Source organism: Falco biarmicus, chromosome Z, assembly GCF_023638135.1.
Source record: "Falco biarmicus isolate bFalBia1 chromosome Z, bFalBia1.pri, whole genome shotgun sequence".
Classification (NCBI taxonomy): Eukaryota; Metazoa; Chordata; class Aves; order Falconiformes; family Falconidae; genus Falco; species Falco biarmicus.
The window spans coordinates 20,816,488-20,960,666 of record NC_079311.1 but is presented as its reverse complement, the minus strand read 5'-3'; the positions used below and the strand labels follow the sequence as shown (position 1 = coordinate 20,960,666).

The following is a 144,179-nucleotide window of genomic DNA, read 5'->3' as shown; positions in this document are numbered from 1 at the left end:
GGACTGCCAAGTCCACCACTAAATCATGTCCCTAAGCACCACATCTACGACTTTTTTAAACACCATCAGGGATGGTGATTCCACCATGTCCCTGAGCAGCCTGTTCCAGTGCTTGACCACCCTTTCTGTGAAGGAATTTTTCGTAATAACCAAACTAAACCTCCCCTGGTGTAACTTGAGGCCATTCCCTCTTGTCCTGTCACTTGTTACCTGGGAGAAGAGATGGACCCCCACTTGTTTACAGCCTCCTTGACTGAGACTAGAAATGATAACAGCCAAACCCTTTGAAGTGACCACAGGTTTATGTTGATGAATCTCTACTCTCCAAATGGGCAAACTGTATTAACAGGTACCAAAAGGAAAAAAAAAAAAAAAAAAAAGAAGAAAGAAAGAATTACGTACTCTTTGAGTGATTTATTAAGATAATTCTACACTGACATTGTTTAGCTTATTTTAGTATCTGCTTTCGATTGTCTACCACTTAATTTGCAAATATTTCCAACTGTTTTTTAGAGATACCTGCCCTTGCAGGAGTGACAACTGTTTCATGCATTGCATATGCACGCTGATCAGGGACACCAGGGCATCAAAGGAGAAAGTCTGTGAAGCTTGAAGTCAGAGGCAAAGAGTGGATTCTCTCTGTTGCACTTTTACTGGGGTATTGTGGAAATAATTGCGCAGTCAGAAAATACAAAAAGAGACAGTTTCCAGACTCTCATATGTTCAGTAAAACTCTTCCTTATTTTTGCTGCTGCACAATCAGACAAGCCCTGGCACCAAACTGTTCATTGCTTAGACAGGAGGATGACATCCCACAGCTACCACCAGCAAATGTCAGGCTCCATGCTGGCCAGATCCACCTTTACTAAAACAGCTTCTACAAGAGCCAGCTAGGACAAATTCCACCTTGTGTCCTACAGACTTGGTGTCATGATGTTTCCCCAAATCCAGCTACAGAAGAGTACTCCACATCAGAGAAGGAGGGGCAGCAAACCCATGACCAGGCAGCATTTCTTGTGAATCAATGTACCCTGAAGCATGTTGTGTGAGAAGTGGGTTAGAAATCTAGAGAACGGAGGTTGTACCTGGCTACAGTTCTGGCTAAAGAGGTGCCCCGCCTTCCCTGACTCACAGAGAAGAGCAGAGCTGAGACTCTTCCTTCTGGTTAACCTGGACTCCTCCTAGCCAGTTTACTTTTTTGTGGGTAACCTGTTCTTACGTAGCTTTCTGCACTGTGGTGGGAAAATATTGCTCTACTTTGCGCTGAGGATTTCAAGAAGAAGCAAGATACAAGCTCTTTTTGTGTCTCTTACCTTAAACTGCTATCATCATACACACTGTCAGTGCTACAGGAACAAGTTAATTCAGATCACTTGAACTGTGGGCACAAGTCTTTTATTTCTAGTTGCTAAAGCAAATATTTATGGGATAGACCCACCTATGGCAATAATTACTTATGAAAAAAATCAACAAACCCAACTTGGGTTTTGTGAATTTGCCTGAATTTTCTTCAGGAAGCATTGTATCTGGATGAGATCTTTGGGGACAACCTTCTCTGGGCAATGCCCCTTTCTTATGTGTAGGTCTTAAACGAGTAATAGGTAATAGGATCCAGAAGAAGATGGTGGGACATTTCAAATCAAGTTTCTAATTAGGATTTAAACCCATGGAACCTGTTTATCACCCCAGCCTAGTAACCACAACTGCAGACAATGAGCAAATGAAGAGTATGAGTGGTTCAATGTTCACTCCACCTGTGTGTTTGTGGATGATACATATGCTCCCCCTAATGTTGATTCACAGGTGTGCTTACATTTTTGTGTCAAGGCCTCAGAATCTCTCCTTTAGAAGTCTGGACTGTTACAAACACCCTTTTTAGCCACCTCCTTTGAATGAAGTTCAGAAGCAAGTAACTGACATTAGTATTGGTGTCTTTTCAGAAGAACTAAGATTATGATTATGCAATTAACATACTAAGCCAACTCCAGAGATTATGTCCTTTAGGACACTGACTGATTGATGTCTGTGTTAGCCCAGATCAAGCATCTGTATTCAAAGGCAAAGCCACGCTTGTGTTCCCACAGTCCTGCTTCTCTGCACTCAGTCATGTGCATGTGGGGACATCTCCTTTGTGCTGGGACTACAGAGTCCTCTGTGAAAAGGTGTGAAGCAGAATAATAAATGTTTGTGTGATTTTGTCAGTGTTCTTACAGAAAGGAACAGGGTGGTTTGTACACCCTACCTCAAATCCAGGGATCACCCACAATTTTACTCTACAGAGCTGGAAGCCAGACACCTATTTATGGTAACTAACCATGGGAATCAAAATCCACCGACCTCCTCTATCACCTCATTCTGGAAATTAAGCTTCCAATGTGAATCTGGAGATACTTTAAATTTAGGGAACAACCAGATTAGCATTAATTAAATATGCCCTTTGAGTTGATGTGAGGCACCGGTACATCTGGAGGGCTTCAACACGAGGGGAAAAAATGGAACAGAAAAGTCAAGGTGGGGACATGGGTGTCCTGAGTAAAAGTCTGTCCCAAGGCAACACCCCTTGTTTATCCTGTAATAATCTCCAGCCATGACTCCTGGGTCCCATGCACTTGGTTTGCAGGTATTTAAACCTTCATTTTACTTTCTTACTGGCTGCATTCCTACCGCTTACACAGAAGCAGAGTTTGTGCTAATACCCAGATACCTAAAAAAAAAAAAAAAAAAAAAAAAAGAAAGAAGGAAAAAAAAAGTGTAGTGATCAGTATCCATCATCTTTCCTACTGCCTTGTCACTACATCAATTAATACAATTGAGCAAAAAATGTCACAAGCCCAGTGGAAAAACCTTTACACAGCCTTTCAGGGGGAAGTTTACTTCCAGCTTTTTTCCCTTGCATTAGCTCCTGTCATCCACAAAACAACAGAACCCAGTGGTGTCAATTATATTTGATTGACTGAGTAAAGCACACACACAAATAAGCGAAAACAATGGACACAAAAATCTATATATGACTCCCCTTGTCAGTGAGAATGCCTGTCTTCTCCATTTTCATGCTGCACGGTGTCCTGCTGCTACAGGCTTAAATGTTTCCTTCAGCCCCCAAACTATCACCAATTAAGTTAGCAGGGTCTTCAAAGGTGTCAAATGACTCCCTGGGCAATTGGCTGTAACTGCTGTTCAATAAATGAGGTCTAATTTATCAGTTTAACTTCACTTTTAAAAACCTAATGTCTCCTGGTACCGTGTGCCATTTGCCCAGCATGTGAAGAGATGCCTGCCACGTCGCATTTCAAAAGTTGTATGAGCTCTTGTTAACAATCACGTTTTGTCTGTCATAGCTTTACTCTCCTTTTGAAAGATGTAGTTGAATAAAATATACTTGAGCAGTATGGAATTGCATACTGTGGTACCTCAATAAACCATTCCTAGAAAAACAGTAACAAGAATTAAACACATCTCAGTGCTGGTTTTGTTATGGGAGGGTTTGATTTCACCTTAAAATATAGCCCTTTGTTACCTTTCCTGCAATCCTTTTACTTAGACCCTGTGTGGAAACAGTGGGAACTAACTTACTGGGGCTTTTTAAAGTGTTGGAGATGCAGGAAATCTGTGGCCAGCATAGGAGATGTTCTGGCAGAGGATACATGGTTCAGGGAACAAGGTGCAGGGCAGGGTTGTAGCTCACCATCAGCACTCTAACAATATCAAGCAGACGCAGAACCAAAAGGTCACAAAGGTAGGATATAAATGTAGAGGAAAATTATTAAACTATATAGGAAGCAAAACTGGGCCTCAAGAAAAACAGACTGCAAAATATTTATGACTAAAACCCATTTGTCCTGCCATGCAATTAACCTAATTTGTGTGTGTCCTGGGAAGCAAGTAGATGGAATGGAGAGATGTGGAAAACCAAGGGTGGAAAAGACAACACAGAATTAGTGGATATAAATTTATGTCACAGAAAAATAGTACCTTTTTGGCATTAAAAGATACACAATCTGCTTTCAATACAGACAAGACTTGTGCTAGGAACAAATCTTTTCACATATATCAAGATTAATACACATCAGTAATAATGGAAATTCTGGTAACACAGGCGGATTCAGGTGCATATTTGAGTAATACTGAAGTGTTACTTTAATGCTGGGGTTTTTTGTTTTTCTTTTAATATGGGTCCCAAGCTGCTCAGTGAGGCAAAGACATTCTCATATGAGCTTCTGTTTCACTGCAAAAAAAGAAAAATAATTCAATTTATCCTACCCGATACAGGATTTTAAATCTACAGAAAGGTCTTTCTTGCAGGTGAAATAATCTCACCCACCCCACCCCACCCGCCACTACGTTGTGTGCTGGTCACACCACGGGACAAAGGTTCGTATATCCCCTGTGTAACCTCCCTGATTGCCTTCCTCTCTTTTGATCCACAGTTATCTGCAACACATCTACTCCTAAGCTGGAACTGTTCTCTCACATAACTTCAGAATCTTAATTTAACATTGAGGTTCATTATGCCATTGATAGCAGAATTACACATAGGAAACATTTTAGCCTCTAAGCTTACAAACAGGGCAAGAAGGAACAGGCTAGCAAAAGCCAAGGACCCTGCATTTCCACATTCAGAAGGAAGATACTGTTGGGAAAGAGCTCTGAAAGACTCACCCTTGAAAAAAAAATGTTGAGAAGAGTCTGTGAGTGAAACTGAGAGATTTGTACACAAGTTACAAAATTAATGACAATTACAAGTCTGTACATAAAGATCCAGCTTCTGTAACATCAAGGGTGAGTTAAAAGAGTATAGGAACTCTCTCACCTTAAAGACATCTAAGGGACATGAGTAGAGCGGAATGACTTTGTAATCTACTCATCTTCCCTGAACAGTTTTCGCAACACCTTCAGACTTCATTTATCTTTGACAGACACTAAAACTTCACATGCCGCGTAATATCCCCATGAAGTCTCAGCAAGCCTTTGTACAATGTTGCTGTACAGTATTTCTGGTCTATCTTGTATCATCATTAGGTTTTCATCTGTGCATGACTGAGTACTGTATTGTGATCTCTGATCACTGCTGATTCTTTCCCTTTCTTATATCAAATACAAAGCTTCTCACCAGTAGCAGAGATTTTTACTGGTACCTATGTTATTAATCCAGTGTTTTTTATGATTAAGTTTCCTTTTGTTTCTGTTAGTGTAACCCTCACCATTATGTGGTTGTTTTTGTAGGACACTCAGATCCTCTTCTGCTGACGGTTTCTCTCAGCTCCGCACCTTGGACAACTGTCATAACTTTTGGGGCAAATATTGTTAATAATATCACACTCTATGGCAACCTCTCAGACTGTCCCTGTAGCCTCAGAGCAGGTTTTTAATCCCCTGCTCAAATGAACCTGCTACCACCTCATTTTGAGCCAATTACCACAGACTTCATGGTTCTTGTATTAATCTCTACCTTAACTGATGATTTTCTGTGTTAGATGCTTTACTGAAGTCCAGGTAGCTTTGTTTCACCTTCTCCGCAAAATTGATTACTGGAGAATAGTATTGAACTTTGGGAGAGTAAGTTGCTTGGATCACTTGTTTTCTCTTAACTATAAACAGCTAATTATGAACCTGTGAGGCTGGTTGTGGTATCACGGTTTTCTTACAAACCTCTACTGCCTGACTTGTGAATTTATATGCCAGAGGTTTCACAATTGTCAGATAGAGATTATTTGCTCCCTCTATTTTAAACTCACATTAAACTCAAAGACTGAAATGTAAATTTGAATTTTACTGCTATCTCACTCCATGTGCCTTTGTATTGTGTCAATACTTCCATCCTTAATTTTGTTCTTACTAATAAGGAGGAACAATAAGAAAAAAACCATCTTCTTTAGTTTCACTGTGTAGTAGTTTCCTGGGCACAGTGGAATGCAACTGACACAAGAGGTTATCTCTGCAGAAGGAAATATGACCCTCAGGTATCCAAAATAGGCAAAAGTAGTGCCTTCCAAACGAAGGCAGTGGTAGAACAGATTCTAGATTTAGTTACAGGCGAGCATGGCAATATTAAGCCCCATGTGGTGATTCCAGTTTTAGAAATAAGACACACACCCAGGGATAACAAGTCTGTGATTATCCTGCCCATTTCTGGGATTGACAGGATAGGTAGAAATGTTCTGGCATCACAGCTATTGCCTCTATAGGTGTGTGATCATCCAGCAGCTTTGTGAAACTGTAAAGAATCTGTGCTGTTGCTCCAGTTAATGGTTCAAAAGAAGAAACCCTAAAACTTATGTGTTTTAAAAAGGAATGCAAAAATTAAACAAACTAAGGGAATAACCCCCCAAACATAGATTTATCTAAAATTTGATTGTACTCAGCCTGAACCAGACACAGTTTTCAATTATTCAGTGAGCAGCTGAGATGGTGCTATTTACATTAAAGGTGGGTAATAAAGTTTATACCCATGCTGTCCTTGTAAAACAACAACAAAATGTAGCTGTACACTACCCACTCTGAAATCTAGTGTGGGAAGGCAAACACCAGAAAACCGAACATTAATAAATTCAAATAGGCAGTTATTTGGACAACATAAACAAACAGCAACAGGAACAGGAGTATCTAGCTGCAACATCAATTTTGGATTAAAAAAAAAAAGATGTTCAGAAGTATCTATATATAGTGAAGTAATTTTCATCCATCACCTCTCTGAATCCTAGATAGGTGGCTGACTAAGTTCCTACTGTTTCCTGACAAACTTCTCCAGCAAAGACTTGACAGGCAGGTGTAGTTCTTCCTTGATCTCTGGGAGAGAAATGATGCTACCATGTAACAGCAAACAGTGCGGTCTCTATCTGAAAAACATGACTCATACCACAAAACAATGACATGCAAAAAAACAACCTGAGTGTCTTTTTTTGTCTTCTTTTTTTTTTCTCTTTCCTATCTGCCTATGGTCTATTCAAGTTTTGTTTGGAGCCCATTTTGCTTTGCTGAGCCCGTGATTAAATCTATAATGGTGCCCAGGTGAGGCTACCTTTGCTCAGAACTGGAGCAGGGCAAGGAAACCTCCTCTGCATGAATGGAGAAGAGGCACAGTGCCAACAGTGACAAGGTAGGTAGCAGACATCTTAGTGAGGGATTAAAACTACTCGTAGACTCCAGGTAGTAGCAAAAGCCATCATAGCAATGGTCTTCTGCTAGAAGCTTGAGAGGACTTGCTTGGTATTACCAGTGACACAGCCAGAACTGGACTGGTTTACTTGAAAAACATAGGTCCTATCTAGTGCACCTTTCAAACCCCAATTAAATTATTAAAGAATTCAGTGGTATTAAGATATTTTTGATCCTGATTTCTCAAAGTCAAAAGATGTGTTGCATTAACAAAACTGTGCAAGATTTTTTGCAGCTTGGATGATGCTTCCAAGAATTCCAGTGTTCCTAACATGTGACAAGTGTGATATTTGAAGTAAAATCAGAATAAATAATCATATCTGTCATCCTGTTATATGTACATAACCTGTCACACTCAGCTTAAAAGCTGTTAGTTAGCACACGTGAGGACTTATCCAAACTACATGACCCTTCTGACCTGCTTCCAACAACGTATCTTCTCCTTGCTTATTCCTGCCCTGCTTTTCCTCCAGCATGCCCCTGAACTCCTGTGTGATGGTTTTCAGAGGTAAGAAAGCACCTTTTTTCCTGTTAGCCTCATACTCTGTTACCAGCTGTGTTTCTGGCAGCCCTGGCTGTACGTCCTGCACCCGCCACTGTCATGTATCTGTTGGAATGACCCCTGTCCCGCTGGTAGCATCAGGAACGCAATTGGAAATGACCTTTCTTTAATGAACGACTACATACCTGTCATGCTGTGGGCTATTGCCCTCTGGAGTTCAAAGCTGGGATGAGAATTTTTGCAGTATCTTTCCAGCACAGGCAGAAGACTTGGCGATATTTCTTGATTTTCTCACCATGGACTGAGTTTACAGCTAAGCAGGAATTTTTCTGGCTTTCACGCAGCCGGGCCTAACTGTATAGAGGACACTGAAATATTTGCTCCTTGCAATCACACCTTATTGCTTCAGGGCCAAGCCAGCAGTGGCCCTAATCTTGGCTCATTACACCACTAATGCTTATCTTGACTTTAGAACTATTTCAAAGAAGTTTAGAAGTCTTTGGCATTTTCGGGCATCAGTGGTTGCTTGTTCCCACACATTACTATTATGGAAATTACTGATCTAGCTCTAATAGCAAGACTCAGCCACCGTGGAGGGGTGAGGGAAGATAAGAAACGCACACAACCTTTTGCAGCATGCTTTTATAGAAAAAGTATAGGAAATCAAGCTGAAAATAAAGTAAGAGCCCCTGAGGTTCTATTGTATTCTCTAGGAATTTGACAGTTCAGAGCCACAGGGTTTTGTTTGTGTTCAGAGCTGCTCACACAACTTAATTGGTAAAAGCTCTGATCTAGAAATACAAATTCAAGGAAGAGTAGGATTTTGGTTACTCCACTTGCTGGTGAAAGAGGAGAAAAAAGCATAAAGTGAAAAGAAAGGAAAATACAGGTAGCAGAGTTTATTGCAACCCTTGTGCTCAACTGCAGGTTGCTTCTGTGGTTTGCAGGGACTACAAGGAATCACTATGGGCTGCAGGATGAGCTGCCACCCACAGTGGATGTGCCAGGGAAATCAATGGAACACCAAGTCCTGTACATATTTCTTAGTGAGATATTTATGTCTGTGGTGTGTGCATTATGTTAAGCAGGAGCAAAGTAATGAAATGACACATTTTCCTGACATATTTTCCTTGCGCTGAATTTAGTGTAAATTAAGTAGGGTACAGACACAGAAGACTGATAACTGAAACATTTACTAAGGCAAACTAGGCTTCTGAACACCTTAAAGCTTCCTGCTTAAAATACTTACAGATGGATCCTGGTTTATCATATTTTCCTATGGCTTATGGAATCGTGCTCTGTATGTGTAATGTTTATATGCGTAATCCCTTATAACAGCATTTGAACCCTTGATCACATACAGCTACAGAAGGTGCAGGAAGAGTGACCTGAAAGAGGCCTAAGCCTCTTAATGTCTGATGAAAACAGGTGCCAAGGCAGGACACACAGACCGATAACATAATCTACAGGGAAAGTGGCTGTGCCAGACACTCTCCTTCTTGGACTACTAAGTAAATCAACCAGGAGATGCAAATCCATAGGAGATCAGACTCCTGAAGTTCTGGTCATCCTCAAATTACCTATGTTTAAGTAAAGGTTTTGTCAGAAAGTGCCACCCCTAGCTCAGGTTTAGAAAAACACTTGGAATATGCACAATATGGTTAACCAGATTTAGCTGCAGGCTGCCCTCCCAGACCTGGAGACGCATCCCCTCTCCTCCTTTTCACTGGATCTAGCTACCAGAACTAACCTTCACTTATTTTGGTAGGGTTGGCTGGTGGTGAGATGAGGCAATGTGCAGCCTGTGCTGTAAGGGGTCTGTGGAAGCGTGGGTGCCAGGGACACCAAATCTCTGGTGGTGTTCCTTCAGAGGAGCAATTCAGGCAGGGATCCTGCTGCCATTGGCATGTACAAGGGGCTCCACTGAACCAGATGAGGTCATTCACAAACAGGCAAGTCAGCAAGACGAAGATGTTTAAATGGTATTGGAAAATCTGTCCCTGAGAAGTCACTGATAAGGAATACTTCACTTGACAAGAGCAACATAATATAATCCTTGCTTTACTGTGGTGTCTAAATAAAATTGCAGGTGGCCGGTGTTGTTAGTACTGTTCCTAATGAAGATATACAGAGCTCTATTTTTGGAGAGTCTATAACAGGCCTCGTGACAGCCCGTGGAGATTTATACTGCAGGATGTCCTCAGATATCTACTGGTTTCCCTCCCGCAAAGGTATTCCACAGTCCTACAGACTTCGTTCTGATGCATCTCAGGAGAGAAGGCTGCTTATTAACTGGTCTAGCGTGAAGTATTAACTGATGGCCTTGCAATACGTTTTGTTATGCATTAAGCTTTATAAAGTCGCTTAAAAAATCAAACCCATGCCCATTTATTCTGAATTCTTAATAGATATTTTAGAAATAGTAACAGGAACATTTCTTGGCTTAACACCAAAAAAATCAGATTTTAAAGAAGCTGAAATACTAATCAATGATTCTTTAGGCTGGCTTCTTTTCTTGCTGCATTAAAAAAAGTTCTGCGAATGCTTGAATCCCCCAAAGTCTGTTGAAAAAATGAAATCTTCTTCTCCCAGACCACAGTGTGGTGAAATAAATTAGTATAATGATTTATGTTTACGGTTTTAGTCAATTCTGATAGAGATTATAGAGACAAAATGACAAACTGCCTTAGAGGTAAACTTAAATCATGTCAGCCAATCTTTAGTTTTTCCTTACTCTAATTGCTCCTCTTGTTCATTTATCTTCCTAGGCAATCTTTAGAAGAAATACTAGTTCAATCAGTGCATGTGCAAACCACCAGAGATAAAAAGTTTATCCTAATTTGTCTCACTAAATTGTAATGCCTCTAGTAAACAAATCTTAGTTTGAAAGGAAACCAAGAAAATCTGAATAAACACCCTCCATGAAATAATTTTTTCTGCTACATGCGGTATTGCTGATGGTTTATAAATTTTGCCTTTTGATGCAAGCAAAACAAAAACATATGCACAACATGTTTTTGCAGTTACCTGGAGTAATTGCTTTCAACTATTCATAGTAGCTTTTAAGCACAAGTAATACGGCAATATCACAGAAAAGTAATGCAAATAATTAAATGGCAGAATAAAATACTGTATAACAACTGTTGTGCAGTTTGTAACAAAAAGGTATTAACTTTAATTTCCCTTTCTATGATTTTGAAGCCAATACCGTTTTGCTGCTCACAGCATGCAGAATTTCTTAATTTGGTATAGCTTTATTGCTGTTAATCTTATCTTCCCCTCACTCAAGTCAACAGTTTTGCCACTCACTCTGAGACAAGTAGGTTCAATCCATTAAGCTCTGCCTCTGCAAATTATATTCTTTTTCAGCGGAAGTACTCAGCATGAAGCAGCATGCGAGTGTGTGAATCTTTGCAGAGTAGAGGCATAAGGCAATGAACGGTCACTGGGATGAAAGCATCCCTGGTGTAAATTAATTCAGACCATTCATTTGATTTCTGGAAAGTTAAGTTCCTTAAATGTAGACTACATTTTCTAAAAAAAATCCACAGCTGTAATTCTCCAACAGCATGCAGTGGCTCATTTTTAGAGGACTATTTCAATGGCTATGCTTTTGTTGTCTTTCTAAAGCAAGCATCCTATCAATGGGAGAAATCTCATTAAAGGGAATTTTGCCCTTAGAAGGCTTTCAAGACCCGGACTTTCTGGGCATCTTAGATTAGAATCTGATCTCAATAGCTAGGTTTTCAAAATACATGTTGTGTCATTACTCATAACTAATCCAAGCAACTTGAATCAGACCATATATGTGAGAAAATGAGCATGTATTTTCAAAAGCTTGCTGGATTGGGCCTTAATCCTTCTTTTTTTGAAAATCACCAGGATCCTATCAGATTTTGTGTCTAGCAATTTTTGTTACACAGCACTGCATAAAGCTTGGTCCTGTGGCTTATGCTCTACAGGGAGGAGAGACATTTTTAAACAAAAAATTACAGCAGTGTCTATAATAAGGTCATTGGCTGAGATATCTTGTTGTTAGGCAGCATGCTTGCCAAATACATATGCACTGGTGGAAAATATGCTTTCTTTCTAATTAAGAAATTAGAGAGTAAAGATAAAAGTAAAGCATCTCCATTTCTGGACAACAGAGACATAACTCATGTCAGATGCTGCAATTCTTATCTCTTTCTCATTATGCACATTTATCATGGTCATTCATCTACTTATCAGGTCTGCATGATGTTACAAACATCAAAAAAACACAAACAGCCATAAGACCCCTAAAGGAGCGTGACTTTGGGCCTGACCTTTGAAAATATATCAAAAATATATCATGTTCTGTGTTGTAGACAACAAAAGATTAAAACTTTAAAGACAGGCCTGTAGTGTGTGTAGATATATATATATATATATATATATATGACAAATCTCTATTATCAACATATTTTTCATGGTTTATGTCTCTTTTTTGCTGTCCTGCATTTCTCATTGCCCTGCCTGGAGAGCCAACCTCTCAAATGTTTTAAATGGCCACAGTCCCCTGCTAAAGCTTGTTGCAGCTGGGGCAGTTTACACAAAATGAGGATCAAACCCTCACTCATTTCTGAAAAACAGTTGGTCTGGTCTGTGTCCTGCTGTTCCAGGGCTTTAAATGGACCTGACTATGGTCTCATGGCTTGTCTCTGCACCTCTGGGACAGCACAACTACACCGGTGAGAAAGCAGAAATGGGTCCTCTTCACACCACCTCAACACTGGTGGAAGCACAACAGGTTTTTTTTTGTGTGTGTCTTGCAGAGTCTTTACACAGAGGCTTGTAATGTGACTTCATGGATGACCTGATAAAAATAAAGGTTTCCCTCTGTTAACTTTGTCAAGTGATCAGCAGGTTCAATAACTCAGAACAATATCCTTTAAGAAAACCCAACTCCACTCCCAGAGCACGTTGACAGGCTAATTTTTATAGCTTTTCTTTGTAAGGATGGCTGTCAGAAGAGTGATACATAGAGTATAATTAGGAAATAGCACTTCGAGACCTGTTGGCTGCTGCTACTGCAACCTGGTGGAAAGCAGAGCAAGTGGTTGATCTCCAGCAAGCTGGTGTTCTTGCATCCATCTCATAGATCTTTTTGTCCAGCCCCTGGGAGAAATTAAAAGGGACTGAGGGCAGCCTGCCTCCTTACCCCATAAGACACAGGAAAGATGACACTGCATGGCAGAAATGACTGTAGCAGATAACTTCCCACCCTCTCTGGAGATGCTCCTTCCAGGTCCTTAGGGCTCACCTTGGGAGCTGGCAGCCAGGGGCACGAGCTAGGTATAGGTGGTTCACATGCGTACCCAGGAACTTTCTGATGCATCGCTTCTGGGTACCTTTGTACACGTTTATCTCAATGAGAAAGAAGAAACAGAATACCGCTGAAGGGTTCCTCTTCCCATGAAATTAAAGAAGTATGAGCAAGGCACTTGACATGCAGCCCAGTCACTATTTTCAGTACAAAGAAGGACACACAGTGGTTTACGAGACCTCAGACACGTCACTTAGCTTTCTAGGCGTGAATTACAGAGGGTTGAACTGGGTGTTGAAAACAACCTGGCAAATGTAGCCTTTTTGTGAGATGTTTAAGAATAGATCATAACTTTACAGAATAATGAATAATCTAAATTTCACGATGACTAATTGATTTAGTTGTTTTGAAAAAATGTGTCTGCCTTCTTACAGCTTTTGCTGTAAATGACATAGCACTTGACATGTTGTGTCACACTTCCACTGAATTGCTTCAGCATCATGCTTGTAATGAGCGTCTGAAAAGCCATATGGAGCTGGGAGATGATCATACAAGGGGAGGCAAGACACCAGACTTCAGCACTTCTGTAAGTTCCAGGCACCACAGAAATACATACACCCTTGGCTGCTTTAATGGGAAACAATTGTTGTCCCAGAAGTACCTAGCTATGTGGATAGCGATGTTTGTAGTCCTGGAAGTAACAATTCCAGATGGCAACAATGTCACTGGGAGCTCCAGCTTAGATTTATGCCACTTTGAAGGGGTCCCCTGAAGACCCAATGTAACACCAAACATACAGCTACAGCTGTTCTCAGCAGTCCCCTTAATACCCCCAGCGAGGGTCATCAAATGATATGGAATGTGTGACCCATAATGGAGAGACAAGGATGAAGCAATAAATGTGAGGAAAGAAGGATGGCAGAGTAGTGGTCCTGGAAATCATCAAGGAAGGGTAGAGAAAACCCTTTCTCATTGATCTGAGATTCACAGGATGGGACTTGTCAACATCTCCAGTCTAACAATGCTGCCCTGCAGGAGCTGCCGTTATAAGAAGGGATATATTCAACCTCTGGAGTTATTAAAATGCAGACAGTTTTTTCTGAGAGTGACAGGAAAAGTCTAAATAACAATGGTCATACTTTTACTATTGGAATGTTTGACTCTTATAACCAGGATGTAATTATAATGCCATGTAAAACAGGCTACCGAAGACCTACCCTAGAATAAGGCTATCACTGGTGAGAGAAGGTGCACCACGAAATGCCCATATGAAAGAAAATCTGTGTTTCTGTTACTGATCCCTTGATCCCAAGCAGCCCACTGTTCCTGTTTTCAGTGAATTCTTGCTGGGGCTCTGCCAGGATTTACAACTTTAGCGCAGGATAATCAATTCAAATACTGAAGCACAGCTCTGAAACTACTCAAACAACAGGTAGTCACAAAGACATAAAGTGTCTGAAACCTGTAGACTGAAGTTACCAAACCTAGATAGAGTCGTGGCATTACGTCACCAGACAGACTTAAAATGCATAGGCAGAAGACAAAGTATTAATGCACAGCAGAAGCAGATTAAAACTAAAAGATGACAGTCTAACCATCACTGTTTTACAGACTGAAGGCTGGGCAGATGGCTAAAGATGTTGATCCTTTTATGCTACCTCACATGCGCATATGGTGAGCCTGGAGTCTAGGTGGGGAAAGAAAACACCCCTACATTGCTGAAACCATAATATAGCAATAAGTTTTCCTTGTTGCCCATGTTTGTTGGGTTTTGGTTATATTGTCAGCACATATCACACTCAATCTATTGCATTTTACTGAAAACCTGCACAGGTTAACCTAAAGGCCCAATAAATTATACACAGTGTATTCCGAGGAGGTTTAATGAAGAAAAGTATGCTTTAAAGCTTAATTCACAGCAGTTTTTTAAAGCAAGACTTATGGTCCCAAATGCCTTTAAGTGGATCTTTCAAGCCCCAGAATGGAAAATGCAGTGTAATATAATTGCATAATCTGACTTCAGTGATAATATTAGAAGACCTGCTGGTATTAAATATGAAACATTTTGTGAATCTGAAATCTAATTTTTGGGGATTCATTATATTTGCACTGCTGTGAGGCATAGGCTGCATTTCTTAGTTTTCTGCTCCTAAAAGGTTTACCCCTCTGGAAGGTTAGCTCTCGGGATAATCTAATTTGTAATTATGAAGATCTTATAATCTCCTAAGTAACACATTTTAAAGGGAAAAGAGTGAAAACTGTCTTGTAACAGACTTGTTTCATAGATATGCAAAACAGAACAATTGAAATAAACTAATAGCTCCTGCAGCTTTGTACAACAATTTAACTGTAGAGGAAGATGCACATACTGAGAGAAGATTCACAACTGTTCTAGGAAGATGATTGGCAACATTTAATCAATCAGAACAAGATCTGTTTAAGTATGAAATTTTAAACACACAAAATTAACACCTAGAGATTGCTACAGGAATACATAAAACATAGAGTTTAAAAATAAATGCTATCTTATTCAGTGACAGAAGCCCTCAGTTGTTGCGGGCTGCGAAATGGTATAAGCAGTATAGACAAAGCATGATGGGGCAATAGATCACAGTAATAACATTTGCAATAAACAATAACAGAACAAAGCAGACATCCATAAAAATCCCATGAGGAATTTGCCTTATCCATAATTTTTCTTTACATTTGAGAAACTGTGTCAGGAAAAGCCATTACAGCCAATGGCACCAATTAATTTCTGCAACTTTTAATGACATCTTTCTGGGTAAAAACCTCAGATAATACCCCAGGCTCATGACTGATAGAAGCTTGTGTTTGATTTGTACCAGACTGTTGATTTTTTTAGTATTTTTAAAGAGTCCCAATGCAGCCAATCAAGCAATCAACATGAAATACTCAGATCTTCTCTTGTAAAGTACAAGAAAACAGAAAGACAACGGGACCTTCTTCATAGTGTTGACAGAGTATTGGTGATTTTATTTCAGTAGCTCTCCAGATGACGGATTACACAAATTTTTATTCCAGAAGAAAATGATAGCCAAAAAGAAAGCTTTGATTCTCATGCTATTCTGGATATTATTTTACCCTTAAAAGGACTGTTGAAATGTAAAGGGGATAAAAATAATTGATTCTGATGGGTGAAACATAAGAATAAACTGATTTCATGTTTGTTTTTCTGGTCTTCAGCTAACCAACAGGTTTCAGGCATATGATAAAATCCAGCCTGGGGTTCTCTCATAGATAAGTATTTGGAGAATTTAGAAAATGCAAACACAATTCCCTGCTTTTTCCAGAAGAGTTTAGCAATATCATTCTCTTATACTTCAAGATCAATTGTAGAATTAAACAGAGCTTGAAAACAGGTAGGCAGCTCTTCTTTGCTGTCTAGTGGGCTTCTTACACCCATCAGAATAAATCCAGATATTCCCACCTCTGTAGCAGTTAAAACATACCAAACCACTGTGATATTAAAACAAGTAAAATCTCTCAATGAAACTAGGGAAAATCACGTTTGTGGATTTGTTCTGCAGTGCAGCTGAACATGCGAGAACAGTGTTCATGCATGTGTCTCTGTGTATGAGTGCTGGGAGTCGATGCCTGGATATGACAGCTTTTAGCAAGAACAAACATACAGTGGGGAAAGTGGCAGGGGCTGGTTTGTTTAGCTACCTGCTTAGCATGCGAGCACCATAATCACTTTGCACTGTTCTCACGGATAGGCAGCCAGGCCTGCAAGCAGCAAAAAGATACAGCAGACAGTCCTGTGAACTCTAGTTTATTGCATGGGCATAACCATGTTGGCTTGGTAAAGGGACATGGGGAGAAGCAGTCACTCAGCTATGGACCTTGTATGCTTGTAAGAGCGTCTGTCGTAATTAGACTCCTGATGTCCAAGACTTCTGATGGTCTTGGATGGATGTCCTGCACAACTGCTCAGGCACTTCCCCCAGTCTCTGCGTTGACCCGTCTGTATCTGTTGGTGTCTGCCTCCACACGCCTTTTTAATTGCTGTAGATGGGATGTGTGTCCTCATGGCCACTACACCACAGGCTGGTTTCACTGAACTTAGCTCTCAGGACAGAATAACAATAACTTTTCTAGGTATGAATTCAGATTAATTTCTGAGATCTGTGGTTTTGACATTTGATGATTGTTAACTGTATGTAAATAAGTGAAGGGAGAATGGGTCTTATACACAAAACTACCCTGAAAGGTTGTGATTACATATATTTAATTGATTTATTTGGAATATTTTCTGAATGCTAGAAAGTTTTGGAATACTATAAACAAGAGGACATATATCATCTAAATTTGATCTTTGATCTTCTAATGAGCACCAAATAACAGAACACAGTAATGATCCTTGGTGCATTGTATTTCTTGAGATTAATACTGTCGACTTGTAAGGTAATAGTTGTTTTGTTCCCCCCTTACTGCTGATTAAGAATCTGAACGGCCAATGCAAATGGCAATAAGCTGTTTAGCTAAGTCCTCTCACCTGGACTAGCAGCAAGGATCATACTAGCTCACCGAAACTGGCTAATCCTAGCTGGTTTAGTACATTAGTGGGGAGTTCAGAACTGTAAATCCTATGACACTAATATATCTCATCTATATTTCCCCCAAGCTTTGTATACACAGTATTAGAATTACTCCTTTCTAAATGACCTCTCTGTTACATTAAGCTGCTTTTAATCAGTACTCCAAAGCTCTTGCAAATGAAAATACCTTTCCCCCAAAACTAGTTTTCTTTTACTGTGCTACCTCATGAAAAAAAAATCTCATCTATCAGTCCCTCCCTGCCTTAAAAAAAAATGTTACAGTCATCCCTCCACAAACAAACAAATATTTCTGTATTTTCCTTAGACAAAATAATTTTCCATGACATTTTTATAGTTAATACTTCTTTCATTACAGGAAATCCTTGTTATATTATCTGTTATAGAGGTCATATCTGCTATTATTGCTTACCATATAGCTATCAATATAACTATGATTGCACTAGAGGTTAAAATTTGACTCTCATAATACGTGTTCTGTGAGAATCTTCAAGGTCTTCTTATCCCAAGCCTTACTCCTCTCAATTCCTTAGTGCCATCTCTTTGAAGAATAATTATCTACCACAGAAAAATGGTATCTGCTTTTGTGTATATCTGATATGACAAATTCAAAGACTAGGAGTATTAACAAATACTTAACATTTACTCTTATTGGCAGAACTACTCAGAAGAATAGCTCAGTAACTGCAGTGCAGATATTAATTACTGTGTAATTTCAGAAAAAATGTCACCGGATTTTGGATACAAGCATCCTATTTTTCTTTCCTGCTGCTTTTGTGAACTACTGGGAATACTCGAACTAAAAAGTGAAATATGTCACAGATGACTCAAGTAAGCACGTGTTTGTTTTGTGAAAAGACGGGTGTTTCATCCCAGGGCCTAATTCAGTAGATTTATCTGCTACAATTACAGTGCTTTGATCACTCCAGAATAGGTGGTGTAGTGCGGGTGTAGCTGTCCTTTTCCAATTCACTTTCCTTATCAGGATACATGTCTGTTGATTTGTGGGAAGCTGGCTGTTTTTCGTTCCTGACAAACTCCAGTGATTAAAATGTAGTGGCTTGCTCTTGTTCCCCTGATAAAGGTGACAGCTGCAGAGTTTCCAGTGTTAGTGGATATGGTCCATGCAGATTGCTTTTTAATGAAAGCAATATATTATCTTACCTAGAGACCCTGCAGCCTTACCTTGTTAATGTATTCTGGCTTGGCACCACATTCATCTATAAATTAGTTATATTAAACATGCTTCTTACTATTTATTCAGTCTGTAAGGAGTTAGTGGTTTATGTTGGGGTGTTTTTTTTAGTTTATTGTGTTTGTAACTTTGCTTCATACCTCCATATGCACCATAATACAAACAATGAACAGTGGTGTGGAATTTTCAGAAAAATATCTAGCATTAAATAATATAGTCACAGACACCTCCATACTTGATGACTTGATAATCCTACTCATTTAGCCATTAAAATATGTACTACAGGATGTGGAATCAGCAGCATTTGGTTATACAAGTCATATCTGCAAAGGTTTTCCCCTTCAAAGTAATTTTAAAATCAAAATTATAGAAATAACTTACAAAATAATAATAAAACCCCATCAATATTAAGCTAAACAAAGTTGTGCTTCAATTTTCTAGCCATGTCTCTTTCAAATTGTCTGAAATAAGGCAGATTGAAAATTCCAGTTGCATTGCATCCTTTAACAAAATCTTGCAGGTCTCTGGAACACTCAAATGCCAAATTCATTATCACCACGAATGGTCTGTTCTTCAGATCTAAGTGCATTCACTGTCAATAATTTATATTATTTCCTCCAACCTTCATCTTGAGCTAAATTTCAGAAAAGGACCAGAATATCACTTAGGGACCAACTTCTGTTCTTCTACTAGAAGTATTTTTCTAGCAAAAGATAAATTTTTAAACTCAATTTCTCTCATAAGATATACATTAAAAAATACAAGTTTAATTACACACCTGTTATTTATTCCTAAATTATTATGATAATTTAGTACATTGGTATAATTCAAAGGTGATCACTGCATTATCCTTAAAAATCTTCTATATCTATCGTAACAAAATATAAAAATGTTTTAATAATCCAGAAATAACTACTGTGAAAATGCTTTTTAAATCTTAAAAATTAAATATGCATGATCAATACAAAGACTTCTTCAGTGGTGAGTATTCTGCATTTTGTACTCGAAATATTGCCATTTAACTCCTTTAGAGTGCCTGCATGTCTCTGCTCCCTTTGTATCTTTGTTAACAATGCATGTACAGTAGGAGAGATAAGTCAGGGATTAGTCAAGGATTAAAGGAAAGCCTTTGGTTTATATACACTCTGAACACTGCCTCTGCAGTTAATTTTTTGAATTTTTACGTTTTGTCAGAAAGATAACAGAATACCGTACCTGTTTATTTCCTCTATCTGAATGAGCACCCTGCTTGTCTTCTCATTTCCTTAGAAAATGCTCTTTGTCTAATTATTTTGTAAAAATAGGGATACTCTTGAATTTCTCTTAGCAGCAGCTTTGATTCTAAAGAATTTAATTAATTTCTTTTCTGTCTTACTTTTGTTCGTGTTGTAAATTTTAAAGCTACCTGGACCTGTGAAGCCTTCTTGTTTCAGGGAAATAAATTATCATCTTTTAGTTAAATACCTAGCATCCGTTGAGCTTGTGAATGCAGAGATAAAGACTGAGAAAGAAAGCATGTAAACCTGTTATTCTGAGTAGGGCCATCAAGCCTTCTGGTCACTTAACCTGGAAATACCAGTTTGCAGCTTGGGTGGGAACTGCACTTTCTCATGCTCCCTTTTCTCTGGCAAAGTTTGTTTCTAAAAACAGATTCACTTTTTCTCCCTGACAAATATCTGAGATGTATTAAAGGTATAAGCACACCTCTTGCAATATCGTCCCAAGTATTTTACATTCCCTCCAAAGCTCTTTGAAATCAACAAAAAGACTCCAGCTTCCTAAGTTATTTCAGACACAAGTATTTGCTCCTTGTTAATAGAGGTAATTTAATTTTTGTTTTCCTTCTTTTCCTTATAATCATCTGGAGTCCTGATTATACTATGCTGATGTCTGAATTATATATGTAGTAAATAACTGAGTCATAATCAGAGATTCAAGGCTTTAGCTAAATAAATTGATATCATGGGTGAATCTGAGTCCCTACAAAGCCGATTTGATTTTTTCCATTGCCAAAAACAGCACCATGAATTCATACACATACAAAACAGAACAGCACCAATTTAACACTGTGCTTATGACCTCTGTGATCTAAGAAGGCTGCTTGCATGTACTATACATCATTATTCAACTGCTTATGACTCAAATTGATTATCTGAATGGGTGCCTGTCTTGGCAGAACTGGTTCTAATAAAATGGAAAATATTTTAGATTACATTTTCTTTTAAGCATTTGGTGCACTTATAAGATTGTTCTTTCTACTCTGTATAATGGTATTGGCATCACTGTCACTGCATTGCCGTATTCTGTGGACAGTTCATAGTAAACCATGTGTTTTGTGGGTATTTTATTTCATTTGAGTAAATTCTTGCTTTTTAGTGGTTTTCATAAATAAAAAACTCCGTGAGTGACCAGTGAAAGAGCTTGTAAAACTATGTTTTGTTTATGTTCTGAAATGCAAATGAAAATTTGATACTTGTGCAGAAAGAGATAAAATTAAGTACTTGCGTTCTCATCCCACGAGAAAATATTACTGACCGTAATTAACTTATTTTTCTACATCTTGCCTTTGGCGTATGTACATAGCCCCTTGAACACACAGCCTTGAATCCTTAGGATGTATTCCATCCCTTTTTCATTCATCAGCTGCAACTCAGGGGCACAAAGCTGCAAAATTAGACAAAAACCTCTGAGCCCCCCCAGCCTGCAGCAGCAGCCTGTGTCGCAGGGAAAGGCAACAGCCAGGCCCTGCCCGGCTTCTCTGCTTGGTCCCAGATTAAGGCAAGAAAGGTAAGGAGGAAATGGGATGCAGCAAAGACAGAGGATAGGACTCCACCATCAGGAGAGAAAAGGGAAAAGTACAAAGTCTCAAAAGGAAAAAAAGAATTTTCATTTTATCATCATTAATCATTTAGACAACTGTACAGATCTGGAAAACATATGCAAGCAAACCCACAGAGTGCTGATTGCAGCATTTGTTCTCTGAGAATAACCAACCGTTGCTTTGCAAATTGGTTCCTCCAACATATTTCCCCATAAATAATCTGTTTAAAGAAAACATTAGGTGCAATCTATGGGTTGTTCTCCACTATCTTTTTTGTGCATCACTGTTGCACAAAGAGATTTTGATTGACAAAATAACATGCTGGTATAAACCAAGCAGAAATACCATCTCATATATCACAACAGAAAAAAAAGAGATTATCAAACAACTAAATAATGCAACCCACAGCAAAACATACCAGTAAATCATACAAAGCAGGGTAAATTAGATAACACTGTCCATATACAATTACACCGGTTGGCTCCCACGACAGCCTTTAAATGTGACATGTTATTTGACATGTATGCAATTAGGCCTTAAAATCAATTTTTTCCTATTCCATTTAAAATAAAAAATGTAGTTTCCAAATCAAATGCTACCTTTTTAGTCAAGATGGACAAGCAGTAGTATCAGGTTAGCAGCAGCATCTCAGCAGCATAATGCAAGCCAGTAAACGATGGTTTTCCTGGATACTGTGAAAGACCAGATCCCAGGTCATTACTGCACGCTATTTACACTCATGTATTACTCCAACATTTATTTTTTTTTCCCCAGGACCTATTGTAAACCCAGGATCCATTGAAAAACAAAAACTCTAACGCACAATTATACTGATGACAAGGTGAGTATTGAAGAGGATTTAGCTCTTTTCAGGTAGTTATGCACTGTAACAGAACTGCAGCATCTCTAGCCTGTGATCCCATGAGAAAGTGACCGAAGGGACACTGGTACAGCTCTGAGCACGTTGCTGGGAGGAGGGACATTGCTGTTGAGATGTTTCAAGATTATGAGTCACATACCCACTCTGTCACTATTCTTTCGTCAGGAAACACAAAGCAGCAGTGCTTCGTTACCCAGCTCAGAGAAGCATTAGAAGTGTTGACTGGCTTCAGAGAAAGTTTGAGCACTAAGGTCACTAGAAATCTGTTCAGTATTACAGCATCACCGGGTGATAACTGCCAGCCCAAGTTCCAGCCTCCTTGTGTTTTTTGGCTACCCACTGACACATGAATACATCAAATGGCTCCAAAGCTCTAGGCTGACAGATGGGGTGACATGAAGTGGCCAAAAGGTCACAGAGGCACACAGGTGCAAGCACACGATCTAGATTTCTGTTTTTTTCCTACTTGCACCTGCTCTCTCTCTCCGGTCCTTCTTTGCCCCAGGGGCATGCTGCATGACACTCCGAAATACACTCCTTTCCCACCCCATGAGCTGCTCCTCCTCCTCCTCCTCCTTGTGACTCCATTTCTGCCACAGTTGTCCAGACATTCTCTGCCTAGGGAGAGGAAGGGAGACAAACACTTAGCAGAAGAGAGCTGACAGTACCTTGGGCAGATGAGAAACGTGCAAAATCCAGGGACTTGCAAAGTTTCCTGAGCTGCAAGGGGCTACAAAACCAGATTAACCTCTTAATCTCTGTGGAGTTTATGTTCCTTGTTGAAGGGGTGCATGAGGGCTATGCACAGGGTGTATCCATGTTGTGCTGTGAGGTGCAGCAGGCTGATGTTCCAGCTGGTCCTAAGCAAGATCAGCTTGATGTTATCTTGTGATGCCTTCCCAGAGATGGACTTGCTGCACAACCCTGGAGAAGATTGGTAGCTTTCATCTCAAATTCTTGGTTTGTCTTCTGTTTCACACACTTTTTCCTCAGTTTTAATCCCTAGCAGTCATTAAAAATGAGTATCTTCCTGCCAGCTTCTCACTGCTTACCCAAAGCAGGTTGTCCTGACAGATGGACAGTGTTCACAGTTTGAGGACTCTACCTGAATCATTATTGCATGCTCAACATCTTTCTCCTCCATGTGTTTGGCAAAGAAACAAAACCTTTCTGATCCCCAAAAGATCAAGATGACAAAATTAATCACACCAATTTTCTTTAAAAAAATGTACAGGCATTTCCCTTATACTTAAAAAGTTGTACTTCATAAAGATCAGTTGTGCAGTAGAAGAAAAAATTGCTCAGAAATGGATGCTAACCATAGCTTTTAAATGATCAGATGACTACTTAAAAACTATGAAAAATAAGATTATGATCTCCTTTATGCATAAATCCCTAAACTTATATTAAAATAGGATTATGTAAGCTGGTGATTTTATCCTTTCTTTCTCCTCAGTCCATCTGTGACAATTAAAAAAAAAATAACAAGGAAGTGCTTTACAATTACAAGAATAAATTATTTTCCAGGTCATCATGAAAATTTTGGCCCATTTGAAGAATCAAACATAATGTATTACATTGCACCTGGAGACAGAATGCCCCAAGAAGTGAGACAGCTGTATAAGGTAAAATCCCAGGGAAAAGATAAACATCACAAGTAAATAGAAATAGTTTTTGTTGCCATTCACTTTCCCTTCTGTTTCTGTCTTGTCTCTTGAGTTGTAGGTTGATGCAACAAAGATTAATTGCCTTTTATGCTAAGATATATAGAGTTCTTGTGTAATAAACACAAATGGAGTAAGTCTGAATTAAACATGACAGCTCTTCACTCTTTTATTCCTACAGAGAACATGAAACCTCAGGAAATGGTAATTAGTAAAACAAACTCTTCTGCAGTGATAGCTGTAATAATGATTATACTTTATGACAGGATCTTACAACGTGGTTCCTCCTTGAATATTTCTGTGCACTATCCCATCGGCATTAACCCTGTGCTGTTGAATCAGGCCCAGAGATAAGATGAATTCTGATGACAATTGCTAAATCAGTTCTTCACTACCTATCCTTTAATTCTATGTGTGATCAAAAAAATGCTGCCTTGTCAGTGAAAACTTGTTCTGTGGTTTTTATCAGTTTCATCCAATACACTTGATATCCAAAGTGCAAATATTCTGGAACGTTGTCACTTTGTGTTCTTGACTTGTGATAGATGCAAACATGTGCCGTTGTAAATTACTGTCCTGGAAAACCAGACAGGATTGAGAGCATAACACCCTTTTGTGTCTGGTTTGCCTGAATACAGAGAAAGCAATTAAATCTCACTGGATTTCTCATCTTTTCTTGCTGAGATCTGCCCATTCCCAAAACATGCGAGACCAAGCTGTGCCTTGGTAGAGGGAGCAAAAACATCACATGTGCCTGTACCAGCCACCGGTGCATGATGGGGAAGAGCATTTTCTCAGTCCGCCTGTTTCGAGGAAGGAGGACGCAGGGCACGGGAAAATCCCACAGTAACGCTTCCCCTGGGTTGCTGCCCGCCGTTTTGGTTTCGCACAGGGCAGCACCGGCAGGAGTCGGGCGGGCAGCATCCCCCGCGCCACGGAAACGCGTCAGGGCATCCCCTAACCCAGGGCAGCGCGGGGCACGTTTTGTTTCCGTCGCTCGGCTCCCTCGCCGCCCGCAGACAAGCCGGGGGGCGGGGAGGGGATGCCCCCTCCGTGAGGACCGATTACCGCCGGGCGCTGCCCGCAGCCGCAGAACCCCCGCGGCGGCCGGTACCCGGGGGGGCGGGGGCAGCGGAGCTGCCTCGCTGCGGGGCAAGGCCCCCCTCTACCGCCTTCCTCCAGGAAAGGCGTTTCCAGGGAAAATACGCTCTTTCGGTCGGCGCCGGCGCCCCTGGGCACGGCGGTGTTGTTCTACCACGGGTGTCAAAGCCTGGCGTCTCCCCCGCCGTAGGGATGCCGGGGGGAAGGTTTGGCATCGCTTCTTCCCAGCAGGGATGCGTGGGGGGCGATAGGTGATTAAATCCCTTCGCAGGCGCTTTTCTCCACCTGTGCCCGTTGCTACCTGGCCATGCCGCAGTCTCATGTTCTGTCACACGAGACAGCTGCTCGTTTTCCCCCTGCGCTGTCGCTGCTGGCAGTGCCTGGATGGGAAAACTCAGCGGGGCGCACATCCCATGCAGGCAGCGAAAAAGCGGGCAGATTTTCCACCTTTATTTATGATGGTATCAGTAAGCCAATATACCATACAATCGATACACAATCAATTTTCATATCTGGAGGCAGACAGAAGGGCAAAACTCAGCAGTCATCTCTTCAGCCCTACAGTGACAAATGACTGTGTGGCAGTTCTGCTTATAAAACACTCTTGGTGGAAGAAGTAAAAGATCAGGTTATCTACTTCATGCATGAGAAAGAGCACTGATCTTACTACAGTAACGCAATTCAGGCCCAGTCTGCCTCCCTTGCTGTGACTGTGGCTGCATTTACTTACCAAGTAACGCAGCTTCTTACTGAACCTCCTTGATTTCCTACTGTCCCTTGACAAACTTAGCTATTTCCAGTCTCTGCCTGGGCATCTTGTTGCTCATTGCTACAGTCAAGAAGCCCAAAGAAAATAACGAAATAGCTCAGATAAGCTCTAACCAGGTACTGGAAATGCATCCACTTCTTATTTTTACTCTTTGATTTTACCAGCCCAAAGGGCAGCTGCAGATAGCCTCTGCTGTTGGAACAGTTGGGTTCAGAGACTGACAGGAAACAGAAGTCCATAATACCAAATAGCAAAAAAGCAGAAGCAGATAGAATCCTAACACAGATAAAGTAAAAATAATCACCTTACAGATTAGCTTAACCTTGCTGCCTCCTAGGGTCTACTCGAGCTGCTCTCCAGCTTTTCCCATGTGTTTCATTTAAGCTTGATGCATTTGCGAAACTACAGTAAATGTTACTGAAGGGATAACCCCATCTGAATAAAGGTAAGCCAAACAAACTTGTGAAGGCTTGCGGTCAGTGCGCAAGCAGCAGCATAGCTGCGAAGCTGTTGTGAAAGAAGTTGTTAGCATTCCTGTCTTTTTCAGGTAGCAATTAAGGCAAAAAGATGTTTCAGTTCTGATCAGGTGTAGTAAATGCTTGGATTATCATGTGCTGGTGTAAAAACCAGCCTTAAGAATACCATGTTCCTCTAAGATGACTCCTCTATAACAAGTGGACGTGCACTGATTATTCTGTCTAGCAGAAGAAATCAAACCAGGACACCACCTTTTCCTCTGCCTGGCTAAAAAAGCTGCAGTGCTGCCTGAGAGAGGAATGGCCTTTTTCAAGGAACTGGTTTTCTCTGTTACAGACAATAAAACCAGTCTGCTCCTACTGAGATCCCTTGTGGCTGTCATTTTGTAACAGGTTTTGTTCTGTTTTAAAGTGCTCTGGTAAAAGTGATAAATTTGGGTGGCACTTGTCCCTGAAAAAGACTGAAAGCAGAAAAGTGCATCTCCAGAAGATGCCAGTGGATGTTTCAAAATAAAGCAACTTCTCAAAATATGTGCCAAAATCTGTTACAGAGACCTGTATAGACAGACATGTTTCTAGAAGCACTCTGAGCACTCACTTGCACCAGGCACAGGTATACTCATGTGGTACCACCCCTCTGTGCCTTGTCGTTCATCATTTCATGGTCTTCTCTACCGATTTGTTTATTTTCCTGCAGTTCTGCTTCACAATTTCTTTCTTACACTGAGTTTTGTATTTGTCAGTGCATAAATAGAACTGGGATTGTAAAAATATTCTGCTTGGCAGCCGGGCTTGGCAGTTCCAATCAATTAGGACCATTAGTCATGTTGGGATGGAGAAGGCAGCCCAGGCCCAGGGCATATAAATGTTCTCAGGGCCCAAAAATTCTCTTGGCAGCCCAAGCCTCAAGCAATTCCATCTGCTTAAATTGCTGTGTTCAAGTGTGCCTGTGCTAGTCTAGTGTGGTTTGCTTCATACTTCTGGGTTGAATGGAACCTCAGAAATTATTCCTGCGATGTTGGCAGGGCATCTACTTACCTTGAACCCAGAGGATGAGCTGCAGGGATAGAGGAGGTGATTGAGAGGTCTCTGTGAACAGTCCCTGTGAATGCGGACAGGCAGCCTGAGGTTTGTGATGGGATAGGAGCTGCAGAAGTGGTCAGCTACCTGCACACAGGCTGTGGTTACGGTCAGTCTTCACAAAAGTAATGAAGGTGGCACTTCCAGCTCAACTGTAATCCTGCTGAATTTCTGCAATGAAGTATGGTCCAGGCCAGCCAAGCCATAGAGAAAAGCCCTATAGGGCATACAATAAAATAAAGAAACTCTAATGGCTGTCCAGCCAACAGCTCACCCCTTCCCTCTGACTAATCACTGCACATTTCCTAGCACTGATTTTAGGGACATGTAGTGTGCCAGTGCAATGCTTGGTAAATTAATATTAGCTGTTCCTCAGACTTGTGCTGACATCTACCACACAACTGAATTACAATCAAGATAATTTACCCACATGCCTTTTACAGTTTCATTTACAAGGAAAAAAGGTGTTTCCAACAGCTATGCCTGCCACAGCTGGAGCAGCATGTACATGCTTTGCAACACCATGTTATGTTAGTGCATCTCAGCTGTTGAGCAGGGTGCAGGGAGAGAGCCGGGCCAAAATTAGCTACATTGCTACCATAGCTACGGAATTTTTGGTTTCACTGGGCAGTAGCTGCACTTTATGAAACGTAAGTTCAATTTCTCCCTTTTGGGCTGCCTGACTTGATACCAGCTCTAGCACCCAGCTTTCAGAAATAGTTCTGGGTACGGCAGACTGTGGTCGTGATTAAGGCAAGGACAGCAGAGCTCGAATTCATCAGCTGGCTCAACACAGAATATAGTTTTGAATTAACATTGACTATGCTCAATGATAAAAAGAAAGCATCCTTTGTCCCAGCTCTGCATAAACTGCAGTCTGCATACTGTACACACAGAGCTGTGAGTGTTATATATGTGTAGAAATAGCTGATCCTTTCCATCAGATCTTAAAATGTTACCTTTGGAAAACCATTCTGCTGGAAATGGTGCTCTGGTTTCAGCAGCATTCTTATTTTGCTGAGCTGATGGTTCAGATGCTGCACTTGTTAGTCTCAAACTATGAGGACAGGCAGACATGTCTGTATCCTAATCTTCGCTCCAGTTCTCAATCTGGTCATTTCTGGCAGACCTTCTCCAGTTCTCAATACTGTTCCTAATTCCCATGTCCTAACAAGCCCAAGACCAAAATGATAGTCACAGGATCTGGATCCAGGCAGATTCAGATCATCTCTCAGATTAACCTAAAAGGGGACCCATCCTTTTGATTGCTAACTGACGGCTACCTTATAAGCATCTTCTGTTAAAATTCATAACAAACTTATTCACTGGAGTGAGGTATTTTCCAAGTTTTGCTTCTTGCCCAAAAAATATCATGCTTTAAATGAACATTTTTTTTCCTTTGGCACTGTAAGACCTATTTGACCTACTCTTACTTCTTTCCTACTGTCAAGGAATTCTACTTTGTGTCCCTGTACTATAAGTATTCACGTTCTTTGTTAGGTCCCTGCTTAAGCTTTGCTTAACCCTGGATTGCTTACTTGCCCAACAAATACATGGGTCTCATTTACCTTTTACAGTAACCAAAACTGAAATTATTGATTACCTGTTTTCTTCAGGACACGTTGTTAAACTGCTTCACTTCCAAACCAGAGAAACTGCACACAGCAGAAAATCCCCCTGAAAATGTAAAAAGGTCAATGGTGCATTTGATGACATGAGTGCTTATGAAGCCACATAATTCATCATTTGTTACTACAGAATTTGTTCCTAGGGGGATTAACGTTTGCCAATAAATATACCATATGCTGGATTCTGTATGGAGGTTTTTTAAGCTACCTTACTAAGTCATTAAGGATCTCCCATGACAACTATGACTAAAATGGGCCAAACCCACCAGGGTTCCCCAGACCAGTGAAGCATGTGGGTTAAAGGATGAAGTCATGTCTCATTCGTGTACCAATTCTTCAGTGAGACGTTTACAATTAAATAGTTTGCTTGTGACTTGTCTTTTGGGAAGAACTATTACTCCTCTGTGAGGACATGGAGTTAACCCTTTCTTCCCTCCAGAAGGAAATGAGAGCAGAAAGAACACAGGCAAAGATAAAGGAGAATTTGAGTGGCAATTAGTGGCTGATGCAGTTTAGATTCCAACAAGAACCATGGAAACTGAAGAAGGGTTATTAGTAGTTTCCTGTTACTATCAAATTGTAACTTATTTTTTCAAACAAAAAGACCAAATGAAAGGAATAAAACTAATTTTTGGAAGTTGGCCTCTCACAGGAAGGGTTTGTGTGTTCCACTTTCATGCTGTCATAGCCTTTCCTTAGCAAAGTTGCCTGAAACTTTGCAGAGAGAGAGAAAATGGTCTTTCCAGCCACTGCAGCAGAAAGCTCTGTCAGGCAGACACAGGCGTGAGCTCACTCATGGTCCATAGCGGTCTATACCAACCAGCTGAGAAAATCTTTTTGCAGATGGTGAGACAGCATCAAATTGCTTCTTTGGATCTCAGCTATCTTCCTGACTCCCAGGCCAAAATAATTAATATCTCTGTTGCCTCCTGTCAGCCTCTCCTGTGTTATGCTCTGCCAGGAAATAAAACAATGGCTCTTTAAAACACACAACCTGTCTTTGTGCATGTACAGGCTCAAGTGCTCACACAGAACTGTGTTTGCTTTTGATATAGAAACATTATAAATACACACCCAACACTGTGTGTGCTGAATTAAAACCTAAATCCCATCACTGGGGACAAATTTTTTTAAGAACTAAGAATGACTGGGGCAGGTCCACAGCATGTGAGAAACTCTAAGGATCTCTGGAGATGAAAGCTATTACTTAATTGTAAATACTGGGAAAAATTCCCAGTATAATGGAAAATTAATGACAAAATTCCCAAGGAACTCCATTAGAAGGAATATTTGGCTCATATGACACAGTACAGACGGCTAAATTTTGTCATGATGGATACAGTGTAAACGACTAAATAAAAATAGAAAAGAAATTATGAAATAAAACCAATAGCAGTGTATAGTTTCTAAAGTGATCTTAGAATGGATGCTCAAAATAGATATAATGGTAGGCTTTTGGCTCCTTGAAAAACTTTTTGTCCTGTTCAACTTTCTGTTTGCCCTAACAGTGAGATTTCCTGAAGCATACCATGCTACATTAGCACGGAAATTTCCAGTTCAGGTAATATTCCAATGAATGCGTGCACTACCTGTAAAAATAGTTATGGCTTCTTTTCTTTACCCACTATGTAGAATTCATGTGAGAACTAGTTGGCAAATCTGAGAGGAAACTGAATAAGAGAAGAACAGTATGTGTCTGCTTACCTGTTTAAGCTTATTCTTAAATTTGAAAAACTTTCAACAAAGCCAAACCCAAGCAATTAACAACCAGGTAATCCTGTTGGCCTGACCAATAAGAAAATGGCATTATTTCAGTGCTACAAAAGAAAAGTTCATAGAACTGGCATATGGGACACTTTTTCCAAACCACATTTGAAACAATTGTGATAGCCAAAATGAAACAGGGACAAAGCCATACATGAAGGCACTATTCTGAACAGAACAAAATGAACTATTTGTTTAACAGACTTTTTTTTGCCTTTCCATGCTGTAGAAGCTGCTGAGCCTTTCTTTTTTGTCTCTTATACTTTAAATAACCCTTCACATCACTGTGTTTGAATAGACGAAAGTTTTAGTGTACCTGGTAATTTTGAATGAGTGCTGTGTAAGCACTCCATTCCTCCTGCAATCATGGGTGGTACACAGAAGAAATGATAGATTTTCTGCGTGTGTTCTGGAATACAGAGTACTTGAGAGTCCATATTATCTTGACCATTACAGGGTGCTGCTGCTCTGAGACGCGTCAGGAAAATGACACTGAATGGTCTTTCAGTGAAAAACTGTGTCTGACAGCCTGACTACTTGCATATAATTAAGTTGCCAATTTTTTCTTTCCTATCAATAAGGTAAGATAGAAAGCAGAACGAAGATGTTTACCCAGATAGGCAGTTAGCAAATCCAACTTCTTGAGAGCAGCGGATGTCGATTAGCTGTGATAGCTGTAAGAAGCCATCTCATCCGGGTAATTATGATCCCTCTGAGATCTGCAGGACTATTGCCTGGAGTGTTACGATGATTTTTGGTTGCCAGATTTCTTTTTCCAGCAGTCATTGTTGCAGCCACTATAGACTTATATATCATTATTTTGGCTAATGAAACTGAGGCGGCTTGAGTTCATCACCCACAGGCTGATCTCACTGCCCTGCAAGTGTTAGGCCCTGGCACCCAGGCAGAGACTGTCTCTGCTGGCTTTTCAGCCACATTGTAACACAGGTTAATTACAAGCAATATGGTTATAAAAGAGAATGCGCTTTTCTCCCCACTATTCTGGCCACAGAAATTTACATTATTCTTAATAAATTTTGAAACAACTAAATATCAGTGTCGACATTCCCTTTTTAATAACACCAGATTTCTCCTAGTTTGAAAAGGAGCTCTCAAACAGCCCTTTTTGCTCTCTCTCAACAAAGCTGCACCCCAGCAAAGCACATACGCACGTGCTTTTGTGTTGATTTGGTCAAACCATTCATGCTTGCATAAGTATTGCATTTAACTTAGAGTAAACCAAAATGATTGCTAGTCAGGCTACCGTTATTCAGGAATATTTTGTGCTCAGCTGATAAAAAGTTACTCTCCTCTCTCGTCATTCATGTGCAAACCCTAAGGAAAACAGACCAAACCAGAGAAGTCTCATTATGTGTATCTACCACTGTTTTCAAAACTCATATAATCTTGTGCTACCTTTACCCTGAGCATCGCTTGCCATTTCCAGAGCTATTCTGAAATGTTACACGCTCTGTCTCCCTCTGGTGATCATCGAGGCCACAAGGCGGTGAGCGTCTCTGTGCTGCCAGGGTTTGTCACTGCAGCTTCTCTGTCACGCATGTTCTACGTGCAGCATACTGTTCACTTTCCACTTAAACCCCAAATGATTGTATGCAAACAATGTCTGTGTTCTTCTTTGCGAACCTTATTTTTTAACAGCTTGGTCCCTAAAATAATGGTTTTGTCAACAGTTTGCTGAAATATGTTCTGTAATACTTTAATGCCAGAAGCTGGAGACCACGTTAAAGAGCTATGATCTAAAACCTGGAGCATGCTGCACTTGAAGTGGCACAAAACACCCCATCTGGAACACAGAAACTAACACTGTAAGGATATTTGCTAACTGAATGGTCATACTACTGAATTATGATTTTGCAGTTACTGGGTTTTAAATATAGTTTCAATGTATACAGTTTTGAACTGAACTTCTGAAAAGTTTGTATGTAAAATCTTTCCAAACTTATGTTGAATCAAGTTCTAAACATATAATTAGGAAACTTTTGGCTCCTAAAATGGCTCTTATGTGAAATATTTCTTAAACAGCTCCTTGGAGCCTTGCACAGCATGCTTTCACTGCTTTGAAGTTACCATTATTCTGAATGAGCAGTATTTGACTGGCATATGTTCTGCTACATAAATGCATATGAGAAGCACAAAATGCCAGAGAAAACCTGTTAGTTTATCAGATAGCTGTCAAGTTATATCTTATACCTATGTGACATCTTAAATTCTGCTGAGATATATATATATGTATATGTATTTATATACACATCTACATCTACATATAAAAGAATATCTAGCTATCCATTCATCCATTCATTTAGAGGACAGGTGTAGAAGTGAAAAACCATTCTTTGTTAGAAATGGGTTTCTTCTGTTTTTGGAATGTTGTGCTCTGCTTTCAGAATAAATTCATTCTGTTCTAGTATCTGACTTAACAGTCTGAAAGATCGTGACTTCCACACTTTCAAAAGGTACAGTCACCGAAGAAAAATGAAGTGGCCTCTTGACTGCCAGGCATCTCCCTAAGAGGCAGCAATGGAGATGTCCAAGTGGCTTAGCTTCTTTGGTTTTAATCAACACCAAACTCTCTTCCCCTTAGTCTCTGCTGGATATGGCCTGGTCCTTTTTTTAAAGGCTGTTCAGAACATACAACAGACCTGTTAAACACGCTTAGATCCTGGCCTAAAGATTTTATGTTGAAGTACAAATATCTCCTCTCTTTCTACTGGAAAAAGCTGGAAAGGGATGAATAACAGCTCTGTAAAAATGCCTACTATTTTTCATGTGGCAAATTTCTTTATCCAAGGAAACCAGAAATTCAAAAACAGTGAGTGGCACTACTTTTCCAGTAGTGGACTTTTATAAATGGAACCTCAAAATAAACTGGAACATACTTAAACTTTTTATCCCCAGGTGGATGTTTTGTCTATTTAACACTGCCTAATGAAATATTTGCATATTTTATGTTTGTTGTAAAAGTATAATAAAAAGCAAAGGGGGAGAATGCCTGTTTTTTTATTGCTATAGCATAAAAAGGATTTCCTCCCTCCTTCTTTTACTGTGGCCTCTGCTGCAGCATTTGCTTAGCTTGCTCACATGAACACACCATTCAGTATGGTTACCTACACTGAAATTTCTTTGTAATTTTTGTAGACAGTGTCTTTTAATGCTTTGAAGTACACTTTAAAGCAGTTACCTTCAGCACTGTCAGATTTCTGAAGGCACAGCACAATTCCACTGAAAACTGGTAAAAGTTATCTCCAGTGCTGACACTGGATGTCACTGGATGGCAATTTTCCATCATGGAATTAGAAATGTTCATGAATATGGCTGACTGTTTTCAAACTGCTTCATGCTATAGAGGGAAAATTGTTTCAGGAAAGAAGCTTAGGAAAGGATGCCTGTGAACATATCAGGCAGACACGTTCAAGCCCATGAGACATGCAAGTGTCTTAGGTAAGAATAGTTAGCAGTTTGCACACAGCACTGCTTGTACTTTGTTTAAAAGCAATGCATTTTAGATTTTTTGTTTCAAACGCATTCACAGGGGATTCAGAAATTATAGGCTATAGATTTTAAGGATACTTCTTTCTCCTGTTAAGGTTTTCTGAAGTCAAAGTACAGTTGTGATTTGTAACATCATCTGTAAGGGGTGTTCTAAAGGGTATTGTCATTATCAAGTGTCTCAGTAAGGAATTCATACAAATACAGCTACTTCACCCACCACTTTGGGATGTAAATCTTCATTCTAGTAAAGTTTATTGTCTCCTCTAGGACAGCTGTCAGGCATCAAGCTCCAGAAAACATAAGAACTTGGCTCATTTATTTACCTGGTCCTGCCCAGGTCAACAAAGGGCCTGGAGTGGCACAGATGTAACCAGCATCCCATTGCGTATTGCCAGATGAGACCTTCTTGAGCCACATCAGTGAACCAGCCCCTGAAAGCAGCAGTAAACAGTGAGTAGGGCAGCAGGTGAGCACTCTGCAGAACAAGGTACCCAAGAGAGCTAGCAGTACCTGTAATAGATTTATTTACTCAATGGCATCTTACAAACATTTCCCTTTGAAAACCAGGAAAAAGCTGAACAACAGCCTGTTTTATGCACGTGCTCTCTCAGTGCAGTTCTTAATTTCTGCTCTGCTAAAGCAGGCAGTTGTGTAGGGCACCAGCACTGGTGTCTCTTTGCCGGTGTCAGGGCAGTAGAAACAATAGTGGCTATTGCAAGTGAGAGGCAAGAGCACTTCGAGCAGCAGCTATTGCTGAAGACTCAACTTTCCTGTCCTGTTCCCCTCCCAGAACCTGGCAGCAGCAGCAGCAAGTCTGGATTTCAAGATCCCTTCGCCCGTGCATCCTTTTCATGCCAAGAACTCTACTCTTTATCACCGGAACACCGGAACTGCAAAAGTAACTTTTTCCTGTGCTTCTGGGAGAAGCCACATTTATTTTGTTATCTCTAGGATGCTTTTTTATGCATATCTCCAGCAAGGGAAAGACAGAATCTATGTTTGAGCAACAGGGAAGGGAACTGAGGGCTAAGTACAGGACCAGGATCACTCCTAGGATTGCCACTTGTTCATCTCACGCTTGCTCTACTGGTTTGCTTGGGCAGTGGCAGCTTCTCTTCACCAAAATGGGCACTTCTAGCTGCTGCTGGAGGCTCTTCCTTTTCACTAAACCAGGACTGATTACTTACCCTCAGTGAGTGATCTCTTTTCTCCTGTGACACTACTGCTGAGTATCCTGTAAAAGAAACTTCTTACAGCTCAGAAACCTGGTGCCTAGAGAAAACTGGCATTACACTGAGCAAAAGGATTTTATCTGGTTTCTTAATGGACAAGAAACATACTTCAGAAGCTGCCACAATTCTGGAGACATTTTCAAGGAAACCTAAAGCCATGTGACATATTTGATTCTTTAGCAAAGCTGTACATGGATATTATTTGATCAGGGTTCTCAGATAATAATCACAGACCTCTGGCAGAATTGTTGGTTGTCTTGACAGTGCTATAAAACTGTAAGTTATAAAGACCTCAATGGTTTTCTCTTTTAAGCCGCTCCTGCCTCAATTGAATTGCAGACCCATTACAAGAGAGCATCCTGAAAGGGAGCTCAGCAGGCCATCCTAGTTCAACTACCTGCCGTATGGCATTTCTGATGCTTGTTGCTGGCATGCCATTTCTGACAGTTGTTTCTCCCACCTGTTCTTAAAACCCTCCAATTGCGACATCTTCCTGCAGGCTATTGTTTCCAGTGTTGTTATTACTTGCGGAAAATTTTGCTAAGATGTAACATCCATTCCCTTTTCTACAGTTCTATATTCACTGCTTCTTGTTCTACCCATAGTAGGCAATGTGCACAGAAACAGGGATGGGGCATTTATTCCCATCCTCCTTTTCAGTTGTGTAGTAGAAGACAGTTGTCTTGACTTTGTCACTTAACTTTTTTTTTTTTTCTTTTTTTATTTTTCCCCCCTTTTTTTCCTTTTCTGGTAACTAACTCCTTTTCACTGTTTCCTTATGGCTTTGTACTTGTGCACTTTCGAGTTTCATTGTTTGATATGTTTCTAGGTGTTCTGTCCATTTTCACAGCTAAGAAAATGTAAAGATTATCTCCTTCTACTGCATGCCCATACAGAAATCTATCTGCATGCATATGCAGACACATACATAGATGGCCAGGCCACAGCTTTTGGCATTACAAAACCCCTCAGCTGGTCTCTATTCTGCAGTTTTTCAACGTTCTACATATATCTGCACACTATCTACATGTAAGTTTATGTTCATGTCTATACAGGAAGGTCAGTAAACTCCTTTCAGGCCTTTTCCCTTCCCTTCCCTTCCAGACCCACATGATTTTATTTTGTCTTTTCTTGGAGCAGTATCGCTAACTGACAAAAGAGATATGTAAAAGCTAGTTCCATATTCTAACAGCCTCAGGATTTCTTATCAGTTTCCCAAATATGCCAAGAATAATTATTTTCCTTCCTCCCGTACACTGCTTGCCAGTAAGCACACTAGCAAAACACCTAGCTGTTGGAGTGGGAAAGGAAGTGGCTGTGCAGACGTCAGAGTAGCATTTTCTCCAGGAAACAGATGGCTTGAGCTAGTATTTATAGCTGTCCATATATGTTAGACAAAGGCAGTCAATGTTACAAAATATGGAGTATCTGGAAACCTGGTGATGCATCATTAAATGTGTGCAAGGAGGACAGAGGGTGGATGCTGTGTGTATCACCCATTCTTTATTTGGAAGAGGTTATGCAGCACGTTAAGAACCTACCTGATTTCTCCTGGCTGCAGTCTCTGATACTTGGATCAAAGTTACTTACTGACGTGTCATGTAATGAAGAAAAGGTGGGTACAAATAGTGGCCAGTGTGCAAGAAGGTGATACACCAGTGATATTGTGCAGAGGCAGAGGACGAACTGCAGGTTATCCAGTGCTTGGGCTTTTTCACTTGAGTAATTTATTCAACATAGTTTGGTGTCCAACAGCCATTTTGGTTACAGGGCATGGGCTACACTTTGTGCTCACGCACAATGGCGCACTTCCTTGCAACCTCACAATGCACTTATAAAGAGAAACAAGGTTATGCAAAAGCTAATAATGTTAAAGGTTATACTTGGGTACAGCTGATGTACAGTCAGAAAGACATTTCTGAACCTACAATAGGAAATGCAATATAATTTGGGAAATTATTCCTATTATGTCATTGAGAAAACATTTCATGACAGATGATTAAGCCTTGCAGCCTGATGCTACAAATGCAGAGACTACATTTTTCACAGACCTTTCTGTCAAATTTTCATCAAGTAGGTTTTTAAATGGCTAAGAAATATTTCAAGGGTGCTAGGAGCTGAATCTTAGTCTACATACAGACAGAAGTTGTCTCATGATGAGATCTGTTCACTAATCTTTTAATTCATACCTAGCATATGATGTGCTGACATTTTTACTTTATTTTTGACTGTGTTGCATGGCCATATTCTGACATTCCTGTAATGGTAGGTGATGAAACATGCAACAGACCAGCTCTCAGAGAACACGTTTTTGAGACAGTTACCATTTTATTATAAATAAATGGATGTTGGAGTACTTCCGCCCCCCGCCCCTGTTATGCTGTCAATTGTATTTTGTTATGCCATTGATCTTATGTCAGCTTGATGTTACGAAAAGGTTTCTGAATGACAGGTACAATGAAATGAGTATTAAATCTAAACTGTTTGTCTAACTTGTCTCCTTCATCTCCTTCATACACCATACTGACTACAGTTATTTTATTCATGAGTAATCTAGTAAACCAATGTTTTTGCCCTCTAATACAAAGACTAAAAGTCAAATAAATGAAATATTACTAGAATTCTGCTCCGCTACTGCAGAAAAAAGCTCACCATCCTGCTGAAGAAATAAAGTACTGTACTTGCAGTTTTGATACTGCATGCATCCACACACTGTCCATCTCAAATACCTGAAACAATCAAATGAGTCAGTCAACCATGAAAAACCAACACTCCTAGCAAATGATTTTCATTCTTCAAAAGAGGAGACCCAGAGATTACATGAAAATGGGAATGCACTACTGCTCTCCAGCACCTTATTTATCACCTTTGGTACAGAACTACAGGACAAACACAGAAAGGTCTTACTCTGACATCTTCGGGGGTGACTTAACATGAAAAGCCATTCTTTGTGTCTGTGGTGTCCACAGATGTAGTTTTACTACAACACACATTGGTTCACCAGCAAATGACTTCACTACCTTCTTCTGATCAGAAATTCCCAACTGGACAGGGGAGGATCTTTTCTGCCAAGGGTTGTAATCAAAAGGGGTTCGTGCTTCTGTTAGAAGCTTTGGCTAACTGATACTTTCTGAAGATGTTTGCTGGAAAATCCCTGATCAGCTCTTCTGCCTCTGGGAAATGCTTATGCTTTGCTGACAGAAGCCTGACTTACTCATGCCAGGAGGGATCTGCCTGGAGGATTATAAACCAAACAGAATGAGTTATGGCACCTGGATTCTATAGCTACTAAGGATACAAATATGCAGAGTGCACTCTTCAGCCAGATGAAGATCACAAATTCAGCATTTCTCTAATAGGCATGACATCAGAGTGTACCACATGTGGGCTTTGGGGCCCTAGGTAGGAAAACCCTTACCAATTAGGAACAATAAAATCAGCATTTATACAACAGGGGTTCAACTTTTCCAGAGATAAAACCCTCCAGACACTACTTTTCATGCTTACGTCAAGTGGTCCTCTCTTTTGCACTAGCTAGCCCTGAAACTGCCTTCTGCCCCAGTGTGCTCAGGAACCACGGACAGCCATATGCACAGTACGTGTAGCTCTCACTGTGGACACCCAGCTGTGCCCACCTGTAGTCAGTTATGCCCTTACCTCGGATGGGAGTCTTCAGCACAGCATCATCTACCTGGCAGATATCTTTAACCAGGGCCACCGAACATCTTCTGGCACCCAAATCTTATCTCACTTAGTAACCTCTATTGCCCTACAATACTTGCATAATTTGATTCACCATGTGCTGTAAGAGAATATACTCTTTAGAAATTGCAACCCTACAGAGAGCAGGTGGGTTTTAAATCTTCAGTCTTTAGAACAGGCAATTTCTTTCTTCCAGGATTTGACAATACTTACACCTCAGTTGGTTTCAAATCCTTTCACAGAAATTCAGTTTTATACCGTGCTTCAGCTAGGTACTAGAAATAACTATGGCAGACGTTACACATCTCCATCCAGTCCAGATCAATCAGCAGGATTGCTGCTTCTGCCATTCACATGACTGTAGTCAACACTTCACACTCTCAAAAATGCAAATTGCCAATTTGTTGTAAACCCATCTACCAGACACAGGATCTCTCCTTCTTATGCTCTCTTTCAGCAATCTGGCAATTGTGGCACATGTGTCTCTTCTCACTTTGCATTCAGATTTTTCATATGTACACAGATGAGAAGAGGCCAAGTCAGAAGTATTGCTGTTCCTGGATGACATATATATTCTTGGAGGTTTGATTGTTTCTTTAAACAACAGAGCTCGGGTCAGCTAGAGTGTTAGGTTTATTACTGTAGCTCAAAACTCAAAGTGTTGCCAAGTGACAGATAAGAACCGTGGAAAGAAACCCAGAATTTCATTTCTGTAGGTGCATGCTTTTATTATTTCTATTTGTGGGTCTTTCTGCTAATGTCTCAATTGGCTCCATTTCATTCAGTAGTACTCTGTCCTTATCCAAAGCCCATAAGCAGCATGCTTGGGGCATTCAGTCATCTTGGCCTATGGCAACTGTATGGCCAAATGTGACACCACTCTGAAGAGTGACCCAAAGAAAGACATTTATCTCACTTAATTAAAGGCATTCAAATACTTAGTAACTTTTCAAAGAGCTTCACTGCTTCAACTTCCCCCGTAGTAGGTAGAAAGGGACTGGTACTCCTGTAAATGAAATACCTACAATAGGTAGGATGAACCACACTCAAGTCCCATTCTCTTCCCACTGACCAGAAAGGAAGCCCAATGGTCAAGAAGAATACAGCAAAAGACAGGCGAGAGGAAATGCATGGAAAGCAACTCCATTGCACTTCATCAAAATCCTCCTGAGTATCCACATTATTTACTTGTTGGTTCTGCAATTGCAGGAATTTAATTTGCATAACCTCATAATTTTTTATGTCCCTGCCCACTGCAGGGAGGTTGAAACTAGATGATCTTTAAAGGTCCCAAACCACTTTATGATTCCATGATTATGTTTGTGACAAAAGAGTTCTTTGGCACACTTCCTATGACTTCCCTATGTTCTATTAGAACAGTCAGTAAAAGAAATCCTCACGTATTTGTATCTTTCTCATCAAACTGTGGCTGTCTTCAAATGGAAACAGATCAGTATAATCGAAATAAAGCAAATATACACATACATATTTGATACAATTAGATGTGTCAAGTAAAGGTTGCATAGTAGTCTGGTTTTGTATGTTGTGCTGTATGAAACACTTGCAGAATGTGCTCACAGTTTACTAGAAATGAATTCAGTGAGGGGTTGCATTTTCTCTGAAAGGTTCAAAGAACATTCAATAAAAGGATCAGGACAGCTTTAAAAGAATACGGACTGGGTCTTAGCAGATTTCTTGGTAATTTGAACAGAGCTGAGCACATTGTCAGTGTTTGGCAAGTAACAATAAATGGTAATTTAAAATCACATTTATGTTTTCTTTTTATTTCTACACATTTTAAAGCTGAAAAAGGACCATTAAACATTAAAGCAGTTCCTGACTCAACTGACTGACTGAACTGAAATCCTGGACATTGTTTCATTACCAAACAAACACCAAAGAGACCAATAAAACACTTAGAGATCAAAAGATGAAAGAGTGAAGCACGAGAAGTATCTGCACTCAGTGTGTCCTATTAACACTGTCTTTATTTCCTTTTTACAAAAAATAGAAACAACAACAGATAAAAAATACTCAAAAAAAAAAAAATCACTGCTTTTGCCTTGGTCTCACTGAGGAGCTGAGCAGGCAGAGTCCTGGCTGAAACTTCAACAGTATAAGCCATTGACAAAAGGAAATCAAGATATATGACAATATATCCATGCAAGACACAAAGTACAAAATGTGGTCTGTGGCCCAACAAACACTTTGGAGGTTGCCTGTGTCCTAACAATTTTCAAATTGTTACTTTTGCTCACCCATGCCTTTACACAGCACAGCTTACAAACAAGTTACATATACACATATATCATAAAAAAGTTTTGTATATGGTCTAACTGCTACAAATTAAGGCATCCTAACAGCTGCTGTTTTGCTGGTGAGGGGTATGTCTCATACTAGTGTTTCAGAAGGATATGTTTCAGGTATTTCAGACAAAGTGAGACATCATGAGGTGTGGTTTAGAGGAAGAATTCCTGCAGCTCTGGTTCTTCAGTACTTTTTTGACTGTCAGATTTCTGGCTTTTCCTACTGATGTCATCATTCCTGGAGAGAAAAAGAAGAAAATTAAGCATGATAACACTAATAATATAAAGGGATTTGCCTTGTGTTTGTTTACCCTGGTTCATTCCATTTGCAAGTATTGAACTCTGAATTAATCTTTCTCTCTGGGCTTACTTCCCCAGACATGTACTGCACAAAATACTTCTCAATACTGTGATTCTTATTGACTTTCTTGTAGCTCTTATTCTGAAATCAAAACTGAAAACCAATGGCATGATGAAGAGCTTTTTAAGTCACAGCATTAATTAGTATACTGTCATAATGCTCTAGTAATAATGGACAGAATGTAAAAAAATTCCTTGTCCTTTAGGGAAAAGTACCATAGTGGTACATCAAGCATTAGACATATCCTATTTGGTTTTGACTCTACCTGTAAGGGAATAATCTAGTCCCCATTAATGATCAACACAGACAAATAAAACAACTTTAGAAGGTAATTCATTTGACTTAATTTATGTGTCTGCTTAAGCAGAAGATGGTGGCAAAAAGGCCATAGGAAAAATGGCAAGCAGTAATTCTCTTCCTGACATGGGACCTATATCTCTTTTAACACTGTAATTTAGGTAAAATCTCAATTCAAACATTTAAGATTTTATTACAAACAGATACAAGTATAATTTCTTTGTAGTGTGTCTTCATTTCCACACTGTAACTTAAAAAAGAAAGAAAAAAACCCTCACTCCTATTGATTGTGTATGAGGCTCAAATGATAGCTTGCCAATTAAAGTAGAAAAATTAAATACTATTTGTAACCCTCAGTTTCTTCACTTCCTTTCATATGCCCTTGTTCTGAATCCCCAGTCTGTTCTCCTCTCTTCAACTAATGTTCCAGCTGAAGTATTCTTGATTAAGCATCCAGCCAACAGCAAATTTCAAACAGGTTAAAAGGCTCATTTTTAGTTAGTACTGCTGTATAGTGAAACTCCGACAACACAATCCTTACTAGCTGGTGTGTTGCTGCAAAAGACAGATACTAGCAGGAGGTTAACCACAGCAAAGGGCAAGAGTATGTGTGTAAAAAGTCTGCCTGACACTCACATATTTGTGAGCCTGTTGCTTGTAAAACAGAATAGCTGTATTCCAGTCTACAATCACCATAAAGAACCAAATATCCCAAAGAGACTGATACTCAGGATGCTCACAAAACCTTGTGGTTACTTCAGAATTTAACAGAAGCTGATCTTCTTAGGGACCACGGCTGTGGGTCCTAATGAGAGAGCATAAGGGATAATTTTATTTTAAAATCCCCTTCACTCTTCTAAATTGCTGTTGCCACATACCCAAAACATGAACAAAAGACACAGAACTGAGCTAGGCAAGGCAGAATTTGTAGGACGGAGTCTGAGGAGGTAAAAGATGAGCAGTTAACTTCTTTGCCATAACTACTTTTTGGCACTTAATACACATTGCTGTTACTAACAGCATGTTTAGTGTTAGCCATGGAACTTTATTGAAGGATGCTTTCTAAGGCTAAGATTATTTACATCAATTAACTACTGCATTAGCTTAGACTTGCAGCACTGAAAGACCCTGTGGGCAGGTCCTCCAAGTAGAGACCAGGCACTCCGAAGACCCCCTTTTGCAGCCTAACAGTTGCACTGACACCTTGAAGAGGATCATTTTTAGCTAATGCAGATGCCTCTAAGTGACAATGTTGAACAGACATGCCTTTTATAATTGTGCCTGCTGATATGAAGGAAACTTATTACCAATATTACTAATTACTAGCCACATTTCTAATATCTTCTGGTGCCTGTGTCATCACAGAAATACTGAACGTCCCCTCATGCAACAGGCACTGATGCATACTCATAACAGTTCACAACAGAATGACTATAAATTCTCTGGGACAAAGCCTTAATTACTTTCATATTGATTTTATACTGTACTAGTTTGAATCATAACTATTTTATTAGAAATACATATAAGCATTCTTTTTTTAGAGTATATCTGAATTGTAATTTATTCAGCAGTAGATCTGTCAGTGGGATACCTGTTAGGTTAGACCCACCTACTGTTTTAGAAGCTTCTCCCGTCTGGTATCTGACAGAAACCTGATGGTAGGTTCTGCTGATTGCCCCTGACATATGAAGCAATTTTTGCTGTTGATAGCTGCAGCTAATGCATGGTTTTGTATTGATACGGTGAGTTAGTGCTTACTTTAATGTACTGCAGATCTCATATGATTTAAAGTGTGGGAAAGAACTGTTCATTGGCATACATGTAAGATGGAAAAAACTACAAGCATTTGCTTGGAGTCATAATATGCAAGAAATTAGCCAATCCTTCCAAAAGCGGAAAAAATATCCCAAGCCATCCTGAACATCCCAAATTTACTCTAGGGCCCTAACAAAAATAGGGTGTATAAAATTTTAATCAGACACTAGAAAATTTAATAAAATCCTCTACTATTAAGCTGTGACCAGTTTGAAAAAGTAAACTACAAAACCTTGATGTACTTGGGTATTTTGAATGAAAAAATGAAACAAACTAAATAAAGAGAAGCTAAAGAAAAGAAGCTGAAAACTGGCGGGCTGGAATGCCATCTGACTGAAGATAGATTTTGTATAATGACTTCAGATTTCAGAACATTCTAATAAAATTCCCTATATAAAGCTCTAAAGTTAAAATGGTTTTGGGATTGTATCCAGAAATATAACTCCCCAATATAACAGTCTACAAAGGTTTAAAACACCAAGACTAGACACTTTTCTAGAAAGGTGGGTTTTTTTTCAAAAGAACTCTGCAGTGGTAATTACACAGCCTCCCTAGACCATCCAGTGAAAATTCAGACAGTGTCCAGGGGCTTGTAGCGTACATGACGGTGATGTTGTATTATTTAAATTTCACAGGCTACAGGGCAGCATGCAGCAGTCTAACAACAGGCACACATTTTGCTGTTCAAAAATCACAGCCATACCAAAAGGCATCACAAACACTAGCTCAGAAGCTCGGAGAGCCTTCAGGTCTGTGTTCTGCTTTCATCAAGCACAATACATCTTCCCTTCTTATGTGATTTTTGGAAATCTCCTGCCACAGACTCTGGCACACAATTTGCCCACCTCTGTCCTAACCTGTGGGTACAGCAACAGCCTCCTGAAGCTGTACCCCTAGTGCACTCTGCTCCTTGTTCCCTACTCTCTGGTTTTCCACATGCCGACCACCATGGGGGCATCCTCAGGACATGGTACCCAGATCAGCAGTCCTGGAGGGACAGCCAGGAGTCCAGGACCAACCTTCACCCTCCCAGCAAGTGACTCTGCAGTGGCAGCCAGGCCTTCCCAGTCTCTCGCTGCTTCTGGGGAAATACCATGCTGCCAGGGATTTGTCACAGAAAAGCATTTGCACAAAGCAATACTGAATTGCAACAACTGGCTACATCTGGGAGATGGCTCTAACTTTAAGGATGAAATCAATGGGTTTGTATTACTCCAGAGTCTGGACAGACAGACGGGTGCTTTGACTGGAGGCTGCCCACTGATGCTCCCTCAAACTGCTGCTGTGCGGTCAGTTTCCGTACTAGAATTTCTCTCTTTGCTTTCAGAAGTGAATGAAACTGCCTGGAAACCTTACAGTTCTGCTCCTGGTTTCACATATACTGTGGCAATGACTTCAGAACAAAATTCCCATTTCCACCATGGAAATAGGAGTTTTTAAGTATGGGAAGTGCCTGGCATTAGAAAACAAGCAAAAAAAAAAAATTATTACACATTTAGAAAAGGGTAACTTGAAAGTAATTTAGGTTCCCGAACTGCAGAATGACTAATTTACAATTTCCCAGAAGTATCTTTGTATCTATAATTTTGGTGTGAATAGCAATCATTTCCAGGCCTAATTAAAGCATCTACATCTCAGCGTAACAGAAAAAATTATCATCACAAGAATTAGTGAGTGTTAAGAGTTGATAAAAATGACAGGTACTTTTAACAAAGCATTTTCTTAAAAAAATCCCACATATTATCAAATGATGTTTTTTCCAACATGTCTTTATGGACCTTGAGGGACTGGTCTCTATCTGACTGAATACTCTTGATGAACCACATCTAAATTAAAGAGTTTGAACACAGTCAAATTTACCAGAGTTTTAAAAGACAGATTTAACTTCAAAGTCTGAGAGAGAGTAAGAAAAATGTGTGAAAAGAGGACAGCACTAGACTTACAGTACAGCATTCTGCCTCATGTTGTCTGTACTCTCCATTTAGATACGAACTCTGGTTTTTTTGCTCTCCTCAGGAGAGGAAATTTAATTTCCATTCTCATCTGGTACTTGACTTTCATTCAACAGAGGCTGAATACTCAGCCAAAGTGCACTATACTCCCTGGTGGATTTACGAGTATGAATACTTTCTATACTTGCTTGGATATGAAAGCCTGTAGCCAGTTCAGTGGTGACATCAACAGAAATCCATCACAAATTTCTGCTTTTCTAGGAATTTAGATGTTCATTTGTTCATCTATTTCCTGTCTTGTGCATCAACGAATTCCAGTATTTCAGTTATGAATAACACTAGCAGACACAGGCAATTTGAGAAAAAAAAGCAACTGAGGTGCTAAACATCAACATGCATATGCACATACCAAGCATAGTTACACAGAAGTTCTTCATTCAGCATGCTAGAAGAAAGACTGGTGTAGCTGAAGTGAGGACCCTAAGGAAGTACAACATCATATCAGTTAAAAACATGCACTGAGGTTACCACATGCGTAATGGAGGTCTACCAAAACATGCGGTCAAATAGCCACAACATTTTAACAGATTTCTTTTTCAGTTAGTAAATGAGGTTAAATCTGTTACCCCTTTAAGATGTGCGCCATGGTCCTTTGTGTTGGTATGAAAATATATTCTTCCCACTGTTTCGATGTTGGCAACTATGACATGCAAACATGGCCTTTTCACAGACAACAAGCATTTTACAGCGCAAGCATCAATACTGTTATAATTACCTCATCAAACTCTTTAGATTTCTTAGAGAACTATGAAAAATGCTTGTGACCTTGCAATCTATCAGAACATCTTTGAAGACAGACTGTCTTTTCCTCTGTCACTATAAAATCTGAATCACTCTTGAAAAAAAATTGCCGTCGTGTAATGAAAATACTTCTATGTTAAATTGGCTGTTCAACTAGACGGTGTATGTCTTTAAAAGCCCCAATCAGTAGTTCATACTGTGATTCTGAGTAGACTTTAACAAATGTAGTCCCACTTCAATTTATCCTATTAGGTCTCCTTTGAATTTTTTATTTCATTTCACATTCTGCTATAGCACTACTGCTCCAGCAGTACCCATTAACATGGCCTGCTCAGTGTTTTCCAGCTCTCTCTTTCCACTGTTTCTTTTCCATACTAATTTTGCCTCCTCTGTGCCTAAGATTTTCCTGCGTTTTTCTCCCATTACCTTGTCATACTTTTTACAGTATATAATTCACTGTTCCTCCTCCTCCTCTTGGCTGGCTTTATGTTCTTTTTTTTCATCTTGAAATTATTCTTTTGCCTCATGTCTTTCCATCCACCCCTTCCCTCCCATCCTGTCTTTCACAGTGGATTAAATCATCTACCATTCCTTCTCACTCAACTCTTTATTGTATCTCCAGATGCTCGCACGTCTCTCTGCTCCACAAACACACTGTGCTCACAGTATTTCCTAATTCTGCCTCTTTCATGCAATACCTCTTCCTTTCTCTTGGAAGATACATTTGGTCAAAGTATTTTCCCCTTTCTTTTGAACAAGACAGCCAGCCTCCTAACTGGAGACACCCTCTTTCTGTTGGGATCCCAGAAAGGGCACTGTGTTGACTGCAGTGAGGGGATTATCTAGGTCCAGTACATTTTGCTACAGACCCACCATATGATCTGGCATGAGAAGACTCTGTGCTATAAGGAGAGGGTGGGTAAAAAGAAGGCTGGGTAGTGACAGCTTCAACACCTAGGGGATGGCTGTAGCTCCCACAGAAGCAGGAAGGACCATTCCTGCTATTTTTTCTTTATATTCTATCACTTATTTTTATCCTGTTGGCCTCATCGGTCTTGGCTCTAGGACAGGACAGGGCCAGTCCTTCAGTTATTTACTCTTCAGAAATCCCATGGACTCAAGTGTGACATTCTCATTGTATGACTTGTCATGCAGAGCAACATCAAACATAATTTTCAGGTGAGTCATGTCTCTGTGGAAAGCTTTCAACACAGAACATGTGAACCACGGGCACTAAGAGTAAAGGCTCTGTACCCAAGCAATATCTGCTAGTCCTTGGAAAAGCCTTCCAAAATTAAAACACTGGATGGGCTTTCTACAGGTCAAACAGAGTGAAGTATTGGTGTGCATCCTTCTGCTATAGAAAGGCAGGAAAAAGCAGCTGTCAAACTTATTACTTAAAGAGAGAAGAGAAAAAAAAATGCCCTTCCTCCTTTCAGTGCACTCACTGGCTTGTTTCTTCCTTTTGTAAGAGCTGCTGGATTTCCCTTGCTGTCTGCTGTCTTCCTTCCTAATGAGGTAAAAGGCAGCGTTGATGAGGTTTTGATCAGGTTTGCAGTTTGACAGTTGTTGTTGTTATTTTGGTTGCCACTCAGCGTCTCCATTATGGACCGAAAGGTTCCAAAAGGCCTTTTCAGCTGGTCCCCCACTGGCTCCCCAGAGCTGGGGGGAGCCCGAATGAGTCCTTTGCTCTGGTCTTTATCCTTTTCCTCATTCAGTTCTGACTCTGCTAGCTCCACCTGCACCACAGGCTCCTCGAAAGTCACTCGGAGTTTCAGATTTTGGGAGGTTCTGCGCTTTGAAGACGGAGACTTGAGAGCACTCTTAGGGCTGGTGGCAACCTTTTGAGCAGTGGCACTGTCCATGCTGGATGGAGAGTTGTCTCCACAAAATTGGCTCTGAGGAACACTACCAGACTGATACGGGGCTTCATTATCTGGATCGCTGCTCTCTGAAGTAGGGGACGGACTGTGGCCATCCACGGACTTAGAGGCCCTGATACCAAAAGGGAAGCGGCGCCCTGCTGCAGAAGTGTGTTTCTTAATCATCAGGTGCAAACTCTCTGTGCTTTCAACACTCTCCACTATGGGCTGAGGTCTTGGTTTGTCAGTTCTTTTCACAGAGGTGTTCTTGTGGTCCTCAGAATTAGCTGAGTCTGTGTCAGACTCGCTGAGTGACCTCTGCATTAGCTGTCTCAGTCTAGCTAACTTCAGCTCCCTTTTCTCTGGCAAAATCTTCTTCACGTTCTTGGAGGATGCATGAGCATCCTGAAATTCCAAAGTCAGCTTTTCCTGCATACAGACATTTTCAGAGATTTCCTTCCCCAGCAACTGGCGCAAGATTTTATCTGAGTCCTCATCTTTTATCTTGGCTCGACTGCGACTAGAAGTTCCCAAGCTGCCAAGAATCTGAATCCCATCTTGGGTGTTCAATTTACTTTTTGGTGGAGACAGTTCATCTGCTTCAGATGGTTTCCACTGGGGTTTGCCAGAAGCAGGAGATGATGGCAAGCTTAAAAAAAAAAAAAAAAAAAAAAAAAAAAGAAGAGGAGGAAATACCATAGCCAAATTAATGCACATATAAAATGTGAAACTGCCATTTCCAGTGTATGTGTCTGTCTCAGCTTATTGTTACTTATCCTCTTCATCGCTACTCACATGGAATTCATTACCATGATGCCACAGTGAAGATTACACAGAGGAGGATGTAACCCTGCTTCCACTCCTAATTAGGATCTGAGTCTCTTCACTTTCTCTTACAAACAAAATTCCTTAAAATCAAAACTTGGAATGGTTATTTCAATGCCAAAGATGACTTTCTGAGGGAAACTTTAAAGAAACTACTGTTTCCTATTTGTAGGAGTTGACATGTCTTAAAAGGCAAAAAAAAAAACCCCTCAAGGCCAAATGCCTACTATCCAAGTCACATCATGATACAAAAGTAGCTTATTCTAAATACTGTGAAAGCACCATCTGTCTGCATAGCAATGATTTCATAAATCTAAACTTCATCTGGTATTAATAATAGTCTTATAAGACCTCATAAAAAGTCAGGGCCATTTGCACTCAAAGCCTTTTCAGATACGAAATACTGAAAAGCGTGAGAAAGGTGACATGAATTTATTTAAATACTATTACAATAATAAATCAAATTTAGAACTCCAAATGTTATATATCAAGGAAAACGCAATCTCAGGTAAGTCTGATTTGCAAAGAACATAAATTACAGAGGCCAGTTCTTTCCCCATGACATATGCCAGAGCTCATAATACTCCACATTCTTATTTTAAACCACCTTTCCTCTAAGCAAGGGTAAGGTGACAAAATTAAGGTTGGTGTGAAGCACTGAATTAATGTATTTTATTTCTTTCTTGACAAGCAACTTCTACTCTGATGAGTCTATAGTTCTCACAGTGTACAAAATTCACACACCTATACTGGCTACCTTATCTTCAACTAATTTTGCACTTTTTCTCCTGTGGCAAAGTGAAACAGACACTGAAGAATACGCACGTATCTACAATAGACATTCCTAGTAAATGGGATAGGTTCTTTTAGATCTGCTACTGGTTCCTTGGATCATGATAATATCCACAGTGAGTTTTAGCTGGAAGGAAAAGTAGTAACCAACTATGAAATAAAATAATCATCATTTTCAGACTTGCTTATTTGGCTAAAAAGATATTGAAACTTACCCTTTAACAGGAATAATGAATGATGAGAGATCTGCTCTCACCTGATCTTATCTAATAGAAAGAAAAACAGTCCTGGTGTTCAACAGGACTCAGATGCGAGACCACTTGGAAAGACCAGTCAGCAAAAATCACAGAAACCAAATGAGCTGGAAGACCGTGTTTGCTCCCATTGTCCCTGTTGAGCTGGTAGGCAGGGAAGACAAAGATCATGATTCTAAAAAAACCAACAAGACAACTCTTTCCAGTGTGGTTTTCTACTTCAGCAGGAGTCTGGAGTTTACAGTCCTTTCCTAGCTGACGTTCCTTTACACAAATGCATTTCCAGTCCCAATGCCTTTGTCATCTACTTTTGCAACTATTTGCACTTGTCTAAAACACAGACTCAGAAATTCAGAGATATGCAGCACTTGTCCAGAAAAGCACTTGAGATTCTTTGAGAATGGAAAAAAAGCAGTCACTGATCCTGAGTTCATGCTTGATGACCCAAAGCTCTGACCATCAATGACTGCAGAAGCTCTTACGCTGGCTTTATATTTTAACATATAAGTAGCTCCCTAACAACTCTGTAACAGGAAGAAGTGCTGTATATGTCTTCCAGAGAGGAACTCAGATAGAAGATATAGATATAGAAAAGAATGATAAATCAAGTCCTATTTGCATGTGAGTAACTTAATTCCCTTCAAAGTCTTCTTCAGATTGCTATCAGAGAGAAGTCGTGTGCTTGCTTCACTTCCATGCATCACGCTGGAAGTCCATGGCAGAAGTCAGAGAGATATGTTAGCAGACTCCAGATCCAGTCCTATGCCTTTACCTTCCTCCTCTTTAATGGTACTCAGTTTGTGTCTATTTCTAGGACTTCTGACAGGATATGTAAACAATACATAAAATTTCTGGAGTTTTGACATTTTATACAAGCTACTGCAGCCAAAAGATTTAATGAGTGTAAGGAGTCTCATTAATATGAAATCAGGTTTTGTTTTTGGTAACTGGCTTTTTGAATTATGGCTGGCAATAATGTACAGTGGAACACCACAAGCTCAAACTTTACAACTTTCCTAGGGGTGTCTAGGTTCCTCTGCTATTCATCTAATACAAAATATATTTTATTCCACTGTAAATCTGATTTTCACTCTGCTGGGAAACAGGGACTATTCACTTCATACTCAATATTTCTCATATGTATACAACATCACACACTGTCAAATTCTAGAAATCCAGCTCCAGGCCCATGAGGTAAAACCCCATATTTAGTTTACAGAACACATCTATTATTTACATAGGTCACAGATTCTCTTGATAACTGATATGCCACAAAACTGTGTAAATCCAGGCTGCTGCACAATTCCAGGCACCTTACCTTGGGGATGTGGGCAGTGACTTGCCCTCTGACCGCTGGGCTTCTAAAAGCTGCTGGAGTTGGTTCTGTAATGTCACACGTTCCACTGTCTGCCTGCAGGAAAATGTAAGACTGTTTACCTTGAACTGTAAAACTGTCAGCATTAGTAAGCTGTACGATAACTGACACTACCCGTTCAGCCTTGTATTCAGAAAGAAGTCCTCTTCACCTATACTTTACATAGTAAAGAAATAAAAAGAGAAATTATAAATAGTAACAGAGAGTTTGTACTTGCGGACATTGTGTGACCACTGTACAAGACCAATTGAGAGACACTTGTCTTGAGATTATACTTTACATAAGGACAAGTGTGGGACCATATGCAGCTGTTAATTGGAACCGAGTGATCCACAAGAAAATAATAGTCAGGAAACAAATATATGGCACAGCAAACTTAGGGACACTTGGTTCTTACCCATTTGTGTAAAGGAAGAGGAAAGGGCCAGGTTAAGAAGTCACTTACATTTAGTGGATGGCTTTTACTCAGCTAAATAGCTCAGACAAGTGCTCTCTCCATTTCTATCCGCAAATGAACTCAGAGAAGCCTTTGCCCACCAGGAAGGGCTGGTCCAATCTTCTTCAGCTGCAGGATGGAGCTAAGTACGACCTCTGTGTATTCAGGGGAGTAGAAAAAACTACACCTGCTTGCTGCCCAACCTTACCAAAAGTCCTACCTGTGCTCTGCACCCACCTTATACTCAGTAGTGCTGTACCTACTGCAGTCTATCACTTTGTGTGGTGCTGTGATCTACACTGCTTTGTAAATAACTTTAGAGACCAATGTTTAAAAAAATTGTAATAGTAGATATATATCATTAGTAATACGAAGTGACATCCATACCAGAAACTCCATTTACCACAGAACTGTAACCACAATCTCTGTTCTCCTGCCTCATACTTATTTCCATAGAAAGGACTCAGTTGAACCAGACAACCTGCAAACCTTCAAGCAGTTCTATGAAAACAAAGCAATGGATCAATTTGCCACAAAGAGTTCTTCTACCTCTCCCTGCTCCCATCCAATTTAGACCTTCCATTCTAACATCAAAACATCCCTTTAGCTTGTCGACCACCACAGATAGCATTCAATTTGTTTAGTGCCCTGTAAGTTCCAGTGCCTCTAAACACTGCACAGACAGAATTGTCGGGAAACTACCAGAACACAAGAGATGTACAGCTATACTGTCTTTCACCTAGATTACAAATGGTACATTTAGTTTTATTCCCTGACAAAATGACCATGTGAAAATGGCTTTTTATCTGGTTCTCTCAGGATCTGTTTCTGTTCCTGCAGAAGTAACATAGTTTTAGTACTTTTATTCTTGTTGGATCTGCAGATCTAATACAGTTCTCCACCAGTGAGCTGGACTCTTTCCTAGCTCGCATGCCATCAGAGAAGAGTTAGCTGAGTTCCAAATGCAGTCTTTATAACTGGCAATGTCAAAGCCAGAAAGAATCCAGATGACTTTTTAGACTAGGGGCTGTATTTGCAGGGCTGGCAGAAAACAAATGTTTTACTTTCAACGTATCAGAGTGGATCTAAAAAGTGCTACAGAAATAAAGGTGGGATCTCAACATATTGCCTTGCTATCACATTTTACAACACAACCATGCTTTATGTACATCCTTTCTTCCTTTAATTTTCCATCTTCTTTCCTCTTGCCTACACACCGCCTTAGACTATTTTAAAATTACTCCTACCATCTGTCAACATTGGCTTATATTGCAACTCCCCAGATACTCTCTTTTAAGAGCAAGGGAAATTTTCATTTGAGATTAGACTGTGATGCAATTTATCTGTTTTATTTGCCTTTTATGCTTCCTTCAACTTCTATTTCTAAATATCTAAATAATGTAGCTAACAGCTTCCTACGCTTTTAGGTTTAATGGAAATTTCTGACACCTCTTCTACTGAGTTAATGTTCTCATACCACTTAAACATTTTATTGTGCTAAAAGAATTAAAGTTTCCTCCATTTTCACTAGTTAGTAAATAGCTCACAGAAATCCATGCATCTTGCCAGCACTATCCCTGAAGATATATAACTAGATATATATCTATAAAAGATATATATATCTAAAATAAAATTGAAAACAAGGGATCACAACTTCGTGGAACAGCAATATTTTTAAAGTATTAAACCTAGACTGATTTAGGAAACTAGATCACTGTAGCTTCAGGGGTAAGAGGGTCCACTTATTTATGATATTTAATGCCCCAGTTCTGAGGGTCTTAGCTTAGACGACGTTCCCAGTAAGTAATATGTAAGGACTCTTCTGTGTCTACTTAGAAATTGTGGACCCCAGCTACCTCCTAATGAAATCAAGGAGCTCATTAACTGAACGGGCAACAGGCTAAGACACTGGACTCTGCTGAAGTATCTTTCATAGTATGTTGCCTTACTTTTCTGTTTTGTTTCAAATAAAACAAGAATGGCCACACTACAAAGCAGAAAATAAAACAGCTTAACTAAGTGAAAAAGAGATGAACATTGTAAAGTATATACTGGGTTTCTTACGGTATGTCTATATAACACTTACTACCACAAAAAAACCACCCAACAACCCAGCCTCAACCAACAAACAAACCAGCAACTCGTACACACCTTACCATACTACAACAATAATTTTTTATTCACCTATTCTTACAGCTATTCGTATGAAGTTTCAGGAAAATCATGGATTTTTGTAACAGAACACAGAAAAGTGGTGGATGTAACAGAGGATATTAAAGTACTTTCTCATCTTCGTCTTTTGACTCATGGTTTGCTTTGATCTTTGCCTTGCCTTGCTTTTGATAGCGTATCAAAAGGATCAATAAGTGTCTCCATTAATTGCTTTGCACATTCAGGTCCATAAACATAGGACAGTCAACCCTTTGGGAATGCAGGTAGAAAAGTCTGTCATCAAGCAGCATTGTAAAAGTCATCTAGGGAAGCATTAATTTTATGTCATTAGTTCTGACTTGGTCTCTTCAGGCCAGGAAAGCCCAAACAATACAAGTAATTACTACTAGTGTCATCAGTGTTAGAAACCATGTATTTGTGCAGGTAGGCATTTTCTACACTAGCAACTAAGGTTTTTTTAGGAAGATGAAATCAGTGAGGGAATAACTAAGATTGTAAGACCTATGGAGACCTCTGGAAATAAAATGAAAGCCAATATTTTGTATAGACTTTTGTGACTGTCCTAAGCATTTAGTTTAGTTCAGAAAGTCCTAGTGGACTGACCAAACTTCTTTAATTAGCAAGAGATGCAAGCCAAAGCTTTAGTTTTGAAGCCAGTAACAGAAGTATTTGTGGGCCAGTTTTCTTTTTACCTATTGAAAGAATTGCTTGGTTCCTTCCCTGTTTTGGGGAAAAGTCTCTGTTAATCCACTTGTGAAGATTTGATGGAACATTTGTAGTTACTACTTATTTCTTTCTTTCCAATATAAAGGCTTTTCTCTCTGAGCCTACTCAGAAGGTTTTGCTATACTCCTCTGTGTTTGTCAGCTGCTTTGGATCAAAGAGCTGAAAGATGTGAAGACTGTGGCAAAATGTGATTTTATTGCTTCAGTATTGTGCCTTCTTTCAGGGATTGCTCCCAAGAGTGTGATGGACTGGGATAACTTCTCTCTAAAACTGTTCTCTGTTGCCTTGATGACTGGAAGAGCTAAGAAGAAGAGAATGAAAGACAGTACTTCCTTCTTTGGTTTAGGACCTTCGAAGACAGGTCGTGCTAGGTGCTAGTCTCAGACAGTTTCTGCACTGCTGCTCTTGCACAATATCAGCCATTCCACTCTTTCTGTGGCTGCGGACATACAGTGTTATCAGAGAGAGGCTTTCACCCCTGGCTAATAAGGCACCCTGAGTAAAAGAAGATTGCCTGATCAGCTCATATTTACAGCAGCTGTGGGAAGGCTGGGAAGCATATAAGGGCCTTCTGTGTTGATACTGACCATTCAAGTCATGATACAATCATAACCCCTTTGTCTCTAGAACAATGTCCATTAACAGCAGCAGAAGTATGTGGAGAGAATGCAGGAAAGCCATCTCAGCTGCCCAAGTTGGAGCTATTCCAATGCAACAGCAGTTTGAAGTGACTCGGTTGGTAGACTGGACTTCCATCTGTTGCCATGTGGTGCTTTCAGGATCTTCAGAGGTGCTGTGGCAAATGAATTCTCCTGCTACTTTGTACCACGCTTGGATTTTTATGCAGGATGGGGCTGCTTAACAGGGCAAGAGTCTTCTTCCATCATCCCCTGTAGCTTCTGAGCATGGGCCTCAGAACATGGTCTACTGCTTCTACCGGAGCTACTCACAGCCTGAGGCTGGAAGCCCAAAGAGCCACGCAGAAGCTGCTCTTTCAAGCAGAAAATAGAATATTTCATTGCCTCAGTAGACAGCAACAGGGTTGCACAAGAGACTCACATCTCTTTGTGGAAGAGGAAGAAAAAGCTGCTGCTGTGCTTACTGGAGCTAAATCTGAAGCCTGAAAAAACAGGCTGCTGAAGGGAAGCAGATTTAACTCCAGCTGAGACAAGCAAAGGAACCCATCAGGGGCCAGATAAGAATCGTTTAAATGACTTCCTATGTAAGCAGTCTGTGAGATGACAAAGGGGAAACGGGGAAGTGTTAATGCTTTTGTCAGGAAAGTCAGAACTAGACTATTTCTGTGGGGGTAAACAGCCTGCAGACCGACACAAATCTTTCTTTTCTGTGAGAGGTAACACTTACATCAAGCACAGGGTATGCACTGAAGAGAACAGACATGGAGAATCTGGCTGCAATTTCTGCTTCCTGATGTGTGCAGTTTTCTTCTGCTAAGTTATGGGGAAAATTAATTTAATTATATACCGAGATGAGTCAGACACTAATGCATGCTACTCGGGAAGTACCCTGTATTCTGTTTTTTCCCTTTATATCAGCTTATTTGTGTATTTTAGGATTTCTTAGCAAATGAATCAACTATAAAATATCTGGTACTTTAAAATGTCCAGTGAACAGGATCAGACTGTAAAATTATGAAACCGGAAAAATATAATAATCCTTAGTTCACTGTTTGTTATTTATGAGAATCTAAATGTAAAAGAAGAGTGAAGACATCACAAAGAGAAAATGTCTTTATAATATAAAACTTAGAGGATCAAACAAAAATAAGCATACTTCAAATGCAGACAGGTGTTCTGTAATGACAGAAAGGACTGCTACTACACATCCTTTTGCTGTAAAAACACTACAGAATAGATACCTATAGTTAAAAGGGTGAATTAACAATGCAGATAATTTTTACCCTTATTTTCATGATATCCGGTTTGAAACTAAAAATTGCATCACTGTAATGGGTTGGTCCCAGCTGGCAGCCAAGCACCCACACAGCCAGACTCTCACTGCCCCTATGCCACAGTGGGATGAGGGCAAAAAATAGGAAGAACAGAGGCAAAAAAGCTTGTGGTCAAGACAAACCCAGGGAGATTACTTACCAACAACTGTCATGGGCAAAGAGCCTCAAATTGTGGAATTTAATGCAATTCATTGCCAATTAGCATAAATATTTAATTATTGATTCAGGTACACGGGAAAAACGAAGGGACAGACACCCACCCCCTATTTAAAATACCTATCCTCCCTTTCCAGGGCTCAGCTTCACTCCTAGGTTCATCTGCACCCCAGGCCCCTCTTCTCCCCCATTCTCAGGCTTCACTCCAGACACCTCTCTTCCCCTCTTGCCATTGCTGCAGGTTACACCCAGTCTTTACAGTGAGGCAATGTGCAGCACAGGTCAGGGTTCATGTGTAGCAGTTTCTCTCTGCTGTTCCTTCTTTCTCACTTTCCCCTGTGCTCTAGTGTGGGCCCTTTACAGGCTGCAGTCTATCTGGGGAAGCACCTGCTCTGGTGTTGGTTTATCCATGGGCTGTAGTCCTTTCAAGGGGCACACTGGTTCCAGCACAGGTGCTTACTCCATGGGCCACGGTCCCTTTGGGGAGTGCCTGCTCTGCCACAGTGTACTTCCTGGTCCTCTGACCTTGCTCTTCTCTCTGTTTGTCACTCTTCTGTTCCCTTCTCCTCTCTGGCATTTTCTGCCCCTTCTTAAATATGTTTTCACAGAGGTGCCACCAACTTGGTTGATGGGCTTAGCTGTGCGCTGCAGTGGGCCTGTTGCAGAGCCAGTGGAACTAGCTGTGGCCAGCAAAGGGCAGCCCCTCACCTGTTCTCACATAGGCCACCCTTGCAGCTCCCCTGCTAACAGTCTTGTAATTTATACCCAGTACAATTACACAGATGCTGCTTGCATAAACTGACATGGTCTCCTCTAAACATGCGATTGTCAGAAGCCGTTTTCATGGCTCATGATAGCTGACCAGCTCTTGATCATGTGTCTAAGCTGGAACAACAATAGGTTGGTGCTGATGCTTTCTAAGAGCCTTATTTTATGAGCCTATTGACACACTAAGTCACGGTAGCTGCATCTACAATAAAAGCAAACAATTGCATAAATTCATGTTTCAAAATAATGGGCTTTTTACAGAATTTTTATTATTAAAAGCTATACTAAAATATTAAAAACAGCTCCTATGAAGAAAAAACAGAACACAGGATATTTCCTGAGTAGCCACTGTGGGCTTTGGTGACCTTCCAAGTTCAAAACCCCCTCCAGCTACTATCTCCACTGTTCCTCCCAACACCAACACCCAGCACTGTAACTGGGAAGAACCAGTCACTACATATAAAAGCATGCCATGTGAACAGAAATTGTGATTATGATGTGGTCCCAAGGTATGCAAAGGGAAAAAGGACTGGATTGTTTCATAAATGCCTTTTTCTACTCCCCCTGCCTTCACCTACCCTCATAGCAAAGTGCCACAAACTGCTAAAGGGGAAGGGGCAAATTGTTGAGAGCAGGAAAGAGTGGAGAAATAAGGTAGAAATATGATGAAAGTATCATATACAAGAAGCAGAAAACAGACATGGCTAATAAACAGAAGACAAAGTAGGGTATCATTTTAAGAATGAGCACTGATAACAATGAAACACTTACTCCTTCAGCTGCTTAGTTAGCTTGACAACCTGTGAGGCCAATGACATACATGTCTCCACAACTACTAAGTAGCGGGAACACATGGTGTGCCCATGTCGCTCAGCGCTTTGTGAGGGTTTCTCTCCCACATGGTTTTGCATGGTGACATTTGCTCCATACTCAACCAATGTCTGTAAAAACAAAAAAGGAAACATTGACACCCATAAGTATAAGTCTCTGCTGTGACTTCCGGTCATCCACAAGAACAGCTGGATTCAAAGCACTCCTGAATTAAATGCTTGGAACTGTTGATCTAAGCCAATAATTTTTAAAAATCAGTCACTGCGAAGTCCGTATGCAGCCTGAACCCAAACCACATACTGCTAAAATCTATCACTCAGGTGCAAGGATAACACAGAAGACTGAGCTGTGGTTCAGAAGAGCCATAAAAAGACTATATTCTTCCTTCCTCTCCCCTTGCTGCTCTACTCCATTAATTTGTTTTCTGTCCATTTGTTTGTACAGCAAGCATGACTTGTAGTATTCATACAGTGAGTGGGACCACCAAATGAAAAGAGAACTTACATTTAGGCACCTATTGATTCCCTCCTGAGCCACAGTAATAAAATCATTCATATGCACCTCTCTATGTATTATTGAACATGCACATGGTAGTCCTAAAAAAGAAGACACAGGCAAGTGCAATTCAAAGGACATCTGTGCTAGATGACATCAGGGTCCAGGGTAGCACGAACACATTGCCTACCAGGTTATAGAGGGTTGTGATGGGCTGTAATGGCTTACCAGGTCTGCTATCTGCTGCTCTTGGGATCTCTGCAAGGCATTGCAATATACCCTTAGAATCTCACTTTACAACTGCCTTTGCTACAGTGTTTGCTGTCTCCTTTTGTGGTTGACCACAGCAGAATCTCTCAGTTTAAAACGCTCAATGCAGCAGTCTCAATGCCCAGATTCCTTAGCCAAGCGATGTCTGGATATGAAAGGTATGGCAGATAATTTCCAACAGCTTTTTTAGGTCAGACACACACAAATCTGTTTTTGCAGAAGAAAATCTGTACAATGACTTTTTCAATCTGGTTGGTTTGTGGTGTTTGGTTTTTTTAATGCTGAAAGAAGTCTCATTGATTTGCCCTTGCTTGGTTACCCTCTATTTTAGTTTAAAGAGGTACTCAAATATGTGTCAGCTTTTAAACTTCTAAGAAAAACAATGGCTTATACTCGGATGTATACCCCTGTGCTACTCACAGTACTAGCGGAGAATCCTAGCGTGTTGCTGGAGAACTGTCCAGGTTGTGAGTATGACATTTGAATTATGTCTGGGACTTGAATTCAGGGCGTTGTAAGGGCAAAATAAGTTTTGTCAGGCTGACTTCAGGACATCCAATAACTGAAGCAAGAATTGAGACCAAACCTTCACCCTTTCTGAGCTGTTTGTGAAAATCAGTGTTATGCACTATTTGCTTTACTGGAAAGCCTAGGATAGGACCTAAATATTCTCAGCAATGTTCAGACACACAAAGTTCATAGCACTTTGGAAAAAATTCTGAACAAAATCATAATGCATCCAAAACCTACAGCATCATTAACATTACACATACACATACACATTCAGAAGTGGAGTTGTGTGACTGAGCTCTTGGCTGACTTATCCAAGCAGAGCTGGTAAGCCACAGAGGACTGGAGTGGCCTTGCTGACTAAGAACTGCAGGCACAGAATCCTCTACATCAGCTGACAGCAAAGAGGAATGGTGGTCTTGTCTGGTCTGCTAAATATATATCTGGAAAGGAAACTTACTAACAGTCTTGCACTGCATCTCATATCAATAAATTTGGTTTAATTTGCTAATAAAAAAAAATAAAGGAGGAGAGTTATGACCCTGCAGAAAGCAATCTTATAGTCCGGAACATGATAGGGGTCTCACTTGCTCATAAACACAGTGGATAAGATGGCCAAGGAATCACTGACAGCCTTTGACGCTCCATCTTTTGTACTGTTGCTTATACTCTCCCTGCTTCCTTTATTGCTTCTTTCTTTTTACCACATTATTCACTGTGCATTGTTTTAAAGTAGACTACAAGCTCACTGGGTGGAGGGCTTATTTTGTTTCACAGCACAACAAAACATGAACTACACTTAAGACTGTGAGGTGTTAATGAAATGACATTACTGCCATTGTATATTTTTGTTGTTATTAGATATTTTCATAATTTATTTCGCATGGCTTCACAAAACACTTGTTGATTTGTATATTTATCTACAACAGAATAATCCTGATAATTCTAAGCCATTTAATTAAGGTTCATTCTTCACAGGGAAAGCAGAGCTATTCTCTTTTTCGTTTAGTTTTATCCATTAAATCAGCCTGCAGATGTCACCACTCTGTTCAAAATCATCTACTCATTTATCCTTCAAATGCATTGTACACCTTAGTGAGGCTCTGCTGAGCTAGAAACCCTAAGCATGCCCCCTATCACAATGGTGCTCCCCACTGGTAAATGATTAACATTTCTTCTTCTTCTTTCCAACTATCACAGCAATCTAGCATGGATGTGATGACTTGTTTATTTTATTCTCATAAGAGTTTGTACGGGGTCCATTCCTGACATTTTCAAAAGACTGACATGTCCTATCAATGAGAAAAGGCAGAGATGGTCATGTCCTCCAAATTTATTTGACGGTGTTCTTTTCAAGTCTATTCCTTCAGCTCAGTGTCACCTGTTTTACACTTTTTGTTGTGTGAGACTTTCAAACTGGCTTTGATGAGCTATGTCTTCTCTGTGTCCAGGTATATAAATAGACAACAATAACAACAACAACAACAACAACAACAACAATAATAATAATAATAAGCAGCAGCAGCAGCAGCAGCAGCTATGCATCTGTAGATTCAATGTAACAGTGTGCACAGATGTATTTAGGTCTCTGATGAGGTTAGCTAATGAGAATTGACTAGCTATATTTCTTTTAGGGTTGAATCAATAGAAATCTTCTGTATTTGCAGTGGCCTAAGAGATTCTGTGGATCAGTTCATGTGTGGTAACAGGATTAACATGTTTACTGACACATATCTGATCCTTAGACTCTGAGAATTACTGCTCCTTCTTAGACATGTTTTCCTCCTCTACTTGATCACATTGATTTCTATTTCTTACCTTTCTGCCATGTGGTTATTTATTCTTTTATCTGTTCTTCTCCAAGGACTAATCTGTCTCTCAAATTCCTTTCTGCAGTCTCCTGGAATAATTTTATTATTATATCTTCTCCAAACAGCTTTCACTCAAAGTGCTGACAACACCAAATATTGAAATGTACTCCTGTGACTAATGGTTCTCGTAATTTTGATGGACAAAGAGCACATCTGCAATTCAGTGCAAAGTTGTGACGGTTCACCTAGCTATCCAGTTCAACCCTACAGCTTTTTTGGTATGTCTGCATTGAACACTGGTACTGTAGACAGGTGTCCCAAGTGGTTTATTCAGATCTGGCTCCCAAAAGTACTGTAGTGTGGAAGCCTTCTCAGCAGGACAAATTACCCATTTCAGCAGCTCTATACAACAGAAACGTATTGCTTTCAGTGGCCAAGCTGATTCATTGAGAATTAGTTAGAAATCACCATCATGTTTCATTATTTAGCACAGACACATCCAAAGTTTACTAGTCTGGAAAGGATGGTTTACTCAAGATGGAAATCCTTCAAGACAGAAGAAACTTATCTGTTAGACTTCCTCTCAGCTGGAGAGCTACAAATTTTCATTGGAAAAAGAAACAGAAGGAAAATATCAGAACAGTAAGAAGGATATGCATATCCACACTGGCTGCCCTTTTCTAAAATAAAAACATACACATTAGCAGCTGCTTATGTATAAACAATATAATAATGCTTTCTTCTTGCTCTACAACAGTTACTTCAGTCTAACAATAGCATAATTGAGAATAAAATTAAAAACCCAGAGCTTGTCAGTATTTCAGTCTAAGCCCTACTGGTTTACATTTCTTCCTTCTAGTATATTTTAATGTATCAATAATTATTCCCACCTGTAAGATCTCCTATATTTACTTTAATGGTTGTTGTCATTCAAGTTTGATGTAAAGAGGTTTCTGATATAGCTATCATTCTACCTGTATGCATCCTAGATAGCCGTGTTGAGCAGCTATGTGAACAGCTGTATTTCCATCCTGGTCAACTTCATCCAGTGAAATCCCTTGTTCTTGCATAAACTGAAGAAGCCACAGAAGGATTTTCTCCTAGGGAAAGGGGAAAAGAGATGTCACAAAAGATAAGAAATAATGAAAAGCTAGGTGTACTAGAGGAATACTGGTACTTTCACCTGTTACTAAAACTGTCCAATAATTCCTTGTTTTCAGTCTCTTAATTTTGTAGTACTTAGTGTACCACGGGCCCTCCTCTGTTATGTTTTGTTTTGTTTTCCCCAAGGAAATAAGGTGAAATACTTTATTTGTTTTATAAAAAAAGTAACAGGAAAAAATATAAGTACTGTAACACATTCTGAGAAATTAAACATTAAAAAGTATGTATGTATGTATGTTGGAAAGGAGAGCTGAAGCAGAAAAGCCTACATGTCAATCTGAAAATCAGCTTGTCAAATTTGGTGAAACCTCACAAGCCTCTCTGGAAAATTAAAACAGGTGTATGTGCAGATCACAGAGCTGAGCAGTTAGATTCTTCAAATCTATCATCACGCCCCAGCTCTGGCCTGTTGGGCAAGAGGAGAAGCAACACAATTAAAACCTGGAAATCTCTCTGTCCTGAGCTCTCAGTGTATTGACTAATGGACCAGTGCGTTTGGAAGGATGGGGAGACCTGGACAGCAAAACTTGCAAGTGAAAGTCTGGAAGCCAAAACTGAGGTGCCAACTTAACTGTTATTAAAATTGGTTTTTGTGTGTAGATGCAGGTGTAATACACATTTATATGGGCATTCTTTTCTAACAATGGAGAGTTTATATATGTATAGTAAGATTATTTTTTTTCTTATTTTCCCCAGCAGGTTTATTTGGAAAAATCTTCTTCGGTCTAGGACCCTTCCATGCCTCTCCAGATTAATTTTCACTGTGCCCGGCTGAATGTGATACATGTTGAAAATCTAGAATAAATCTATAGATTACATTAAAAAGTGAGGTCCATTAAAGTACAGCTGTCTACAACTGTACTCTCGGTTTCTGCATCTGAATAGCTGAAAGGAATAAATTACTTTCTAGCTTAAAACCTTTTTATTTAAACATGATTTTTTTGTTATCTTCCTTTGATATCTAGCCTGTGTTGTATTGGCTAAGAGCTCTAGTTCAAAAGAGCTTTGCAGATTCTAGTGTTGGTGAGGCACAAACTTAACCTGCAGCACTTCAGTAGCTTCAGTGATACATAAATACATAATTGCCCACAGTTACATATGTGGGTCTGTATAAAGTGGGCCTAGATAAAACAGTACTGAAAGCCTGTCTAGGACTCTGAGTGAGCAGTAATCAGTAGGAAAAAGAAAGAATAAAAATGAGAAAAGGAAATTCTCCCTAGGAACCTTGGATATAAACTTCTTTTTAAAGGTACCCCTGAAATTTTAACGTCAAGGAAAAGGAGATGGGTCCTCAGACACTTTTAGGTCTCTTCCAAATGATTCTGCCCATTCAAGAACCTGGATCTCTGCCTGCTACTTCAGAAGGATAGTCTGTGTGGAACTTACCTTCTTCATACTTCCACTTTAACAGCAGTTTTGTTTTTATTACAGGGTGAAGTGATATGTATTTTTACTTCTCCTTGGCTGAATGCCTGATAAAGCTGGCAGCCAGCATGGAGATATGACTTCAGATCGCATATCCCTTTTAAAATACTTTTGAGCAATTTCTCGAGATGCCTGTGGAGTTAGACAGCAGTGAAGAAGGATTACACTACTCCTATGAATTGCCCTTATGCTTTAATAATTAAAAGAAAAATATTTTAGCAAAACTCCTCTGCAGAATTGGAAGATAATTATAGCTTTGAAATCATATATTTCTTTGGAACATAATAGGCACCAGAATGTTAAGCATGTTCTGTAATTTTAGGATCACAATCAGTGTGGAGCAAATTATGCTTTCTAGTCATTTGTCTCATCATCAGGGAAATCAAGTGCCTGGATGGCTATATGCAATCATCTGTACTTAGGACAGTCTGCGCATCAACAGATCACGGGCACAAAGTCAGAGGCCTACTCAAACAGTTTCTGTTTCTCTCAAGTGACTATGTTTTTTAGAAAATGTATCCTTGGGGGAAAAAAAAAGAAAAATAAAAAGAGGAAACCAACAAAAAAAAAAGAAACCAACTATTTTCTTCACTTGCATCTAGGGAAAATGAAAACATATTTCACAATATATCATATATTACTTTAGTAACAGATTTTTATTTGGAAGAAAAGTATTCTTAGGAATAGGTGTATGGACATCAACTCAGTTTACTCAGACAAAACAAAGGATAATGATAAAATTCAGTAGGTCAAGATGATGAAAAATAATCACATATCTCTTACATTACAGGAACGGACAAATACTGACAAATAGTTCAGGATATCAGATAATTTTAAGACCTAAAATGGTCCTACGTTGTAGCAGTGCTTAATATACCTCTGACATAATCCAGACCTACAATAATTCAAACCTCCCTATAAAAAGATTCTGGAAAATGCCACAATACGTAATTTCTGTTTTGGGACAGGCTGCAGACTTTGGCTCCATCAGCTGGCTTTTGGAGCAGAAAGAACAACTAACAAAGACGTTAGACGGGTTAGCATGGTGAAGAGTACTGACTCTACACCTAATCCTAGCCCCATCACTCAGCATTAATTAAAAAAGCTGCCCTTCCCAGTATCCCTTCATAGTAGAGGAGTAGGAGTAAGAGAAAGCAGCACATTATCCTTGCAAAATAACATTAGACAGGGAGGCAAACAATCCTGAGGTGAAAAAAAAGGTATGCTGTTAAGCACTTGTGTATCTCGAAGTCACACACTCCTCCCCACTGTGCTCTCCAGCAGTACACCACTGCCAGGTGGTACACAGAACCCCTTCCAGGTCCTCCATCATGCTGTAGCTCTCGTTTCCTGAAGTCCCCCAAGACTCTGGAGCTCAGGGGCAGCAGATCCTTGGCATTCCCCACCCTCTGTCTCTACCTGTGCAATCCATGCTACCACAGCATCTGTGTTGGAAAGAAATGACAGCCCTGTGGAGCTCGTTGTCAGGACATACTATGTGCACCTAGGACTGCACTACTGTCTCCTTCCTGTCACATGGTGGCTGTGCCAGAGATGCCTGGTACACAATCTGCTATGCATCCATGACTTATTCCTGGCATGGAGAGGCCTGCCAGCAAACATGGTTGCTCCTTGCATGATCCCATGCTTAAAGAAGCTTTTGCTAAGGAAGTATGTTGACCAGGCTACAAGTTCACTTTAAACTCTTCTCCTCTTCCATTAGATGAATTTATGTGGTCCCTCTCTCACTGGAAAAATAGAATATTGTTGAGATGTCTTTGGGATCAGGCCATGATTGTGATTTGATGACCTTTAACATAGGAGTTTTGCTACAAGCTCTCTTTTGCTGCCCATTTGAAATTATGGAAGAAAAATATGGTGCACATGTCTAATGCCTGGGGAAACAATGGATGGACTGATTCTTTTAGAAAATGATTCAATAACAGGTCTTCCCTGTAAAAATATTACTCTTGCAATTCTGCCAAGACCAGTGTTTACATGGATTATCTCTCTCGTGTAAGTAATGGCAAAATAAATTAAAGCTTCGAGCATAGCGCCAACTACGCATTTGAATTTCTCAAAGTTTTTTTCTTTTTAACACAGTTGGGTAAGATAGTCTGGCACCTCTTCAGCCTCAACATTCCCTCATGTTTGCAAGATGTTTATGGATTATAAAAAAAAAGATAATTGACATTACATGTGAGCTTTTTTTGGCATTCAGCTAAGAAAATTTGGCAGCAATTTATATATAATTTTTAAATTTCATGGGTGGCTGACTGTAGCTGGTGTTTCTTAACTGGTAGAGCTGCTGTCCTGCTCTGAAAAGAATCTAGATAAAGTGTGCCAGATCTTTTCCTGGCAGTAGACAGCATAGCTCGCTGAAAAAAAACCAAAGCTTCACTGGGTTTAGTTTGCGTAACTATCTTTAGAGACCAGGACAAAATAAGGCTAATCAATTGAAGATATGAATGCAAGTTCACATAAGACTTCCTCTTCCAACCTTTTCCCAGTAGCAAACACGCCTTTCTCAAATCCAGTTCTGGTTTGGCTCCCAACCTCCCTATATTCAGTGCTAGGTTTACAGACCAAACTTGCTACAGAAAGCAGGACACAACCAATCAGTACATCCAGCAGGGTCCTAACCTGCACCTGTAACATCTGCATAGTAGGTGAGTGGAAAAATAGCAAAGGAGGTCTTGCACAGCATGGAAACAAGGGTGTCTGTGTGCCCATGGGAGCAGCAGGAGAAAGGGTAGATTTCCACCTCCACAGCCTTCCAAACCTCCCCCCTCCAGTAAAATCATGCTTCGACAGGATCAGTTAACAGCAGAAATATGCCACAATAACCGTACGGCATTGAACGTAGGACAGCCACACTTCTACAGGAAAGAAAAAGATAGTTTTCTTAGTGGTTACATTTTGCTTGTTCTCTCTTAACAAGTAGTAGAAAAAAAGCATTAGCACAAAAAGAGTGGGTATTCTTAACTTGTCCTTAATGTCTATTGAAGAAACTGTGTGATAAAGTGGCCCATCTGCCAAAGAGATTAGAGAAGAATAACCAATCGCTATTCCTTGCGTAGTAGGTCCTGGAGAAGGTCATTTTAAGAGGGGTTATTGCAAGGTCTACTTAGGAAAAAACAGACTTTGTGGGAAGAGAATGTGGTGCGATTAAGTGGTGTATGTTTCCCCAGACATTAGCAAAGCACTTAAATGCTGTACTTCTGTGGTTTCTCATCATTAGATTTATAGATAAGTTAGGTGTGGAACAGGATGGATTTACAACATATTTTTATATGTAATTCTCAATATTACTGGCTAGAACTAGACAGATGATATTCAAGTTTCACCACACTTCACTGCCAATATACTGAATTCCTGAATTGTCATAATTTGCCAATTTTTTTCTCTCCTGGAAAAAGAATGTGAACTATCTCAAATTTTTTTGATGATTATTTGATGTGTCCTAGCAGTCCTTTAGGGTTCATAACACCTGATCTCCCTTGATGTTCTTGGGATTGATAGGCTGGCCTAATATGCCAGCTAATCTCCCAGCCATTACTTAAAGCTTAAAAAAACCCAACAACTTAAGGAAAATACTGAAAAAATATACGGATTAAGTGGGAAAATATTTTGCTATCTTTGAACTACTAAGAACACCAGTAATTAAAAGCCACAAAATTATAAACATGGTTTAAGTTGAAATTCTTGTATAAGCATGTAAGTAATCTATTTGAAAAAGTAAATGACAGTCATACCTGGCCATAGCAACCTGCATAATGAATAAGGCTTGGGTGGTCTTTTGAGCAACTTAACTCTGCAATAGCTTCTGTTTCACTCACCATCCATCGAACACACTCCAGCTGACCGTTCTAAATAAAACAAAAAAAAATTTACATTCCACCTGTTTCAGTTCTAAACACATCTACTAAATAGGGAAAAGCTTATCAGGATTACTAAGATGTTACAGAATTCGTTTGTTTGAAAATGCGTTCTTTTATCTGCTCTCTTGCTGTCCTAGATCAATTATAGTTTGGCTATTGACTGTAGCAAAAGTGGCAATATGGAAGTGGCAGGCAGTCCAATGGTATTACAACAACCTGGTCCCTACTCTCAGATTGTTCAGAGCAAAACCATAGTTCTGTTTCCATCACTTGTACAGCAAGGCTCGATGACTAAATGAGATCATTTGCTGAAGCAGGGTGAACAGTCTCCCTACTAACTCAAGTCTTTACCGATCACTTCCTAATGCAGGCTTCCTAAATAATTCTCACCTATGTAGTATCTAAACACCTAATCCCCATGGATTAGGACCTATCTGTAACAGATCCTGCACAAACACAAAAAAGGAGATGGTTCTTTTCTTCAACACCTTTTACAGCTTAGTCTCAAGACTGCCAGCCCGCTATGCACACTCCCAGCAGCTTGTAATTTACTTTGAAGTGGGATGTAGATGCTGTGGAAATAGATGAACATTTTCTTCAGAGCACGCTGGTAGTCCAGAGTAAAAGCAAGAGTTTTTGGCAGCCTCTCTTGCTGCAACCCTTTTTCAGCAATGGTACCTCGGTAAATGCAGTTTGGCATGACCTACATTCCAGCCCACTCTTCCTTTTTCAACTCTCATGATCATAAAGGCTATTACATTCTTTACAGCTGAAAAAAGTATTTCAATTGCTCAATCAAAACCTCACAGAGGTCAATTATATAAAATAAATAGCTGTATGCATAAAATGGAAAAATATATAATGAGAAGACATATCCATTTCAAGTTTCAGTTTTATTTTTATAAGAACGCAATAAATATGACCCCATTCAAAATTATATGGGAGAAAGAAAAATTGGAATAGAATTAATTTGATATTTGTCTTATTCCTTCTATATGTAATGTATGTATATAAACACGTAAATGCACATCATTTGACTTTACTTTCCTCTATTTCTCTCAATTTCAGTAAAACAATGAAACTATTTGTATTTTTCTTATTATGCTAGAAGAATCCTCCTCATCATATTCAGGTTCAAATATTAGTAAGCATGACTAAGTCACACTTCTTAATTTTGTTGTCATTTGTATTACAACTAAGTAAAATATTTTTGTATCTTTAAAATTGAGGTAAAGTATTAATAAAATTAAGTACTTGCTAAAGAAGACAATTTTGCTGATGTGGAAAGGGTTTCTCCACAGTTAATTAAAATAAACTATCAATATGAAAGTGTGACTGGCCATAACGTATCACTCGATTTTCACTTTTTAGCTCATAGCTCAAGGTCAGAAAGAGGCCTTAAATCAAAAGAATTATTTTTAATTAATACATTCCTTACTGGGAAATGTTACACAACATCAGTAAATTGTTAAAATTCCCTTCCATCAAAATTTATATTCCTGCTTACAAGCTCGCTTTCCTTCTGATAGTCATAATTCTTGTGGAACATAGGTGCATGCCCCACATGGTATACCATTATGGGAGTTACAATGGTATAAAGTAAGAGCAAGAATAATAGTCTGTTCTACCAGTGTGCAAAACCACTTTGGGAGTAATGATCAAGAGCTAAAAAGTTTAGTTATGCCAGATTACTTCAAGGCTCGCACAAAACTTTGCAATGAACCAGGACATGTCCAGCCATGCAGGTCATCATTAGAAACACTTGGGCCTGAGTCACCCTCACTTACATGAAGAGCTCCATCACATTTACATGCTTTTCTGTGAAAGCCAAAGCATGCTCAAGTATCTTAGAAACTAAAGGAACTATTAAAAAAGCCAAACTTTCTGCAGAAAAAGAAAAAAAGTTTGATTGCCTTATAAACACATTATATACCTAGGTAGAAAAAAACAAGAAAGAAAATAATTTCCAACTAAAACTCTAATACTTTAAAGTGGCAGACCATAACTATTCAGTTTGGACATGGGCCAAGGTTATAACAGCATTTCATTAGTACAACCAAATATCAGTCTAATTTTATATTCATACAGTTTGTTCCAGAAAAAGAAATAAAAAACGACTCTGAAACCTGCACAAGGGCCCGAGGTCACTGCAATGATGTCTCAAAGATGCAAACCTGCAGGTTGGAATCCATCAGGTCCTCTGTCAGTTTCTGAAGTTTCCCCCAGAAGCAAATAACAAGAAAACCCCAGGAGAAACAGAAACTATTGTATTATATTTCACCCTTTTCCTTGTTTCTTCTTAATCTGCTTAGTGGCTGAAAGGAATCTCACTTTCTAAAGAAGCAGAATCAGTATGGTTAAATTATCAGCCTTCTTGTGAACAACTATGTTTTATTTTAGTCCAGCAGCACTAACAATTTTCACATCTTCCTACACAACAGGTTGTTGTGTAACATGTACATTTTAACTTTGATGCAATTGCTCTAGACAGCCAAGAAGTTTCACTGCCAGATGTGGTTCAGAGGTTTTTTATGCTTTGTAAACATGTACCCACACTCGTCTTACAAGATTATACCTGTATTTGTAAAAAGCCAAAAAACTATTATTCTCTCTAAAGAAACAACTGAGTCTGAGTTAAATGAAAGTTCCTTAAAATAACAAATTTTTGAGTCAGTTAACTGATTTAAAAATGTATTGACAACTGTGTATAAAATGTCAGTGTTATAGAGCTGACATTGTATCCTGCATAGTAATCCATTTTTATTTGCTCATGTGGTACCAGCCGACAGTTCTTTTTTTGCTCTCACTTAACAAAATGCTTGAAAAATAGCATCCTGCTGAATGTATTACTTACTGCCATCACAGAAAGAAACTGAATAACCTTTACATCACAGGACAGTAGAGACAGAGAGTACGTTACCTTTATGGCTAATCCAGCTGGAGTTAGCTGCTCAGCGTTTCGTTCATTCAAACAGTCTTCACCCATCAAAGAAGTGAGATGCTGCAGGCATTCTGCATGTCCCTTTGATGCTGCTACATGTAACAGATTGTTGTCACACTCATCATGGATTTTATCCAGATTATCTGCTGCTAAATGTGGCTGTTAAAAAAAACATTAGGTTAGTTACAACTAAGGATAAAAAGATATACAGAACATTAAACCTCACAGTCCAAGACACAAGGCAAATACAAAGATGTTTCCCCATAGGCATGTTCTTTTATAACTCAAAACCAGCAGCCTGCCACTTCACTATACAGAACCTGGCTGCTGCTACCAAAAGGATAGATGAAGGATGCTCACTGGTTTGATTCACTGTGTAGTTTCTCTCCTCATGCAATTGTCACACAACAGTGCAAGATCTTGAGGAACTTTAAATCTTTGTACTACTTTGATCAATCTTCTCTTTTTTTTTTTTTGTTTTGTTTTTGTTTTTGTGTCATTATATTGATGAGTAATTGTACAGAAAACATCCATGACTCCTAAAAAAAGTTTCTGATTAATTTTGCTCATCACAAAAGTGGCAGCTCATGTTTAGCATGATCTAAAATAAGACTTTTATTTGATAGCTTGTTTCCATGAAAAAAAAATGTTGGGATATTTACCTAAAGTAATACACAACCATGACCTAATACATTATTTCTGCCTGAATCTTATTTTGAGACAAAACAATTGGATTGAGAAGCTCCAGAAGGAAAACAGAAGGAAGACAGTTAAGGAGGAGGAGTAGCAATGGTAAGTTCCTTGCGTTATGCAGACTTGCCAGAGTACTTTCGATGAGTCTACTTCATTCAGAGGTTTCAACCTGTTTGGAAAAAATATGCATAGTCTTTCCATCTACCTACCTACGGTAACCTCCTTCCCCCCCAACTCCCCACCCCCCCACACACCCCCACAGACCCCTTTCCTATTTCAGGGTGAATTTACTTTGCTTTTATTTCTTACTGGGCAACTTAATATTCTCTTCTGCCTCTGTCTAGTCTTTGTATATCTATCTGCCTTTGTTCTTCCTGCTCTGGTAATATGTGTCTTTATGCTTGAGCTAGACTGGTAAACAGAGAAGTTAAACAAAAATCTAACAAAACCAGTTCTTATACATACACTGTGCCTCCACCAGCTGTTCTGAGTGGAGAACATTTGCTCTGCATCATTATGTTAACTTGCATCTAGTTACTTTGGAAACCATCCTTGACAGTGTCTGATCACAGTGCTAGAATTTACCAAAGAAAACTTCATATGGGTCAGAGGCCAATGAGGCTTTAGAGAAAGCTCCTGCCTGAGAATGCTGCTGTAACAAGACAGCATAAACACTCCTGAATAATAATCAGAATACAACAGAAGCCTCTCTGTTCCCATCATCAGCCTCTAAATAACAACTGAGGTAAAAGAGCAGTAATTGAACAAAGCAACCCACAAATGTGAAAGGCAAAACTCAGTTAAGATTTAAATTTTATATTTAAGTGATCTCAACAGTTAAAACACCTGCCTTCTGAACAATTTCAGTGTACTACTTAAACTAGTAATCTTGGCCAAATTTACATAAAACTAGTATCTTGATTTTGCTATGTATTTGACTTAAAGATTAAGTAAAACATTCCATTTGGAAGCCCATATGCTCAATTTCTAAGGAGCGTACAAGATAAAAAGGGCACCAGTTCAAAACAAGCACTTCATCAGCTTTGCTGGCTTAGTAAACCACATTACAGATCGCCTTTATTCTATGTGTTTTATGAAGAAGATTATACTTACTAGTAAAGATATTTGGCCTTCCTTTACAATGTTTAAGATGCTCTTGATTTTTTTCACCTCTTCACTCCTCTCTTCGTGCCCCCCTGCACTGCCCCAGTTCATACTCAGCTCCTCTAGCTGCTTGCTTTCTGCCACCGCCGACTGCAGGTGGAAAGTCCTCAGGTGGCAGCTGGGCATAGTCTTCTCTGTTTTGTGAGCATGAGGATCAACGAATGTCCTGCTGAGGAAGCCCTTGCCTTGGGCTTCAGATTCATGGACTGAGCTACACTTAACTAAAGGCTGGGAAAGCTCTAATTCTTCTGTTAAGTGTTTGTGCTGATCAAGGACAATGGGCTGTGTTTTTCTGAGCTGAGAGCCTTTCACAGGAGACAGCACACAGAACTGTGTCCCGCCAGCAGGCGAGCTCTCTGTGTTCCCTGCTGAGCAGGTCTTGCCACTAAGACCATTCACTGCTGAACAAACACCCAAAATTTTTTTCTCAGGAGCTACCTTTGTAAACGGAACAAGCTGCTGGCTTGATTTAATATAAGGCACATCCAAAATTTCATCCATATCCAGGTCATAGTGCTCCAGCTCCCCAAGCAGAACAGCAGGCTCGATGTTTTTGCTTTTAAGGCTCTCTCCTTCTCCTGGACTCTGGTCATCATTTGGAGGTGCAGACTGAGAATCACTGCCTTTCTGGTATTCTCCCTTCTGGTTCTTCCGGTCATCACTTTCGTTGTTCTCAGAGCTTTCTGGCTGGTGCTTTAATGGGGAAACCCTCTTCACTGGTCTGAATTTATTGCACACATCTGCAATTCCTGTTGGTTTCTGTGCATTTCCGATAAGAGTTGAGACTCCACAGTTCCAGCTGCTGCTGGAAACTACAGAAACAGAGGAATGTGATTTAGAAGTGATTACTACCAGACTTGTGACATGATACAGAATGCTTTACTATAGCTAGATATAGATATACCTGGCCAAACACCAGAAACAAGAATTACATGGCCACATGCCACATTCACATCTAAGCACCTTTAATGGCACCCCTACCAAAACCGCTGAAGAATTTGACACTCCAGAAAAGAAACTTTCTTCAAACAGGACACACATTGTAATCAACTACAAATAAAGTAGTTTTAATCAAGTAATGGACATCAATAAGAGCCTAGTGGCATTTACAGTTGTTCTGTCCAACTATGCTAGTTTGCACTCTACTTTTTTTTAATTGTGTGAAGATGCTTCATATGAGTAGGATGATTTTCTGGAAGGCTAACAAAAGGGTTAGTCAAAACTTTTTAGTGGGTTTGTTTTAACAACAGTAACAACAATTTAATTTTTAAGGCCTGTTACCTCTGGGAGATGTATTTTTCACACAAGAACTGGAAATCAATATGAACAGTGACTGAGAGGTGGGACTGTTCAACCTGGAGAAGAGAAGGGTCAGGGGGAATCTCGTCCTTGCCTAAAATTATATGATGGGAAGCAACGGAGATGAGGAAGTGAAGCTCTTCTCCATGATGTCCACTGACAGGACAAGAGGCAATGCGCACAAAGTGAAACACATTGAATTCCATCTGAACACAAGAAAATACTTTTTTTTCTGTGAGGCTGATCAAACACTGACTGGCATGGGTTGCCTAGAGACATTGTGGAGTCTCCATCTGTGGAGATACTAGAAATCTGACTGGCACAGTCCTGGTTTTAACCTGCTCTCGTTGACCCTGCTTAAGCAGGGCCATTGGACTAGATGATCTCAAGTGGTCCCTGCAAACCTAAACAATTTTGTGATTCTCTGATCTGAAAATGAAGCCTGCTTATTCAGGTGTGGTGTTTCCTTTTCCACTTCTGCTCCCTAAGTTGGGCTTCTCTGTCAAACCTTCCTTCCCTTATATACATAACCTATGTATGTATGTACATACACAGACACACACATATAGCTCTGCACCTTACAGACTATTATTTCAGTGCCCTGCAGGATATGGAGTTTGACCACTGAAGCTGACTTGCAGAGAAGAAAAGGAGCTCAAGGCACCTGAATGCTTAATCCTACCGTACCTGCACTCTTTCACAGTCCCAGCTGGTGAACTCTGGCAAAGTTTTCCTTATTTTGTTATTTTCAGTTGAGGGGCCGCTAAACTGAAACCATGAGAGCGTTTATGCAGTTTCTATGCCACTTTCAGTGTTCACTAAGAGTTAATGTATTCTGAAAGTCAATAATACTGTTTAAACAAAGCAGATTTATTACACGTGCTAAATGCATATCAGTGGGATCTAATTTGTGGTCAAAACACACAATTTGCCATGAACACCTTCCTAAGGAAACATATATACACTTTCAGTGCAACATTAATGTCTGGAATGAAAGATTAGTAAGGCTGAGTTGTTATGCATGTCTAAAAATTACCTTAACGCTTTTGGAAGCGCTTAAGAATACATTTCCGAAGAAGAAATAAAAATAATAATAATCAAAAGGCATGTAACTTAGTAGGCCGATACAAAGAATGCACTGTGCTGACTTATTTATGTATTGTATAAGATCCTAGGTTCAAAGGGCTACACTTTTATGTTGGTTTTATTTACATGTGAAATTTTTTCCAAGTGATACAGGGAAATGGATACCATATGTTTCCCAGCTGTTTTGTTCTGACAGGAACTATTAAGCACTCAGTATGGAAATGAATTCTGTCTGAGTTTTATGAAAACACTGCTTTCAACACAGGGGTCTAGACAGAGGAAAAGGCATCAACATTTTGTTTGTCGTCACTTTATTTAAGCTTACATTTATTTCGTTGCTTGGCTTTCTCCACTTTCTAACCTTAATAACATGCATTTACATAAACCACCGATGACAAAATTGTAAAATCGGACTCTGTGAAGAAGCAATGACCTTTGTTACAAATCTATCTTGCATCATTGTGAAGTAATGTATTTCTCTTTTCTCTCATTACAGCTACAGCAGAGTAAGGTATGTCCATTTTTTCACTGTTTTTCTTCCCAACATCTCTTTAGAAACACCTTTCTTCCAGAAACAACGGAACACTGAGAACAGCCAGCAATATTTTTATTGACTTTCAAACATATTCTTCACTTAACTGGGATGATGAATTTATGCTGCATTTAATAAAGGAGTAGACTATAGCATTTAACCACATAGCAGTAGGGAAGAAAGCAAGTCGGGCTGGTAGACACAATCCTTCCTTGTGCTGTTTCCTGCTCAGGTGCTGTACAGCTGCACCTGTGCATAGGCAGTTACACATAGCTAGTTTCTGCCTACACAACACTGAACCCACAGGCCAGAGCGGACCAGGGCACGGCTTGAATCTCTTCCACTCTGTTTTCAGAGGCTTGTTCCCTGAAGAAGGAAAAGCAAGTGCTGACTGTGTCCTCCAAAGCACCAGCACAGCAGGAGTTATGTGAGTAGTCTTCAACAGCTGCTCCAGGGGAAAAGCCTCTCGCTCATCTCTCCGTACTATGAACTCAGGCAGGGGCCATTAAAAGTCTGGGTCAAATAAATACTGTTTGATTCTTTTATAAACAACAGTAAAGGATGGTCTGAGTTTAAGGCAGGGGACTAGAATGTGGAGCAGCTAGCTTGATTCCAGAATCTGACAAAGAATTCTAGTATAATCTTGGACAAGCCCTATCTTTTCTGTGCACCAATATCTCATGTGTAAAAAGACAATGACAAAACTTTTTTTCCCAACTACATTGTCAAGATTATTTTGCTAATATGAGTGATTTGGATGATCCTGTTGTTGTGCTGCTGAAGTGAAAAGAGAGGAACACAAAAACTGGGAAGACTTCATCCACATCAGTAAAGAAGTGTTGTGCTGCCTGACAGACCTGAGGTGTCAAAGCATTTCCTTGGCACTAAAGGAAACACTTTCTGATGAAAACCTGCAAGGGTCAAATGTGCAAATGTAGTTCTTCAACATATATTGTGCTCTATGCTCTTCTTGAGGAAAATGCAAAATGTGAATAAAGAGGCAGGCCTGTAGGCTTATTTATAGTTTCACTTTATTTGTTATTTACTTATTTATTTATAGGTGTCTTGCAACTACGGGGGGCCAATAATCAGAAAAGGGAACAATTAGGAAACAACTTCTCTTGCATTTTAATAGCTTAACCAGAATCTATTTCAGGAACCAAAATTTACCTTGAACTTTCTAAAAAAGATCCTTATAACAAGTTTCCAATTGGAAGCATCTGTTGACATCAGAGCACCTATCTAGGGCATGGGGAGATGTGAGGGGGAGTTTTGTCTGGTATATGAGCATCTGTGGAATTATAGGGTAACTATATGAGTTTTTTTCAATCATCAGGACTACCTCATGCACAGATGAAACTTCACCCTTGTGACAGACAGTTTCTGGGATACTTAAAATCTAATGCCAAACATCAGAATACCTTTAAATTGCCCTGAGTATAATGAAAATAGAACTCTGCTTTCACTTCAGCTCTATTAAGGGGCTCGTGTGTGTGCAAGAGCTTGTCTCCCTGGCATATGGGTACAGTAACATTCTTTAAATGATGATGGCTTCATGAAGTTTACAGCACTGGTGACACAAATAGGTTGCAAAAGGCTGTATATCACACATCAGTACCATTACAAAACAAACTGAACATCCTGCAGAGCGGTATTTATAGACATTACTCTGCTAGATCTTCATGAACCCAGAATGACTCGCATTCAAAGAACACTGACTGATTGAGGAAAAGGTCAAACTCCTGTGTTTCTGTCACCATCATCACAGACTCATTTAGGTTTATGCTTTGACCAATGTTCTGTAGTCACGAATGCTGCTGTTGAACAGCTGGGACATACAACAGGCAGTGGTGCAGGCAAACAGGAAACTGGATGTAAAGATTGAATCATTTGCAGATCAGTTGGCAACTGAGTCCATGTTGCTCCACTAGGTCACTTGACACCTATGCACTGGTTTAACAGGAATGAAAAAAAAAGAGTTTCAATTCACTCCTGTTCTTCAATTCACTGGCGGCAACCAGTGATCCCCATTACTAGGCTACATCCCTAAATGAAATTCTGGAGCTTTTTTAGCTTGCTGTCTCTGTTCCTTCTCAGGATGGAGAGCAGTATCTTACAGTCAACCGCACTGAACCACTGTCCAGGAGAAAAAAAAAAAAAAAAAAAGGGATGACTTTCCCTTATCCAAAGAGTTATCAGTCATCAATGCAGTTAGTGCTTCTGCCTAATGACCTGATCTGCATCCAGACTGTGCTAACTCTAAATTCTCTGTATTTCAACCTTTTTTTCCCCTGTGAACTCCGTACCTGTGCAGTCAGAAACCACCATAAAGCTGTGAATAACAGGGGAAAATACACTGCTTTGGCCCTGGAGCTGACAGTCCTGGACTATGGTAAAACCACCTGCTGATTTTATCATGCCTAATAGATCTTTCAATGGCCTATGAACCTCTGAGGTTGAATCATGGTTATTTCTTGCTGACAAAGTGGGAGCATTACGGTTGCTTCCCTAATAACTTCCCAAAGTAGCTTGGTTGCAATGTTCTTTATTGCAACATTCATTTGGAGAATTTGAGCAATATAGTGTAAGTGGAACTGCTCTGAGCACAAGGAGGTGGACAAGATGGCCTTCAGAGGTACCTTTGGACTTAAGTTATGATACGATGAAGAGGTAAGAACCCTGAAAGAATGCTGCCTGCCTGCATGTGGTAGCAAGACTGGAAACAAAGTGCAAAAAAACCCGAGAAAAAAGACAAGAGAAGACATTGTGGGCTTTTACCTTACAACCTTGTCCTCATATACTTGGAAAGTCCCAGCATACAATACTGGGAGGTACTCCCTACCCTTGCTGACAACACAAGAAGCTTCTTTACTATTTAGACTTCAATTTTTTAACCTTTAAAAAGGGTAAAGAGGATGACTTTGGGAACTACTGACCTGTCAGCCTCACCTCTGTGCATGGGATCTTCCTGGAAGATATGTGAAGGCATATGGGTGACACAGAGGTGAGCAGAGACAGCCAACAAGGCTTTACCAAAAGAAGGTCATGCCTGACTAATCTTAGTGGCCTCCTGCGATGGATTGACTGCATCAGCGGACAAAGAAAGTGCCTGTGAAGTCATTTATCTTATCTTCTGTAAGGCCTTTGACACAGCCCCCCACAACATTCTTGCCCCTTATTTGGAGAGATAGGTTTGATGGATGGACTACTTGATGCAAAAGGAATTGGCTAGACAGCCAAAGAGCTGCAGCCAACAGCTCAATGTCCAATGGAGATTAGTAATGAGTGGTGTTCCTCAGAGATTGGTTCTGGGACTGGTACTGTTCAATATCTTTATTAACAACATAGGCAGTGGGATTGAGTGCACACTCAGCAAATCTGCAGATGACACCAAGTTGAGTAGTACAGTTGGTTCGCTTGAGGGAAAGGATGCTATCCAGAGGGACCTTGACCAGGCTTGAAGACTGGGCCCATGTGAGCCTCATGAAGCTCAAGTTCAAGACCAAGTGCAAGGTCTTGCACCCTTACAATGAGGGTGGTGAGACACTGGAACAGGCTGCCCAGAGAAGCTGTGGATTTCCTATCCCTAGAAGTGTTTAAATGTCAAGCTGGATGGGGCTTTGAGCAACCTGATCTAGCAAAAGATGTCCCTGGCCCTGAAAGGGGGGTTGGACTAGATGATCTTTGAAGGTCCCTTCTAATCCAAACCATTTTAGGTTTCTATGATCCTGTAGATGTGAACAAACTCTGTTAGGTTGACTCTGTTGCTACCAAAGGATGAACACATTCAAATTACTTTCCTTTACCTGAAACTCTTCCTTCTTGCTTTAAGAATTCACTTACTGTGGAATTTACTTCACTTTCCATCATCGTCATGACGAAATCCTGGGATTAGTATTGACAACCGGCCATACCTATTAAATATATTTTTAAATGCACTATTTCACCATATTGCTCACATACTATACAATAATTTGGGGACCTGCATATAGTATATGCATATATATATATATATACCTGCATAAGTATATACAAACTTGCACATTTGGAGTTTTACTGTCCTCTGAAAGAAATGCCTAAGTTTCTTCCTTTTGATAGGTCTTCAGCAGAGACTTTTGAATCAATTAAGACTTGTATTAATTCCAGGTCCATTTAGTACACTGTGTAACTGACGTTATATACAGACACTGAGGTGTTGCCTATACTAAGGAAACTTTTAGAAAATTCCTCATGGCTGTAAACATCAATTTATTTCCAACACCGGCAGGTGTTAAGAGATGGAGGAAGGGATGCCTCTTACCTATCAATGGATAACCAAACCCAGTTCTGAATATCTGTTTACTGTTTTATAAATATCACTGAAATAATATTTAACAATGTTAACTGAAGGTGGCAGTGTTTTATAGTTTTAATATATTAATAACTTCCAGGAGTATATTTTAGGGTTCTTTAACTTAAGCTCTACAGCACGAGAACCTGAATTGAAGAACAACCTTGCACACATAAGAACAGAGAGGGTTTGCTCCCATTTAAGTGGAATTTGAAAAAGAATGGGTAAACAGGGTGAATAATAATTCATCCTTTTAAATAACAATGCATTTTTTCCAGGTAATTCAAACATTAGTAAAAGCCTCAGTAAATGAATAATTTTTCCTCTCTTGGCTTGAGGAAGAACTGCGAAAGCTGTCATTTCTGAAATACAGAATATAGAAGAGGTAAAGAAAATTTTGCAATTAATAAAGTGGGTTTACCCTTCTAACGACTGATCTAAGGATGTAAAAGAGAGGCAATGAATGAAGTTCTACTGAAAAATTGGAAAAGGCCATTCTGGCACAAAATGTCTAAAACAAGAAGAAGGATGTGAAAAAGAGGTAGGAAAAGAGCTTATGTATAGCTATCACAAGTGTCACTGCATACTGATTATTGTTTTTTCTAGGAAAAATCTTCTTTTCAGTATCCTACCAAAGAATTATCCAATCAATACTGTATTGTTTCAGACATATTTACCTGGGACATATTCAGAGCACTACAGACTGTGAAATTAATGCCATATAACACTGCCTCCAAATAAAATTTTACTTTAACTTCTCTTACAGCTAAAAAAACCACCAAGAGCCTAAGATAGAAATTGTGTGCAATTTTGAATTCACTGTTTTATTTATTTTTCTCAAAAAGGGAACTAAGCTGATCACTTTTGTGAATGACAGTTACTTTGGGAATGAATTGGATAAGGATAACTGCTGGAGATTAAAGATGAACTTGCTTTTATCAACCTCTGAATAAAGATAGAGAGTAGGATATTGACCTCATTTGAGACACACATTTAATGACAACCAAAAGTTGTAATAGCTGACAGAATATACTTCAAAACAATATGGCTCAGTGAAGTTTGTTGAACACAGATGTCTTGAACCATTTGCTCAAGTGGCCTTAGAAAATCTGCCCAGAAAGAAAGCAAGCAATTTCATGCTTAATAACAAAAGCATAAAGGACTGATCTCTGTTTCAAACCATTGTTCTACATTAGACAATGCTGGAAATCAATGGGCAGGCTGGCTAACACTTCATTTCAGAAAAATGAGTTAGCTAGATCCATTTTTAAACTACACTCTTTAATTTTCTATCTTTGAGGAAGAACAATGCCTATCTTAGTGGTTATTATGCTAGCTAGATATTCTATGCTAGAACAAAGATCATTCATTTGAAGCATGATGGTAAACAGTTGCCCTTAATCATGCTTAATGGTGGATAAACCAGGATTTGCCCTATGCCTTTTCTCCAATCTCGCATCTTTTGCCTCGTAATCTGGGGGGTACCAACACACATATTTTGGCTCCAAGGATCCCCTGGAATTTTCCTGAGTCAGAATTCCATAAATCCAGGGAAAGACACAGACGAGTCAGGACTGAGAGTGTATGTGACTGACTTTTGTGCACATCCTGCAAAAGGGTGAGGAAGAAAACACCAGACCTTCCCACCAGCACAGGTGCAGCACTGTCCAGTGCTGCCCAATAAAGGGAGGCAACTGGGAATTCAAGGAGGAAAACCCACACATAGGGAAATCCCTTTTCAGGCTTTCTAATCTCACTTTGGCCAAAAGAACAAGTACTTTGAACAAAAGTTACAGGCAGACAGAAACAGTTAAAAAAAACAACCCAATTCTTTTGAAAGGTCTATGTGAAATGCTTGAGAAAGCACACTGACCAGTAAACACTGGTGTGTTTGCCTAGGACTGTAAGTGCTTAGAGTAATTTGAAAATAATGTAACCAAACACTTTCATATGTTACTGACATATTAGTCAATGTTTACATGAAATGAGGAAAGAAAATGCAATTTACAGGGCTATTTACTAAACTCATCTGTGAACAATGAATAGTAGGACTTCCACAACATCAGCCATATAATTAAAAAATGTAATTCCACGAAGAGGAACTGTCTGATTTAAGTCCATGTTAACAATCTGGTTGGTGAAAATGGTTGTCTGCATATTTATATATTTTTTTAAGTATAAAGTCAAATCTTATTTTCTCTATAATTTTAGCTGTCTTATTGAACTAAATATTTTCCTAAGACAAAGCTGAGAATTATTTTTTAGATTGTTAGTGTCCTGACATATCTAGTCTTATGGCTAAGTTATGCTTAACTTTTAGTTCTTTAAAAAAAATAATTCTTGGGTAGTTCCACTTCTACATTCTTCTTTGTTGTAAAGAGGAAATGCAACCTCTGACTAAGCCGGAGTCATTATGAGGTAAGAAAGCTGAATCAGCTTTTTGTAAAACCTCTGGGGTTTTCTATGTATAACTACTTAAATTACCAGTGGAGTACCGATATAAAATAGCATTTATGATATAATCTATCTTCATAAAAAATAGCACATAGCAATAATAATTTGGGGAACATTTTTTTTTTATTGCTCTACAACATGAGGAAGGCAAGAGACTGCACCAAAAGCAACTATGAAAAATCAACAGATGGGGCCTTACACAATGTTGACTGATGCAGCTCTTTTGATATTTCAAGATATTGGTGTCTGTACAGAGATATAACACTGGCACTATATGTTCACCCAGTGATTAAACACAGTAAAAATAAAATAGATTTTAGGACTATTTCCAATTCACCAAAACTAATAAGTGATAAGTAGAGAGAAAAAATAGATTTCAGTACTGTTTCCAGTTTGCCAAAATTATTATCAATGCTAAAGTCCTCTTTTTTTGATTCAAGACTTGCAAACAAAGCTGTGAATTAACTTCCACTGGCAGAATCCCCAGTGCTACTACTGCCTTCCAGCAACGCCTGTACTTGCTTCTGTCAACCGCTTTTCAAGGCACTAGATGAATGCACATGTAATTAAAATCATCATTGAAAAATGTCCGACTGAAGAAGTGACCAGGAAACAACAGAGCTACACAATAACTTGTCAGTTTCTCATGGTCTTAAGGAAGAGCTCATAAGCAGTGCTCCATCCTTGCTACTGGTCTGCATTTTACTTTCAGACTACTATCTGAATTTTAAAAAGAATACACTCTTCCTGAAAACAGATGCTGATGCTGCCACTCTGGGTGAGTAGTCCTTATGAACAGACCACCCAGTATAATGCGTTTTTAGTGGCTATTCTTGCTCTCCTCTGCTTCACCTTGCTCTTGGGGCAGGCTGGTGAACGAATGGCTTTAACTCTTCTTTTGAGAAGATGAGTTAATGCTCTGCCACATGATCAGCTGCTAATACTGACAGGCAGAGTGTGGTGGTGGATATGACAATAGGGAGAAAATAGGGGGGAGGGGGAACATGGAAGAGATGAGTGGGGTGCTGGGTGGGGAATCAAGAGGGTGACAATGAGGGGCAGTAAGCGGTGGGGCGGAGAATAGTGGGAAGAATGAAAGAGGGGTCTAGAATAATGGGAAAGGGTTGTGGGGGAAGACTGGGAGGAAGGCTGTGGGGAAAACAGGGGCAAGACATGGGGAAGAATGCTGGGAAAGACTTGGAAGGGAAGAATGTCTGGGAAGAGAAGGTAAGCTCTGGGGAAATGGGGGGAAAGAATGGTGGGGTGAAGATTGGGGAGAATGGGGATGAAGAATGCGGGGGGGAATGGTAGGAAAAACGGGTGGGAAAACAGTGGGGACAATGGCAGAGAGGACAGTGAGGAGAAATAGGGATAAAAGAATGGGAGGAAGAACAGGGGGGAAAATGGTGGGAGGAGTATGGGAAAGAATGACAGGACGAATGATAAGGAGAATGGCAGGGAAGAATAAGGAGTAAAAGGGGGGAAGAAGTGTGGGGGGAAAAGAGGAGGAGGAGGGAAGGAAGGAGGAGGAATGAGGGAAGAATGGTGGGTTGGGAGATCGGGTGAGAATGGGGAGTGGGGAGAATGGGGGTAAGAACCGGGAAGGAGGGAAGGAGAGGGAAGAAGGGGGAAGGAGAGGGGGGAAAAGGAGAAGTAGGGAGGAAGAAAGGGATGAGAAGGGGGGAAGAAGGAGCAAGAGAAGAAAAGGGATGGGGGTCGGGCAAGGCAAGGACAGAAACGCCTTGATGTAAAATGGGGCAGGATGGGGGGGGGGGGGGGGGGCAGGTATGGATGGGAGGATGGCAGAGTATAGTGGAGGAGAGGGCAAAGATTGGGATAGAATGTGATAGGCCAAATTGAGAGGGGTCATTAAGGCGTCCTCTCTCTTTCCACTTCTTCCCTGCCTCAGTGTGCAGCAGGTAACCAGAATCACTGCTGTACCCTGTGCAGGCAGTAATACGGCAAGCTAGTATGATAAGGACAGCTCTGCTTCCCGTTATTGCCAAGAGTGGTGGCACACAGCTGTGATGCCCTGGCTTTTAATGACTCTGGTAGAACTAGCTTGAATAAAGTTTTGACTTAATTAAACACCTCAGAAATTTACAAAAAAACTCTCTAAAAGGAAATACAGAAATATAAGTTGCCAAAATATAGCACAGTTCTTAAAGCCTTCTATTTTCCCACAAATTGCAGGTCTCCCATTTCTGTTATAAAAGTGTTTGATGAAACAACATTAATGAAAGTTCAATTAAAACATCAGAAAGCACAGTAAACTTCTCATAGCTCAACAGAAATAATCCTCTCACCAATTCATTTCTCCTCCATCAGGAAGAAAAAAACAAAAGCGGATTAATCTGATTTACAGAATGAAAAACAACACTGAATGCACTTTTTGTCAGGGGGGCAGGGGGAAGGTCTCCAGCTGGTTCTCATCTATGTGCCATGATTCTTCATTTAGTTTACACTATTAAACTAAAAAACTCAGCTTTAATCTTAACTATTACAGTATGCCTTAGAGTAGATTCTATCATGTAGCATCCTTGATAGTTTCAGACTCTGGCAAAACATCATTGCTCAAACTGGTCGTGGCCATATGGGTAGTAAATGTATCCAACATTTTTTCATTGGCGCCTACATTATTACGTCTTGTCACCAATGGTTTCTCGGGTTTTCAAGTAAATTGTTGCATATACTGTGGTTTGGAGCTGCTGAGATGAAGCCCTACATTTATCTATATACAGCCAAATCCTTTTTTGGAACTTTTTTCCTTCTAATGAACTAACATCTGTTGAAGAAAAAAAAAAAAAAAGAAAGAAAGAAAAAAGAAGTTGTATTTCCAGAAAGCTGTACAAAAATGAGGGAAAACAAAACAACAGAACACTGCCAAGAAGCTATTGTTGCCAAGCTGTACATGATAAAAAGCAGCCTAGAAAATGATGGGTGGACAGAAGTGGGCATCATACCTGATCTGTCTTCATTTTGTGAATCACACCTTCTACATAATTCTGGGATGGTCTTGAGAGAAGTTACAGAATACTGTAAAAAAGTAAAAAAAAAAAAAAAGTATATGAAGTAATTAATTTAAAAAGATAAAAGGTAAGACTTTCAAGAGGTCCTGATGTGATGGGCACAGCCTAAACCTACCAATCCAAGAGTACTTCTGGCAGCCTGATGGTCATCTCAGGTTGCATGAGAAAAGCAAGATACATCAAAGGAGAGAATAGATCTAGGCTTCACAGCAAATGTCAAAGGTCTCGCTTTGCCCACCTGGGCATCTATTACAGTCACTATACTGCAAGATACTTCATGCTTAAAAATTAGAAGTCAAGCTTTCACAAACCAGTATGTAAAAGTAATGCAGAATATTTGCACAGCAGAGACCTGATTTTAGAGAGGGATGCATGTACTTACATGTATCGGGTGACAGGTTCATTTCTCTATTCTAGGCTTTATTAAAGCAAACTTGCATTATTACTTCGATGTGACAGGATGTGCCTGATATTAATCAGTATGCTATTCCCTGAGCTGAGCATTAAAAAGGAAAAAAACAGAGATGACATATGTATCTTACTAAACAGAAATCTTTTTCTTATAAACTTGTGGAATACCCTTGGTAAGACACACGATCCAGTGTTACAAAACTACACATTCTGACATATAGAAATTAAGTTACTTAACAGCAAGCCTTCCTTAATCAAATGCTTCAATGTTACAGGAATCTTCACTCAAACAAATGAAAGTCATTATGTCTGTGGAAGATCAATGGCTTTGCTCATATATTAAAAAAACCCAACATTAAAAACAGTATTTTGGAAACTAAAACAGAAAGAAGCATTTAGGATTAGCACAACTGAAAATTTTTAAGGAATATATAAACACCATATGTTTTCAAAGAATCAGATATTTTTAGCTAGTGTGCTATTGACCAATGAAGGAAAGCAACTACATGTAAAACCACATGAACTTTCTAGACAAAAAACAAATGGTCATACATTGTCCTGTTTTTTGCAGACAGTTCGTCATTCAAAGTTTGATGTGCTTCTAATGCACAGCTGGCAATCTACTTCAAAATAATCTAAAGTTGACCTCATATGACAGATTGAGTAAGTAATTTACTTCTCTGGTGCAAGTTTAAGACTGCTGCTCAACTGATCGTAGTTATTTCATTAAACCTCAAAAACCTCCCATGCCTTACTCTTTTTTCCCTTGCTGACCTGATTCAGTGATGTATTGAGAAACCTCAGTACGACAAGAATCTCTCGTAAGTATTCCCAAGATCAACACTGAACTCATTAATTAAAAAGTGTAGCAGCACTCCACATAACTACCCATGACTCCAATCCCTGTTAAACTAGGGGTTGCTCCGTGTGACTGCTCCAGGATGTGACAGCCTAAGGCAACAAAGAGCAGAAAAACAGAGACCAGGAGAAAGATGCTATTAAACACAAATTAATACAAGTTAAACACACACATGCACAAACACCATGTGCTATGCTTCACTCTGGTTGTTGTTTAATGAAGATTGAGCTGTTAAGCTATACATCTTGCTATTTCAGCACAAAGACTCAGAAGGCAATGTTGAACTGGTCTAGTAAGATTCTTAAGAGAATCCAAGGAACAAGTCTCCAAGGAATATGGTAGCTTCATAAGACCAGCTGGTGCAGTTTAAACTATTACACAGTTTGTAATTCAATTAGAATGAGGCCTTTTGTATTCCACTGCTATGTGCTTTGTCAGGCAACCTCAAAGACAGAAAGCCATTTTTCTTTCTCGTCTTTTGTCTTGTTCTTTCCTGGAAGAACAGATTTTCTTTCTGTTTCAACATTGCACTAAAATGTATTCAGTTACCACCTCCCACCACCAAAAATCTATTAAATGCTATAAATTTGATTTGCATTTTAATCACATTGGTTTGATTTCATTAACAGATTTCCTCCCACTTGCCTCTGCCCTCAAAAAGACTTCTGTGCATTTACGTTTATGCCATTTCTATTTTGTGGTCAAGATGTGGAGAACTGGGTTTTGGTCCAGGAAGTGACTAAAATTATGCTTTAAAGTGGACCTTTCCCAACCATAAGCACAACCCATTAACAGCTCTTCCCTCTAGAACTACTTTCTCTCATACTCTAGCTCCAGCTTTGATCATCAGTAACGTTTGTTAGTTTTCCTTCAACCAACAATTTCAGGGTTACTGGGGTATCACAGAGGGACAGCAAAAGAGGTTGGAACTGCAACCATTCCCTGGAACAGAATTTTAGACTTCATACTTACTCAAAGGCTTTTAAAATTAATTATTTCACATTTTTCATTCAATAATTTTAAACTGGTTTACATACAAAATTAAACACCATTTCTCACATTTGATCATTAGAGTAACCAAGCCAACCAGAGCTGAGGGCCATGCCCAAGGGCACGTGACCGTGTGAGAGCTAAGCACATCGGATCACTTTTGGTATTCAATGCTTACTGCAATCTCTGGTATTTAATCAAAGTGTATTGTGGCTGATGGTGAAATTCTGCAACAGAATCAAGGACTTCTTCCCAGGATAATGCATGTAATAGCATTTTTTATTCCTGTTTGAGTTCTTTTTCTGCATTTAAGGCATGCCTATGTCCAACCTGAAATAGTGAATTTCAGTAAACCCCTTAAGAACTTTGTAAGGTGGAAGAACAGTATCAACAGCAAACAAGAGACAAGAAGCAGTAACACGTATTCCACGCAATTGCAAGATATTCCCAATTTTCTTCAACTGACACTGCTAATTCAGGGGAAAACAGAATGTCCCTTATCATACAAAACATTTGTTCATTATGTAAAACTGCACTATAGAATTTGAATTAATGCAAATGTTAACCTTTTCAATTTCACAAGGTTCTCAAATTTTAAAGCAATGAATTTTAAACCCAACACATAACACATGGGGAAAAAATGCTTCAGTCTCAAGTAAGGCTGTTCTGTGCCGTGCCACTTGTCAGCCACTTGCAGACTTGTGTCTGAGAAGTATAAGAAAGAATAAATACTGCATCATGAATAGCAGTGTAGAAATGAATATACAAAATAGTAAAACTCCATAAATTAAAAAAAAAGTTATTTTTTAGCATTCTGTTGTGGAGAATACCTTTAATGTCTCCTGAAATGGAGACAAATGGCAAAGTGGGACACATAATATGACTCTCAGACCACAACATCAGAACCATGACACCCCCAAAACACTAAGCACCATGTTCTGTTCCAACTGGAGTCAACTCATCAAAACTCAACAAATTCACCTCCAGTGGATCAAGACACCAGTGACTGTGTCCTGCTTTTACATGCACAGCTCTCTGTTTTCATTTAGATAGAGAAAACAGACACCTTCATTACAGTTAATTTGTTTCCGGGTGTTATTGTTACTGTAAGCCATTTAACAGTCTCATTTCAGTTTATTTGCTAGAGCGGAAAATAAACTGTTTCATTAATATTCAAATACCATTAAATTGACACCTTTATATTATATTTGCTTAATAACTTCTAAATTGTGCAACATCACCCTTTTTCCTAGACATTCGGGAATAGCAAGGTACATTAAGAACAAGTAAAGCAACAATACTTGGTATGAGGTTGCAGGAAGATATTCTCAAAAGTAGTGTCAATTTAAGCCGCTCCAGAGCAAAAACCGTAGAGCAAAGAGATTTGGCTTGCACAGTGCATGTGAGAAATAACACCTCCCCATTAACGGCTGCGACCAGCACCTTTGGAGCACTGGTTAGGTTATTTGTCCTATGTATTGATTACAGCATCTTATAAAAACACTTCACATATTATTCTTTGCTTTAACTTTAAAGGAGACCTATATAGACACTGACACTGTTACAGGTACAAAACGTCTCTCTGAATCTAACACCTTCTATGAACATTTTAGTGCCCACCTGCGTTTTGTTTCATTCTGAAAAGGGAGAAAGGGGCAGGGGCGAATATCAATGAGTTCATTAGACGGATGGGAAATCAATCAAGCTGCCACAGACAGTGACTGTGCCTGCACAGCTATATAGATCCTACATGCTGAGCCCTGAAGTCCTGGTCACTGGGTAGGCAAAGTCTGGCTTTCTGTTGCCTGTACACCTTCCCGAGCCTGAAGGGTGACCCAGCTCCTTCCATGACCAAAGAAGGGTGGCAGCAGGCGCAGGAGGTGCCAGATGCCACATAAATGGGAGGCCAGGAGATCAGTCATACTCCTGACCATACACAGTTTACATCTGCCCTGCAAGGGGAGGTTTGACATAAAGAAGTTTTTCAAGCTGTTTATAAATACCGGACAACTCAACAGCTGCTTAAAGATATTTAAATTCACGTACTGCACTTCACATCTCACAGACCTTTGTATCAGGTCCAGTCCTGCATTGGCACCGCTGAGGCAGGCTTTCATTCACACAGAGCTATCTGAATCATTGGAGCAATAACCTATACCCTCAACCCCAAATAATTCACAAATATCTAGCACTGGGAGGTCTGGTTATGACTAAGTCATTTGGTATTATTTTTGTAAATCAAGAACTAAATTAAGTTTCAATTTGCACAATTTGCCAATGCAATAGAAATACTGCATTTTAATTAAAGGATTAGGACACCTTCAGGTAACAATAACAATAACAAACAACTTACAAGCAGGAATAAATTCATGGAAAAAATCAAGAATATTAATGGGAAAAAGGGAAAAGTTTAAAACATACTTTTAATAGTGTATCTATCATTTAATGCAACTTAAAGGTAATACTTTTTTCTTCTTCCTTTCTGTGAGTAGTTACAAAGAAATAAATGAAAATATTCAGCTTGGTTGCTTAATGCCATTACAGACAGAATATTATTTTTGTTTAATGTAAACATGAGTTCCAGAAACCTATTCTGCTGTCTAAACTGCACTCAAATATACTATACCAGATAGATCTGGAATAGTACTGCCTTAGTTTGCAAGATAAGCATTGCATTTGCATTCCAGGCTCTGAGGGAATGCGTAGATGTAGTCGCTAAGCCTCTCTCAATCATATTTGAAAAATCATGGCAGTCAAGTCAAGTCTCCAGTGACTGGTGAAAAGTGAGTATCACATTCATTTTCAACAAGGCTAAAGGAGGACCCTGGGAACTACCAATGAGTCAGCCTCACCTCATTACCCAGTAAAACCACAGAACCCATCCCGCTGGAAGTTATGTTGAAACATATGGATGACAGGGAGGTGATCAGAGATAGCCAACATGGCTTCATAAAGGGCAAACTGTGCCTCATTCATCTAGCGGCCTTCTATAATGGAGTGACAAGAGCTATAGATGTCATCTACCTCAGCTTCTGTACGGCTTTTGGCACAGTCCTACACACCATCCTTGTCTCTCATTTGGAGAGATACGGGTTTGATAGATGGATGTTTATATGGATAAAGAACCGGCCATGTCCAATGAATTACAGTCAACGGTTCAATCTCCCAAGTGGAAACCAGTAATGAGTGGTGTCCTCCAAGGGTGCATACTGGAGCCAATACTATTTAATATCTTCATCAATGACATAGGCAGCGGGATTGACCTCAGAAAGTTTTCACATGAACCAACCTGACTGGCACAGTTGATTCACTTCAGGGAAGGGATGCCACTCAGAGGGACCTTGACAGGCTGGAGGAGCAGGCCCATGCAGACCTCATGAAGTTCAACAAAGCCAAGGTCTTGCACCTCGGTCAGGGCAATCACCAGTATTACAGGCTGGGGAATTGAGAGCAGTTCTGCAGAGAAGGACTTGAAGATACTGGTGGATGAAAAATTGGACATAAGTTGGCAATGTGCACTTGCAGACCAGAAAGCCAGTTGTATCCTGGGCTGCACAAAAAGAAGTATTGTCAGCAGGGTGAGGGAGGTGATTCTCCTCCTCCACTCCACTTTCAGGAGACCCCACCTGGAGTACTGCATCCAGCTCTGGGGCCTCCAGTACATGAAAGACCTGTTGAGTGGGTTCAGAGGAGGGCCATGAAAATGGTCAGAGGGCTGGAACACCTCTCCAGTGAAGAAAGGCTGAGGGAGTTGGGGTTGTTCATCCTGGAGAAGAGAAAGCTGCAAGGAGGCCTTCTTATGGCCTTTCAATATATAAAGGGGCTTACAAGAAAAACAGCGAAAGACTTTCCCTGGGCCTGTAGTGACAGGACAAGGGGCAACTGAAATAGGGTCAGTTCAGACTGAATACAAGGAAGAATTTTTTTACAATGAGAGTGGTGAGACACTGGAACAGGTTGTTCAGAGATGTGGTAGGTGCCCATCACTGATGATTGTATCAGGTTTATAAGGCAAACTAGCAGGGGGGCTTGCAGAGCTGGCTTCTGTGAGAAGACACCAGGGGCTACCCCCATGTCAGACAGAGCCAGTTCCAGCTGGCTCCAAGATGGACCCACCACGGGTCAAATCTGAGCCCATCAGTGCTGTTGGTAGTGCCTCTGAGACAACATACTTAAGAAAGGATAAAAAACACTGCACTACAACAGCTGAGAGACATCAGTGAGAATATGTGAAAGAAAGAACCCTGCAGACACCAAGGTCAGTGAAGAAGGAGAGAGAGGAGATCCTCCAGGCATTAGAGATTCTTCTACAGCCCATGGAGAAGACCGTGGTAGACCAGATACCCACTCTGCAGCCCATGGAGGACCTCATGCTGGAGCAGGTAGATGTGTGCTGAGGAAACCTGCAGCATGTGGGCAGCCTGTGCTGGAGCAAGCTCCTGGCAGGAACTGTGGAGAGGAGTCCATGCAGGAGCAGGTTTGCTGGCAGGAACTGTGACCCCGGGGGGGACCCACACTGGAGCAGTCTGTTCCTGAAGGACTGCACCCTGTGGAAAGGATCGACACTGGAGTAGTTCATAAAGAACTGCAGCCCATGGGAAGGACACATCGGAGAAGTTCGTGGAGGACAGTCTGTCACGGGTGGGACTTCATGCTGGAGCAGGAGAAAAGTGTGAGGAAGGAGTGGCAGAGACAACATATGAAGAACTGAATGCAACCCCCATTCCCCTCATCCATTGGCACTTATTGTGGTGGGGAGGTAGGGAACTCGGGAGTGAAATTAAGCCTGTGAAGGGAGGGGTGAGGGGAAGGTGTTTTGGGGTTTGTTCTTGTTTCTTATTGTCCTACACTGTTGGATTGGCAATAAATCCAACCAATAACCGCAAGCTGAGGGTTTTTTTGCCCATGACAGTAATTGGTGAGTGATCTCCCTGTCCTTGACCCATGAACTTTTTGTCATATTTTAATCCCCACCTTGTTGAAGGAGGGAGAGTGATAGAGTGGCTTGGTCCACACCTGGTGGCCAGCCAAGGTCAATCCACCACAATGGGCTTTGAGCAACCTGATCTAGTGAAGGATGTCCCTGCCCATGGCAGGGGAATTGGAACTAGATGACCTTTGATGGTCCCTTCCGACTAAAACCATTGTATGAGTCTATGATATTGGAGAAATGTACAGTTTCTTTTGCTTATGTACAAATGAAACATGAACAAAGAAACAAAAGAAACCAAGCCCACCCATATGTCTATTTGTCTTTTAGAACAAAGTCCTTTTTATTTTTTAGGTCTATTACATTGTGGTCATTTTGTCTGAAATGGTCTACAAGGGTCTGGACTATACGTAGTGACTTTCTAACACAAGTACATTTGTAAGTGCATCATTTTAACAGGCTTCTTGCTGCCATTATTTTTAGTCAGTACTTTTCTGCACTGGATTAGAATCAGAGGGCTAACAGGAACAATATAAATTGCTAACACTGATGCTGTGCAGCTGCTCTTTCCACAGCAGGCTAATGATAAAATGTGAAGGTCAGGTATCTCTAAATTGTATATGGTGAGATAGGAGTAGAGCACTAGAATAACCATGAATTCTCTTTTTAATCTGGATCCCGGCAACAAATCCTTTGTTCTCTTACCTGCTAAAGCAGGGAGTAAAACTGCTGCCTCCGTAATTTGTGCTGTTTTTTTATTCAAGGCTCAGCATCCAGTGAAAGAACAGCCTATTAAAATAGGCAGCCTGAGCTGTTCAGCAGAAAAGTGAGTAACCTAACCCACCAGTATGCAGCAACAGCCACAATGGGAGAGACATGGAGAGGTTACATCTATTATGTTTTACAGTTTTACAAAACTGAGTATAGAAACAGATACCAGGACATGATCTAGCGTATAACAGTAATAAAAAGAAAGTTGCCCAGAATAAGATACTCGCTCAAGATTGGCTCATTGTCTTGTAATATTTTGGGGATGTGCCATATTCCACTTCAATAACAATTGAACATTACAATAGGTAAAAAAAAATAATAAATAAATCCTCTCCAAAAGGAATCTGTCTGCAAATAAAGCATCTGGAATGTTTTAAAATGAATCAAGAGTCCAAAATGCTAAAGAGAAAAGCAGGCCCTTTGTGGGGGAAAAAAAAAAAAGACGAAATAAAACTCTAAAATTACGAAAAATGTGGAAGGAGATGGTGGTACACTTTCATTGAACTAATACATTTTCTTATAGTGGATTTAATTTATGTATTCAAGTCCATTGTTAATCAGACATTCAACATATTAGCAACTCTATTACACAAAAAGCAGAAACACTGGCAGTAGGAGTATTATTCTGAGTAATAGAATATACGGTATCAGTGCTTCCATAAGAACCACTAACAATGTAGATGAACAGTATTTTTACTTGCAATTACAGCTGCAGTCATTTTAGTGTGACACTAAGGATCAGTGCTGTCTGTGAATCCCTGGAAGTCTTGCTGCCTCTTTCTATACTTTACCATGACGCAGGTAGCTACACCACAACTACTGATAAAACCTTGCTGTATTTGGAGATGGCTACTGGTGGAAAGAGCAGAGTAAAAACTTAAATGGAGAAGGAGCAATTCAGAGGTGAGAGAGGCAGGTGTGGTTTTTTACAACTGCAATATATTAAAAAAAAAAAAAGATAAACATCATTTTAGTGTCTAAGGCTAGCATTGGAGTGCACATAACTCGTTCAAGACAACAGAGTAGATAAGCAACCCAGAAATTAATTTATTGATTTGCAAGTAATTTTTACTACCTGAAGAGGAATCACGTTTTCCTTCCAAGCTTATTAGTGATTTCCACTACAAAACACCTTATTTTATTCTAGATTCAACCTACTTAAATGTGCCTATATATGAAGTAAAAAGGAATGTGGCTGCTAACAATAGTGTTGTTTGTTATATCAGGGTTGAGATATCTAAGATTGACTCAACTTGAACAAATAAAATAAGACTTGTACTTACCGATATATCATCACTGAAATCTATTTCATCCAAATCAAGGTATTCAGGGGCTTCCATTATTCTTCTATGGACATTTTGGTTGAGTCAGCACAGCAGTAAAGACCTAATTAAGAAAAGAGAAATGGATTGTCTACTAGAGAGTCAAAATCACACAGAAATGGTTTAATATAGTTGCTGTATTACCGAAAACAGTTAACTTGTACAGTAAAATCTTTCATAACATAATCCTAAAAGCTAAATATGATTTTCCATCTTTACTTTGCACATTAAGAAGAAGCCACTTCAATTTTCAGGGAGAATAGCTAAGTGATACTTGACCTGGAAGCCAAAAATCCTCTATTCAGCATCACTCAGTCCTTCCAGAAGTTCAATATAGGTGTAAAGACCTAATCTTTAGACCTTATAGGTGTAAAGACCCACACCATAAGGTTGAGCACCCTTATGACCCTGCAACCACAGCTGCATTAATGATGCATCTTCTCTTAAGAATGCTACTACTTTACTGGCTTGAAGACAGCAGCTTCTGTTACTATAGTTCTCCTCTGCTCAAGAAGGCAGAAAAGAACTGAGCATCATGCTGTGCGCAGAAAACCAAATCCTACCACACCTTATCTCCACTTAGAAGCAGACTTAACACACAATGCAGTCAGTGCTTTATAGTGGACGATTTATCTCTCCTCAGCCTGCAAACGAACTTCCCCCAAAACACTAAGGCAAAAGCAGAATTATATCAATGTGCACTGATTATCAGAGGCCTTAACCATTTTCTCACAGCAGGGGAAAAAGAAAACTCTCTTGCAAAGCAAGGAATTTAGCTGGAAAAGTCAATATATAATTCTGAATAAATTGCAGCTTAAACAGCCAGAAGATCAAAGACAATAAAACCCTTGTTACCTTCTTAACACTAACTAGAATGAACATGCATTATCACTACAGACAAGTATAACAATAGTAAAAGTGGAAAAGGAAACTATTTTAAAAGAAACTGAAAAAGAAAAGCATGATGTATTTTTAAATAATGTGAGGTACTACATAAGTGTTAAGTATTGTTCCGGAAGCAAATTAAATCCTTCCAGTACATTTTACATAACAAAATTAATTCCCTGAAGGAAAAAAAAAAAAATTATACAAGCCCAGTTTATTCATATGACATCTGCCAAGAAATATGTTTATGAATAATGAAGTCAGCTGTGCAGACCTAAATAAAACCATTGTGTGAAACATTCATATGCAGTTAAGAATGTCCTTGGATAAGGGATTTGAAGAAAACACTTTTCTGCAGGTGTTATGTTTACTGGCAAACAAAACCTACATCATTAATCTTCTTTGTAACACCTCACCAAAGCAGAAAGCTGATCGTAAGACACCTGTTCTTGAAAAGTTATGAAGAGAACCAAGAGGCGAATCTAGAGTTTAAAGCTGAAAGAGCTGGAAAAGCAAATTCTTATTTCTCACCAAGTTATTACTGAAGGTAAAGGACTATTCAACACAATTTTCTCTATAAATGAATGTGCTGGTTTTGGCTGAGTTAATTTTCCTCACAGTAGCTGGTATGGGGCTGTGTTTTGGATTTGTGCTGGAAAAAAGTGCTGATAATACAGAGATGTTTCGGTTACTGCTGAGCCGTGCTTACAAAGAACCAAGGGCTTTTGTGTTCCTCAACCCCACCCCACCAGCGAGTGGACTGGGGGGCACAATAAGCTGGGAAGGGACGCAGTTGGGACAGCTGACCCCAACTGACCAAAGGGGTATTCCATACCATATGGCATCATGCCTTCTTTCAGTGGGAAGAAGGAGGAAGCCAGGGACCTCTGGAGTGATGGCACTTGTGTACCCAAGTAACCATTACCTGTGATGGAGCCCGGCTTCCCTGGGGATGGCTGAGCACCTGCCTGCCCATGGGAAGTGGTGAATGAATGCCCTGTTTTGCTTCGCTTGAATGTGCAGCTTTTGCTTTACTTATATCTCATCCCACAAGTTTTCTTGCTCTTACTCATCTGGTTCTCTACCCCATCCCAGCAGGGGGGAGTGAATGAGAGGCTGTGTGGGGCTTAGTTGCCAGCTGGGGTTAAACCATGACAATCAAAAAGAAAAAGTGAAAAAAAACCAAACAACCAAAAAACCCCAGGAGTTTTCTTTAATGTATTAGGGTATTTCTGCTCCTTGCAATATGAGAAGGAACGAACTCTTAGGGAGGAGGAACTGGGGGGGAAGAAAGCATGTAAAACAACTTCAGCTACCTATTACTGGCTCTCACTGCAGAGAGAGTTGAGTTCATTAGACCTGAGTGAAGGAAAGGAGATGGCTACAAAAAGGTAAAACCAGTATAAAGCCCTCAGTCCAACTTGATATGAGGAAACAGAAGCAGCTACAATGTGAAACTAATTGGAAGCTTTTAATTTTGCACCGTTCCCAAATGCTAAACTCATTCTTAGAGGGAAACATTAAATCAGACAAAATCCTTGCAATGCAAGCAATTAGCTGTTGTGAAAAGGCGTGAGCCATTCAAGTCTACAGGTTCTTTTCCACATTAGAGGTTTTCCATTCTTAACAGACACATAGAATTTCAGTGTATTTTTTTAAGGTTTATTGCACAGCAAGGTTTTGGTAGCAGGGGGTTTACAGAGGTGGCTTCTGTGAGAAGACTGCAGAAGCCATCCCCATGTCGAATAGAGCCAGCGCCAGTCAGCTCCAAGATGGACGCACCGCTGGCCAAAGCCGAGCCCATCAGTGATGCTGGTGGTGGCTCTGTGATAACATATTTAAGAAGGGGAAAAAACTACTGTGCAACAGCAGCTGGGGGAGATGAGTGAGGAAATGTGAGAACAGCCCTGCAGCCCCCCAGGCCAGCGCCGCAGGAGGGGCAGGGGGGGCTCCAGGGGCCGCAGCAGAGATTCCCCCCAGCCCGTGGTGAAGACTATGGTGAAGGCTATGGTAAGGCAGGCTGTGCCTCTCAGCCCATGGAGGTTAATGGTGGAGCAGATATCCACCTGCAGCCCATGGAGGACTCCATGCTGGAGCAGGTGAATACACTCAAGGAAGGCTGTGACCCTGTGGAGAGCCTGTGCTGGAGAAGCCTCCTGGCAGGCCCTGTGACCCCATGGAAACAAGCTCACACCGGAGCAGGTTTCTGGCAGTACTTGTGACCCTGTGGAAAGGACCCACACTGGAGCAGGGGAAGAGTGTGAGGAGGAAGGAGCAGTGGTATAACATGTGATGAACTTAATGCAACCGCCATTCCCCACCTCCCCGTGCCACTCAGGGAGGAGGATGCAGAGGAGTCAGGAACAGAGGAGTGAAGTTGAATTTGGGAAGGGAGGGGTAGGGGGAAGGTGTTTTAAATTTTGTGTTTGATTCTTACTATTATACTCTATTTTTAATTGGCAATAAATTAAACTAATTTTCCCCAAGCTGAGTCTGTTTTGCCTGCAATGGTAATTGGTGAGCAACCTCCACATCTTGATCCCAACCCATGCACTTTTTAATCTTATTTTTTCCCCTTGCCCTGTTCAGAAGGGGGAATAAGAAAGAGTGGCTGGGTGGGAGGCATCTGACGGCCAGCCAAGATCAATCCATCACAGTGTCCCTCACAGAGGTAAAGACAAATTGTCAGTTTATCACTGTGACTATTGATAGCAGCTCAAACCAATTATATCAGTTTTAGAAGCAAGTTAAATGCCAACTGTATATGCACTGTGCTACACAAAATTACAGGACTGTAAAATCTAACCAGTATCATTCCACAAGGTGATATATGTATGAAGATAATTAAAATACAGCAGTTTAAAGGTTAAAGACATGGACCATATCACATACAAATAGCCTAAAACCAAACTAAAGCTTCACTGAGTTTCAATTTTTCACTGGAATTAAATGGATTAAAAAAACCCCTACCCAGTATGTTTAAAAAACAATGGAAGAAGTAAACAAAGCTACTCTAAACATGCCACATAAATAAGCCAGAATCAAGAAGTGACCTAAAATTTTTATTTTGCAATTAAAACTGATATATTCGGCTAAAAAACTCCATAGCTTTAATAAAAAACTACTATTCCTGGTTTCCACATATCTCAAGATTTTAGAACAAAAAGATCTCAACCTTTCAAACTTTTCTTTTAGTTCTACATTGCAAAAAGCCATCGAGGCAAAAAAATGATGCACCCATCCCTGACTGACAAAACGACTGTGCTTCACCTAGAGATATACAACACTCATCCTGCCAGTCTTTCAACATTTACTTCCCTAAAATGTTACCTTGTGCCTTCTCAAAACATAAAGACTATGAAACACACAAAGTTGAAGAGGAAGCTGGTAACCACAACAAACACATCTTCTCTATGGAAAACTTAACTTTCTGATGATACTGCTCAATTATATGTAAAGAAAGGGCAAGAGACTCATGCATTCAATTTGCTATAAGTTTTTCATTTTTTTCTTGAGGTAAAACTGGACAGCAACTCAGGATAAATACTATGACCAAATCAGATATCCCAAGACTATACTTGGAGTCTTATTCAAGAGGTGCACTTTTTTTGATACAATTTAACACAGTAGAACTACACCATATATAATGAAAACCATATGGTAAGGATAGTACTCAGACTATTTTGGGACCTTTGTAATGGCTGAAACCAGCATATCACCAGAAGTATAAACATCTGAATAGCATTCACAAGCAGATCATAAGCACAACTGGTCAAATTCAAGGCAACAATAATTGCAAGCAAAATTGCAACTGCCAGCAATGGATGATATGAGATGAATAATGTATTTCCAGCATCAACACCAAAGCAATACAGATGACTCTGTAGCCTACCAACAGAAATGTCTGACATTTAACTGGTCTATTTTCCTAAATGTATTTTGGAAGCTAGTCATCAAATATTTCACAAAATTTTAACCCCCAAAAGGGTATTTCTCTGGTAATTTGGCCTGCAGAAAGACACATAAACATTTTATATAGGTAAAAGAAATCCTGTTTGCTCTCAGGATTCACAGTTAAAAGAAGAAAACCACATAAACATCACCTATATGTACTCAAGAAAAAATGATATTTATAGTTCCATGAAACAGTTCTACCAGGAGAAATCATCCAGCTAAGAACTACCACACAAAAATGTGGTGATAATAGTACCAGTACAATAACATATTGCATATGTTGCATTGCCACAGATACTAAACAGTGATCAGGTTGTAAAATAAAGACAAAAATGCCCCAACCTTCCTGTTTTCATACAACAGCAATAATCCTTATTGTTTTTCCACAAAAAAAAATTCTCTGCTGTTGTCCTTCTCAGATAAAACTATCCTGTTACTGACAAATATTCCATACAATTAGGCGAATGAGGAAAAAAGGGGGCAAAGAAAGCAATTCCCAGTGAAGTAATAGTAAAAAGAAAAGCAATGAATTACTAGACACAGGGAACAAATCCATCAATTTCTGCAAACACTAGAACTCCACTCCAGACTGACGGCATACATTACTTACAGGTGAAATGCTTACACTATTCACAGATTTCTTTTTTAAAGGTAGATCAAGCCTTGGATTTGTCCCAGCACACCGTCTCAAAAAAACAGTCACACCAGCAACAATCCCTAGGGGCTGGTGTGCCTCTTGAGGATGAAGGCTTAGTGTGGGAATGGCCGGAATGCTTTAAAAGCCAGTCCTTTCTCTGACTGTGTTGTGAAGTCAATGGCCATCACCTTACCCATACTAATGCACAGCAGGCAAGAACAAGGCCATACAGGTGAGTATTTGCTGTCAATTAACTGAGTGAACAAAGAGACTGGTATGACAGGCAATACATAAGCAAGCATCAGGTTCAGTTTCTTGTTCTCCTTGCTCAGTGAAAAATCATGGACTAAAACAGCACAACTGATTTGTAGCGACTGCTTTGTAACAAGGTTGTAGCGAATTCGGTAACTTCGAAAGGAATCTGATCCATTACCCCTGCCAAAAACAGTCTCAAGTGCCACATGTGAAAGACTAGATCCAAGAAGAAGCACAGGGGAGATATCCTTTATTGAGCCAAAACAAAACAACCAATTGAGAATGTATAATTTGAATTATTTATGGATACATAAATAACAAGAACAAATAACAATAAGAAGATCTGCTGTCAATTAAATGCCTACTGCATTTGTCACTTCAAGAAATCCTGCTAAATGCCACATGGGACTTTATTTTTCTCATCTCAGAACTACTATACCAAAATATTTGGGGATTTACTTAAACTTTCAATCAAATATAAAGTAAATCAGATGTCAATACTTCTATAGTGGTTGGCAGAAGGCTGTTAAGCACAGTTAATATTACAGATTTAGGCTTTAAATTCCAAAATGCCATAACGGGAATAAGGTTACATTTTACAATTATAGGTCTGAGATAAGAAAACAAACATGTTGCCCTTTTGTAAGTATCAGAGGCTATAATAGCTCAAGATGAACAAGATTCATGGGCAGAAAGACTTTACATCTTTAATTTAAGCACACAGTATGCTTAAATTTTTTAAATGTTTGAAATCTGGTAAATGTCTGATTTTTATTCCCTAACATTAAAAATACCAAGATCATACAACCAAGTTTCTTCACTTTCAAACAAACACAACAGTGTAATGTTACATTATGTTACATCTACTTAGCATGCAGCGAAAGCCCCAGCACCTGATTAAGATCTACAGTTCAGGAAGGCACATCATCTGTCAGCAGCAGGGAACAGCTAGACCTTTGAATTCTGTTCCTCCATCCTTATATTCCACTGTAACAGTGAAGCCCTACCAAAAAATAATTTGGCCTTGTGACCCTATTTACTACATAGTATAAGGAAAGCACTATAGTATGTTCAGAGGCACTGCTGTAATTAGGGGATATGAAAGCTGGACTGTTGAAATGAAGGCAAGAAAGCCTCGCCAGTGAGTCCTAGCAAAGCTAGCTGGGGCTAACACCACCACTTTCCCAGCTATCACACCTCTTACTGGTTCTTATGCTCCCCAGTGCCTAGCTGTGTGCTGTCTCTTATTAAAGACTACATGTTCTTTGAGACAGGTATTGTGTTGTCACTCTACATTTGTCCAGCTTTTCACATAGCCTGTGTCCTTGTCTGTTAGCAGACCTCCATGGTAAAAGAGTATTCCAATTAAATAATAAGATGTGAATACACTGCAATGGACTCTGGAAGAGGTCACATTTGAAGCTTTGTAGAACCACAGAACAACTGAAAATCTTGATTTGCCAAATACAGATGGCTCCTCCACAAGCCATAAATGTGGGGCATTCAACACAGGGAGAAAGCCTGAAAGACACAGAAAGCTTGCAGTTCATCTTTTTGGAATAGAACAGAAGAGAACAGAATATGATAGAATGGGATGGAATATTTGAGTTAGAAGGTACCTACAATGATACCTAGTCATAAGCAATGCTTTAAATTTAAAATTATACATACATGCACTCTTAGAAGAGTTCAGCTTCTCATTCATATTTACATTCTCTTTTTTATCTCTATGGGGCAAATTACTTGGCTATAATCAATAAACATTCGAGCACATGACTTTGAGAATGTGAAGGGCGATCCTGCAGATCAAATAGAGGTTCCTTTGTGTTATAAACATACCATCTTAGCTTCATGCATTCAAACAAAATGACAACTTGACATATGGTTAGACTATGTTGGCACTTTTAAGTCATATAAGGGTTTGTGATATTAAAATGCAGTCTGAAGTGCATTGTGCAACCCATTTTTCTTACTTTCTGGGGCTCCCAAAGTGTTTTTTTCTAATTGTGTTAAATAACATTTTTTCTATTTTCTATTACTTGTCCTGCTGTATTGTCCATTACTAACTGAGCACCTCTCTTGTACTAGTTTATTTTATTTACCTTTCTTTCTTCTACATAAGCCAATAAAAATGTATCATGTACAGGAAATTACCTGTCCAGTCAAATATAATATATAAAAATATAAAGGGAAAGCTCAGTAGGAGCAGAGAAAAATTTTAAAGAATAAAGATGGATTTTAAATAACAATTCATTGTAAAAAAAAAAAAAAAGTTAACAGTGAGGCTGAAAAATGATGTGATTTATTTCAGTGAAGGAATGAATCCTGAGACCAGGATTACCTTATCCCTTATCACATTTATTCAGAAGTTTTCCTGAGTTTAAAAGTTCACAGCAGTAATTCATAACAGCATGATACTTCTAAAACATTTAAAAATAAAAGCACTGCTTTTAATCACAACACAAGTACCATCAGTGCAAAAGCTACACTGATAGGATGGGAAGAAGGAATGCAGCAAAGCACGACACTTTCCCAAGACCAACAGATGCTACCTTTACAATTCAGAAAAACTCTGCATTCCAGGCATGCAGAAACAATCCACCCATAGCCCCGAAGAGGCACAAATACCAAGCCCAGTGCTGTTCCTTATGAAGTCAATACACATTCAGCACTGGTTTTAGATAAGAATAAATGTATTTGTTTCTAGCCAAACATAATCAAACTTCTTCTAGTCACCTACCTAGACCTCAAGACCAAATATTCATCCATACTGCTTGGACATAAAGCAGTTCTATGGAGTCTTAAGGGAGGTGAGTCAGCAAAGTGTGCTCGCAGCCCAGAAAGCCAACTGTATCCTGGGCTGCATCAATAGAAGCATGACCAGCAGGTCAAGGGAGGTGATTCTCCTCCTCTGCTTCTGTCTTGTGAGACCCCACCTGGAGTACTGCATCCACCTCTGGAGTCCTCAGCACAGGAAAGACATAGACCTGTAGGAATGGGTCCAGAGGCGGCCCACAAAAACGATCAGAGGGCTGGAACACCACCTCTCCTAAGAGGAAAGGTTGAGGGAGCTGGGGTTGTTCAGCCTGGGAAAGAGAAGCCTCTGGGGAGACCTTATTGCAACTCTTCCATACTTAAAGTGGGCTTATAAGAAAGATGGGGACACTTTTTAGTGGGGCATGTATTGATATAACAAGGGGTAATGGTTTTAAACTAAAAGAGGGTAGATTTAGACTAGCTATAAGGAAGAATTTTTTTACAATGAGGGTGGTGAAACACTGGAACAGGTTGCCCAGAAAGGTAGTAGATATCCCATCCCTAGAAATGTTCATGGCCAGAGTCTAGTTGATCTAGTTGAAGATGTCCCTGCTCACTGCAGGGAGGTTGGACTAGATAACTCTTGTCCCTCCCAACCCAAACTATTCTACAATTCTATAATTTCAAAGAAATCATGTGGAGGTATGTAATAGTGTATCGTTCACCTACTCTATCTTCTACCGCCATGAATTGCATGGAAAATCCATCAAAACTTGAGGCATTTTAACATCAAGGTTTTTTTAATAATTACAGTGAATGATACTATGTAGTCTGTAAGTAATATACATGTCAGGATGTACACAGTAAAGTATGCTTAGTAAGACATAGCTCATGTTTGTTGGGGTTTTTTTAGCACACTGGATAGTACTCCACATAAGCTACCACAGAAGGAAAGTGTTAGTCCAAGGGTGACATCTGAACTCCAGTAAAGTACATGAAAACTTTGCCATTAATATCTGTCTGATTAAGACATCACACACTTTAAGGCAAGACATGACTACCTGGCTCTTAGGAAGTACTTCCTTCCTGCTTTTCTAAATGCTACTCCATTTAGCACTCTCATGAATAACCGTTACATTTAATACTAAAAAAGAGTGTTTCTACTTCATTCCAAAAGAAACCCTAACAAAAAGGAATCCAATATTCAGGCTACTGAGTGATCTGTCTAACTGAAGAGTCGTTTTTACTGAAACACAACTTGAAAGACACCTGTTCACTGCAAATCACCCCAGATTCCTCATAATAAAACCCTCCTTTCCACCCCACAGTTTCATATTTCCTTCAAGACTGAAGCACAAAGAAAACTGGACTCCAAATATTCAGCCAGAATATATGCACTTGAGCATTCTGGAATGAGGCTTACAAAAACAAACTTGTTTGTTTCAATTAGCCTTGAAGGAGAAACCTTTGGAGTTGGAAATTAATAGCTGTTATTTTAAAACTGAAACAGCATACATGATTCAAGCACTGTACAAAAGCTCATGCACTGTCTGCTTCACTTTAACGACAGGATCAAAACAAACAAAAGGTCAACTGATTCTCTGAAAAAGAGATATTGCATTGGCTGTATTGGATTAATTTATGTTTTTATTCCCTTTGAACTACTACAAGGCTATTTGCTTTTAATATGAAATACCTTCCAGTCATGCAAAATTCATATGCTTACTTTATGGTACTCTTGCTTATATGGCAACTGTTTCAGTGATTTCACACCAGCTACCTCTTTCTATGGGCTTTAATACTCATCAACATGCAGATCAAAACCAGATGAAACAACTCCTCTCTGTAAATGACATATGTACATATATGTACAAATGGAGGGGAAGACTCGACAAAAACTCCACAAGAACGAACACAACAACAAGAATATATGCTGTTCCATTACCATAAGTTATTTCTATAATGCCATAATTTGTAGTGATCTAGTGACCACAGAGGCCAGAGTAGGATAGTAGCGGTACTTGGATACTCTGTGTGCAAGTGGAGTGGGACACACAGCTGGTGTCTTGGATGCAATTTGCAACCAAACTTCTAGCAATGCAGGTGGTGTGATTTACTCCAACTTCTAATTTTTGAATTAGAAGTGGAACTTTTGCATTAGAAGCGGAACCTGGTCTGGCTCTGCCACTTATCCACTTGCCAACTTGTGCTAGTAAGAAAAGCAGTGCTTTAACAAAGGTACCATGCACAGAGGTACAGTTTCTACTGAGTGCACTTCAGCAGCATCCTTTTCTCTCCACTATGACATGTGGTTACACTTCTCGCACACAAGGACCACAAAGTAACTTTGACCATTAATTTCTATAAGCTCATTCCTTATTTAGTAATTTTCCATATAAAAAAGAGATCTTACCTCAGAGGGAAGATAAAATGAAACAATAAACTGTTCATTCTTCTCAACCATTTTTTGTTAAAGGGCATTGAATTCACCAAGTGTGGAAAATAACCTGTAGTTCTACTTATTTCAACTGCTGCTTTCATCCCACTTACCTAAGCTGTGGAGTACTACTTCTTGCCAGCCACTGACCCTATTTGGGCATGATGGCTGCTCTCTTCACTTGTTTAGAAAGGGTCTTTAAATGGTAATGAGCTTCTGCTTCTTCCTTTAAACTGTTCCATGAATATGCATTTAACCTCATGTTATCTGTGGTTGCATCTCATTCTCAACACATGAGTTTGTTCAATCTTCCTGCTAAACATTTTGTGACAGCATGACTCTAAAATGACAAAGTGTTTCTGCTTAATGTAGAGAGTAAGTTCTCCAATCTCTGTTACAGGAGAAATACCGATGTCTATTTAAAATTATCTACTTGTAAATTTGAAAACCAGTCATCTAGAGGCATATGAAATACTTACAAAAAATTAAAAAAGCAAGCTACTTGAAGTGTGACGTTCTTACTGTTCAGGAATGAAAGAACCACTTTTTCCACTCACAAAAAAGATCAGCACCTTTCCCATGAAATATAATTGATCTTCTCATATGAAATGTTCTAATGATTTCAAAAAAATGGACATTTCAGGCAAACAGTGCTCTTACAAGCAGAAATTTTAACAGCAAAGACTGAATTTAAAAAATATTTTTCCAGCAACAAAAACTGGTTTTCAGAAAAGGAAAATTCATTTTCCTAAAGTAAAAAGTGAAAAAAATGAGAAAAATATTTTTAACAGCTTTATAAAGCTTCAGAAATAACTCATAAGTAGATCAGTCTTACCCCCAAAAAAGCACAGAGTTGTTGATGTTAAAGCACAGAACGTCTTAGGCTGGAAGGGCTTGCCTGAGACCATGTAGTCCACCCCCTCTACTCATTCAGGGTTAGCTACAGCAGGTTAAACCCAGGACTGTGCCCAACTGGATTACGAGTGTCTCCAAGGATGGAGTGGAGACTCTACAATGTCTCTGGGCAACCTGTGCCAGTGTTTGATCAGCTTCACAGTAAAAAACTGCTTTCTTGTGTTCAGATAGATTCAATGTGTCTCACTTTGTGACCATTGCCTCTTGTCCTGTCAGTGGGCACCATAAAGAAGAGCTTCACTCCCTCTTCTCATTCTATCCCATCAGATATTTATACACACGGGTAAGAAGCTCCTGACCCTTCCCTTCTCCAGGCTCAACAGTCTCAGCTCTCTCAGCCCCTGTTCATATGAAAGACTCCTGTCCCTTAAATATTTTCATGTCTCTGCATTAGACTTGCTCTAGTAAAGTCCATACCTGTCTTGTACTGGGAAGCCCAGAACTGGACCCAGTACTCCAAGTGTATTCATTGGGGCTGAACAGAGGAGAAGAAGAAGGACACTGGCAACACTCTGCCTAAAGCAGCCTGGAAGGCTGTTGGCTGCCTTTGTCACAAGGGCATGTTTCTGGCTCATGGTCTTCTGGGTGTCCACAAGTTCCCCCAGCTCCTTCTCTGCAGAGCTCATTTCCAGCCTGTTGGCTCCCAGCATGTACTGGTGCGTGGGGTTATTCCTTTCCAGATGCAGGACTTTGTATTTCCCTTTGTTGAACTTTGTGTGATTCCTTTCTGCCCAGTCCATCAAGCCTGTTCAGGTTCCTCTAAATGGCAGCACAACTCCCAGTTTTGTATCACCTGCAAACTTAATGAGACTGTGCTCTGTCCCATTTTTCAGGTCTGTTTAACTGCCACCGTGAAGACTTTAAGCAGTACTGGCATCAGTACTCACTGCTGAGGTAGACCCTGGTGACCCACCTACTAGACTTCGTGTTGCTGATCTCAACCCTCCGGGCCCAGCAGCTCAGGGAGTTTTGAATCCATCTCCCCCTCCTCTTCTTTCACCCAAACTTTGTCAGCTGGTCTATAAAGTTGTTATGGGAAACAATGTCAAAAGCCTTAGCAAACAACATCTGCTTGCTCTCCCATCATCCAGCAAGCCAGTCAACTAGTTGTAGAATACTGTCAGGTTGGTTAGCCATTGTTTCCCCTTCATAAATCAACACTGACTACTCTAGATTATTTTCTTGCACTTCATGTGTTTGGAAGTGCTCTGCAGGAAGATTCTCTCCATCACTTTACTAGAGATTGAAGCGAGGCTGATCACTGTTTTTCTGCAGGTTTTCCCTCTTGCTTTTCTTGAAGACAGGAATGACATTTGGTCTCCACCAGTCTTCAATGACTATGACTTTCCAAAGATAATTGAGAGTAGTCACACAATGACATCAGCCATCCCAGCACTCATGGGTGCAGCCTGTCGGGCTCTGCGGACTTGTATGTGCCCTGTTTACGTGCTCCCTAACCTTGCCCTTTACCTTGTCTTCTTTCTCCTCCCTCCTTGCTCCAGACCTTCCCTCTGATCTTGGGTGCCTGGGATTCCTGCAGCCTGTCAAATCAGTACAGACTGATACAAGGCATCAAGTACCTTGGCCTTTTCTGTGTCCTTTATCACCACTCCCCCTGCCACATTCAGAAGCGGTTTCATGCTTTCCCTGGTCTTTCTTTTGCTGCTCATGTACTTACAGAAGCTGTTTCTGTTACCCTTCATACCCTTTTTCAGACTCAGCTCCAGGTCAGCCTTGGCTTTCCTAACCCTGTCCATGCAAGATCACACAAGAACTCTATACTGTTCCCAGGTCACCTGCCCCTGTTTCCAGCTCTTGTACATTTCATGTCTAAGTTCAGTCACTCCTGGCTCATCCATGCACCAAGCAGGACTGGCTCCTGCTCCCTTTCCTTGAATTCCTGCTTGTTGGGCTGGGCTTTTCTTGAGCTTTGAGGTGATCCTTGTATATCAACAAGTGCTTTCAGACTCCTCTTCTTTCCAGGACTGTAATGCATGGGATTCTTCCAAGCAGATCTCTGAAGAGATGTATGGACTAGTATTGGTGGCTGTTATGTTAACAATGACTTCTTTCTTTAGGCATTTATTTTCTATTACTTTGCTAGCTTACAAATTTGTGTGAAACTAAATAAAATGTAGTTTACATTTCAAACACTGGATATCATGATGCTAGTAATGTAGGATATCCAACATTGAGAACTAAACCCAAGGCAGAAATGAAGACTAATTTTGCATTTTATATACATTTTTAGAGGCTGGCATGGTTTCAATGCTTTTTCATTTTAGTTTCCTTCTTATATATTGAAGTATTTAAGAGAGAAAAGAATAAAAAGAGACAATACTGTTTAAAGACTTCTGAGGGTGTGTAGAAACAGAAATACCTATCAAAATAATTGTGTAATCATTACATAAACAAGCTGCAATTATTATGGTTTCATTGTGCTGCTCATTATGACCAAGATATCCTGTTTGTTCTGACTGTTCAAACAGAAAAAAACCCAAACCTATTCATGAAAGCAATTCTTTACAGTGTTTCAAGAGGAAGCTGGAGCTGGTAAACACATGTTCTTATGGGAAATTGCCATAATCCTGACTATATCCCAGAAGGCTCTGAAAATATTTCTCACAAAGTATCTTCTATAAAATCTAGAACATATGTACAACAGACTATGTTTCACATCCTTTTAAGGATCTTGCTAGACTAACGAAGAGGACATTGCTCTTGCATTTCCTTTCAAATGTCTGCTTTTTGCTGTAGGTATTCTGCAATACTTGTTTCCTTTCCTGTTTTCATGATTTCTGCACTTCCATCAATCTGTGAAAGAGTCCATGAAAGTTTACATCCAGAACCCCATTGACAGCATCTTGCTGTAGGCTTCTAATGCAGTATATCCAGTGCAGTCTATTGATAAATGCATTTCATTACGTTTGTACCATTAAGCTCCTACCATTCTTCCAAGACAATTATCAGAGAAATCAATACAGTTGTTATTTTTTATGTGGTGGCTAAGAGGTTTTGAAATTGATCTTACAGGTTTTTTATTACTATTGACTGATACGTCAAAAAGAACGCAAACAGATCAACACAGCTCCCTTACTAATTGTCATTCAGCTAAATATCTATAAGCCATTAGGGACATCTAAAAGTCACAAATTTCTGGATAGAGAAGACTAACATTGATGAAAATTTTAAAAAACTTCACCAGTAGAAAAATGTAGATCACTCTTTACAGTCTAAAATGGACAGCATGACTTCCTCAGTTATTTTTTTTCTTCACTACTTCTTTTCTGAGTTTTCACTCTCTTCCATCAAACAGGGCAATTCAGTTAAAGGAAATGAGATCACACAGACATGGAAACATTCTAAATGCAACCAGAGAAAAATGCAAGAAATATCTTCAACTTTCTACTCTAAATACAGTTCTTTCATATACCAAATCACACACCTAGCAATTAGTCTTCCTACAGAGCTCTGTGATCCAGTATCACCTACTATAATTATCTATTTTTACCAAAACCAGAATCAGCAGCAATCAGAACTCTGCCAGGGCTACTGTGTATGTTCTATCTGAAAACATGCATCACCCCCTCTCTCAAATGCTATTTTTTCCAGAATTGCTTACCAGACAGATGGACAGGCAGCCTCATTGTCTTATACTCAGTGGAGCAATACTGACTTTTATGATTTGTGCAAGTTTAAATTATGTGCTTAAAAAATAGCACAGATAAGGAAAGGGGATTGGTGCACTTCTGCCCTGTGTAATTTACTACATTTGTAAAAAGTGGATTTAGAACTCCTCCATTCTGATTTACCAGTATTTTACTCTCTCCATTTTATTCTCTACTTACTCTGTATTAATAGAAATAGCTGCAGAAAATGAAGGAGAAAGAGAAAAGTATCAGACTTCTAATGAACATACAGAAATCTATAACTGATGTCCTCCATGTTTCAGTATCATAGATGGTAAGATTAGTTTTTAAACCAGTGTGCTTTCCTTACCACATGTGAAAATACTGCAATAGTATTTTTAACTTTTTGGATGTCAGTTGGCCACAATGACTTGCTACTACAGTTGGAAAACAGACCACAAATGTCCTACTGCTAAAGTTTAAATTTATCTCTTGGGTTTGACTCCACACTATAAATTACTAAAACAAACAGAAAAAACCTTTTCATTTGCACTTCTGTTACTTTCCATCCAGGACTCTACTCTCCAGACAACCATTCAGGCTCCCCTGCTCCATTACATGTGACTCTCTTAAAGCCCGAGATTTTAAGTGCTCTGCCTAAAGGAGTCTAGCTACTTCTGTGGGTGTCACTGTTAATTAAGGACACATGGAAAGGAAATGAAGGAGCCAAAAAGCAGCCTTGTTGTCTGGAAAAACACCAAAATACGTGGACATGGGTGACAACAGTAGGAAAAATCAGAGCTGGATAACAGAAAACATTAGCAGCTGAGAGAAACAGCCTAGTGCCTCTTGTTCAAGCGTATGAAGAAGCTGAATGACTCAAAAATCAGCCTCCAATGAATGAAAACTTAGGGCACTGACCTCAAAGTCTCAAAGGTAGCGAAAAAATGAAAACATTGACAAGGATGAGCCTATTGAAACTGTTAAAAACACCTTTTATTTTCTTTTTATATATTCTATTTATACATTCTATTTAAACTTCACTGAACAAGAAGTCATTCATAAAGTATCAAACTGCGTAATGAGCTAGACAGTGAGATCTAGGAAGCTGAACAGCTAAAGATGATCAGACAGGGTCTGGTGATAAATGAGAATGGGACAACAGAGGTACATAACTGTACTTATATACTTATGTATTGACTGATTTCTGACTAGGTTTTTTACTCAGCGGTAGCTTCATTTTTGCTCCACACCAACGTTTCCATACCAGTATACATGTTCAAGGCAACAGGAAAGCATGCCAAAAATGGGTCTGATCTCTGGTAACTATTAACTCCAATTAAATCCAATTCTAATTCCTCTAATTCCTAGCTGCTAGCCTTCACAAGTGATATTATGCAACCATATCACTTAGGATGACTCTGAAAGGGACTGTAATGTAAGATACAGAAGCTGTATGACCGAGCTGCTTATCGTACAAAGAGAAGCACTGAGCTATCATCTTCATTTCCAGTCCTCCCAGCTCCTCCACCTCCACCAAGATAGCCCGCACTGCACTCTTGAACTCTTCTCTAGCAGTGACTCTTGGGCCCACCAGGAACAGCTGTTACATTTAGTACAATCTGTTGACAGGGATTATTGGAAGAATGTATGGCCAAATACCACAATCTCTGTTTTTTCACTTAAAATCATAACAACCAACATTTCTACTCCTAGTTCTAGAAGGGTGTAAAAGAATAAAATTAGAAACTGGAATACATCTATTTACTGAGGCAAAAAACAAACTTGAGAACATTTGGCAGACAACAGCTTAGCTTCACAAGCAAATATTTAGTTATCTGCAAGTGACAAGTAAGCAGAAACACTGATTGGCCAGATTTGGTTTAAAATCTGCACAAGTAATTTAGCATCAATGTTATAATGTTTAGTTTTTAAGTAAACAATACTGTCATAGGGAAGCTTGTGCTTGTGGATAGTAGCACTGTAATTTGTAGTTTTATTAACGTAATTTTCTGCATCTATAAAGCACATCATCAGTCTTGGCACGTGACCAAGGTACAAGTGCAGTCACTCTACTGGGAACAAATGCAGTTGGCTAAGCAGTGTTATTCCATTTTTCCAGCAAAGCAGTACTTATTTTATGGCCTCTTTTTCCCATGCACACATACACTGAAACAAGCACCAACACTCCAGGTAGGATCTGTCCCAGTTTGACGAAGAAAATACACCTTCAATAGTGTTCAGAACAAATAAGCACCAGTTACAACTGTTTAAGAGATTATTCCTTTTAAACCAGGTCAAATCTTTTCCACTCACTAGTTGCAAGGTAAAGGGGCATTACAGCTGGTGAGCAAGAAGGAACAAGGATTTCCTGGTTCATATATCCTACTACACAGAAGAAAACTTCGCCAGTCCCAGAATGTGAATTGTGGAATACTGTCAAAGCTGAGAACCTTATGTGGTCCAGGATGTTCATATGGTGTTTCAATTATACAGATGATTCACTGATTTTTATCATAGCCATATAGTCTGAAAAGGAACTCTGGATTCCAGTGTCAGTTCAGCACTCAGCTGCTACTGATGAATATGATCTTAGGTTGCTTGTTATCTAGCAAATCTATCTTCCACCTGAGTGGAAGACCTGAGTATTCTTGCTACTCAAAAGTCAGCTGTAACTCACAGGAATGCTATCAGGAGATGAGAGGTGATGTCTTACAATTGAAAAGAACCCTGGCTGGGCAAAGAAAAGACTGCATTGTCTGCAGCAGTCAAGTTCTCTGTGAACTAGTGATTCAGGCTCATGTAAAATATGAATGTCCCTTATGTCAGCAGCAGCAGTTCTTTTTTTGTGAATAGCTGTCATATCATAGTAAAGCCTTATGTGAACTACAGTACAGATACTGTGCTGAACAGGTAGTTATTCAGACATATAAATTTTGCAACTTTACTGCCTTAAAACCAATATTAGGTTTGGAGAAGGCAGAATAACAGGGGCAAGTGAATTCTGAATCTGCCTTAAGTCCTGGATCCGACAGTCTCCAACCCTCATAGCCAAGTTCTTCAACTTTTCTTCTCGGACCATTTAGGAAGAATTTCACCCACTTCGGCTGCCCAAACACTCAAAGGTCGAACACAGTTACAAGCGCAGATAAGCAACTGAGTTTTGTGGCAGTACTGTTCTTTGTGGATTTGCAGAAACACATGCAAAGCTGCAAGAAGTGCTGGACAGTCAAACAAAGAAACTACTAAGAGGCTTATGGGAGAGTTTCATTGAGAGATTAGGCACATCTATAGAACTGTAAGTGGTAAAGACAATAACCTCTCCTCTAACTGATAGATTCAAAGAGGCCAGCACCGAAATACTTACAAAGCCACATTCTTCCCTGCAAGATGACTCAACTTTCCATTTGCCTGCAAGTTAGTTAAGGCTTGTACAAATTCTCTAAAATTGTAGCAGGACCTTTTAAGCAGTTATTTTCCATACTAGTGAAAGTAGATCTAAGTCAGACTGTTGAGAATCAGCTGGCAGTCTCACTAGGACAGAAAATACTGTTGTGTATATATGGAAACTGAGTGTGTATAACAAGCAATTCTGCAGAATATCATGCTTTATCTAGTATACCACAGAACATAAAATTCAGATTTACACTGAACAACCAGACAGGATTTGCTGCTAATGTAACTGATTCATCTACCCACCTGAGAACCAGAGCTTCCAAATCAGCCAGTCTCCAAAACTGAACTCAGGGGTAGGTGCTTTAAGGCACCAAAAGTCGTGACATAAGTGAACTTTCCAGTTCAGAAATCTGAAAAGCTCCCTTTGAGTCTAGAAAAAAAGCAAGCCCTGATTATCCTCCTCCTTTCACCAATTAAAGATCTAACAGTTCTGGCATCAGCTACACTGACTCCAAATCACCGCCTCTCAGCCAGAACAGGGTGCCCTAGAGTACTCCACAGGGTGTGAGTGAGGGATGCAGAAAAAAGTATACTAAATTTAGTTTTCAAAGCGAGAAAGAGAATGACCTCCTTCACTCTGCAGAACTATGCAGGTGATGTAAACACAACATTGGTGATTTTTTCACTTCCTCAATTTTATGGGAGCGATTTCCCTCAGAGCAGGTTATTTATTATGTTGCCATCCTGGAGGCCTATGTCTAGAAAAATTGTAATCTGCAAGTATTTTTAAAAGATTTTGTAAGTGCTGTAATTTTTCAAGCATTTTGTTTGGTTTAAACCACTACATTGACGGGAAAAGAATTTTTGTGTCTCTTGATCCTGGTGAAACTTGCATTTTTCACGTTGTATTTGGAGATCTAAAATACACTTAGGTAACATTATATTACACTATACCTGTAGCTAAAACATCGTTTTCACTTTCTTCCCCTTCACAGCAATCAATCTTAACATGTTATTAAAATTTTAAAAAGAAGAAAAAAATGCTTTTCTTAATTTTTATTCCAAACTGTTTCAAGAGCCAAAATTTACAGCAATGGTTTGATACTGCAATATTTTCTTATGGAGGTTCTAGTAAGATTGAATTTATGATTATTCACACTGTACTAGCCCCATAATCAAAACAACCTCTGAAACGGCAAGATCTCAGTAATACGTAAAAAGTAGCTCTGTTAAGAAGGTCTATGAAACGGCTTTTTTCCTTTGCTTATTGAAATGGTGAAAAAACATGAAGGATGCAGTATCAATGAAAGGACTAAAGCAAAGCAAAAACAACTGAATCAAAGGAAAAAAAAATTATATATCCTATCAAGCTATGAATATGATTAAATTAGACCAGAAGCACAGTCTGGAACAATCAGTAATAAAATAGAACAGGTATAACAGTGGGAAATCTGCTATTGATATATTTTGGAGCACTGAATGTACAAAGGCTCAAGTTTAAATTGTGCAGCTAGTAACTAGTTCATTGTAGCTCCTCTGTGCTTTAAAAATATTTTCTTAAGCTGAGCTACCCAAAGAAGTCTTCCAATACATTTGTTTTGAATATTGGTAATTTAACCCTAACACTAAACCTAGGTTAAAATAATATATTCACATACAGACCAGGACATTGTGTATGACATAACTTTCCATGGAAAATTATGACTGAGCAGAAACAACAGGAATTAACGATTCTGTTCTTAGGTCATTTTAGAAAGGTGAAATCTGACCAGAAAAGCTTGCTTAACAAAGTAAGCTTAAAAGATACTTACCTTCCTTCTCTACTTTCTGCAAAATTTTAGGGGAAAAAAGCTGCTTGTACTCCAAAGTGTGACTCCTTGGAGAAAATGCACATACAATATTTGCAATTACAAGGAAAAGCCCGCTGCAAATTGAATTTATGACTTCACAAGTGAAAATAGAGCAGCTGAACTAACAAAATCAGGTTGAGTGTTGATTTTTTTTTATATAACTACCTCTTATATCAGTAAATTCTATGGCAGAAATAAATTTTATTTCATGTTACCTATCTGTTCTACTTTAAATACGAATGGCAATGCAGCAAGTCCATAAATGTGAATCCTCAGGAGGCCTACACGCATCACTGAGAACAGTAAAATGAATGGTTACACATCTGCAGTCTGAACTTTGAGATGAATATAAGTAAATTGTGAATGCACATTTTTCAAATGATTGCACCCATTATTTTCCACTGACTCATGATTGTTGGCAGAAATGAATAATACATTTTAATATAGTATAAGATTCAACAGTCACAAATACAGAGAGTATGTATGGGTATATAGCCATCTTCTATGCATACATAATACTAAAGCTATAGGTTGTCATCTGTTTTTAATACTAAAACACCAAATAATTTACAATGCAGAACTGTAAAATATATATAGAACACTGCATCAATCATGTACAAGTACTTGCGCTGTTCAACATTTCTGTAAATCCTCCATTAAACTTAGATTTGAGACTGAACCAAAGACTTATATGGATCAAGTAATGGTTGCTTGGAACACTGAAAGAGAGACATAAAATGCAGTGCTATTTCATGTCAAGATTATTTGCAGTTCACTTCATTATTTCAAAGAATACTAGCAACTGAAATACAGTGCACTCCACATTAAAGCCAGTGCTAATTCCTTTTCTTTAATTCAGGAGGCAACTACTAAATGAGAATTGGGAGATCAGCTGACAGGTCTCCTAAATTATTTGACACAATCTGTACACTGCTAAGTAAGCAAAGAAAGAGCACAGCCTTGTGCAGCTATTTGGAAACGCTGTCAAATAAGGAGGAATCAACTATTTGAATACTAACAATGTCTTACTCTGCATGTCCACATTTCCTATCAATCCTCGTAATGTACCATAAGCCATTAGCATTAAGACAGCAACCACGACTTGTTCTGTACAGAAAACACACAGAAAAATGAAAATTCAACTATTATATCCCAAATGGTGGCTGAAAGTATAAAGCCCATGTGTTGCCTAAAACCACACAATAGTAATGTAAAACTCTACCAGAGTAAAGAAACACCACATGAAAAAGCATGTGTGAGTATACACACCGTCCTTGTATTTACTTGAGCAAAACTTCAGACACATGCATTTTTTTGAGAATTAAACATAATATTCAGAAAATTAATGGTTACATACAATTCCCAACCAACTTGAGAAGAAAGGGATGCATCCAAATACGCATGATATTTTGCTTTAACAACAGTTTACTCCAAGTACAGTTTGACAAGCACTGTGCCGTAAATTGTTCACAACTTCTAAAGTTTTTTGGCAAAGATAATGAATATTCAACATCTGCAGGGCTGTTGCTAGTTCATGAATTATACAAAATAAAAAAGATGCCTTCTTTTGGTAGCCTAGTGCATGTGTAAAAATCCAAAAATAATACACCCTAGTAACTGCATCCACAAGGAACCAGATACTTGGCCCCAAAGTATGACAGAACAGCAAAGGGCTTATGGCAACTACCACTGCTAATGTAGGCTCCAGCACTTATGTGAGGATGAAATCAAGCATAGCAGAGCTCAGCCTTTCCAAACCATGTGTTGGTTTGGGGGGAGGTGGGGAATTCTGTGTCAACGTCTTTAATAAAGCAGATGTGACTCATTGCATTCCCATTTAAAACCAGAAACTGAGGTCTCTCCTTTTTCCACTGAATCAACGGCAGCAGCACTGGGGGCAGTAGCACTGGGTCAGCGATCCTTCATAAGTTTCTGCTTTTAGTACAACCAGTTCAATTAAATCAAAGTATCTGACGCTGCAGTTTTTTGACACATTGCTCAAATCCTGGCTTTGGTTTGTCTCCTTAATGCTATGCAACACTCTTACTCACCTTATCTTCTGCAGTGGCACCAATCACAGAAAAATGTGGAATTAATTTAATCGGTATATCATCTCCATAAATCTTCCTAAGCTGCTTTTTTCACTGAAGAACACATTTCATTTATAACTGTTGTTTCAATAAACCAAGTAATCCGATATATCTTTGCTCAATGTATTTCAAATGCTGAAGCATCTGTTAGGTCATGTTGGTGTTTGGGTTTTTTTTAATCATTATCATTATTATTATTAGAATGAGAAAAAGGCACTTTTCAAACACTTCCCTGCATCCTTCATTTTCTCATTTAAATTCCTTAACACAAATTCAATAATCATCCATTAGAATTTCAACACCTTGTAGTCCCATAGTGGTCTGTTCTATTACTTTTAGAAATATCCTGGGAAAGAACTAACGCCAAACAGTGCTCTCTTTAAGTCTGTAACATTCAAATGCTGTATTTGAAGTCAGAAATTTAGAACTTGACTCATTTACATTTGCCTGCCAAAATATATATCCTGCATTTAGTCCCATGACGATTTTTTGCTTCGTGTGAGCTTTAATGATAAATTCAAGGGAAAACTCCTATGTAAGTAACATTCCCTACAAGAGTCACAATATGTCAAGTATATCCACCATTTGTGTGAACTCTCTGCACCACCCTGTTGACGTGTGGAAGGCTTGTTTTCTCTGCAACAAAGGCCAAACCACATTCCTATTCTGTCCTCCACCTGCACCCTTTTTTTCCCTCCTTTTTTAACTTATGGACAATTGACTCTCACTGTCCCATCCTCTGCAAACAGAAATTCACTACGGTATTCAATGGCTAAACTCTAACAAAGTCTAATACTCCAAATTTCGAAGGGAAACTTTCTGCAGATGCAAAGTGGGTTTTACTCACAGTCAGGGTCTGGGGCACCAGTAGATAACCAGCAGTACACTTCCATGTGGTACGTGAGTCAGTGTTAGGCACGGCACATCACAGAGCACGTACCTGCACATATCTTGGACATGGGCCAAAACCCCAAACCTGGAACTCAAAAACTCACAAGAGGCCACTCTCCTTATCACTCGGACGAACCCACTTCCATTTGTGACTACTTGATGAAATACAAAAATTTGACTATATGCATATATTACAGGTATTTACTTTCAAAGCAAAGAAATATAATTAAAAAGCATCTAGCAATTTTACTACAAGTTACTTTTCTCATAATTAGCAATGGCACTTGACCGTCAACAGCTATGCAAATATCCTTATTTTGATAAAATCAAAATGAAGAAAGGACAAAATCTTTACAATTTTCCATACCTTATTCCCTAGATATAGCCTAAGATGTTGTTTGCAAAAGTTCTTAGAAGTTAAACAGTGTAAATCACTGGAAATTCAAGCATTGCCAAACAAGAATTTTTTATTTCAGTTTGGTGGAAACTGGAAAATTCAATGAAGAACAGCTAAAGTTCTCTGAGAGACATCTAAACCCCTAGATCAGAACGCTGTCTTTCAAAACTGTCTTTTTTTAATTTGAGAAATCAGAAGTAGACTGCAACTGCACTTGTGCAGCTATAAAGTGCTACCATACCTACAGTGCTGCTATCCAACACTATTTATTTTAAATAATAAAGGCAGCAAATATGACCCAACATTAGCACTCAGTTGTACAGGTACTAGTGCTCTAACAGAAGTATAGGATGAGATGACAGCAGAAATGCCGGCTACAGAAGTAGCAATACTATTTTAAGCTGTAATTTTGTAGCATCTTCTTTCAGAGATTCTTAAAACCCTTTACAAAAATGTAACTACACCTTTGAAACGAGCTAAAGAAATAAACCTCACTATGTCAATAACTACCATGTTACAAAATTTACGCAAGGGGACATTCATCTCCTTGTACTGACTTTGATACAGTCTAACTGAAGGATCACACTGTAGTGTTTTACAAAAGGAACTCAACCTCATGCAGGGCACAACCAAGACTACCCAGAAACAGCAGGTGGTTATTTCCACTTCTTATTTCCCCCCATCCAGCATTTAGCTACTCTAAATCTTATTTAATTTATATCTGCTTTTTTCAAGGTCACTCATCAGTACTGTCCAAGTGTTTCACAAACATTCATTAATTCATTCACCATCTCCATTACAAGATGAGAAAGCATTATTATCCCCATCCAGAAATTGGAAACGGAGACAAAGGGACTTCAGAGAAGCTACTGAATAACACAAGAGAAGGGCCAGGATCAGGAACGGTGCATGGGAGTACCTGTGTATCTGTTCGTATCTCCGGACTGTATTCATCACTGCCAGAAGTGGGAGATGACTCTCACTGCATTTCACATCTCTTATGTACCAGACACCAAAAGGCTCAATGTAGACAACTTAAACGCGAAAGCATATAGCTTTCATGGCTGCCTGCTATATAATGAGTTGGGTATCATGCTTAGCACCGTACAAGGCCAGCATGACAGAGGCAGAGACACAGGTTAGCCAGCGTTGCCCTGTCTGTATTAATTATAATGACTCTTTTTGCAGTGTTTCACAGAATCACAGAAGAGTTGAGGTTGGAAAGGACCTCTGGAAGACACCTGGTCCAACCCCCATGCTCAAGCAGTTTCAGCTACAGCCCATTGCCCAGGACTGTGTCCAGGCAGCTTTTGGGTATCTCCAAGGGTGGAGACTCCACCACTTCCCTGGGCAACCTGTGCCAGTGCTCAGTCACCCTCACAGTGAAAAAGTGTTTCCTGATGTTCAGAGAGAATCTCCTGTGTTCTAATCTTTGCCCGTTGCCCCTTTTCCTGCCCCCTGGCACCACTGGAAAGAGCCTGGCTCCACACTCCTTGCACCTTCCCTGCAGGTATTTTTATATGTTGATAAAAGCTCTCCCTAAGCCTTCCTTCTCCAGGCTGAACAGTCCCAGATGCTTAGTCTTATGTGAAATGCTCCAATCTCTTACTGATTTTTGTGGCCCTTTGTCAAAGTCTCTCCAGCATGTCTATCACTCTCTCATACTGGGCAGCCCAGCACTGGACAGTACTCCAAACATGGCCTCACCGGTGTTGAGCAGAGGGGAAGGATCACCTCCCTTGACCTGCTGGATGTCCTCTGTCCAGTTCAGCCCAGGATACCATTCACCACCTTTGCCAAAAGGGCACACTTGCTGGCTCATGTTCAACCTGGTGTCCACTAGGACCCCCAGGTCCTTTTCTGCAAGCTACTTTCCAGCTGGGTGGCCCCCAGCATATACTGGTGTGTGGGGTTGCCCCTCCACCGGTGCAGGGCTTTGCACTTCTGTGCAGTAACTTAAGGTTACTATCAGCCCACTTGTCCCACCTGTTGAGCTCTCTTCTGGTTGGCAATGTTGACCCTCTGGCATATCAGCTATTCCTTCCAGTTTTGTCACCTGCAAACCTGCTGAAGATGCACTCTGCCCCATCATCCAGATCATTAATGACGATGTTAAACAGGACTGGACCCAGATTTGACCCCTGGGGTACACTGCCAGTAACTGGTCTCCAACGAGACTTTGTTCCACTGGTCACAACCCTCTGGGCTGGGCCATACGGCTAGTTTTCAATCTACTTCAGTGCTTGTTCATTCAGCCCACACATAAACAGCTTCTTTGTGAGAACCTTATGAGAGATAGTGTCAAATGCCTCACTGAAACCTAGGTAGACACCATCCATCGCTCTCCCCCTCACCTACCAGGCTACACATTTCATCACAGAAATGTATTGAGTTGGTAAAGCATGACTATCCCCTCCTCCCCAGTGATGACTAGAGATTATTTTCTTGTCCTTCATGTGCCTGGAAATGGTTTCCAGGATTAGCTGCAGGGGCATCTTCCCAGGGGTTGAAGTGAGGCTGGCCCAACCGTCGTTTCCTGGGTCCTCCTTGCCCTTCTTGAAGATGGGGGTGACATTTGCTTTCCTTCAGCCTTCAGGTACTTCTCCAAGTCACCATGACTGATCAAAGACTGCTGAGTGGCCTCACAATTACATCTGCCAGCTCCCTCAGCACTCATGGGTGCATCCCATTAGGGCCCTTGGATTTACATATGTCCAGTTTGCTGAAGTATTCCCTGTCCTGACACTCTTCCACCAAGGATATACCTTCCTTGCTCCAGCCTTCCTCCATTGAAAGCCAATCTTGCTAGCAAAGACTGAGGCAAAGGCAGCATTCAGTACGTTCACCTCTTCTACGTGCTGTGTAACCAGGTCGCCCACGCTGTTTCTTTACCCTGTTATCTATGTGCCTTCCAGCTCCATTAGCAAATGAGCCAATGATACCTGCTAAACATCCTTGACCACCATGCAACCTGCCAAAAATGGGAAGAGCAAAGACAGCACAAAGTGGCTCTTGATTTTTTAGTTTAAAAGCATCTGACTTTGTAATCATCAGAAATCTTTTAAGTGTTTATGTAATTTCCAGTGATGGCTGTTTTTCCAAGGAGCTTCAACCAAAAGAAGACGTTGAGTTCTACACTTTTAGCACACGATGAGCTACCTGTGTAGAGCACTGTCCTGTGGGAGGGCTCCCTTGGCGTTTTGCAGGATCACTGAGGGGACTGAGGAAGACTAAGTACACTACAGGAGATACACTCAGCCTCTGGCTGAGCTGTTCCAAGAGAAGGATGAATCTTTTTCACAATGAAAAATATTAGTTACTTTCAGATCTCCATATTACAAAAAGATGTTGCTATTGACAATTCTGCTATTGCAGTTCCCTAATGTATTTTCTTCTCATTTTACAGATGGATAAGTGAAAAGAGTTAAGATAATTTATTCAGGGCCACGTGGTGCTAGAACCAGGCTTAGGTAGTATGTGCTTGCATTCTTGCCCTCCATCTGGCGAACCAAGACTGTTATTTTTCCTCAAAAAGGTGTCAAGGACAACCGTAAGAAATACTTTTTTTAAAGAACTGTTTAAGGAAAGATGAGGGAATATTTTATTTATTTCAGTTCAACCATTTATCTAGAAACAAAATATTTTCTTGGCAGATAAGTAAGCTGCAACATTCCGCCAGACCAAAAAGCTCAGCTTCACCTCACTTCTCTACAGCATGTCTCATGTCACAGAAACATATGCCTTGTTAGAGTCTATTTTGTATTCCTCTGTGTTTGACAGTGCTTGCTTTTATGTGAAATCTTTTTGTGGCATGAAAAAAATCTGCATTAATTCATCTTTTTATGCCCTAAATCTAATTTTCAAGCCCTGTTTTCTCCCTTTGTTAAATAGCGTTAAAATTGCATAGTAAAAGAATTAGATACTTGACAGATCTTTTCACAGTATATCCTTAGATACAGATCAGTTTTGCTGTTTTCTGCTGGTTTGTTTGTTTGCCTGGTTGGATTATAATGAGTTCTGAATAAAAAAACACTAAAATCTGACATGGAAACATATTTGTTGGTCAAACCTTACTCTTACAACGTGGTACCCTAATTAGAAGCACACTTCATTGACAGAACTGTGGAGTAAAATAAGGATTAATCTGACTGACAAAGCAAAAATAACCCCTATTACCTCCATTAAACCAAAACAAAACAAAACCCAAACAAAAACAACAAGAAACTCAGCAGTGTGGGGCTCCTCCTTGAAACATTCAAAAACCGTACACATTACTTCTCTTAAAAATATATTCAAATCCTTTTAATAAAGTGTGACTGTGTTTTATGTATGGTAACCACCTTACTGTCATTGCTGTTATTTTTCATATAATACCACACATTTTTTTTACATAATTGTACTCTAGGTTCAATGCTTTCATAAAGAACATTTCAAAATGCTAAATTTCTAACATTGCTCTATCAACCTGGTTTCTCATCTGGATTTTAACACTTGCAAAAATGTGTGGGCCTGGGTCTGGAGGTTATTTAAAGCTGAGCTTAACAATCAGACTTGGAATGGAGACTATAAAATGAATTTTTGGAGTGGAAAATTGCCAGAAGTCTCTCCTACACTCCAGTGCCCTTTCTATAATTCCTTAAAGAGAAGAATTAAAGAGTGAAATAACCAACTAAACCCAGCTGAAAATAAAACTAGTCTGTCTCAGTACAAAGAATAAGGGACACACACCCAGGTGCAGAGCATCCACCAACAGCGTTGTAAGGAAGCAGTGACCATGCAGTTGTGAATTTATGTCAGCATGCGTAGGAGTATCCACAGTAGTGCTAATCTAGATAGCCCTGTTAAAAATAGCAGTGAAGACAGATGAAAACAGACTTCAGCACGACTTAACAATCTGTCCAGAAGGCTTCGACAGTCCTCCCTTAAGTCTAGGCTGGCATATCTTCACATCACATATAGATCAAAGGTAGTACAGATCTGTCTGCATGTCCTGCAATCACACTACTCGACTGCAGTGTAGACACATCCAGAAATAGTGCTACTGTAGATAAGTTAATCTAAAAATTGCAATTGCAAAAAGCAAAGCCTGGGAACACACTGTAAAGCAAATAGGACTTGATGAGGAACACATGCTGGGAAGAGTGTCCATTTTGGTAATTGTATTAGCTGGGCTAATTCCTCCCCCTACACAACTTGCTTCCCTTGTCCTCCTGGAGGACACTGTAACACATGCTGGTCAGCCCTTCCTCTGGGAGTTCACCGAGTCAGGCCAGATTATCCTGATCCTTCAGGTACAGCAACTCACCCAGCTTTACTGTCTAATGAAGAGACTGTTACACTCTACAGGCAGCTGGAGGCATCTGTGTTACCTGTAAACGGCACTCATTCCTCTTCATAAAGCGTTAATGCCGGATGCCGAAGCCCTCACCTAAGCAGGCACATCAGTTAACTGCTGCTTCAAGGCCAGTTATTTCAGAACATCAAGACACCACAGCACCTTCATCCATTACTGCTGCTACCAGGGGCAGAACTTCCTGTGATGCAGAAACCCAGGAGCTGATGAATTCCATCAAACTGAGGACCTCCTCCATTCAGACAATGGTTTGCTGTACAGCTGCAACACAACTCTGCTAGCTGCAAACTACGAGACACTACAGCCTCTCAAGGATCACTTACTGCCATTTGCCCAGCAAGTGACCAAAGGGATTTACACATGTTCCTAAACTGCATCATGAATGATTCACTCCAGAGTGATTTTGAGTGTGTTTTGCTAAATCACAACCAGAAGACAAGTTAAGAAGGAATGCAGCTCTTCAGCATGCTTAGCTGCCTCACCAGAAGAGTATAAAGACACACAAGCTAGTGTTGATTCAGACAATTAAAGTTCTGGTAGGAATCGTATCACAGCAGCAGGGATTATATATGGGCTCATTTACCATGGGAAGAAGTGATCTACTGAACTACAGAAAATTCTGGGCACATGGATAAAAATCCCATGCTGCTGCCTGTCCCTCTGTGGAAACCTTGAGAACATGCACGGTCATGCTCCACTTAGCTGTCCAGACCTGGTCATTTCAGCACTCAATCACAGCTAAACCTCTAGTTATCGGGCAGTACTGTTCCAGCCATTTCATCTCAGACCGTATTTGTGAAGTGCTTTACTAGGAAGTGCAGAGAGACAATGGTTAACTCTTCTACACAGGGAGCATCACAGTAAAGAACAGAAATACAATTTCCATTACACTGTTTGCTAATGTGCTTCATCTATGACCCTCAAGAACAACTGTAAGGATGTGGGTGAGAGTTTAATTGCTGTCTGTTCAGCCTTAGAGAATGAACAGCTAAAGTTGCCAAGCCATGTTGTGAAAAACCTACCCATTATACTGACATCATCAATGCTTTTGAAAGCACTACCAAGCAGCTGAGATAATTGTTAAATTTGTGTCATACATATCAGTAGCAGATTCATAATGTTGAGCAACAGGTAATGATTTTATGTTAATCTCTCAGATATTGGTGCTCCCAAAACTCTGTTCCAAGAAATGTTGTATTGGCTATTTGTAAACAGAGGCTTCCTGAATCTAGAACTAAGAGTCAACTTATCACCAAAAGTAGTGTCATTACCATTTATCAGATACAACATGGTACTCTAACACAAACATTAAAAGAAACATATTGAACTAAATGCAAAACCTTCAACTATTAATTTTGGGAACTGCACCATGTGCTCTGTAACGGTATATCACAAATTTGGTTCTCTTTTCACTTGCAACTAATTCCTTTCACAGCATTTTTTTCCAAGATCTGGCCTGTTCAATCATAACGGCAACTAATGCTATCATAATTAGACATTAAAAGATAGTTCTCCTTTTCCTATGGTGAACTTAAAATGCCATACACTAGTAACTAATAGAAAGATGTATATAGAGGAATGCAAACAAACTCAGACTCCTGAAAATTATGCTATCAAACTGCTTCAAGCAAATATCGCATCAAGATGTTGTAGAATGCATCATATTCTAGAGGACATGGAAAAGCTGAATCCTCCTTTTTCTAACTTGCTGCTTGTTCCATGGGTACACCACCTCACTCCATTCACACCTACCACAAGGATGCCCATTAATTTAAACAGGAACAATGCTAGAGTTCTGCAGGTATGAAGTGAAAAGCGTTGGTGGAGTTCAAGTTTACAGTATTTACTCAAAGTTGCTAACATTTAGCCACCATAAATCTCTTTACCTCTAATTTAAAATCTGTTTCAAGTTAATGAAAAGCAAATAATTAATGATGTAAGTATAACTTATGGTGATTCCATTCTGTAATTCAAGATAAGTTTTTACCCATGTCCTAGCAACAAGCATAAATATTGTGCTTTATCCAGAGCTCAACATATGAGTTTGCAAAATTGTAATATCCCAGTATTTAACGTAATTAGGTCACATACCTTCAGACTCTCTGCATGTACAAGAGGAGAAATTAGTGTACTTAGACTGAGCACAATAGGAGTGTGGGTCAGGGAGTGTGATGTGCAGCTTATTTACCTTGCTAGCACTCTGCTTCTGTGCACACTGTATTTCCCAGTTTTATTTTGTTTGTTTGTTTGGTTGGTTGGTTTTTAAAAACATCTTGGACGCAGATTTACAAATATTAAAATAAATCTCTCACCATGCTGACAACTTCAATACTTAAAATATTGAGCCAATTCAAAAGCAATTCTTGGGCTCTTCATAAATTTACTACTGTGATTAAACTGGAACTGACAGCATAGCATACAAAGGACAGAGTATTTACAGTTGTATTTTAGTAAAAGAGAACACAAGATAGGTACACTCATGTATAAGCATGCCAGCAGTTATATGTTGTTAGTCTGGACAGTTAAATATATTTCCTATTTCTTAAGAAAAATGCCATTCAGTGTGGCCAGATCCTGCATGGATAACCAGCAGAGCAGTATAGCTTCAAATCATAATCATGTGCATACCCCTGTCATGCACATGTGAGCAAGCTATGCAGCACAGCCTGATTTTTACTAACAGATGTAAACAAGTTTGCTAAAAGGATGGGGGGCTGGGGGGGGGGGGGGGGGGGGGGGGCGGCGGGGAGCGAGGCTTGAAGGGAAGTGTTAGGTTCCGGATTAGAATTTAATTGTAAATGTTAAGTTCCAGATTGATACAGTAACAATAAAACAGACGGTGTGGGGGAGTGGGTGGATTTATACTCAAGAAGAGGTCATGCAATACACTGTATTGAGTTTAAAAGGTAAGCGAGACAATGCCTTTTTCTCCAGTATAAACAAAGAAAATAATGGCAGCAGTTTGACTGCAAACAAGAACTTGGGAGGAAACGGAACTGAAAAGGAAATACTTACAGCAAACCTTACGAACCTAATGCTACGTTTTAACCAGAAAAACAATTTTCAAGCATTACTCTGTAATTCTTAATAAAGTGCAAATCAACCACATTCATACTCAAAATAAGCTTTTATAAATGGTCCTTAACATACAAGAAAACATACCTAATGAAGGACTGCCCCAACTGCCAAACTATGGCAGCTGATACCTCTAAGATCTTCAGACCTCTGAATCACTTGGAGCTTTATCTTGAAAGATGAAATTACAGTTCCACCTTAGACAGGTAAGCAGCAGGTGACATTTCCACCACAGTAATTAATTAAATACCTTTTCCCCCCTCAGTTAAAAACTCTTGGGACCTTGAATCAATAAGGTATTTGACGCACACGTTCTATTTTCTTGTTTCCAATGGTTCCACTGTGCATATAAATCTATCGCACAACCACATTTGCATTTAAAGAGAAATTCCCTTGTGTTTACTATGCACCTGCTCCATGTAAGCCTATCTTCTCTGTCTCCTTTCAGAAATGGCAAAATTTGCCAGAAAAAGAGAGAGCACAGACACAACACTTCTCCAAGTTCTCTTGCCAATTATCTAAGCATTATTTCCTTTAGTTTAGTTATGGTCCTATCCTGACAGCAGTTGAAAAGTACAACTACTTGCCCTTCCAAAATCCAATACTTCTCAACTTTAAGATATTTTTCATCTTGACAATGAACATATACATTCAACTGTGCAAAATCACTGTATTTTCTAAGCAATATATGGTAAAGCATTGACAAACTGGTTCCTTACAACGAATTTCACCTGAAAAATATGAACTTTATTTTACTTAGCACTAATTACATGGTTCCATAAGGAACGATGAGAATATTCTCCTTCTGGCAATTTACCTTCAACTCTAACCTGAAATAGATGTAGGTTTATTGTAATAACACTGAAAATGGAAATTGTTCCCTTCTCTTCCTCTCCTTGCTCCTGTAACCATGCTCATGATTCATGGGTTGCTTCTGGAGCTTCATGCAGGTAGGTAATAAGAGTCAGACAAGGGTGGAAATAAAGCTCTGCTGCACATCCCATCTTGTCAGCTGAGATGTTTAAAAACCGTGTGAAGGGAGATAACTTGCTGCATCCCACAAAGGCTGCTTGGAACTTCTGGTCTTCGTGCTTGTGAGGTGCAGCATCACCACTTCATGTATACATGACATCAAACAATGCCCCAGCATCCCTGCACTTTACTTTTGTACTGCTCTCCATGATGGTAGAATCCCACCCGCTGGGCTGCCTCTGGCCATGTGCTCCCCTTTCTTGCTGGCATCTCATCACAGCGTGGAGGCAGTGCTACCCGCATGTGTCCATCTCAGACAACAGAAACTACAGCAGCTGCAGCAGGGCTTTCCCCATCCTGGTTCTAATCAGGCAAGTGTCAAAGCAGGACAGAGCTGCTGTGGGTGTAGAGACAACAGGGGGCTGGGACATCCTTGGAAAAGGACTGTGCAAAAAGACGTGTACCAGTGTGGGTGGTATCCCACCTCAGGTATGTGTGGGAAAGACTTCTTGCACTGATGAAGTTTGCATGGGGACAGGTTTTGGCTCCCAGCAAGACCAGACAATTTGGGAAGCAGAGGGGCAGAAAGAGGCACTTCCTAGTTTCTTGAAGCTCTGCTGATGCCTTGTCAAAAAACGGTTGCAAAATATGTAGATACTTGGAATTATGGATTTCCAATCACGAAAAAAATAAATGCAAAGTGACCTATCACTTATTCACAGTACTCAGCAGAGGGACTGCATCTCCGAAAGTACCACTTAGTCACACGTCCAACCATGCAGCTCTTTGTAAACTCAGATGCTGGCCCTAAAGAAATCATGTCATACTTACTTACCACATCACCGTCATTAGAGAAAAAACGTTGAGATGACAAGCAGTTTCTGTCTAACATAATTTACTGTCTTCTACAGGACCTACTTACCTGAAAGACTGCTCATCTCCTTATGCCAAAATGCCACTTAAGAGTATTTTGAGTAGCCCACACTGGACTATTCGCTCAAACATGGAGGTTTTTTTAACAGACTGGTCTTTTACAGGCTCCTCTGATTTGGAGATAACTCCTCACTGGCCCCTTCCTCCAATATAATTCTGTTCTACCCACTTTCTCAACAAGCTACAAGCCACATCTGCTTTCTGCCGCACATTGAGTCAACAACACAGACCAGAAATCACAAAGATCTGAAAAATGACCAAACTGCTGGTTTGAGACACCCTAGTGACTGGGTGAAGTGGGAGCAGTCACTTAGCATAAGTCAAGTCTTTGACACACAAAAACATAGAGAAAGGAAACACACCACACCTTACAAAGGGAGCCTTTTCTCACCAGGCACAGGCACGATGCCTCTGTTAACTGAAGGAATACCTAAAGGTAATGCTGCTATACAATTCTGCAATGACAGTGGTAAAGCAAGTTTCTTCTTGACAACTGGACACGTCAAATTCTAATTGTTTTGTTCACATGAAGAGCTCTTCTCACTGTGTTTGAACTCTCTCTTGAGTGACCCCTCAAGCCTGCTCTCTAGACCAGGTTTCCAGCTTTAGGTGCAAAATCTTCAAACTATGGCTCCAGTATGGTGCCAGGTACACTCACAGACTTAGCAGTATGAAGAGGGGAGTGACTTACCATGTCCACTGGGCAGCCCATGAGCTAGCTGCGGAGGATTTTAGGATGAAGAAGCTCATGTTTATGGGTGGCAGTAAGGAAATGCGTCATATTATGCATGGCTTGTGGGAGGTATGTGCGGTACATACACCTACTAAATTCAGCAAAGGCAGGACCCTATGAAAGTCGCGACATGTACAAGGCTTGAATACGTGCACATCATTCAACGTAATTCCTGGCCGCAGGATCAGATCTATTTGCCTAAGATATAATGTAGTTTTGATTTTTCCTATGCTACAGTTGTATTCTTTTCTTCAGCCATTTAAATATCACAAAAGGATCCAACAATCAAGTGATTTGCTCCAGAATAATTTTTTTTAAACTTGTTACCTTTCACTGTTGGATGGCCAAGGTGTACAATGAGGCCATGCTTCCAAGATTTCCTATGGAAACCATAGGCAGCAGCAGTTTTTTGGTGGATTTTGGGATGGGGAGGCTTTCTGAAAAGCAGTTGTGACTGATGTGGTATCTCTCCAAGAGCTGTGGCTTTAAGCCAGCCATTGAAAGTGCCACGGGGTGATAACACTGACAATGAAGACTGAGACTCTTTGGGAGCCGGTTTGTTGCCAGTACTCCCAGAACCCAGTCCTCGAGCTCCTCACGCAAATTGCATTTGCTCACATAAAAACGTTCATTGATGTGGGTATGGAAAAGGTTTGATCCCTGGTGGTGCAAAAACACGATCTCGGACTGACCCAAGCATATGAGCCAAGGCGCAGTTTTTCTACCAGGCAACCTGGCGTTTGCTTCCCCGCAGTTACAGGCAACTCCGCTCCTGCTCGGTTTTCCTCCAGATTCCAGCGTGCCCGGTGGGACAGGAGGGCGCTGAAGCCTGCGTGCCCCTCCAGGGACGCCCGGCCCCGCGCAGAGCAGCGGCAGATTTGCGACCGCTTCGGGTGTCAGTGGCTTCCACTGCGCTGCGAGGGGCTCTGCGGCGGCACCCCGCGGGGCTGGCATCACGGATGTGCTCGGCCCCGGTCAATCCCCCCGCGTTCAGCCGTGATTTCATGCGGAAAGCACTTCCCCGGGGCGGGCTGGGGGGGCCGAGCCTCTCCCCGCCCCCGGCCGCCTCTCCCGCCGCCCGGGCACCCCCGCTCCCGCGGCCCCCCGGGACGCCCCCAGCCGCGCCGGGCGCCCCCAGCGCTAACCGCATCCCCCCGCAGGGGACCCCGGGCCCGGCTCCGCGGCCCCGCCCGCCTCCCCCCGCCGCCCCGCGGGACAGCGCTGTCGGCGGCAACAAAGCCTCCCGCCCGCTCCGCTCCCCTCGCCTCACCTCACCCCTCCGCTCCGCTCGGCCGCGGTCGTTCCACGGCAGCCGCGGGGGTGATGGAGACGGGGAAGGACCCAGGTGCCGCCTCTCGGCTGCCGCCCCCCGCCACTCCCCGCCGGTGCAGGCAGGGCTCCGGCAGCGGCCCGGCTCCCGCCGCCCCGCCCTTCCACCGGCCAGCGGCCGGGGCCGGGAGGAGGCAGGGGGCGGCCCCGCCGCACGCCCCGCTCCCCGGCCGCCCGGCGGCGCGCTCCCGCAGGCGGCACTCACCCGCCCCGCCGCGCCGCGCCGCGCCTCCCCCCGCCGCGGCGGAGGCCTGCTGCGTCACAATGCCGCCGCGCTCCGCGGTCTCGGGGCGCGGGGGGCGACGCCACGTGACCGGCGGCGCAGGGAGGGGGGACGGGGACCGGCGGCGCCCCCCACCACCACCACCCCCCGCCGGGGGGAGGCGCCCCGCGAAGGCGTGGGGGGCGGCGGGGGCGGGACGGCCGGGGCGCGGAGGCGGCGCTGCCCCGCCGGGGGTCCCGGGCGCTGGGTGCCCGCCGCCCCCCCGACCCCCCGACGCGCGTTCTGCGCACGTGTGCGGCCGTGCCCGCGCCCGCGGGGAGCGCGGCGCCCTCGTGCCAGGCGATACAGCGTGTGGCGCGGCGCTGCGCTAAAAATACCTGAAAACAGCGAGTCCGGGCCGCTCACATCTGTTTGGAATAAAAACTTGGTGGGTTTGGGGTGGCGGCTGTTCTGCGGGGTTTTTTTTTTTTTTTTTGGTCCGCTGTAAAACCTGGAGAGCGCCGCCGCGGCCCGCCCGCTGGCGCGGATGGGGCCGGGGCACCCCCCCCTCCCCATCCCCCCCCCCCCCCCCCAGCACCTCCCCGCGGGCGGGTCTCGGCCCGCAGCCTCCTTCCCCGCGGGGTGCGGGGGCGAGCGGAGCAGCGGCGGCGCCCCCGCACCAAGCCGCCCGGTGCGCCCGCCAGCAGCCCAGGCGCGGCGGGGGCTGCCGGGGGGGCCACCCCGACAGGTCGCCCCGCGGGTGGCGGGTGGTGGGGGGCGGTGGGGGACGCGCAGGACAGGGAGCCTGCTGTCTGCTTTTCCTCGTTGTGACTTGGCCTGTTCTGTGCCGTGCTTTCGCAGCATTATCGGGGACCTTTATTTTTTTCTGCTTTTTTTTTTTTCCCCCACCCAGCACTGTTCATAGGCAGTTTCCATGCTGTCTCTTAAATGTATCACCCTGCCACCTCCCCTGGCTTTAGTGAGCTTTTCACATCTCAAACACAGAGCTTCTCAGATTTTACTTTCTCTGATGAGCAAACACCGCAAAATCCCGAAAGATGCCGTCTAGGACATTTAAATGAATTTATGCTAGTTGGGCATTTTGGAAAACTATTGCCCGCGGAACACGTGAGGCACACGCAGCAGCACCGCAAGTATGCCCGCATCAGTCAGCACGGAGCAGCGCTCCAGATGAGGATCTCTGGAAACAGGGAAAACAGTTCAGCTTCCCCACTCAGTGAGTCTTTGTCCTTCCTATAGGGATTTCTAGTGAAAGTGCTAGTGGGAGTGTGGCTACTGGGCATAAAGAAAACTCGTTTAAAATAACTCGCTTAATCCTGAGACACAGTCATCAGACAGCAACAGCCTCAAGAAGCTTTTCAGCTGAACCCAGTGATCAGGAGGTGGAAGGAAGTGCAGTCCTCCGTGATGTGTCCCTTGAGCTATCTGGGTGCCACAGCATCATGCATTTTCAAATATTTTGCAGCTCATTTGACATACTTGCCCAGAAGTGGAAAGCTGTTATATTTCTTTCTTCTTAAATTGTATTTTTAAGATGTGTAGAAAACAAACTTGAATACGAATTACAGTGAATTCTAATATTCATGTGCAAGGCCAACTACAAGGAGCAATACCATCTTAACCACCTTAAAAAAGTCTCTGCTGATTGAGGGGGGGAGAAGGTTTACTTTGGAAACACCTTTTGCTTTTATGCCATTTGCTTTTATGAAAGGGCATATTTGGACACTGCACATTTCACACTTGTACATACACGGAAATTAAGTAACCATTTGGGGTATTTGTAATGCATTTGATTAGGTGGTTTTCTACAGGAATGTTGGTCAGCTGTGTGTGATTAAATGGTTTGAAAGGAATGCAGGTCAGCTCCAGAACACAATGTCATATTCCTATATGGCCTTCTTGACGAACAGTGTTGATGAAAAACCAAACCCCAAAAAAATCTTACTTTAATTTAGAGGCTATAAATACCATCCATATGCAAATACAGCTTGTAAGATAAAAGCTTGCCAAGTGTCTTTGTATGTGTTATATATGATAGTATCTCAATTAGAGCTGATAACCCTGTTTATATATCTACTTCTGAACTCATTGCTGGGAATATTTTTTGAATAAGAAGTGCTGATCAAGCTATATGGCTGTACAAAATCTGAATTATGATATACAACTTTCAGTTCCTGTAAGAATTTTACCATGAATTTTTACTGCCAGCTACATGGCACCATCATTATTTTTTGGCTAAAATAGAATCATTTAATGATATCTCTCTTCTTATCCTGTGAGCAGATAGAAATAGAAACAAATTCCCATGTTGCATATTGTTTTCCTAGCACGTTTCTCTAGGATCATTTCAGGGTTTCTTGAACCTCAGTTTTCCTACCTGATGAAGATGGGTCTGGTATTTGCATCAGAATTGCATGGCTGATGGTTGGATGGACATGGGAAAAGATAGGTCTTCTGTGAGCTAGCAGCACTTCCAAACAGAATTCTGTGGCCTCCTCCAAGGACCCATGGCAGTCATTAGCAATCACAGCAACCATCAATGATCACATCTGTGGATGTTAATGAATATGAGAGAAAACCCTCCATGACTTTTGAAACTCCTCTAAGAGCTGACCTTGAGAGAGATTTGAAAGTGTTGTGCTTGATAATACTGCTCATGAAGACATGACCACATTGACCACATTTTAGTTAAGGCACTAAGCCCATGGAGATATGTCCTGCAGCAGCTTTTCTATTCCTGTACAGGACCAGCTCTTGTGCCTCCCTGTTTGTTCCTGGAAATGCGGAGCAGTCCTGCAACAGAAAAGGTGGATAGGAACAGAAAGGAAGCAGCAGGACCCAGAAAGGGATGAGTTCAGTAAGATACAGTATGTTGCCTTTTTTTTTTTTTTTTCAGAGCAGCAAGGCTGGGAGTCAGTGTTCTGCTGTACAGGTAACTTAAACAGTTGGTAACACTGCAGAGTTTTTGAAGTGCTTCATACATAACAGCAGCCTGTGGACTTCCAGATGGTGACCTAGGACTGCTGCTGTGTGATATCTCCACCAAGGAACACCACCAACGGTATCATATTAAGCAAAACCTAGCAATTAGAGAGTAATTATATCTCCTGAAGTAACAAAGAGCAAGCTGTAACTTGGTCATGTGATGATCCATGATAACTCACAGTCATTTGAAGCAGTTATCAGGGCACTTCGATGCTCTCCTTAAAAAATAAATACATAAATCCCATTCACCTTTGAGGACCAGTAAGAATAACTACCATTTTTAGAGCATGACAGAATGTATGCACTCATTTCAAAAGAGTGAGCCCAAACAAAGTTCATTGTTCCTATCTTCATCTTCAGATTCTGAATGGAGATAAATGGGACATAGGCCAAGTCAACCTTGCATCTGACTCTCAAAACTCATCATTCTTAGTTTTTTCTACCGTCAGTTTGCCCTACAATATATCAAATATCTTACTTAATTTGGAAAAACGTTTCCATTCTGAGAAGCAGATATAGCAAATATAGGCATAATTCTGTTTGACCAAGAGAACAATGACAACGTTGCACAGACTGATAAGAGGCACTGACTGACTGCTTTGCTTTTGCTTTGGTTACAACGAACAGTACCAGACATGGGCTGACAAATAAGTCTACCATCTTAGATTCATGAAGCTGTTATATCTGAAGGAACTGTAGGACTGTGTACCTGGGACTGCAATAAAAAAGAATTGTTTTTCTGCAGTGTTTTTGTACTGGTTTCAATGTTTATGAAGTCTGAACCTGATCCGTTAGCCCACAATGGGCCTATCTGCTGCCAAAAAAAATTTCAGAAAGCAAGAGGTTGCCTTGAAAAGGATGCAGATTGAATCCTCATCCGCAAGAAGACATGGAATTATGAAAACATGAATAATTAGTTAAAAAACATCTCTCAGCACATACAGCTTTGTTTCTGGGATTGTGCAGAAAGATATTTTCTGCGATCTTAAGAGGCCATCTACTTGGCAACTAGCATGAGGGGAGAGGAGTCTCACGTCTGGGCTTTGTTAAATGCTTATTGATTTGATCTGTTATATTGGGTGAATCACACACAGTATTTCACAATGTGGCATCCAAGGTCCTGCTCACATTCAGGAAAACTGTGCAGAAGAAGTGCACGTAGTATGTATGGTTGGAAAGCTAGTACATGGTATTACTGGATCAAAAGGTCAGGAACAATTACCATAATCAGCTACTCTAGCTTCTGGCATAAAGCCCCATAATTCCTGGTTGAACTAAAGAATGTTTTTTCAGAAAGTGATCTAATCCTGATCACTACACTCCCAACAACACTGTTGTAACAGGTAATTAGCTTCACTGTTAAATTATGTATGCTTGGTCCAGCTTCTCATGCAGCTATTTGAGTTTTGAAATTCTGACACTGGCTTTAGTTTTGCCTTTGCCTACTGTAAATAAGCAGCTGTCCATTCTCATAGATTTTCTTACCATCCATTTATTTCCAGTATACTTTTAAGCCTCCTTTCAAAAGTTTATTTGGGTAGATGCTAAAGGATTTATTGGAATTCCCTGAGATTTTGACAATAATACAAGCCCACAACTTCGAATTTGTGAATATTTGACATCATGGATATTAATTCTGAAAATTAATCTTGGCAAATTGGAAACCTTTCAAGTGTAGTCCTTAAAACAAATTACAGATGGTAACACATCTTTTTTTTTTCTATCTGTTATTCCTCTGCTATATGTACAAAGACCACCTTTGTGTATGGCCATATAAGTTGCCGCAAGATAAGAAGAACTTTGAAGTAGCAGATTACATCCTCTGCTCCATAACCGCTCTGGTGTAGCCCCTTCTCCCTCCTGTGCTGAAGTCAGATCACTTGCTGGGGGAAGGAGCTCTTGTTAAGGGGCAAGTGAACTTGCACTCATCAGGAGGCGAGAGCGTGCACAGAAGCAGATCCCACAAAGTAGCTGAACCCCGCTGGTTCCTGCATTAGCTTACGGCATTATAGCTTGCTTGTGGGATTACTCAGTTACTGTTTTATACTGGGAATACACTTGCAGTTGGCTGTCCAGAATTACACTCCACTTTTGTCCCATCCTGTATGTGTGACCTGCATTCTTTGATGTGACCTCATTAGACAGGAAAAACAAAGCAAAGAGGAAGAGTTGCGGTTTTTATATGATTACAGTATAAATATGTTGTATGATGCCAATTCAGAGATAAGATAAACAGTCAAGAGTCTTGGAGTTTTGAGTCCAATGTCGATTTACACATATCCTTTTCAATTCAGTAGGTGTATGAATGAGTCATTAGAGGAAATCCTGACTGGGCAACACATTACATTGGATTAAGACCAAACATTATGTTTCACTTGAGCCTTAAGCAAAATCTGTACCACCATAAACTTATTGTAAGAGCTAGAAGTGAATTCTAATCACAGCAACCCTATGAATTAATGAAAAACTTTACAATTATAACTGATACTTCACTACTAATTCAACTGTTTTGAAGATACCCCCATTAATAATGTTAGAAATCTTAAATCTATGCTTACTGTCAATCTCTTGGCAGAAGGCTCCATCTCCTGAACTAGTTCAAAGCAAGACATTTCAAACAATCTTTAAGTAATTGCTAAAATGATGATATGAAAAAAACAGTCTGGAGGAATCTCTGGAAAACAGCTGACTGTGTAGCGAAGGCCTAAAAGGAAGGCAAAGACTTCCAGACCACTTTGTAATAAATCTTTACATGACAAAGGAGGACTATTTCTTATTAAAAAATTAGGGTGCAAAAGCTTCAACTTTGGCAGTTGACCAAATGCCTGTGTTGGGGCCTGGTACTTCTCTGCTGAAATGAGGAGTCCAACAATAATTCTCGGCAGAGGCAACTCGGGGGCCACAGAGACAAAATGAGGAGTTCCTGAGCAGTTAAGAGAGGTGGCTGGTTTCTGTTTTCTTGTCCTGTTGGATCTCAGACAACACATGCAGACACACAGATGCACACAGACACAGACATCTGTCTGCTTATCTATCTATATGAAATGAACTTGTCACAGTGATAGCCAAAACTAGCCCTGATAATCAGTCCTTGGAAGAAAACACCAGTTCTTTAACCTTCTTAATTCTCTGTGAATCACTTAGAAGACAGGATTAATCTGTTGGGTTAGCTCAACAGATGAGAGTGCAAAGTGGTCTGTTTTGCTTCTTAGGAAAGTGCAGGTGCTAACAGTGGCCACACTGCACAGTTACAGACCACTCTCGTTGTGATGCCTTCTCAAATAACCTCTTAAAATACTCCAATCCAGACCAAAGGCACTACTTTGCGTAAAATTAATAACAGAGCTTCAATATATTGAGACAGATGACATCAAATGAATCTGGCAGTTGCACAGAAGTTAGGCACAGGCATTTTATTGATGGGTGTCAACAGGAGGCTACGGCCACGCTCGCGATCGGTGCTGCTTTGTTCTCAAAGCAGCTACTTCACCTGTAGCATCAGAGAAAAGGGAGACTCATTTTTGTGAGCAGGTGTTGAGAGATTTCACCTTCTCAGTGGCTGGCAAGACATTTCTGAATACTGAAGTTCACATAAGAAAATAAATTCCTGTTCACATGACCCATTACTTGGCAAATCTGTCTTCACCAGAGCTTACTAAAACTACCTCCTTAAACTTCTAAGAATTGAAACAGTAATTAAGAATGAAGAAAAGCACAGTAGGATCGTGCCTTCATTTACCATAATTAACATCTTGAAAAAGATTTTCATGTGGTATTATACATTCCTAGTGGATAAAGCAAATTGTTTTGTGAACCTTCAAACAGACTTAACCTGGCTGCTAGATGACTGTATAGGGAAAGCCTGTTTTTCTTACCCATGTACAGAGGCAGTTACAAACAAGCTTATTTCAGGCAGCATTTTCCTTTGACTCTGCTATGTCGTATTTCACTGTTGTTTTCTTCCACTACTGTAATTATTTATCTGTTTGCCATCTCTGATGTCTAGCGCATGGCTATTTAAAGTACTGTGAACAAAAGACAAAACAATTTATGTTCTTTTTTCTACAACTCTGCTGTTGCTACTGAGTAGTATATACGCCTATTTGTCTGCAATAAATCATTTGTAAAAGAGTCACAATTATAAAGGCGTGCTGGATTGTGGTACTCTTTGTAAATATCCTTGACAAGCAGATAAGGACTGTGGGCAAAACAGACCAAAACCTAATTAAGAAACAACATGTTGTTGTTCCCCATAAGGAAGAAAGCACATTTTCAAAGCAAAAGCTGAACTGAAGTCTCCCTCTGAACTCAGAATACCAGTTCTCCTGACATGGTCAATGATACAGGATTTAATTCCTCCCTCTCCCAGCATCCAAACATACAATTACGAACCAGCAATAACACAATTCGGTAATTATCATTTGAAGTCATCATTTAGTTGTTCTGATACCAAATAGGGTTTCTGCCAAAGAAAACTTTGTTAGTTATTCAAATAGCATTGCATTAAGCATTCAAAAGGCTTTGAAAACTCAAAACAGCAGACAAATCCCATGGGATTCACAGCTCATATTGTCAAGCCATCCTCTGTCCTGTGATCATCACTGTGATTTACAAAAATAAAACCAGAAAAAAACCCTAAAAACCAGCACGGGCCAAAAAACCAGCTGTTCTAAATTGTCGTAGCTTTTTGCAGTCAAGGAAGAGTGATGCCGATTTACACCCATAGAGATTCCAGCTCTGCTCTTTCATTTTCTTCCTTCCAATATGTCAGTATAGATCATAATAGTAGCCACTGATAGCACATCTTACTTAGTATTCATATTTTCTTTGTATTTGTCCTCTCAGTATTGTGTACTACACTGGAGTTACTCTTTTTTCTCCAGACGTTTCCTTTTCTCCTCCTTTTTCTTTTGTGTCTTTTCCCTTGAGATATTATTGTTATTCGAATGGCAAAGAAACAGGTTCCAATTTTTTTCTCCAGAAGAAAACAGATTTGAATCTCTCTTGGCAGCATGTTCTCCACCCATGGGCCACAACGGAAGTACCAGCCTCTGCTCTTAGTGACAACTCCATTGTTCTAGAAATTTGTTGTTATTGTGGTGTGCCTGCATAATAAGGATAACTCCAGAGTCCTTAGCCTGTTGGGAACTTGGAAAATTAAGATGTGAAATTATATCTTCTCACGTTCTTCTGGTCTCTTTGCCATATGACAGGATTACAAAGTGGCTTGAAACTTGTCAGCTGCCGGAACAGAATTTCCTGATTTCCAAGGAAGCTTTATGTCAACATCTAGCTGGTTTTTTACATAGTCCTCCCCATGTAAGAACTGGAAGCTGCATAATGAAGGCATGACTGCATGGGGATGCACTAACCTGGCAGATGGTTCCTGTGGAGCTGCTAGCAGCTGGTGTAGTTTAGAAACGCCTTTTTGGTCACTTTAACTGTTTGGGACCTGGCACTGGACCAGCATGAGGATCAAGCTATTCAGCCCTTCTCCTCCCAGACCCCTTTATGTGATTGCCAAGACCCAACTGAATGCCTCAAGAGAATCTGCATTAAGAATTCGGAGTTTAACCCAGAAACCTACTGGATCAGATGCTGTATCTGTACTATCAGAATGTGTACAGCTATGGACTGTCACATCCTTCACCCTGTAGGAAATTATTCTGGACCAGTTATGTTACATTGCAATAATGAAGCCTGAAGGCTCCAAGCTCATTGATCTTCCCAGCCAAACTTCCATCTGCCAAAACAGGCTGTCTCCCAGCCAGCGAGAAAACCCAAGGTACTTTTGCCAGCTATTGCATTTTGGGTATCTAGCAATGGTGAAGCATGAAAAGGCCAAATTCAGAACCAGACCTAAATGTGTGAGGTCAGTTATTTCACTTAAGGATGATACCAGCAAAATTAAAATGTAAGTCAACGTTCAAGCACTGGAGATCATGGAGGTAATTATGAATTAGCTAAGAAGAATCTGTGAATTTTAAGGGTAAAATAGAAAAAACAAGAGTAATTGTGATCTGCGACTGATAGGTGCATCTTCCTTTGAAGCCACCCCATTCAAGGAAAGCAGGGGAATTTGCAGTCTTAGCACCTGTCGAGATTAAACACCCTGACTTCACAAAATTTTTCCAAACATAGGGTTGAAAATGAAGAAGGAGAGAATCCTGAAAGCAGCAGAGGAAGGCACAATGAATAGGGAAAAATAGGAAATGTTCAGGAGAGAGATTATGCTGGGTCTAGCGTTAGTGGGCCAGAACTTGACTACACTGCGTAAGAAGGCTGGAAGTACAGTCAGCAGATCCAGCGAGAAAATAGGTCAGGGTAGTGTTAACTGCAAGAGAAATACTTTCATGGAATTTCAGGACATATGGAGTAATTAGAAGATGTACTGTTCTTTTGTTGGCAAGATCAGGCAATAGTGCCCATGTAGGTGTCCAACTGATGTTTATAAGGTAGAGGAATTCTTCCATGTATTCTTTTTGTGTGTCTTTTTACATGAAAATCTGATGTTGTAACCATCTATTCTGATATTGCATAGAAATAGCACATGTCCCTGGACTGCTGGATGGCTTTTCAATGCCTTATTGACAAAGAAAAAAGTAAAACAGTTCATGCAGTTGAATATGAAGTAATCCTGACCTAGCACTGAGATGCCTGTTCTCTGGCATTGTTCTTCCCCTTGCCAAACGTTTTCTCAGCCAGCTGCTATTTTAGATTTAATATGCTTGACTTGGCATATCCCTTCTGTTTGCTCTATATGCTTCTTTTTTTTCAGTCCGTGTTATTCTTCCATATGTAACACTAACCAGGGATAAACAACAAGAAAAGAACCTCAACAAGAGTATCGTCAGGAAAAAGCAAACAAAATAACCTCATCTGATCCTAAATGCTGTATGTAACTACGCAGGTAGTTGTTGTCCAAATGAAATGAAAATTTACTTGCCACATCTAATTTCCCTGTGGCAGATGTGATCTCTTCATCACTCATCTTCTCTCTCCTACTGTTTTAGCAACTTGCTTTTGAATTATCAATTGCGGTAACCTGCATTTCCATACTTCCACTTCATATCTATCCTTAAATTTCCCTCATGGTCAGCATCATGACACCATGACAAGTAATGACTATGTACCCATTCTGACTGCAGAATGGCTTAAGCTAAATGTGCTAGGGATGCATAGAGTGTTTGGTGAACATGCTGCAGTGGAATTAATTTAACTTCTAACCTGCTTCAACTATTCCACCAGCTATCCCACCAACAACAGACAAGGTAAATTCATCATATTTCTAAATACTTACGTCCATTGGAAAGCATTGTGTATTACCACCATTTCTCTCCGAGTTAAGGGCAAACTAGATTTCCAGTGTAAGTAGTCAGGAATACAGAAAGTATTACTTATATTGTAAACGTCACGATACACTGAAAAAATACCCCATTACTTAAGTGAATGAAGGTTTAAGGTCAGAGTTATGTTGGTTAAGAAACTTCACTGTTTTTAAGATTTCAAGGAAAAAGTAAGTAGACAAAAATAATATAAAGTTTCTTTGAGTTCCCTTCATCTGCAATTGGTAAATTTTAGTTCACCATTTCTGGGTATTTTCATGCTCGAAGGTAATGGAAGGGGTTTTTGTGTTTTGGTTTGTTTGGGTTTTTGTGGTTTTGTGGTTTTGTTTGTATTTTTTTTTTTTTTGTGTGTGTGTGTGTAGCACAGCTTCATCTTCAATGAAGTAGGGACCAATTCAGCCTCTCCAGGACCACCTGGTAATAATTTTATGTTGTTAATTGTTGTTTGCTTTGTAATTTTAACACATCTCTCAGGGTAAATTGCACACTATCACTAAATCAATGAAAACAAGTAGGTAAACTAAGTTAAGGCAATTCTTTTCAGTGTGCTTTTTTTTTAAAAAAAAAGATGTATAGGGCTCAAACTGGGTTGTCAAAGTGCTGCAAGCTCCCATGCAGAACATAATTCTGGCTCTACTGAAAAAAAAAAAAAACCCCAACAAAATTTCCATTGGCTTCACTAGGCTTGAACTATGCTGTGTTTCCATATTGCAAAAGCCGACTCATTTGCCCCTTAACCTATGTTTGATTTTTGCATATCCTGTGACATATACACATCAAGTTCAGATCTTTTTGAGGGACTCAGAGAGTGCAACAACTGCTAAAATAGGAAATCTTTTATTTGAGGTAATTCTATACTTCTGAAATTAAGCTGTTGTCACTGTTTAAAATAACAAGATACGTTCCGGTTTTTAGGAATGGTATTGGCTGCAGATTAGTCCTGAAGTATCAGATCCCTCACTTCTGTGAGACAAACAGTTTTAAAAACAATGTTTTATTTTAGGGTGGAATACACCTAGGCTCTCATTTGTTTTTTAAGATACAGGGAGGACATTATGTGGTAGGACAGAAATGCAACTAATTGATGGAAATAAACACTTATTTATTCCACTTAGCTGTCGCTCTTAAAACCAAGGAATAAGTTCATCACCATTGTATTTTTTTGTTCACAAGATTTTGATGCTGTTCCGCATTTCAATGTATGTAACACAGCCTACAATCTCACACAACTACAGTTACAAATATCTATGTGCCTTCTTTAGCCAAAGAAAATTGTTTAAAACATATATATTTATGAAGTTTAAAAGAGATAAAATAATAGGTGAATGTTAGCTCAAAGAGATGAGTGTTTGAGAAATGCTGACAGATTTTGAGCCACAGAAGTATTAGGGAGCACTGCCATGGTAATAGTATAAGCTGTGCTAACAGAGTCTGTAATAGGATCAAGCTGGATAAACCTTTCCCCTTATGCATGAAAGAACACCTTTATAAGTCAGTGTTTTTCTCAGTTATAATCCTGGAAGTCCAATTCGTGAAAAGTTTATCATATAAGATTTTCACTCAAGGAGACTAGCAGAGTCTGAAAACTAGGGCAGGAGTTAGATCTATCACTTCATGTTTGAACATGCAAGTAAATTAATTTGGATTAGAGAGAAATTTTTGTGGTAAATAAAGGACAGAATGTCAGACCAAGCTTTTCTTCTGCTGCAATGAATTTTCCTTG

At 40.1% G+C, this 144,179-nt stretch overlaps 1 protein-coding gene across 4 annotated transcripts; it reads right to left on the bottom strand.

Annotated features, from left to right (window-relative positions):
• Positions 1 to 41,316: 41,316 nt before the first annotated feature.
• SNCAIP (synuclein alpha interacting protein) lies at positions 41,317 to 132,628 on the bottom strand. Of its 4 annotated transcripts, none has more exons than XM_056325392.1 (12): positions 132,503 to 132,628; positions 95,376 to 95,478; positions 86,066 to 86,138; positions 73,351 to 74,213; positions 71,524 to 71,703; positions 68,478 to 68,591; positions 63,108 to 63,233; positions 58,988 to 59,157; positions 51,930 to 52,022; positions 48,327 to 49,389; positions 46,487 to 46,557; positions 41,317 to 41,890 (listed from the first exon to the last, which is right to left on the bottom strand). In XM_056325392.1, exons 2-12 carry the CDS (start codon positions 95,430 to 95,432, stop codon positions 41,806 to 41,808), a joined length of 2,895 nt encoding a protein of 964 aa, XP_056181367.1. In that variant the 5' UTR covers positions 95,433 to 95,478; positions 132,503 to 132,628; the 3' UTR covers positions 41,317 to 41,805. The 4 variants fall into 4 exon arrangements, with proteins under 4 accessions (XP_056181367.1, XP_056181366.1, XP_056181368.1 ...); XM_056325391.1 differs by lacking the exon at positions 132,503 to 132,628 and adding an exon at positions 131,844 to 132,053; XM_056325393.1 differs by lacking the exons at positions 46,487 to 46,557; positions 132,503 to 132,628 and adding an exon at positions 131,844 to 132,052.
• Positions 132,629 to 144,179: the final 11,551 nt, after the last annotated feature.

What these genes read in the sequence shown, in the direction of transcription:
- SNCAIP (XM_056325392.1), bottom strand. Translation starts at nt 95,432, where the DNA reads ATGGAAGCCCCTGAATACCTTGATTTGGATGAAATAGATTTCAGTGAT. An exon ending in CTAACTAAGCAGCTGAAGGA is followed by an intron (nt 52,023 to 58,987) that starts GTAAGTGTTTCA and finishes ATTTTCCTGCAG; the next exon opens with GCAGACAGTGGAACGTGTGA. An exon ending in CTTCTGTGTAACTATGCTTG is followed by an intron (nt 41,891 to 46,486) that starts GTATGTGCATAT and finishes TTTTCTCTCCAG; the next exon opens with GAATGATGACATCAGTAGGA.